At 46.2% G+C, this 144,179-nt stretch overlaps 3 long non-coding RNA genes across 3 annotated transcripts; 2 read left to right on the top strand and 1 right to left on the bottom strand.

Annotated features, from left to right (window-relative positions):
* Nucleotides 1–5,326: 5,326 nt before the first annotated feature.
* LOC129386824 (uncharacterized) lies at nucleotides 5,327–9,376 on the top strand. Its single transcript, XR_008614106.2, has 3 exons — nucleotides 5,327–5,369; nucleotides 8,261–8,296; nucleotides 9,289–9,376. It is a non-coding gene; the product is annotated as an uncharacterized lncRNA (long non-coding RNA).
* A 13,446-nt stretch (nucleotides 9,377–22,822) lies between these two features.
* On the top strand, nucleotides 22,823–30,604 carry LOC126538857 (uncharacterized). The gene is made up of 5 exons (XR_008614105.1): nucleotides 22,823–23,095; nucleotides 24,289–24,336; nucleotides 25,240–25,275; nucleotides 27,717–27,849; nucleotides 30,418–30,604. It is a non-coding gene; the product is annotated as an uncharacterized lncRNA (long non-coding RNA).
* Nucleotides 30,605–47,009: 16,405 nt separating this feature from the next.
* Nucleotides 47,010–66,961, bottom strand: LOC126538858 (uncharacterized). The gene is made up of 5 exons (XR_011889871.1): nucleotides 66,880–66,961; nucleotides 65,886–66,067; nucleotides 61,564–61,667; nucleotides 47,256–47,356; nucleotides 47,010–47,165 (listed from the first exon to the last, which is right to left on the bottom strand). It is a non-coding gene; the product is annotated as an uncharacterized lncRNA (long non-coding RNA).
* Between the last annotated feature and the right edge of the window lie 77,218 nt (nucleotides 66,962–144,179).

Raw genomic sequence — 144,179 nt, forward strand, 5'->3', positions numbered from 1 at the left:
GATGTCGCATACATGCCGAAAGGGCTCTTGATAGCGTGAGACTCCCACGGAATTTTTTTTTCTTAAACGCAAAGAAATCCATTTTCTTCGGCAGCTCAGAGTAGCCATTGTCAGAGCGATCGGCGGGTAGGCCTCTTTTATTTTTTCGAAACTCGGCAGTCCCCGGCTATTCGTGAAAAAATCTGTTTTGTTCGGCCCAATAATGCATCTGTGATGCGTACACGCCCCTTTTACGTTGTGAGGTATGACAGTTTTGTGAATTCACGTGAGAGAAGGGTGATGTGAGGACCGCCCGAAAGCTTTTTACCAGTGATGGAGAGCTAATGGCAAAAAGGGCGCAGAACACTCATAATTATTATGCATATATGCATCGTCACAATTTTATAGATAATCAGTGTTTACCTATCATAACATACGGGGAGTTTTCCTTGTTTGCGTGACGTCTGCTGACAGAACGGCGAAGTGGGGATTCCCCGAGAAAATTTTCACCTATCACTGAGGGCTCATTCCAGAAGTAGAAAAGAAACGGATTGGGACAACTTTACGTTTGGCGCTTTAGTTCTGAGTACAGATGTTCGGTGCACACTGAAAGCATGCTTCACAATCGTGCTTCGGTGCTCTTTTTGTCACTTTCATTCTATCGCAAAGCGACGCACTTTCCGAAGTAAGAGTGCAGTGTCAGAATACTAAGTTAAACAGCCATTCCCACAAGGCTATCATCAGAATGTAGCACTCTTGAAAATGCTAACTCCGCTATCATGGGGGCTTATTCTACGCTTCACATTAGGTGGCGAAAGATGGGCTCTATAGCGAAAAGCTATTCCAATCTGTGTTTTATTCCGACCTGTTGATGTCAAATATACGTAACCGCTGACGCAAGCATCAGACCTTCTCGCGCAGCGTTGTCTTAAAAGCGCGATCAAACGCTCTCCTTGATTACAAAGGTCCGGTTCATTTGATTCGAAATCCGATAACCTTGCCTACATTGAGCGGTTTTTCTTATCTAATTGGCTGACAAAAGGTGAGGAGGGCGCTCACGTAGACAGGGTTTCGATGGAGCCGAGCCAGAGCAGTCAAAATAGATAACCGGATGAAGAGAGTAGCGCTGGTATGTGCGATTGGTCCGCTTCCCGTGACTTGGATTGCGGTGGCTGGTCGAAAATCAGGGCTGCATGCAGCGCAAGGTAAATAATGTAACTAAAACAGATTCGCAGCAAGGAAGAGTTGGCAGACCGATATTGTATGCTATAGAAAGGTCTGGCTAATATGTTACTGCCTTGTAAAACGATTTATTACACAGAAATAAATCCATGTTCTCGGGAAGGTGCCGGTAGCGAATGCCTGAGTAATTGGTGGGCAGCCATCTTCTATTCCTTTCGGGACGTGGCAGACTCTGGGTATACAGAACAAAAGTTTTGATCGGCATATTAATACATCCTTAACGCGTACACATCACTTTGACGCGGTGAGTTCTTGCGGTATTGAGACGTCTCATGACAGCCAGGCGAATTGGGCGTAGCCCGAAAACATTTAGTAATAGCAGAGAGCTGATTGCCAGAAAGCGTCGAATCAGGAATAATTATTTTTTGTTCGATTTATTCATGCGGAATCAGGGCACGTCACATCAGGTGGGGAGCTGTTGCGGTTATTGTGATGTGTCACAGACGGACAATGTTGGGGGTGGCCCGAAAATTTCTTGACCAATCGTGGAGAGCTGACTCCAGAATCGTAATAGATACGTTTAGAATAGTTTTACTTTATATAGCTCCCAATCAGTTCCCTATGACGCAATTCTCCGCCTTTTATTTTCAATTTTCCAGGTAGCTGTATCAATATAACTCTACCAGGCATCTTGAACCTTGGAAGGGTATGTTGTGCGAAGCGTTGTATGTTTCTAACCTACGTAAAAATTATCACATCATTACGACACCCTCGATAGATGCTCAAGAAACGAGCCGCCGCGAGACAGACTATGAGGTGGCTTTTGTCGTGAGCGCGTGTCTGCCTGGTTGTCTGGCTCCTTGTTTAAACGCCCTGTAAGTAGGCTCTGTTGTCTGTGTCTTGTCGCGCGTAACATTTTGGTGGAGGTTTGCCATCCCCGTCGTCACTACGGAGCTCCGCAGCGGTCGGTACATCGAGCTTATCACCATGCCTCGCGCTGAAGCGACCGCATCGGCAACGGCTGCGGCTCGTGAGAGTGTTCCAATTGTCACGGTTGCCCGCCATAGCGACCCTGGTGTGTTCTCTGGCATAGAGAGATACGACGTTGATGAACAGATCAAAATCTATGGACGTGTCAGGGGTTAATAACAGGTCGGCCCGAGGGATTACGCCCACCAATGTCATCTTTTATCTCAGCGGGCACCCCACGCGTGTGGCTACAAAAACGCGAAGTCGAAATTATGAGCTGGGACATGGACATGTTCCAAGAGACGCGAACTGTTCGGCGACTCCTCAGGGCGCAAGGTTGCCGCGAGAAAGTCTCTTGCGACTCGTGTTCAGACGTTTACAGAGTCGCACGTTTCATGCACGCAAGATGCCTTGGCTCTTTGCCGCAAAACTGCCGACACTATGTCTTGTAGCGGGTGAAAGCCAGTCTGTAACTTCGATATATTAGAATTCGAAATCATGATGAGCAGATGCGCATTCTATTGTCTCAAGAAAAGTTGAAGCACAGGTCTCCGTACTGGCTCCTGAGATAACTTTTCACAGAAGTAAACCATATGGCTTCAGTTTGTAGCCATTTAAAACTAATCACTGTTCATTATTCTCCGCATTCAACGACCGTACTCTTTAGCGGCGAATTCACTTCTAATTAGTGGACATTCGAGTAATTACTTGTGTTGGAGGACCAATGGCTGTAACTGTGTAATTTGGCATGCAAAATATATGAAATCTAACACATGAAGGATTACAATTTGTAAAACGTGGAAGTGCGCTTCGTAGTTTGAGATAACGAATATGGCGAACCTCGGTCTAGAATGGGAACTGAGGTTTCAACATGCACGCTGGTGATATCATTCATGCCGCACTCCATTTCCCCAACCTCATAAGCCTTAAGAACGCATGTCTCAGCTTCAACAATGCTAGTAGCTGGAACGCGGATACCTTACTGAGGATACGCTAGATGTGTATAAACGGCTGCTTATGGAACTTTGCATACCAGCCATTGCTGCGCCAATATTAGCGGTACCTTCAAGCGTTCATGAGCAATAGTCACGTTCGCTTGTCATCAATTAGTCCTCGGATGGCCTTAACATACTTGGGCACATGTCAGACTGATCTTAACCATTGAATAACGTCGAACTGTTCATCAATGCAGACGTGCTACCTTTTATTGATGTGAAAGCATCAAATGGTCCATTGTGCGAAACAGTTAGTGTCTGTCGTCTGGGCAAGTAAAAAAACGCCACCTAAATTCCCATTGACTGCGACACCACGTCACAACTGCGGCTGCGCTAGCGCACCAGGCCTTGCGTGAAGGGAGAAGGCATCGCCGTGACGCCACGTCATCCTCGCTCTCGGCAGCCTGTGCTGTCCGCGCGTTCCTTGTTCGCACGACCTCTCGCCTGTTATTCTAACTGCGCCCCGGTAAATGCTATAAAGAAAACTATTGTAAAAAAAAACAATTTCGAAAAGACAACGTTATGCTACTTGGATGGAAATTTACATTGCCAAGCCTAGCGCCACGAAAGCGGTGACGTCAAAATCACCGCGACTTGCCCGGGAGTGTGTCCCCATTAGATACTATGACAGTCGCGCACGGTAGCATGATTCAGGGATCGAAGTACACCGACCTTGCGTTATCTAGCCGACGTGTGCAAGCGTCTCAGTGCGCTCGCTTCCTTGTGAGACGTTCTTAACTCGAAGGACCACTCAGCAGCGTTCAGTTGGACATCAGTGTTTTCGCATTCACAATTTTTAAGAAGTGCTGAGATGTCAGATTTTCAGTGCCTTCTCAACCGTAAAGGAGGCCGTCAAAAAGAACTGTTAAAAGTGCATCAAATAGCACTTAACCATATCACGCGGTGAACGTACGCGATTCATAGCTGCCGTTTTAACAAATATGTGAAAGCGGTAATATTTTACTGCGCTAAGCATTGATGAGCCCGATATCCCCGTATCCCTGTAATAACACACTTCATTGTAACTTCATGGCTGTAGCGTCGCGGCTCATTGTAATATCAAAACAAGCCTTGGAGACAAAACTAAATAAACAACTGATAACAGTTTTACGCGGGTTCGAAACAATAACCTTATGAATCGGGTGCGGCTCCTCTGCAACTGCTTCACAGCTGCACTTCGATACAGGCGCAGCCGAAGTACCAGATGAAAGATCCGTGGCCGTCACAATCCGTCTTTTGTGCACCGCTGTTGAATTGTAGATCGGGTAGAGGAATTGTTCTTTGCATCTGACGGAAAGCAGAAAATAATACAGACTTCGCATTTTCTCACCCATAACCTGAACTGCAGTGCACTGTGGTGCTTCAGTGAAGCTGATTCTCGAGCATTGTGTATCCAAACACTGGTTAGCTTTTATGTTACAGTTGCTTTGTCATGTAATGCTGTACATTGCAGTCGAGCAGCTTAGCACGTTCGCTGACTCGCGGCTGCTGAATCTGTTTTATTTATTCAATTTCCCTCCACTACACACCGACGTTTCGAATTGAAGGCTATCAACTTATATTAAGCGTCACTCTCATACGTAATTGCTCAGTAAACAAAAAAAGTCCTGAAACATGGTTATAGTTTGTCGATATCGTTTCTAATGAGGCCGCATTCGATTGGTTTATTTTGACCATTCGCCTAAGGAACAATGCTAATCCTCATCCTTTCCATGTTGTGGCCAATATTAACAAATAGCCGGAATCTACACCAAGGCGTCACTACTGCAACGTGATCACTGTTTACTTCGATAGGAATATTAGAAATATTTTCCTTTCTGTTTCGATTTCTACATTGTAATATACCTTACTTTTTTTCGATGAAGACATAAACAACGAATCTACGCTGTGCGAACATGGGACGCCTCAGGCTAGTGTAAACGTTTCGATAAGGGATCTTGCCATCATCGTTTGCGAAAGCCCCCTTCTCTAAACGTTGGCTATAGCTGGAAGCTTCTTTTGTTAGCCAGCTACTGGTCACCTCGAGTCTCCATTAACCACAAGCTCTTTTGCATATTTAGCTAATTACGAAGCCATTGTGAACTGACGCAAAACACAAACCTGGCCGCCTTTATTTCGTCTGCTCTATACTTGCTACTGCGAAACACATTTTTTCAGTGATTTGCACTGCAATCGCCTCCACTGATTGCTTCGATCTCATTGCAGTGCTTTGGAACATCGCTGAACCTATGTTCGACGAGTACGGTAAGTTCCTCTCTTTGTTGTTTTGTAAAAAAAACTGACATTACCGTTGCACATCTCCTTGAATGCTCTCCTTAAATGCTTTAGCGGCTAAACTGATCAGTGCCCTATAACCCTAACACTTTGAAGCAAATAGGTTGCTTCAGGTTAGGGTTCCGCTAAGGTAGGAAGTCCTTAATGAATAGCATCTCGCCACAGAGCATGCGGTATCTTAGGGCTTGGGTTATCGCACGCCCCTAATGCTAACTTTCGAAAAATAGCGTGGGTGGCCGAAGCGCCCCAAGCCTGCTTTGTTTCGTCTGAACGTCGCCGCGAACACCTCAAAAACGCGTCAACTGTTCCTCATGGCAAATATTGAACTCTCATGTACATTTCGCTTAAGCGTGTAAAATATTTGGTATTGCAGTATTTGATGTATTTTTCTCTTCTCTGCCATTATGTGTTCATTTTCCTTCCGCATGCAGGAAGGGCACTGCAATCACGTGTCTTTACCGCAAGCCCGGAACCCTAGCTTAAAGCGCCTTCCCGGCGGGCCAAAGCGTGAACGCAAAGCGGTCGCTTGTCAGGGCATCTTAAGCTCTAGACACATATTCTAAACCTCCATAATATCCAAGTAAAAGTACTAAACATTCATGTGGTAAACATTTCACCGCATGAATGTGTGGGCGCTAAGCCAATATCGACATCGTCCTAAAATGGCCTGAATTCATAAATTATATAGCAAGAAATAGCTGTCCGATTGAAAGAGTGGCAGAGGAGTGATGTAATAGCCCAAATACTGATCCTAACATCTGCGCTTCCCAAGTGGTCTTTTGTAAGTAGTTCGTATAATGTTGCCTCTTATAAAGCTGTGCTTTTGTACGGGCATAAATTGTTCTCGAAAACTGCAAGTTCAATCTGAAAAGCGCGAACTTACAAAAACAAAAAGGGTCATTTGTTTTCAAAAATAGACGCGCCGATACCGCGCCTAGCTGTCCTTCTTGACCTGTTCGTGTACAGATTGCGCAAAAAATAAAGCTTAGTAAATAAATCAGACAAGATTCACCCACTGAAGAACTTTATAGCGAGTAATTAAAATACTGCGAACCTGTTAAAAAATACGGGTAGTACTGGTAACAACATCAGTGCTAGCAAGTGTCCTAAATTGCGAAGAATTTTCTGCACTCCCGCAGAAACTGCTGCCTATGCCCGCATCTATGCACATTGTTTGGAGAAACATGACTGCCGCCGCTTATGCCGTGCCACGTTACGCAGCCCATTGCGAGCGTGGGGTACCTGAGCAGAGCCATAAACAGATAACCTGCCATGTGTGCGCTCTACACTTTTACTAAAATATGGGAAGTGACCGGTGACTCTAAGCTGCTGCACTTAACTATAGCGGGAAAATACAGGCAAGTGGTCTGCACAGCGTCGCAGCAGCCGAGTTGAGAGTTGATTTTAAAAAATAATGGGGTTTTACATCCGTAAAACCACGATGTGATGACGAGGCACGCCGTATAGTGGAAGACTCCGGAATATTTTAGACCACCTAGGGCTTTTTAACGTGCCCCTAAATGTAGCTACGCGGGTGCTTTCGCATTGCGCCCCGATGTAAATGCGGCCGCTGAGGCCAGGATTCGGTCCCACGACCTCGCGCTTAGCAGCCCAACACCATTTCCACTAAGCAAACGCGGCGGGTAGTTCAGAGGAGATATAGATGTACTCACATCGCACTGAGTGGTCCGCACTCATCGTATATACCTTACGGCTAAAAGGTATACACTCTTTGCATACCGGCTCTTATCAGTGGGTAGGCATGTTGAATGAGGGAACGCTATAGAAACAGCAAAATACGTGTAAGCACGCGGTGGAGCAGCCGACAGGCTACCGCAGCCTGCCCGTGTGTAGCTCACAATGGCGGCTGAAAAGCGGTGTCGTTTCGGTGCACAACACAGTTGTCAGCTTTATGCAAGTTATCTATAAATCGCAGTTTTTGCTATCTATCGCTTCCAGAAGGAGCCCACATTGGCGAAAAAGTGCAATCAATAAAGATCAAGCCCAGAAGACTGAAATAAGTTGTCCATAAACTTATAAGCTAACTAAGCTACTAGGCAGAGGTAACGCCACTACCTGCTATAAAGTGATGAAATGCTTCCTGGGAAAGGTGACATTTCGTGCCGCTGAAAAGGAAAACGTACCACCGGCGGAAAACCTGATGTCTAGTGTTCTACACCACTAATTCAGTGCACATACAAGCGGTACCTTCACCTATAGGAATGACGTGGACTTACACGGTGCTCGCGTTAACCAATTGTGGCGGGTTCCACTAAACATAAAATTATATCCGCAATAAATGCACTCGAAGTTAAGCAAGCCCAATAAGTAATACATAGAATCCTCCGATAAAACTTCTCTATCCTATCCGTGACGCTATGCTATTCGCTAGGTGTGGGAATTGTTGATTGGCTAAGCTTTGACTCAAGCAGCGGAATTTACTTTTCACCACGCCCGGTATATTTGTATAATGAATGCACTCTTCATTCTCGTGCTACAGAAACTTGCGGGCGATCTTAGTTTTTGGTGTCAGTATTAATGAATGTAATTTGGAGTGGAAATCTCATTCTAATGGACACCGTAAGACCGTATAGGAAAGGCGCAGCGTTCACATAACCGCACTTATGGGTCATTGTGTGAAACGGTTATAAGCCAAAGCGATTTCCCAGCTGTAATGGGCAATGTCAGACATGTAGAAGGGCGTCGCGAACACATCATTCGGCATACGTAATTTAACAAATGTTAAGAAAGTGGGACAATCATTCTCAGGTGTATATCATCGAGGCTTGCGTCCTTGAATTCCTTCCAATGTATCAGCATTAACCCACATGCTCACTCTTTCTCTTCATGGCATGCTGCAGACTGGAGTCGTGACGGCTCTGACGAGGCTGCTAACGGTAAGACTCGTTCTAAGTTCGACACTCTAGCACTTGTCGGTGCAAATGGTTGCACTTCATCAATTGTATTCCGTCCACTGCACACAAATCTACGCAATAAGAATTTCTCATGACATTGGCAACAAACATTGGCCCACGATGCGGCCGAAAGGCTCGGCCTTCCGGTTCCCACGTGGGAGCGGCCCGCTTCGTGAAGACTCACGATCTGCAGGACTTCTTTAAAGTTTCACCATACCATACCATACCATTGGCAACAAATGTTTTTGAGCACTTCGATAACGCAACAACCACCCGATTTAGCTTAGGATGAGACAATGGCAAGCTCTCTCATGTCACACTGTGAAATTGAATTGAGTGTAACAATGTAGGTAGAATAATGCACGCCATATTCAAAAGTTCCCATAATCCATATCTGCTACATAAGTTCTAGTTGTAACATTAGGGTGTGAGCGACTCTCCTGCGCTTTTTGTTTAATTCTCGGTGTGTATAGGCGTGTGTTTCCATATACATATGAAATGTACACGATGTAACTTGAAATGCAGCAACGACAAGAAAAATCGAACGATTTTGCTAGAGGCAAGGTACGTAACCACCTTATAGAATGCTTCGAAGTTGGTACTTCGGAGTAAATTTACACACAAATCTGCGAAGGCCCTCTTGATAAAGGCGCCATTGCCCGAGATCAAACACTGGGGCCCTACATCGCAAAGTGTTCTTTTCCTCTGATTCTATTTATTTCCGTACTAGTAGTCCTCACGTGGAACGACCACTACTGGTGATATTGGATGTGGAGCTTTGTGCGAGTCAAAAGCGTAAACCAGTGTGAACTGTAAATGACAGCCATTGTTACAAAATAATGCCCTTATACAGCGCCCACACTACAATTTAGCAATATAGTGGTAGTATTACTGCTTCCTCCAGCGGTTACTCCTGTTTTCTCGCAATGCCATAAAAGGTCATAGTCATTCGCGATTGTCATGTTTTGGTGCAGTGCCTGATCACCCCCTTGACTACGACAAGCATCTCAGGTGTCCTCACTGCAATTGCCGACATCGTTACCCTTGTCTTGAGAACTATCGGCTTGGGTAAGTCATTGGAGACAGTGATACTTTCGCAACTAAGTACAACGAGCCGCTTTCAGATGTACATTGTCAGCGCTTAATCATGAACTCGAAGGCAATGCGCCAAACAGTTATGATTTTATATGTCAGCCACAGAGTCTTGCGTTGGGTTTCTTTCTTATTTCGTGACTTGTTGCGCCGGGGCAGAAGTTATGACACTACGTACCATATTGGACTTTATATTATTGGTTATGTTACGTAGGAAGACGCAGACGAAAAGCTATATACAAGTATATTTACAAGAAAATACGCTGCGCTTGGCCAAGAGGCAAGAGCCCGCGCTAGCTTCTAATCGTCGTCGTCGTCTTCACACTGCTCGCCTTCTCGTGATCGCACATATTGTTCCGTAGCACTACCCCCGGCTGCAAAAGCGCCGTCCCGGAGTGACTAAAGATCGGACTCGGAAGCAGTGTAGTAGGCCTTGAGCCTACTGACATGCACGACATCACTAGATGCCAGAGAAGGGGACGAGGTTGAACCAACAGGAGCAATTTCGTAAGTCACAGGCGTCACCTGGCGCAGCACGCGGTAGGGCCATGTGTATCGCGAAAGGAGCTTCTCGGAAAGTCCGACGTGACGAGAGGGCGACCACAGGAGCACGAGCGCACCAGGCGAAAACTGTACGTCACGATGGCGGGCGTTGTACTGACACTGCTGAGTGGTTTGTGAGGCCGTCAGTCGAGCACGGGCAAGCTGGCGTGCATGGTCGGCGAGGGCGATGGCGTCGCGCGCATACTCGCTTGTTGAGATCGCAGCAGGATGAAGTGCCGTGTCTAGGGGCAAGGTAGGTTCGCGACCGTACAGTCGGTAAAATGGAGAAAATCCGGCGGTGTCCTGCCGGGAAGAATTGTGCGCAAATGTTACGTAAGGAAGGGCAATGTCCCAGTCGTGGTGGTCTTTGGAAACGTACTTTGACAGCATATCGGTAAGAGTACGGTTTAACCGCTCTGTCAGGCCATTGGTTTGAGGGTGGTATGAGGTAGTCAGCTCGTGTTGAGTGGAGCAGGAACGCACAATGTCAGCGATAACTTTCGAGAGGAAATTTCGACCACGGTCAGTAAGCAGCTGTCGCGGGGCGCCATGAAGCAAGATAATGTCACGCAAGAGAAAGTCCGCGACGTCAGTGGCGCAACTGGTAGGGAGAGCCCGAGTGATAGCGTATCGGGTGGCGTAATATGTCGCGACGGCTACCCATTTGTTCCCAGAGGATGACGTGGGAAAGGGACCGAGCAGGTCTAATCCAACACGAAAGAACGGTTCCACAGGGATGGTGATCGGCTGGAGATGACCGGCAGGTAGCACCTGAGGTGTTTTCCGGCGCTGGCAGGGATCACAGGCAGCAACATAGCGTCGAACGGAGCGAGCGAGACCAGGCCAATAGAAGCGGCGGCGGACGCGGTCGCACGTGCGGGTTACCCCAAGATGTCCTGCAGTGGGTGCGTCATGCATCTCAAAGAGCACAGTCTGTCGTAGCTGTTTTGGCACGACAAGAAGAAGATCAGAGCCGTCAGGGAGGAAGTTCCTTCGATACAGAATGCCGCCCTAGAGGACATATCGGCGAACGGATGCGTCGGTAGGTGTAGAGCGCAGACGCTCGATAAGTGCTCGCAGCGATAGGTCTCGGTACTGCTCATCGGCGACGTTAGCGAAGGCAGACACAGAGAAAATGGCGTTGGCGCTACTACTATCGGCGTCGTCAGGCTCGTCGACCAGGTAGCGAGACAGGCAGTCAACGTCCTTGTGTAGTCGGCCAGATTTATAGGTGGCAGTATACGAATATTCTTGGAGGCGTAAGGCCCAGCGACAAAGTCTTCCTGTAGGATCTTTCAGTAGAGCATAATCAGCAAAGCGCGTGATGGTCTGTGACAACGGAAAAGGGTCGGCCATATAAGCATGGGCGGAATTTTGCAACCACCCAAACTAGGGCCAGGCACTCACGCTCAGTGATGGAATAGTTGCGCTCCGCGGGTGAGAGGAGCTTGCTGGCGTAAGCGATAACACGGTCGTGGCCACGCTGGCGTTGTGCCAGTACTGCGCCAATTCCGGGACCGCTGGCACGGACTTCGGTAGGCGCAGAAGGATCGAAATGGGCCAGAACGGGAGGCGTTGTGAGAATGTCGATTAGATGTGAGAATGCAGAGACCTCGTTATTGCCCCACTGGAAAGGGGTGTCTTTTTTCAAAAGCTCGGTTAGTGGTCGTGCTATGGCGGCGAAGTTTCTCATGAAACGGCGGAAGTATGAACAAAGGCCGATGAAGCTGCGCGCATCCTTGGCACACTTCGGAACAGGGAAGTGCGTAACAGCATGGATCTTGCCTGGGTCCGGTTGCACTCCGTTCGCGTCAGCGAGATGTCCAAGGACGGTAATCTGGCGACGGCCGAATTGACACTTCGATGCGTTGAGTTGCAGACCGGCTCGATGAAAAACGTCCAGGACTGCTGAGAGGCGCTCGAGGTGCGTAGCGAACGTTGGGGAGAATACGATAACGTCGTCCAAGTAGCACAGGCACGTGGACCATTTGAAACCGTGAAGAAGGGAGTCCATCATGCGTTCAAAAGTGGCAGGGGCGTCACATAGACCGAACGGCATCACTTTGAATTGATAAAGACCGTCGGGTGTTACAAAAGCAGTCTTCTCGCAGTCGACATCGTCCACGGCAGTCTGCCAGTAGCCGGAGCGAAGGTCAATAGAGGAGAAATAGCGAGCACCGTGGAGGCAGTCAAGGGCGTCATCAATCCGAGGTAGGGGATACACGTCCTTTTTGGTAACCCTGTTAAGGTGCCGATAGACCACGCGAAAGCGCCATGAGCCATCCTTCTTTTTGACCAGTACAACAGGTGACGCCCATGGACTATATGATGGTTCAATAATGTTCTTGGCAAGCATTTTGCGAACTTCTGCGTGAATAACTTGACGCTCAGCTGGTGACACTCGATACGGGCGGCGATTAATGGGAGGGGCATCGCCGGTATTAATGCGATGTTTGACAGCTGTAGTTTGGGCCAAAGGTCGATCGCTAAAGTCAAAAATATGGTGGTACGAAAACAGAATGCGGTAGAGTTCACGAGCGTGCTCGGACGGCAAGTCGGGTGCAATCATTTTCTGTAAGTCAGCGATGGTACAATTTGCTGACTGCGATGGTAGAGGAGTATCGGATGAAGTGTCGTCTACTGCAATGGATGCTACTGAGTGATCCTCAAATGAGCAAAGCTGGGCCAGAGACATCCCGCGTGGCAGCACTTGTGTCGTCAAGCCAAAGTTGACCACTGGCAGGCAGACGCAATTCGCCGTAATAGATAAAACTGCATGAGGTACTGTGATCCCGTGTGTAAGGGGGACGTCTTGCATAGGAGCCGCGATGTAGTGACCGTCGGGGACTGGTGGGGATGACACTAGGTCAACGTAGGTCAGTGCCGAAGGTGGCAAGCGAACGAAGTCGACGGAACTGAGGCGACTGGGGTGTGGTTCAGCAGGATCCAGAACAGGCAGGTCAAGGCGGAGAGTATTGGCGGAACAATCGATGAGAGCAGAATGTGCGGAGAGGAAGTCTAAGCCGAGGATGATGTCGTGGGGACAGTGGGCGATGACTGTGAATAGCACGATTGTTGAGCGATCGGCGAAGAAGACGCGGGCGGTACACATACCAATTACGGGGGCTGTTCCGCCATCGGCGACACGGACAACAGGCGTCGTGGCGGGCGTGATAATTTTCTTGAGCCGGTTACGAAGGTCAGCGCTCATTACGGACAAATGCGCCCCAGTGTCTATGAGTGCAGACACAGAAACACCGTCGACTTGCACGTCAAGAAGGTTCAGATGAGTGGGCAACGTCAGTAGAGGATGTGGCGGCGTAAGGAGCAATGCACCGTCACCTCGAGGCGCTGCATCGTCTAGTTTTCCGGCTGGGAGCGGCGTCCGAAGGGAGTCGGCGAATAGGAGCGACGGGGCTGGGGAGAGCGAGATTGTCGTCGTTGGGGCGAAGGCGAACGAGAATAGGAGCGGTTCGGTGCAGGAGAATCAGCGGCGGCGTTATCGGAGCGTGCGGCATAGGGACGAGAAGGGCCACCGGGGGGGCGAGAGTAGGCAGTATAAGTAGACCGGGTCGGGGAACTCCAGCGGCTGCGACAGTGCCGAGAAATGTTCCCGATTCGATGGCAGTGGAAACAAATGGGCTTGTCGTCAGCAGTGCGCCATTCAGATGGGTTGCGGAAACGTGGTGGGTAAGAAGATGCGGGACGGAGCGGAATCGAAGAAGCCGGGCGGGTATCAGGACGATGGGCCGAGCAGATGGTGTGAAGAGCCATGTTTTCGAACCCTTGGCGGACAACTGCCTGGATCAGTGAGACCGTGACTGCAGATGTGTTGGTGGGACTGGAGTCGAAGGCAGCCGGGTAGGCGGCCTCTATCTCACGCCGGACGATCTTGGTAACATCGGTAGTGTTGTTGGGACGAGGAGTGTCGGCACAGGATGATGTCGCTGGGGTGTTGGGCAGGCGGGCAAACTGCTGGTCAATACGTCGGCTTTTAGCGAGTTCCAGGCGGCGGCACTCTTTTATAACAGCATCCACCATCGCTACGTTGTTGCAAACGAGCAAGTTGAAGGCGTCATCGGCAATGCCTTTGAGGATGTGGGCAACCTTTTCTGACTCAGTCATGTGGGTGTCATATTTGCGGCACAGAGCCAAGACGTCCTGAATGTACGTGACATAGGGCTCTGTTGACGTCTGCATACGGCCGGAAAGCGCATTCTGCGCGGCAAGTTGATGACCGTAGGGGTTGCCGAACAAGTCTCGAAGCTGTGTCTTAAGTGAATCCCAACTGGTGAGCTCATCTTCGTGCGTGCGATACCAAACTCGAGGTGTGCCACCGAGGTAAAAGACTACGTTGACGAGCATAATAGTAGGGTCCCACCGGTTATTGCGGCTGACATGTTCATACAGGCTGATCCAGTCATCGACGTCTTCCCCATCTTGGCCCGAGAATACGCCAGGATCACGGGGAGCGGGGAGAGTGATGTAGGTCGTCGAAGTGGCAGCAGGTGTCGGAGCCGGCGGAGTCGGGTTGTCGTCGCCGGGAGCCATGAAGGAAGGCTCGACGTACCGTCCACTGCGAAGCTCCGTGACGAGGTACAGGGAACGTGCACCTCCACCAGATATGTTACGTAGGAAGACGCAGACGAAAAGTTAGGAGGCCAAAAGAAGCATATACAGTGCTCAGAAGCGGGTACGTCCTGTGCTACCGGGGCTCATCGGAGAGACGAGAACTAGGAGTCGGATTCCTGATTAATAAGAATATAGCTGGTAACATACAGGAATTCTATAGCATTAACGAGAGGGTGGCATGTCTTGTTCTTAAACTTAATAAGAGGTACAAAATGAAGGTTGTACCGGTTTACGCCCCTACATTAAGTCATGATGACCAGGAAGTCGAAATCTTCTATGAAGACGTGGAATCGGCGATGGGTAGAGTGAAAACAAAATACACTTTACTGATGGGCGATTTCAATGCCAAGGTAGGCAAGAAGCAGGCTGGAGACAAGGCAGTGGGGGAATATGGCATAGGTACTAGGAATAGCAGGGGAGAGTTATTAGTAGAGTTTGCGGAACAGAATAATATGCGGATAATGAATACCTTCTTCCGCAAGCGGGATAGCCGAAAGTGGACGCGGAGGAGCCCGAACGGCGAGACTAGAAATGAAATAGACTTCATACTCTGCGCTAACCCTGGCATCATACAAGATGTGGACGTGCTCGGTAAGGTGCGCTGCAGTGACCACAGGATGATAAGAACTCGAATTAGCCTAGACTTGAGGAGGGAACGGAAGAAACTGGTACATAAGAAGCCGATCAATGAGTTAGCGGTAAGAGAGAAAATAGAGGAATTCCAGATGAAGCTACAGAACAGGTATTCGGCTTTAACTCAGGAACAGGACCTTAGTGTTGAAGCAATGAACGACAATCTTGTGGGCATCATTAAGGAGTGTGCAATAGAAGTCGGCGGTAACTCTGTTAGACAGGATACCAGTAAGCTATCGCAGGAGACGAAAGATCTGATCAAGAAACGCCAATGTATGAAAGCCTCTAACCCTACAGCTAGAATAGAACTGGCAGAACTTTCGAAGTTAATCAACAAGCGTAAGACAGCTGACATAAGGAAGTATAATATGGATAGAATTGAACAAGCTCTCAGGAACGGAGGAAGCCTAAAAGCAGAGAAGAAGAAACTAGGAATTGGCAAGAATCAGATGTATGCGTTAAGAGACAAAGCCGGCAATATCATTACTAATATGGATGAGATAGTTCAAGTGGCTGAGGAGTTCTATAGAGATTTATACAGTATGAGCGGAACCCACGATGGTAATGGAAGAGAGAATAGTCTAGAGGAATTTGAAATCCCACAAGTAACGCCGGAAGAAGTAAGGAAAGCCTTGGGAGCTATGCAAAGGGGGAAGGCAGCTGGGGAGGATCAGGTAACAGCAGATTTGTTGAAGGACGGTGGGCAGATTGTTGTAGAAAAACTATCCACCCTGTATACACAATGCCTCATGACCTCGAGCGTACCGGAATCTTGGAAGAACGCTAACATAATCCTAATCCATAAGAAAGGGGACGCCAAAGACGAAGAATTATAGACCGATTAGCTTACTGTCCGTTGCCCACAAAGTATATACTAAGGTAATTGCAAATAGAATCAGGAGCACCTTAGACTTCTGTCAACCCAAGGACCAGGCAGGATTCCGTAAAGGCTACTCAACAATAGATCATATTCACACTATCAATCAGGTGATAGAGAAATGTGCAGAGTATAACCAACCATTTATATAGCTTTCATTGATTATGAGAAAGCGTTTGATTCAGTCGAAACCTCAGCAGTCATGGAGGCATTGTGGAATCAGGGTGTAGACGAGCCGTACGTAAAAATACTCAAAGATATCTATAGCGGCTCCACAGCCACTGTAGTCCTCCATAAAAAAAGCAACAAAATCCCTATAAAGAAAGGCGTCAGGCAGGGAGATACGATCTCTCCGATGCTATTCACAGAGTGTTTACAGGAGGTATTCAGAGACTTGGCTTGGGAAGAATTGGGGATAAGAGTAAATGGAGAATACCTTAGTAATTTGCGCTTCGCTGATGATATTGCCTTGCTTAGTAATTCAGGGGACCAACTGCAATGCATGCTCACTGACCTGGAGAGGCAGAGCAGAAGGGTGGGACTAAAATCTAATCTGCAGAAAACTAAAGTAATGTTTAACAGTCTCGGAAGGGAACAGCAGTTTACGATAGGTAGCGAGGCACTGGAAGTGGTAAGGGAATACATCTACTTAGAACAGGTAGTGACTGCTGATCCGGATCATGAGAGTGAAATAATCAGAAGAATAAGAATGGGCGGGGTGCGTTTGGCAGGCATTCGCAGATCAATAACAGCAGGTTGCCATTGTCCCTCAAGAGAAAAGTATATAACAGCTGTGTGTTACCAGTACTCACGTACCGGGCAGAAACCTGGAGGCTTACGAAAAGGGTTCTACTTAAATTGAGGACGACGCAACGAGCTATGTACAAGTATAGTTACAAGAAAATACGCTGCGCTTGGCCAAGGGGCAACAGCCCGCGCTAGCTTCTAATCGTCGTCGTCGACTTCACACTGCTCGCCCTTTCGTGATCGCACATATTGTTCCGTAGCAATATTATTGGTTAGGTTACAAAAGACTATATTTCAACGTACCGATTTAGCAACAAAGAAAGACACACACGAAACTGGCACGACACCGTCACTGTATGCATCGGCGCACATAACAGAAAATCGCTTTTTTTTTCGTACCGTAAGTTTTGCCGTGACTTCGTCATTCAGTCTCCGCACCTTTTTCTTTCTTTTTTCACACAGCTCATTAATATCAAAGCTCTGTGAATATTCCAACTCTTCCTGCACAATATAAAGGACATTCTCAGCATAGATAAATGATGTTGGTTTGCGGGACTTCGAACATCAAAGACCCTTAGAGATATCACTAATACCTCATGTGTTTCTTATTATGTGGAACACTTAAAAAAAACTGTCATAATAGACTGCTGCGGTTCTGCAGATAGGCCACATGGCTAGGCGGACATTGCCTGCAACAAAAACTTCTACTTTAATTTCGTTAATTAGATAAAGTTCACGAATGAGATTCTAATGACCAATTTTACTATGCATGGTGTAATTGCGAAATTAAATGCAGAACACTGGTGAAGTCATTTCGTACTTAAATAAAATCCCAGCTTTAGAAAAATGCCACCTTAAAATATGTTACGGAATACATTGGCGTTACAATGCATAGTGTACCAAAAGCGTGTGTCCAACGGTTCGGATGACCTCAGAGGGACGCGGAGACGATTTTGACGATATTGTACAAACGTAATGAGTCGTTAGGGTAGGTCCTTCGAATCATTACGCGACAAATTTAAGCGCGCTACGTAAAGCATGTAGTTGTATGGCCTTAAAAATTGGCACCGCTACGATCGCAGCGGCGCCGTTCCCCTGAGTTTTGAGCAGTCCCGTTACAATCTACGCAGCTGGCGCGCATGACTTCAGTTGGGCGAGCTATCCGATTGGCTACTTAGGCTGCGTCATCGATAATTTTTCCCACTGTATAGTGAACAAATGTTGTTACCAGTGGATAGAATGTTGGTTCGTTTGATGCTGTAACAAAACTAACAGAAAGAGAAAACACAACGACAATTTATTACTACACGCATTCACTTCTGGCACACAGCAAGTGTCTGTATGTGTTGCACAGCACTCCGTGTCCATGAGGGCAGCGCGGTCGGTGTTGGTGTCGAGCTTTATTTTGCCGAAGACCATGGATGGCCCTTGTAACGTGGTGGGCTGCAAAGCCAGCGGCATATCAAGCTGCGACATCGTGTCCCTCTGCAAGACAACAGGCGAGTGGAGTGCCTGCAGCGCATCCGGCTGGCGGAACCCGATCGGCGCCAGGATCTACGCGTTTGGGGACGTCACTTCGCGCCGGAGAATTACTACCACAATACAGCGTTTCAGCATGCCTGGTATTAGGGTAAATGCAGGCGGATTGGTCGTTTTGCCAGATAGGTGGGAGCGCTAACGTGAGCTACCTGCAGGGTGTAGTCATATGTTGGCGCAGAGCACATTAAAAAAAGACACAGAGCTAATGTAGCAGTAACCAAGTGCCTTCTACGTTGCTACTGGTGTAAATTTTTTACAGCAGCGTAAGCGTGAGTACGTTGTCTTATGAAATATTTAAAATGCTTTACACTTTGTTATAGCAATATAATATATCGGTTTGGCTGGTTGAGCTCTGCGCCACCAGGTGGATGCACCGCGCAAGCCTCTCGCGTTTACGCCTGCGTCCATCCAAGAAAACGCCCAGCTCGCCTGCGTGCACCGGAGTACCGGACACGATCGGCGTTCCCACTGGACGTCCTTAGCGCACGCTGATTGAAAAGCTCCCAGTTTTCTTGATGCTGGGCGACCTACGCTCATGTGCCGAATAGCGCAGGGCTGTCTGTCGATTAGCTACAGACGCTTCACAGCCATCCCAACTCGTGGTGTGTGCCCTTTAGAGGTGGTCATGAGCATACAATCCTTATCTTTTCTCAGTGTTTTCTCTCAACATTTCTCCTTCAGCGGATAGCCAATCTCTTTGGCCTCCTAGGTGTTTCGTTTGAAACACTCCGCTTCTTTCACCCATTGCCTAGGCAGGCGGTCAGCTAGTTCGTGCTTTTCCTTGTCGAGCGCTCATACCAAGTTTCGTTAGCACGCTGTGAGGCGGTTTTAGGGGACGGGTGCTGGGTCTTCACGAAATGCTTGCAAGAATACGATAGAAGATCTAGTTCCACCTCAAGCTGGAAAGGTATCACTTAGGCGAGAATTCTCTTGAAGTGTGTGAGTCAGGAAGAAAGCTCTCCATCAAGGTCTGATGCATGCGTTCAAGGTCGTTTGACTTGGCCGCGTGTGCCAGAAGATCGACGTGTTTTCGTTCATTTTTGTGGAACCCACAACCAGAAGTGGTCGTGGCGCACCTGAATGCTTTGCCCTGGGGACTGCTTTTGTAGGCTCCATGGTTGTTTGCCTTAGCCTCGTTTGTGTTAAGGTAATACGAGGGTCAGTTGAGCTCGCGTCTCTGATGACCGACATGGCTGTTTGTGTATTGAGCGCCGTAGCTCAGTTCGTACTGCTCCACAGCGGCCCCTTGTCCGGGAAGGACCGTTGGGACAAAAACAAACGCCCTCCACCCAGTTAACCCGGGCAGGGGGTTGCGGGGGCCAGGGTGAATGTATCGAACGATGTTGGCTTGATGTGTACATGCAAGCTTCGGGACGCGGTGCCTATGGGTGCCAAATCCTCTTTCCATCTGACAAAGGCTACGCGGCTAGCGGAGAGGCTCGAGAGGTTTGGCGCGCTAGCTCCAAGACACCGGAAGTAGACGACACGACGCCACATGCGACGCAAAGCCAGTGAAGGTGCAACTTAGCGTCGATCACCCAGCGAAAGAGTTGGAGACGAAAAACATGGCTAGGCAGGAGAGGGTATCTGTAATCTTTTGCAGCTGTCTTATACGTTTTGTTTTTCACCGCCCGCCCTCTTCACTGCTCGTCGCCATGTTTGTTGATGTGGTGGCTTCCCATTTTATGCCCGAGCTTGCTGCGTCGCCTCAGTGGTTACAGAGGTTCTGCATGACGCCGGTGTAACCCACGAAACCTGTTTTGGTGCCTATCGTAGACGGTGACTCGGTGGACGATATGAAGCTTTGGGTATGGTTTTATAGGACACAAAGGCACTTCTTGAGATCATTACGCCCTGTAGAAACTTTGCGAGCAGTCTAGTACTAGAAGCGGGGATTGAAATATGTTCCAGCTGTCCAGACTTCACTTATCAATTAAATCACAACAGTAGTGTATCTTGCTCTTGACTTTTATAGGCCAATTAGTCTGAAGCAGCAGCCTATATTTCCGCTCAGTACGTTCCTCGATGCGGTCGCTATTTGGTTGCTATGTTGCGCCTAATCATTCGCGGGTGTGATAATTTGCGGTAGATTGTTCTTCCCGAAGCCCAATTAAAGCTTGGAACGTAAATGTTCTGTACTTTGTAACAGCTTGCAGCAAAACGTATTATCGCTAGTCACTCGCTTACTCGTGTGGACTGTCACGAAACGTTCAACTTCGAAAATTCATGCACTGTCTGTGCCTGTGCATTGGTTCCATTCACTTATAAGTTATTGTACGTGAGGGATAGAGCGGGCGTAAGTTTGAGTGTGTGCCTGTGCTAGCGTCGATGTGTGTAGCTAACCTGCGCGGAACTTGCTATGCCAGGAAATGGCATTGCTCCTTTGTCACTGCAGTACGTAAAAACTTCTGCTCACGCTTGCCGATGTTGTGGAGTACTTTTTCTGGAGGTTACCAATACAACGTTAGTCGATGAGCGATGTTTTGTATCCTCCAGAACAGCCGTACATTGCGAAGGGATGGAAACACAGGCAGTCTTGTTTAGCAGCGGTCCCCGGAGTTGGTCGCATAGAGTCACTCTATCCTTGCAGCCAACTACTGCCTAATTCCTCCCTTTTTCGTTTGAAATTTCGTAGCATGAATGAAGCAGAGTGCCCGAGCGATCGACCAGTTCCATGTCCCATAGCTGGCCGCAGAGTAGCAGAGTATACGCAGCAATAATTTCGCATTCGAGCGTTTTTGCACGCTTTCGCCTGGGGCAACGTGCGGCACGCCGCTTCGCGCCATCTCGTTTTTCTAGAGCAAACTTCTCCGCGAAAAAAGTCTATGAGAGACTTAAATTGCGAAGCGAGTATTTTTATTTATCGGGGTCCTGCGCTTCTATAAAATTTGTCGAAACCATTTCAGGGACCCTTTACGTGCAGCGCCGATGCATTTTTCAGCAGCAGACTGGACAACTGGGCTGCTTGGCTTTCTTACATATTGAAAACTGATTTTAGCGCACGAAAGACGAAAATAAAGAAAGGTGACAGGACAGAATGCTTACTCACAACTGAGATATTGTATTGAAAGGAAACATCGGCGGCATCAGCGAGCGTCGTCGTTTCAGAGCAGTCTTCAGCTTTGTCTCTGGCAGTGCTTGGTTACAATACATATGCATGCACAAGAAGGTGGGGAAACCCGTGCAAGCTTGTCAAGGAACAAAAGGTAAACCACTCAGAGGCAAAAATTTGTAAAATAATGTTGGTCTAGCTCAGTGGCGTAGCTAGGTCGTCTGGTACCCGGGGCCCATACGTCTTCTGTCAACCCTCCCCCCCCCCCCGGGTGTAGTCGAGGAAGTCGAGGATATCAACAATTTCCGGGTGTCTTCAGACGTATATGACACCCCCCTCCCCCCTCTGGCCCCTTGCACCCACTGGGCCCTTGCACCCCCCCCCCCCCCCCCGTTGCTACGCCAGTGGTCTAACTCTCAAGGAAATCAAATTCCCTAATATGCAGCAAGACCGAAGAGTGGCTGACGCAGCCACCTCTTCTTTTTCTTATCTGATAGGCCTTTGCCATTTCACGTTTTAACTGGTTGTTACTCTGGAAAATATTCGCAATTTCTTTCGAAACTGAGATTGTGTTCAAAACAAATCCAAAGTACAGTGTTGAAAATAAATTTAATATATATTTTGAGCAACGTCGAAAAATAACTAAATGTAAGTTAACTATTCAACAGAAAGAATTAATTATCGCCCTATGGAATTGTGATTGGTAAAAGCAACGCACAGCCACAAGGGGCAGAGCACTGCCCCTTTTCGGGGCTGGACACTAGGCAGCGCTTGAAATTGCCGAATTCTGAGCGACGTTGGACTTGGTGGTGTTACATGGCTTCTGGAGCGCGAGACAGTGCCACAAGCCCAACATAGCTATGGAGACAACTTCAGCCCTGATCAGGTTTGTCTGATCAATCCTGCCTGTCCACATCACCTCAGAACTCTAAAAGAAAGTACTGAACGAGTGCAAGGCATCATTTGCATATTCTGCTGAATTGTATCGTTGCCATTGAAATCCACGTTTGACGGATGTATTCTAGATGTTTCCCTTGCAGATGTTATTAGTTAGACAATATGAGTGTGGTATACAGTATTTTTGTGAAATATCAGCCTCCATCTTGCCAGGTTGTGCCAAAAAGCCCACTGGCAAATTAGACCTGACTTTTCACAGGCACTTTCACAATTCTTTTACTTTAGTTATTTTCCTTTTTGTACGTTATCAAACGTCAAAAACAATATGAAGAAGCGATGAGGCTTTATGAACTACCTCGTGACATTTATTCGAAGTTCTCTTCCAAGTGAGCGTGCGTAGAAAATATCTTACCTATTCGTGAATATTCGCAAAAACCGGTAGTTTCGCTGAGGCCGACAGGCGTGCAAGGACTCGTCTCCAGAAGGCGACTATTTCAGTATAACTTCTTCCAAGTATCACCACTGGTTAAAACCATTCGTGCAAGTAGGCCTGCGTTTTTATTCAAATTTTCTAAATTACCTGTTATGCTCTAAGCTTTGTAAAAAACCTGCAGGTTCCTTCCTAAGTTTCCTACAAGGCGCCCTGACGCCACTTTGCGCCTTGGGCGGCACAACCACCGTTCCTGGATGCACCACGCTCCTGACCGGAAACCAGACGTGCTCGGCGCCCATCTCAATTACGTTACCTGATACCTTGAATATCTCCAGGGTATGCAGTGCGTTTGTTTGTTCAAATATTCATGCTTTCCTTGAAGTCCTCACAAGCTAAGAGGTAGAGTATTGGGTTAGGGGATTATGAAATGTTAAATTTGATGAAAGGGAACTTAAGTTAACTGCCTACACAAAATATAGCAATATGAAAGGGAATGTTTTAAAATAGTGGTGGCAGTCACAAGCTGCTTACACGATGTTAGGCTGCAGTGAAGTCTTCTCATGAGATGCTGCTTGTGCTTCATTTTGTTTCCAACATTTATCACTTACTTGCACAAGAATACCTAGAAACTTCACAAGGAGGCCACAGCTCCTTAAAATTTATTGTAAACGTATTTTATCGAATCAGTACGAAAGAGGCAGAACCTCATAGAAAGCTATGTTTCACTTTGCTCTTTCCGGACGAGTGGCTGGCAAGCAGCATTTTATCAATCAATTTATAATAGATAATGCTTTGAAGTGCCGTGTGAACCGTTGCAGTAACGTTTTTTGAAGGATATTTTCTTGCTCCACTCAGACATCTGTAAATCCACTCCTTAAGTCTCGCTAATTATTGTCTTGCTTTAATTGTGCGTTGCTGGACTACAATTGTAAATGATGGCAGTTCAGTTGGCATGTGCGTAACGTCGGTCATAGTGATAAAATAGTACAACCTTCGCTTGACTTGCTTGTATGTCTATGTGAGCACGGATGAGCCATGTGTAGGCTAAAGTTACTGTTTTGTATCCCTAATTACAGTAACTCCAGTCATCCTTCCTTGGTGGTGAAGCAGCGCACTGAAAAGGACAGGGCGAAGACACACAAAAATACACGACACTCGCTGCACTCGCAACTATTTTATTTCAGAACACATACTTCGTATTTATATGCCTGCGCACTCTCAGATGGGCCTTGCTTATCTTTGACCTGTGAGGGTGCGCAGGTGTTCTGAAATAAAATTGTTGCGAGTTCAGCGAGTGTCGTGTATTCTTGTGTGCCTTCACCCTGCCCTTGTCTGTGCGCTGCTTCACCACCAAGATATGACAATTAATCACCAACTAGCCCAACTTTCCACATTACGTAACTCCAGTGTAGGCGAATCCACAACGTGAGCGACTTCTATTCTAAATGTACAGTGTGGGAGTTTGCGTGAGTGCGGTGGGTTTTTTTCTTATTTGTATTCATTTTACTTAACTGTGCAACCATTTGCAGTGCCTGAATCAGACGCTTCTGCTCTGCCAGAATGGAACCATCGCTACAGTAAGCATTCTTATTTCTTGGCTTGCTTGTCTTGTACTATTACGTGCACCTGTTGCCTCCATTTAAGAATGTCCCTGTATCTGCGATTTCGATAACATCTGCTGCAAATTACACACGTGGAATAAACAATGTGAGCGCACATAACTGTTTGAATTGTCAACGAAAGATACAAATAACAGGAGGGTTAAAAAATAAATGATCATGAAAATGCCGGGTATCAAATTGGCTCACGAAATTACAGCGACTTGTGGAGAGTGGGAGAGCGCTCCGAAACTTCTCTCGGGTGGTACAACAAACTTTCCCTTTGCGTATTAGAGGTCAAATACAATATGCACGAATTCACTTATATAATACCAGACATTTTCTGCCAGCGGTGGTCAGCTGTTTTGGCGACACATATTATTGTCGCCAGAGCTACGGTACGATTTTGAGCTGCTGAAAGACAAACCATAGCACTCGGATTCACAATTTCGTAACTATTGTCGGAATCGCCAATAGCACGCAAAGCGGAAGACAGAATTGTCACACTAGTGTCACAGTCGCACATGAATACAAACAATTTATAATAATCCCTCTTGCAGCAAATTTTACCAATCTATGATCCAACTGAGCCAATTGTTAACGTATATAGTGCAGAATCAGCGATCCTGATTTTTTTTAGTATTTCTACCTAACTGATATCAGAATAGCTATATAACACGCAAATTCAAAAACGCACATTTATCCACAATAGGGCATTGTAAACTTAGAACGACCGTTATAAAATGTTAGAACAATTATTCAGTAGATGAGACGCATGTAGATCCCTCGCAAATGTCACAGATATAATGTATGAACGAGAAACCCTTCGTGTGAGTTTCCCTCTAGCTACGAGCGCTTACAAGGTGTGTCCTTCTTTTGCAGGATGGACTGTTGATAAATGTCATCAACACCGTAACGGTAAGCGCACCGAACATATGATGCCTATACAAGAGCATGTTGTAAAATAGAAACAAAAATTATGAGTGTCGAAATTTTAGTGCTCACTTATTGCTGCACCTGCATCAGTCGTATTGCTTTTCTATGTTCTGTCGCTAAATTTTTATAGAGACATTTTCGGCGTCTTAACGGTAATTATTATGCAAGGTAGAAACAATGCCCAAACTAGTAAGCCGCAAGTTGAACGTTCAGCCTGAAGAACACATCTTCAAGGAAGAAAGAAACAAATGTATTGCAAGGACAAAACAAACAACGATACTGGCGTTCAAACCAATCAACTCGCGAATCGTAAAAGGAAAAAAAATATGAATGCGCAAATACGTCCATGCGGTGATTTACTTGACGGAACCTTCTCGCCTGATTATTTGTGTGAGAGATATATTATAGGTTAATCATGTACGAACATCTGTTGGTACCTCTTTCATCGCTGAAAATTGAAAAAAAAAAGTTGCTCGCAAGATTATTTGCTGTTGAACGCTTCGTCATATTGTTTCACCTCAAATTGTTGTTATATTAAATACATTGTTATATTTGTGACTCAGAAAGTGTGCAGCATGGTTATGCATGCACTCAAGGCTATAAATGAGGGCTTGACTGTGAAGATGCCAAACTGTGCACGAATAAGGAATTATACTAGTTGTGATATACGAAACATCGTTCACTTCAGAAGAGTAATAAAGGATGGCGTTCCGGTTATTTTTATAAGGTAAAAAGTTCCTAACTAAACAAGCAACGAAGCATCATCTCCAGTGCTTCTGCAATGCAAGGCAAATATTGAGAAAAATTTGCAGAAATCTAGTGGTACCCTTGAAAGTGTTGCCGCACTGGTATTATATTTTACCTCAAATTTGTTTTTAAAGAAGCACATTTAATGAAAAAGAAATGTAGTTTGATATAGACAGAGTGAGTCATAGATTTCGGTACCGTTGAGCTGCATGACTCGTGCATGACTCTGAAATATTGTGACGTGTAGTTGTTTGACGCAAGCAAAAATATAAGTGCCTCAACGCACTTGCGTTTTCCGGCGTCGGAATGCTGCCAATATAATGCTAAGAACCTCATAAATAATGTTACTCCATACTGATAAACAAAGCGACCAGGTCTATAAGTTAGCTTTAACGATAGTTATATCCTAATTACATCTGTAAAGGTACTACACTTGTTGATTTGCAACTCAATAACTCAATGAAACGATTTAGCGACAAATTTCACTACACCACCGCTGCCGTAAAGCATTCCGGTTGTGGCAGTCTTAAGCAGGCTAGAGAACAACTGCGCTAAAATCCATGTCATGTTTGTTCCATGACAGAGCTTCCTAGCTCGCGTGATATCACGGATAGAAATATCGAATAAAAATGGTTCAACGACAGCAGCATACCTCCGCATACGCCACCTAAACTGCCCCCTGTGGTTGATTTAAACAATGGCATCGGTTTCAGCGGTACCCTTAATATTGCCTTGAATCAAGGTATTGCGGCAGGTCTGAGTGAACTGTTGAAATCATGGCACCGGCAGGGCAACTCTGCATGCCTTCTAAACATGCTGAAATCGGTATATTACCGCCTGACTCAGTTAATTCCAGATGAAGCATATGCGACGGCACCAAACAGTACCTTTAAAGTAGGCTGGAAGGTTTTACTAGCTGCTTAAGATACAACCTTAAGCAATGACGTGTTATAACAATTATACCTCCTTCTTGAGTGCTTTCTTGTATACGGCACACTGAATCAATTGCAGCATAGTTTTACCAGGAGTAGTGCGTCATTCCTAATCCTAATGTACGCAACAAAAGCGAATAAATTATTGTCCGCAAAATAACCTCAATTAGGTAGTCATCTGAGCTTCCAGTCCTCTCCCATGGTCGGGGATTACCACAGGTGAGCATGATGTGGCACAATATTATCTACGAAAATATAGCTTTACTTCACCCCGCGACCGCTGCAGCTCAATTTTAAACCATAGTACTGTCCTTTGTTAGTTTGAATATAGAAGTATGTGTTTTTGAACTTTTGGGGCGACTAGCGACACAAATCGGAATGCCGCTGTACTTTGATTTTCTTTCAATCTGCTTGACAATTTTCAGCACGTCGAGAACGTAAACCTATTCAGAGACATAAAAGCTGCATATTGCCAAATTAATAACCCCGGCAGATACTTAAGCAGCATTTGCTCATTGGTCTGCATAGTATTCTAAACTTTCTGTACTTCTAATCTGGAGCGTTTATGTTTGCAGACTGCTAAAGACGCAACATACGAAAGCCGTGGCGCCGAAGTTATCATTTCGCTAGACCTACTCAATCATGTTCATGCTTTCATACGTCTCCATGAAAATTAACGTTTTACTGACTACTAATGTTGAACCGTACGTTCGTTCATTGTACCTAAATATTAACAAACCCCAGTGTCTACTGACTTCGCTGCTGACAACCAATCCTGGCACAAGCATTAATGGACTCGTCTGCCTCATCGCCGGACTTCTACAAGCTGTTCCTGGCCTCAACTTTCTTGGATTTTTCCTACGGCTGACATTCGGCTGTAAGTGCGCGTTTTATGGCAATGGTTATCATCATCTCTAAAACATGCGGGGTCACCAAGTTGGCATGCAATTCATCCACCGACCGCAGGCATGCGCGCGAAACCGCTGAAACTGCACGAATGAAGAAAAATTGCCAGGCTTAGCTTGGTTAAGCCAAGAATGCGTTGCATATTGCGCGCGTTGCATATTGCGCGGTCCGTCACGTCACGCGCCGGCACAGCGCCCCTAGCGGGAGGAGCGGGAGTCAGGTGGTGGCTGCGGCCGCGCGCGACCGCGCGAGTTGGGGCCCAGCTTTTCCTCCGGCTGTCGTGACGTCACGTCACGTGGTTGCGCTAAAGGTAATTGGTGGCTACCCGGCCGCGCCCAAGGGCTGAACTGAGTGATTGCAATATGCAACGCATAAAACTCTATTGTAGGGGTATGAGCCACTATGATGGCTCATACCCCCAATGGTGGCTGCGCGGCCGCGCCCAAGGGCTGAACTGAGTGATTCCAATATGCTACGCATAAAACTTTCAAGGCGATTCAACCTCCAGTAGAAGTCGATAGAACACAAATACTTCCCGAGCAAGTTGGGCGTCAGATTGGGCGCGGAGTGACGGGGCACTGAATTATATCGTGTCACTCCTCGTGTGAGGGGAGCACTGGGAGCGTCGGACTCCGAAATCCTTTTTTGTTTTTTTGTCATGCCCCTCGGACAACACACGGGAGCATGTTTGCGAGATTTCAGGGGCGCGGTACTACGCTACCCAAGGCACCCACCGGTATGTACTGCCATGGCTGCAACGTGGGGGAAAACGAAGGAGCACGCCGGCAGTGTCGGCAAAGGCTGTGTTAAAATTCATTCCAGCAAGCGAAATTATCCAACCTGAGGACTTAGAAGACAGCTCCTTTTGACACCCGTCTGTGCGGTTGGAGCACAAAAATATGGGTATATATATATCTCGCCCACTGAGGTTCACATCTTGAAGCAAAGGAAAATCGCATTCGCCATGAGAATAATGGTCTTCGGAAAATAAATTAAAATTAAAGGAAGTAGTATTTTAGGTGTAATTATCGACGACTGCCGAATATCATGTGAAGTGTTTGTGTAGTTGATATTGCAGAAAACGCACCAAGCGTCTCAAAGCGTTGGAATGCGTGCGGGAAATTCTTATAAAGATTTTCTGTTCCGCCTGCTGGGACATGCGCGCACCGCCTACTGGTTATATTATCAGACTTCTGAGCTACCAGTCCTCTGTTCAAATCCTACCGCCGAACAGCTTTATATATTGTTGCAGGAAGGGTTGCAGGGTTTCATTTGTAAATATATATTCGTATGCCTATACAGGGTGTCGCACGTAACGTTTGCCAAACATTAAAGATGTGCAAATGCCACGTAGCTGGACAGAGCTAAGGTAATATTTTCTGTCGCTTGTAGATACTTAGATTATTTTTGCATGCCGCCTAATTACCTATTTAGTCTGAATTATTATATCAACGTTTTAAGTATTATAATTATATGAAAAGTGTCAATGAGAAAATTGTAGAGCAAGATAAAAAACTCCCGATACAGCTTTTTTTGCTCAACACGTGCTACTACATAAAAGTGTTTTTCTGAGCATGAAACAAGCCCTCGAATACGCGCAAAGTGCCTCGAACGGCCAGTAGCGCGGAAATCTTGCGTGTTTTTGCGGGCTTCGTTGATGCTCAGGTAAACACATTTATGTAGCATTACTTTAGGACCGTCAGTAGCAGTTTAGGTGTCATACAAAAGTTTCTTTTTCTGTACAGATATGTCACTAGCACCTCATGACAGCCACATTCATTTAAAAGATCTTACAGACAGCTGATACTAACATTTCATTAGTTTACTATATTATTACCATTCTGTAACTCCTGTATTACCGGCCCACAGGGTGCTTTCCTTCGTTACATAACTTTTAGCTACCAATATATTGGAGGGGCTACCTGGCGGACATTTCAGATCGCCTTCACTTCTATTTTATTGTCTTACAACGGCAAAATTATTGCCAACGTCTTGCGTAGGAGCGACATTAAGTCAAGAGAAACAAGCCCACATTGTAATTATTTGTCCGTACTGTCAGTCATTTACGTCTCTTAGCTGACCTATCGAAAGAAAATACCGACGCAGATACTCAAAGAAAACGCGCCCAACCAAGATGTGCGTGTAAAGCTACGGTAATAATGACCACTTATATTCGCATAAACGAAGGATAAGAGCAGAGTACTGCAGAGCAAAAGGCGAACACAGGTATGTTAAGTGGATGACTACCACTGTGATACTGAGGCACCCTATTCAAAATACGAGAAACGTGTGCAACCATCCAATCACAGAAAAATCGAAAGCCGATGGGCCTACTGAACCTTGGGAAGAGAGATTAACCAAGAATTCATGGAGAAAGATATAAAGCAACAACAACAAAATAACTCAACTGAAGTCAGCTTTGGCTTCAGTAGCTTAAATAAACATGAAACACTTCGCTGGCTCCTACTCTGTTTCAAATAGAGAGCATGTTTTGATGTATAAATGCCCATACATTGAAAAACGCTCTTCTTCATTTCAGGTTCGTAAAAGAATGATCGAGAGCACCACAGCCGCGATGTCCTTGCAAAGAGGAAAACGGTGGAGATATAACAGTAACAGTTTGTTTCGCGGAGTTGCCAGTGGCATCGTGGAGAAAAAAATTTATAATAATGCGAAATCCCAGTGCGATCTATTTATGTCTGCAAAATATACCCATACCAAAAGCACGTGCTTTGAGTTGTTTCTTCTTGTTGACTCATTTTTTGTTCACAGAGTTAGAGTGCTCGCATCATTAACAACTTGATTGCTTGAGGATACATGCAAAATATATCTGTGTAAGTGATACTCATAGTGCGCAATCTACAAGTTTGCACGACTCATGTAAGGAACGCCACGAGAACGACATATCTAGAGCTGGAGAGAGAAAATAAATCGTAGTACGGTTGCTATGATAATCTTACAATCATAGCTAAACAAGAGCTGAAGATATGTCTGATTGTTCAATACAGCCGGCGTTGAATGTCTTCAGGTAGCTTGCAATCACGCGACAGTGACAAACTTAGTTGCCCAATCTTGGATGGCCTCAGCTTGCTTTCTTAGTCACGTGGCCACTCTAGTGCAATACCAGTCTATGAAGAATGCCATACTGACAATCAGTGTCTGTCCATTGAGAAAGTTGCGTGCGCCATTTAACCTGCGACAAAAAAGGACAACTGTCGTCTCGAATAAACTGGAGCGGCGTAGTAGCGGCCTTCTTTAAAACAGAGTGTGACATAGCGTTGCCTGTAACGTCGCAGTGTTCAGGCAATTCCTGCTTCAAGGCAACCATGAAGAGAACTCGAACGCAATGCAGCATCGTCAGGTGGCTATGACAGCTACCTCCAACCAATCTATGCGTGTATAATTTGGGGAATCTCATGAAATCACGTTTCACCAGTGAAAATTTTATGGTTCTCACTAATGCCGTTTGATAGCGCGGTTTCCGGTGATCGTTTGCATGTGAGAGAACTCATTCTGGTTTTACTTTAGGCGTCAGAGCGTGCCCCACTGTCCCTCTGTCACTGGTTGCATATTGCCAGATTTCGAACAACCATGCAAAAAGCTCCTCATCGTGTTGGGAATTTTAAATACTGTATCTTTGAATACCTTGCTGTTAAACTTGCTTGAATTATTTCTCAGCAGAAGAAAAAACCTGAACGATAACTTTTATTTTGTAACCGATCCACAGCGGAGTACCATTGTGTTTCCTTTATATATCTTGGTTTTTAATAACCGTTTGCCCAAGTGCAAGTCATCGATGGTTCACCTTCTCTGTGAACTGCGTGATTCCTCTGCGATTTATTGCGAAATAGTAGCAAATGAGCGCTGATGTCAAACTCAGTTTGCATACTAAGCTCGTCTCCGTGGTAGCATATGTCTCGGATGATCCTCGACGTGGGTAGCTGCAAGTTTATACCTATCCAATTGCTCACTTTGCCAAATTATAATTGCGATAGAGCGCGAATGGAGTCAGGAGCATCATACCACATGTCGGCGTTCACATCATACGTGATGTCAGATGGAACATTCAAATAAACTTCACAAAGAGGATCGCCGTATTTGGCTTCTACGCAACAACTTTTATTCCGCCACTGTATCCATAAAATGACTTCTCCGAAAATGTTTTTCGCACTTGCATCTACATAGAGTAATTGGTTCGTTGGGTCAAAAAGCCTATAGAAGCAATAATTATTACAATTAACCTGTAGCCCTCTGTCCTCAGTGGCTGCGGAGCACGGAACCAAGAGGGTTGTTAGACCTGCGAGGTGTCTGAGGGTGCTAAGAACCTCTTGACCTGGACATGCATTCATTACTAACGTTTAGCAGGCGAACCCTTTCAAGTGGGTTGATTAGCAGGGCTTTTCATGGAATAATCAGACTTTCTCTGGTGTATTACTGGCCTTAATTAAATTAGAAGTGGTGACGCTTACACAGTGCTGGCTAACGGTCACGTCTTCTGCTACAGCGCTCTATCATATGAGACAGACAAGGGGTAGGATGTCTAACTCATAAGCACATAGCGGGGCCACGTTGAATAATTTGAGAGGATATCAGTCGTGGTAATAAAACTAAATGGGAGCTACAGATTAAAAGTAGTACAGTTCTAAGCTTAAACCTCTAGTCGTGATGATGAAGAAGCAAAACAGTTTTCGGAACATGTGGAATAAGCAACGAGAAAGGTGCAAACTCTGTCTATTGTAGTCATGGGTCACTTCAATGCAAAAATGGGGGGGGGGGGGGGGAAGGACTGGGAAACCAGCAGTTCGCAACTACGGCATTGATTTCAGGAATAGTAAAGGAGAGATGTTGGTACAATTCGCGGAAAAGAATAGACTGTGATTAATAAATACCTTCTTCAGGATCCGCCGTAACAGGAAGTGGATCTAAAAAAACCTAATAGAGAAAGAAGCGAAAAATATATTTCACATTGTCTGCTGATTCCAACATAGTGCAGGATTTAGTAGTGTAAGATAGGGTAAGAGGCAGGGACCATAGGTCAGTAAGGTTTACAATTGCTTTGAATTTTACGAGCGAAAGAGCAAAATTAGCCGAGGAGAAACACGCCAACTTAGACGCAGTAATACTAAAAACAGACCAATTTACGCTGGTGTTCGCAAACAGAAATGCAGCTTTAGAACAGGAAGATGGAGACATCATAGCGGTAATTAATGAAACCGTAACTAGTATGATTTCAGAAGCAGCAATTCCAGTTGGAGAAAAGACACCAAGGCAACTAATACGTGTGCTCTCCAAAGTAACCAAGTACTTGCTAAGGAAGCTACAAAGGACGAAAGTGTTCAACTAAGCGGACTGGGTAGAACTAAATTAACTGTGAAAGCTAATAAAGAAGAAATGAAGCGATATTTGAAATAATAATGTCGCAACGGTTGATGAAGCCGTAATAAATGAGCGCCACATTAAATTAGCGAGGAGAAAACTTCGCATGTACAGGGCAAGATGTTTGCAGTGAAAGATAAGCAGGTTAATGTCATGACAAATTTCGCTCTTACATTAAAAGCAGCAGAGGGATTCTATACTGATCTGTAGAGCACCCGGATCAGCCATGCAGCCCTCATTGGACGTATCGATGAACAGGATACAAAGGCTCCTTCTATAACTATATATACTGATGAAATTAGAAAGGCCTTGGGAGACTTGTCTCGGGAAACAGTGGCAGAAGAAAAGTTAACACTCAGTTTAATTAAAGGTCAAGGAACTATTGAAGCTTGAAAAGCTCGCGGTTCATTATACGCAATGCTTCACGAATTCAAGTGAACCAGAAAGTTGGAAGAATGCCAACATAACACTAATCAATAATAAGGGAGAAGGTAAGAACTGAACATTTATAGGCTCACAAGCTGCCTTTCAGTATTGTAAAATATCCGCCAAAATATGTTTCAACAGAATCAGGGCTAACCTTCACTGCAATAAACCAACAGAACAGGCTGGCTTCTTGAAGGAATGCTCTAGAATGAATGACATCCATGTCATCAATTAGGTAATTGAAAACTCCGCGCAGTAAAATAAACCTCGCTGTATGACTTTCGTAGATCACGAGAAGGCATTTAATTCAGTGCAGGTACCAGTAATCATCGAGGCACGGCGCAATAAAGGAGTGCAGTACGCACACGTGGATAACTTCAGAAATATCTACAAAGATTCTACGGCAATCTTGTTTCTCCACAAGAAAAGTAGAAATATACATATCAAGAAAGCGGTCAAGCAAGGAGGCACAATCTCAGCAATGCTATTCAATGAACGCTTAGAAGTATTCAAGCTATTAGACTGGTAATGCCTAAGAATGAGGATAAAATGCGTATATTCCAGCAACTTTGGTTTAGAGATGACATTGTCGAGCTCAGCAACACTGGGGATGAATTACACCAAATGATGGAGGATCTTAAACGAGAAATTGTAAGAGTATGGTTAAAGATTTATATGCAAGAGACAAAGGTGACGTTCCATAGCCTGGCTAGAAAACAAGGATCCTTGATCGCGAGTCAGCTTCTACGATCAGTAAAGGAGCCAGTTTATCTAGGTCAATTACTCACAGGAGATGCTGATCAAGAAAGGGAAGTTGACAGACGAATAAAAACGGGTTGGAGTGCATTCGGCAGGAATCACCAAATCATGACTGAAAGCATGCATTTGTTGTTGAAAAAAAGTACAATCACTGCATTCTGCCAGGTCTAACATATGGCGCAGAAACTTGGAGGTTAACAACAAAGCTCGAGAACAATGTGAGGACCACCCAGAGTGATGAAACTAAATATGATAGGCGTAACGTTAACACAGAGAACGCGATCACTTTGGATAAGAGAGCAAACTAGGATCGCCGAAATTCTGGTTGTCATTTGGAGAAAAACATGAAGCTGGGCAGGTCATGTAATGCGTCGGGCCGGTAACCGGTGGACCATAAGTTATAGAATGGGTGCCAAGGGAAGGTAAGTGTAGTCGCGGACGGCAGAAAATTAGGTAGCTCATCAAATTAGGAAATTTGCATGCGCAAGGTAGAATCAGCTAGCACAAGACAAGGGTAATTGCAGATCGCAGGGATATCGGGGGCTCAAACAGGGCGCAGTATGGATTACCAACTAGCCCGAACCAACGCTTTACTCTGGGAGTGGCCTTTCTCCTGCAGTCCACATAAACATGGGCTAATGATGTTGATGAGATGTAATTACGCCATGAGTCATGCTAAGTAGAGGGCGTCAGTTAATTTTCACTACTTGGAGTTCTCGAACTCCAAGTAGTGAAACTAGAAAAAATTCGGGCCGAACAATTCATATGATGGTGGATTACCCAGCGAAGCTGTTCCGAGGAACTATTGTCGAGCCAGAAACTATGGCAAGTCCAGAAACAACCGCTTGAATTTGGAATTCGCCCCGGTGGAACTCAGACAAGGTTGCCACTCACGATTCTGCCGCTTGGACGCAGACTCGGATGACCTAGCTTGATGCTTACGAGTGGCCTGCTTTGCGCGATCTTCATCGGTAGTTTGCGCTGCACGACGACGCTTAGACTCTCGCATCTGCTCTCGCTGACATTCTTCGGGAGGCAACGTCACTGGCCGCATTCGCCGCTTTCGCACGGGCACGCCATCGTCAGCTATAGTCGTGTCTCTGCTATCCACGCTCCTCCTCGTAGTCTGCTTATTCTTAGGCCGTGAGGACAGTAGGCGATCTTCCCACTTTTCCCATTTTTGTTGCAGTTGCAACTGTTGCAGTGGTCTACCTCTTCAATGCAAAATCCGGTTCTTACACACCGCGGCGGTTACGGCGGCGCACATCTCCGTGTTTTCCCGCCCCAACTGCAGCGCCGTTGTATTGAGGGCAGACGACAGCAGACGCAACCGGCAGCTACGACGGCCAGCGCAGGTGCACTCCCCCTCTCCGCAGGTGCGGCGTGCAGTGAAATCATGTGTCATGTCTTTCTTCTCCGTCGTACTATGGCTCGTTTTCCCCAATTCGGACCTCACACCCCCACCTTTTTTGTTCACTTTAAGGACGTTAGCCAGCCCAGATACCCCCCTAAAAGACTACGCATACAACTCATTCATATAGGCATGTCAAGTAAACAACTTCGCTCTAATGCACGACCGCGTTGCCGTCCAGCCCGCATCGCAATGCGGTATTGTCGGAAATCAAACCTGCTACCGCTTTTTAACCAGCAGGTCGTCGTAGTACACTTGTCACTGCCTGTGCTCAAGTTTTTATGCTTCCTCAATTTTGGAGTTAATGTTGGCATGTAATGTAAGCAAATATAATCGGTGCAAAATAAATCGGCGAGTGCATATAAGTCCGTGCAATATTGCAAGAACTGTGGGGAGCTCAGATATTGCCAGGACGTCTGTCCCAACGCAGCCGGCAGTGTTGGTAATAGGTGCGGAGTGAAAAATCCCAGCGCAGATCACCAATGTGAACTAAAATGCAACATCTGCGGCCAGCAAAATTGTGGAAAACACTCAAACCGGCGTCATCTCCTTTACGGACAAGAGAGCGGGGTTGTTCGATGCACACAAACTACAACACCAACAATACACCAAGAACATCAATCAACGGTATGAAATGACAACAGCAACAATCCTAGGTCGGTTAAGCCCATTTAGAACTATAAATGCGGTCATTCCAAGGTGCTGAAGCGGGCTATAGCGAACACTATCCCAAATGCTGCATTAAAGAAGTGTTTTCATATGTCCAAGGCTGATTTTTTTGATCAGGTAAATCGTTTACTGCACGATGGTTACCCCGAAGTGATTGTCATCTATGTGTGAAAGTATGGCTCGAGGCGCCGAGAGTATAAATGACCAAGGTGGTAAAACTAAAATAGATGAAAAAAGAAGAAAAAAAAACAGTAGTACCGTGTGTACATAAGTTGGCGCATGGGCTTAAGAACGTCGGTTCAGGGTTCACCATCGATCTTTGTTTTTCTGTAAAAAATCAGACGTCGCATATGCCGTTAGTTGGTGCGTGTTTCTTGTGGACGATGCACGCGGGCGCCTCGTCGAAGACGATGAACGGTCTCTGGCTCTCGAGCTGTCGGCTCAACTGGCCAGTGCTGCAGTAATTTTTTGTAAATATAGTTTGTAAATAGTCTCCAGTTCTTAATCCTTCGTTCGCGGAACATTTTGGGGGAGAGTGCCGTTCCCCGTCCTCGCCACAGACCTCCGAAGCGGCGGCACCGTCCTGCTTTCCGCCATGGCTCCCGGTGAGGAGACCTCGTCTGCTTATACTCCTGAGACATCGACAACAACGTACGTTACGGTTACCAATCCCCACGATCCTGGCATATTTTCCGGCCAAGCTAATGTAAACGTTGAGGACTGGCTCACCCTTTATGAGCGTGTTAGCTGAAACAACCTCTGGGACCCTACCATTATGCTAGCGAATGTCCTGCTCTACTAGGGTGGAACTCCTCGTGTCTGGTTCCGAACACACACGGACCAGATCTCTAGCTGGGATGCTTTCAAGGAGAAGCTCAGCGACCTCTTTGGAAATCCCACCGGCCGGCAGCTGGCTGCTAGGAAAGAGCTTGCTACCCGAGTTCAGTCTTCTACTGAAGCGTATGTCCCGTACATACAAGACGTGCTCGCTCTTTGCCGGAAAGTCGACGAGAAAATGGCCGAGGTTGACATAGTCGGCCACGTACTCAAAGGCATCGCAGACGACGCGTTCAACTTGTTCGGTTTCAACAATCTGTCCACCATCGACGTAATTATCAAGGAATGCCGCCACTTTGAGCTCTCCAAAAGTCGCCGCTTCATTCCACAGTTCTCCCGGCTCCCTAACGCGGTTGCGACGTCGTCTTGCGTCGACCTTATCGCTTCACCACCCTTAAATGAGAAAGCCACAAGTATTGTTCGCCGCGAGCTCGAGGCTACACAGCCTGCGCCGTTCCATCCATGCCCACTTGACCCCACCATTGACCAACCAGCCCCAGCAATCTAGAGACTAATCTAATCGCAAAGCTGTAGTGACGACGATGGAACGATCACAATGGCACCGTGGTTGGAGAACGAATGCATGCGGACTGTGAGACGACGATGGCGACGCTATGCTATAAAGGTAGCATGGCGACAATGCGACTACCATGACGGCATCACGACTACAAGCACATTCCTACTAGTCCAAGCTGTTAGAAAACTCGATCGGATCGGTCAGCGTAGAAGGCGTGATGACGATGGCAAGAGGAGAGTCAAACAAGGGAGTTGGAAGAACGGCAATGGCTTCGCAACCATGAGGTCATACCTAGTGGCCGAAGCTGGTAGTCAAGTTGGGCCACTTATTCAGCGTCAGAGGATAGATAGATAGATAGATAGATAGATAGATAGATAGATAGATAGATAGATAGATAGATAGATAGATAGATAGATAGATAGATAGATAGATAGATAGATAGATAGATAGATAGATAGATAGATAGATAGCCTCAAAACGCCGGAAGTAGGCAAAGAATGTGAATCGCATTAAAATTAACCAGAGAGTGGGAGAGAATTGCTTTGAAAGAAGGCAGAAGGGTCGGCCTGAACAAAGGCACTCTAGCGTGCTGCTCTGCACAGGGGGAGGGGGGACGGAGACATGGTGTGATGAGGGATGATGACGACATAGAAAGAGGGATGCACAGTGGTGAAAGAAAATCCAACATTTTGATGATAAACATTCAGAAATCTCATCCACGAAGCCACTAGCAGCTTCTATATCTTGTCTGTACTTACTAGTTGAAGTGAACCTAGAGATAAAGGCGCTGAGACGAAGCTGGTGGGGGCCTCCCCTGCGTGAGTAGGACAGGCGCCCCGAAAAAGCTTTACAGGATGTAAAGAGCTGCCATAAGCGGCTCCACAACGGTGAGCACCTGCACGGAACATTTAGCTGCCATATTCTGAACACCTTCGAGAACCATTCGCATTGACTTTGCTAGGTGCTTCAGCATTTCCTGAGCGTTTTCCTTGTCATTGTGTCCATCAGCTTGCTCGCCCACAGTGTTACGGGTTTGAAAATAAAAAATTAAATTATGGGGTTTTACGTGCCAAAACGACTTTCTGATTATGAGGCACGCCGTAGTGGAGGACTCCGGCAATTTCGACCACCTGGGGTTCTTTAACGTGCACCTAAATCTAAGTACACGGGTGTTTTCGCATTTCGCCCCCATCGAAATGCGGCCGCCGTGGCCGCGATTCGATCCCGCGACCTCGTGCTCAGCAGCCCAACACCATAGCCACTGAGCAACCACGGCGGGTTGTTACGGGTTTGAATGGCCCTATCATTCTTGGCCTTATGCTCGCCGTCATGGCCGCTGTTCTAGAGGGCAACAAAGACCGGTTTCTATGTAAAGCGTGCCTCATATTCGTTGTGTTTGCTACGTCTGTCCTCTGTTCTTTTTCGTTTGACTGGTTTAAATCGCAAGAATATGTAGCAACTTACCCAGATTGCTTTCTGGCGCGTAAAAACTCTGTACATTTAGAGCGCAGCTCCTGATATCTTGTTCCTGCGGCGAGCATCGGCAGCGTCAGCATAACCGAGCAAACAAGCGCCGCCAAGAAAGAAAGCGATCGCGGAGCGCAGCGGTAGATGAAAGAAATGCTATACTGAAGAGAAGAGAAGGAAAGTGCAGAAGGAGAGTGCAGCGGTACCGTCAGCCGGAAAGCGAAGAAAGAGCGGAGAGAAGACAGCCTGCGCATGCGCTGAGTTGCCGGCGGCCACGGCATCCGCAGTCGCGTGGGCGATCTCATTTGCGCTTCCGAGAGGGGGGGGGGGGGTGCAGTAAGGTGGGGAGGGCCGCGCTCGTTCCACGCACCAGCAGCGGGTGGACAGTCGGGCGTGTTTGAGTATGCGTACTAAAGCGTTGCCATGACATTGGTAGCCATAGGAAAATTCAGTAACTTTGGCACATGTGGCTCTATATATTCAAGCTTCATAACGATAAAGTGAAGTCATGCAATTACATGTAGAAGTCAGATGTGCTTTTGGCGGTTTTCTTTTTTTGTGTCTTATATGTTTATGTGGCCGCTTCATTTGTTGCCCGCGCGGGCTGCGCTTTCGCTCTTATCCCTTCGGCTGCCGCTCACTTCGTCTGCTCCTGCCACTTTTTATAGCCGTGCAAGTTTTTTCGAATGCTCTGCAGTTAAAAAACTTTTTCTGCTAGCAAACGTTCCGGCAATGTAGGAAAAACTGAGGAAAGGGCACAAGGCATGCTGTGCAACTGTGTGGTGTGGCTACTCGGGGAGGAACAGCAGGGCGAATTTTTTTTGTTTCCCAGGAGTCTGGAGGTAAGCACACTTCATCTGCAATTGTTATAAAGAAACAAGCGCTGTGATTATCAAGACAGGTGTAGGACAAAATGAAATGTATTGTGCAGTTGTTTTCAAGTGAATATCTTTTTGTGGTTTGACGCGACACACTCTTCTGCGGTGTTGTACAAACTAAAGCTACTTGTTAACAGTTGCACATGGGCCAAATGATGCTAGCCGACACACAGACAGAAAATTTGCATCGGTGTATGTTTGCGGTTGATCTTCATTTTTTGCACGAGTACAAAACTTGCAATATATACCTGAGCAATGTATTTGAATGCTTGCTGCACAAATTAGTTACGCTGAAGAGCGTTCCAGTGAAAAATTTTTTCGACATTGCAACCTTTGAAAGTTCGGGAACACGGCAGAACTCGAAAAAAATTCATTTACGTAGAAGTCACCGTACGCGTTTTCAATTGCAAGAAGTTCGAGTTACCTATATGGCGACATAGATTCGTTTTACTTTTAAATCTGCGCCTAGGACATAATTTTTTCGCCGCGTCTTCGTGCTCTCAACTTTACTCTCACTTTTACGTACTCTTGAATTATGGAAACACAGTATTTTGCTCATTTTTGAGATGTTACATATCGCGAAATCACGCTAAATGGGGAGGCCTGATGTGAGGCGGGGGGAGGGGTTGCTCACTTGGCTGTAGATGTACCACGGCTAGAGCCTCTGTTCGGATTTTTCACAGACAGCGTCCTCGCCGACCCGGCCAAAAAAAGACTGTTGTGGTCGGCTGTGCCGAGTGTTGGAGTGAAATAGATGTCCCTCATCGATGCAGGCATAGAAAGCAAGTTATTAGTGGCTGCGAATCTGTCCTTCTGCAGTTCATTATTTTCGTACGGAAACCACTTGACAGGGCACGGCGCATGTGCCATGAGCACGGCATACACTACTTTTTCCAGGTCACTTGCTATGGCGCCGGGTGCGCTGTGACGTGAGGCAGCGAAATTAGCTCCACCTGCCTGCCGATTTCAGTTTATCACTTGCTCGCCAGAGGTGCGCGATGTTCCCAATTATAGGGTAAACCAAAAAAACCGAAAGTTTTCGCTGACAATGAGCGAATTCATGTTCGTAAAAAGTTGCCCCGCGCTTGGCGCTACAAGATGCGATAAGGCGAAGACAATTCTTCCCAGGGTCTGCCGTATTCTCTCTGAGCTTGGTTTGCCTATTTACAGCAGAAATTCTTCCGTAGCAATAATGTCAGTGCTCTGTTGTCCAGCTGCTGTGAAACTATGGGAAGTTAGATTTCTTCTGAGGGGTATTTTGCAGTAAAATGAAGCCAAATGAAATAAAATGCTCAATTAGTTAATTCATAAAGAGATGAATCAGAAAGTGTCATCGATAAAAAAAAAAACCTAGCTCTCAAAACTGATGCCTCGTATTCGCAGCCAGCTGTTGAGAAACCAGCAATGCTCAAGAAGTTACATGAATATATAGCAGCACTAAAACTTGAAAATTTGCTTATTGACTTATGGAGGCATATTTACACTTGAAATCCTGCAAACAATTATAATCAGAACTAATCTGCAAGTATTAAAATATTATTTTGCGAAACTAGTTCTGTTTTGTATCACAAGCACTACAACTTCGATAACGAGCAGGCTTTCATTATATAGTGCTTCCGTAAATGTGAAGCGATGTCATATGGTACGCATTTGTTGCCATTTGAATTCGCTTTGCAGTGGAACATGACGCTCAAGCTTGCACAGGACGCTGTGCTTGTCCTGTGCGCCTGTGTGTAGTGCTCCTCTACAGAGCGTGCAACTTGACGAAACTTTGCCAACTAGCCTAACAAGATATTCTGAGGATGTATCTGTCTTTACAGGTTCTACACCACCGCAGTGAGGCCAAAAGCGGAAAACATAGTCACCAGATATGCAGACGTCATCAACCGACTGAGGAATGATACACAAAGGTATTGCAAGCCAGCGAAGTTAAAGAACTGCCGAAAGATTACCACGAGAGAAGCACTAGACATGTTGATGTATCGTATGAGCCCAGAGTTCTACCAACTCATGCAGTGCCAGGTGACACTCCATTATCGCAAGAGGCAGTGAAGGACATGGGGAATCCTTTTATAGCACGTTGGCGTGGTCGTGCAGTTGTGCGGTGTGCCCACTGTACTGGAACATAAGCTATAGAGGAGTCTAGTTAAAAATACTTAGCAATATTAAGTGTCGCATAGAGCTGGCGCAGTAGTTCTGCTAGGCGGGGCTTACGCTGCACATAAATGACATCAATCTGGATTTCAAAGACAGTGTGAGAGAAAGACCGCTGCAAAAAGAAAGCTCCTTAAGCCTGAAAATTAGGAAGCAATTTCTGACTGATATTTTATTCTTTTTGTAATTCCGATAGTTCTTAGGGCGTCCTCCTGATTAGTCTATCTTTATAAAATATTCCGGCACATTTAAACATTTGCATAAACATCTTGAAGCGTGTTCTTTCCGCAGAGAATCATTCTCCAATGCTTGCCCCTCCTCTTCAAAGAATTTTGCATTGCTAACATACATGGATCTTGGGATGCTAGAATCTTCCTGAGGCTACTTCAGTAAAGTTGTGCAACTACTAATGTCGCTCGACACCCTCGAATTCAATGTTTTCTTTAATATGACAAACGTTGGAGGAGGGTGGGATAAGACTGCTTTCGCCAAAGCCACGAATAATCTGAATAAGCAAAGAAAGCATGATGTGCCAGAAACGAGTGTTCTAGAAAAGTGCAAATGCTTTCGGCCGCTCCTTGTGTTGACACCGAAATTCTCATGTCGAAGACCTACAGACGATGATAAAACACGTAACATAGGTCGGATACATTTGCTATGCTTCCAAGAAGTCGCACGAAACAAACATATGGGCTTCCTTAAAGAAAGTGCATAATGTACATTGAGCGTATTAGAAGAAAACTAAAAATTAAAAAACATAATTAAATAATATTGTTGCCATTAAAATTGCCTTAAAAATTACCCTTAAAAATAATTGTTCTGAGCAGGTTGCCCTGATCCATTGAATGCAGCCGACTTCCGTTGCTCTTAACAATATTTTTCCATGTCCAAAAGCTACCCATTCAATAATTTATTTGTGCATCACTACATTATTGTCCATTATTGCCCCTCGCCCAACCACCAATTGGCACATGCTTCTCCAACATTTACTGTTTCGCAAGAACAACAACAAAAAAACTTGGCGTTCTTTGCTGTTATTGCCTTGGAACTGTGCCATTTATGCCTAGATGACGATAGAACAAGCGAAGTGCACTGCAAATTTTAAGAAACATCTGCGAAATGCTCGCGAGGATTTTGCATTGATGCCTTGTTCGCAGTGTTCCAAATCTGAATGAAGCTCTAGTGCTCTCACATGTTGTATTGCGAAAGAAAATTACCTATGAAAAAAAAAACTATCGACATATTCAATATAATTTGCTGCATGTATATCGGCCATTAGCACAAGGAGGGCTATACAAAAAATTGACTAGGTTCAAGATGTTTTTTCGACTAGCAAGTATACCCGTTCTGTAAAATAAAAAAGGAAGTTGTTTTTACTGGTATGCGAAAAAACTGGATCTGCTGCTCTTGATAATCTTTTCATTATTCACAAATAACAGTTGCGACAAAAAACTTTGGTCGATTTGAGTTCTGCACAGCAAGGAGAAAGGGATTCTGTGGCAATTTTTTGTCTGAGGAATTGCAGAAGGCTATATTACTTATGCACGATCGAAGTGCATAATGCGCCCATTTTTACTGACTAATGAGATATTCAGCTGTGCATTATTGTGTTGTATATTGAATACTTTACTGTGCGATAGGTTCCTAATAAAAACACTGAATAGGCCACATCTTTAAGCCTGTTTATGTTATACCGATGCAAAATGGTCGCCCGGCATGACATGGCGGCTCATCCCCCCTACCCCCGTGCATCTTGAACAGAAGAATATGTTTTCACACAGATGCGTTGGACATATGTTGTTAGAAAATAAGATTAGAAGCCGAAAGCTGTTGAAAAGAAGATCTTAAAGCGGAAAACAATCTGAAAAAAAAAATTAATGCAAGCGGTTTTGCCGTTGCAACATCGCTCGCATGGAAGAATTCTTCATTTTTTCTTTGTTTTCTACTCGCGGAGTTAAGCCTACCAATCACTAGGGGAGAAATTCGCGCTCCTGACTGAATTCCCGTTTAAACTCCCTGCTCCCGCAAAGGGCGATGGCGAGCGCCCAGGAGTAAAGCTCGATGTGACGCTAACTTGGGTGTTGTCACCGCTGAAAGCGGCGGCACCACTTCCCTGTGAGGTAGGGCCACTCTCGTCGTTGGTGGAACGAAAACATGAGAAGAAAAACACAGTGCCGCGCAAGACGGGCTGTGTGACGACGATATGGCGACAGAGTAGAGCGTGTCGCCTGAAAAGTGCTCCATGCGCGAAGGCCTGTCTGCGATGGCTGCTGTGAATTGCACCCACTCGTCACCCATGCGCTGCCTCTCGCGGTCTCCCGATTAGCGAGGCAGACGCGTCACAGACGCCTCCGTTTGGCATGTATGCATGAGACAGATTGTCCGCGCCAGCCAATATATTGCGAAATGAAAACACGTATAGAGCTGCGCCTATATTTCGCATTATAGAGTATCGCAATCACCGGTGAATATTTTACAGCCAAGCTTTATATTGCTAGTGTTCCGTGCAATCTTGTTCTCCGTGAACAAAAACTATCATCATCAATGTCTCATACCCGCCCTAACCAAGCAAAAAACGGAATGGCTCATAGCCCCGTAAGGCAGAGGCTACAAGCAATGAGTCAAGTGAAGCGAACAGTCCTTAGATTCACGCATACAGCATACAGAACAGTAGCATGTCGCAAACTGTCATGATCAATGGCTCATACCTCCCTAAGCAAGCAAAAAATGCAATGGCTCATAGCCCCGCAGGGTTGATGGCTACTCACTTTGCATGGTTTAGTTGCGATGAGACAACCCCTGCGATCGTTGTTGGTGATTTGAATGTGGATGGGTCAGGACCGAAAAGCGAGTAGTTTACTGGTGTCGTGTTGCAGACATATCGCTTGCGGTGCTGCTCTGATCCGGCTCAACCAACCACCCAGCGGCGTAAGTGCATAGATTTGGCATTATCAGAGATTGTGTTTCCAGTTGCGAATCAAATTATGACAACCGATAAAGACAAAAAAATTTGCGTGCATACGTTACGTCGCGATGACAACCCATCAAGATAATAAATGAATTCGTACCTTTCGTCAAACTCCTGCGTCACCTCTGTCGTGTGCCCTTCCTCCGTTCACATCATTCGCCCTTCCTTCATCTTCCTTCACCACTTCCTTCATCCTTCCTTCACCTATCTCCTTCCATCCACCTTCACAAAATGGAGTAGCTCCTGATTTTTTTCACCGTTTCCAGCTTCTAACTCGATCGCCGTAAAAAAGAAAGAAAGCTCGCTGCCGCGGGACCTAACATGTGACCTCAAGTTCACAGTTATAAAAGCCCCATAAGCTGATTGATGTGTAAATAGAGATCTGCTGAATAATTTGGCCCCGCGCGAATTCTTAATTGGTAGGGGTGCTTAGGATGCGATGGAATTATGATCTATCTGATATTCGTGTAAGTGAATAAAGTGAATATTCAAATCATATCGGCGTAGGAGCTCAAAAGTGTAAAACAATTATCTGCGCCCAGCGAGCCGGCCGAACGTCAGTGAAGAACCGAATCATGCCTCCGTCTGGGACGGCTTCATGGGACGAGCCTGCCCCATGCTATACCACATTCACCAGCTGGCTTTTGATGAAAATTTAAAGCAAAGGCAAATTGGTTCCTTTGTGAGAGCTTGTTGAAAGGAGCCAATCACGCTCACTGATTTCAATCTACTTTTATTTCCATGGTCATTGAAAGCGAGCGAGAGACTGCGGTGTAAACGTGAGCGCGTTTTCGGAAGAAGGAGCAGGCTTTTTATGGTCAGGGACAGACCAGGCTTTGAGAGCACAGAGAGTGCTACACGGAGGTGGCCCCTCACTATAGACATAACACTATATTGACGGGTAACAGCAGCCGATCCATAACCTATGTTTCTCGCTCACGATTCTGGCTCGTGATTGTAAGGTCCTGGGCTCGAATGTAGCTGCGGAATTCTTCCTTTGTTTTTTGAGGTTGCCGCTTTATTTTCGTTCTCTGGTTTCACTGCTGCTCTTCTTGTTCTTCTATATTGTGCTTCACCACCACGCCTGAAATGGAGGGCTCCTGCCACGGGGAGCGAAATGACCCGTTGCGCAGTCCAAGAAAAGGTGGGGGGGGGGGGGGGAGGGGGGTCTTAGGTAGACGCCGCTTTAGCCGCCACTGACCAATGGATAATGGTCACGTTGTTATGTTGTTACTGTGCACACTACTGAGACACCACCCTCACCCCACCCCATCCAGTGGCTAGCAAAACTTGGCGCACGTACGACGCGATGGTATAAATATGGGCCCCTTCCATTTATGAGTGAGGGGCTAATAGCGCACGGACTATTATGATGTGCCCCTCACCGTAGTCAGTGCCTATATTCGAGAGCGTGTCGCGCATGCTGTGTGACACGTGTGCTCTTCTTCTGCATCTCTTCGTTCAGATTCATGCACCATCCCATGTAGAAGACGGCACTGCTTTACTGCTTAAAGCAAGCGTTTCGACATGCGAAGCTAGTGTGGTTCTTTTTGCCTTAAAACACGCACTTACTCCGTCGCATCTCGTCGCCTCCGTCATTTCCAGAAAGGTCTCGGAGCCATTCTTGCAAATGAATATGAACAACTCTATTTTTCAGAGGCGCGTCATTTTATTGACAAATGAAAATTTGTATCGTTCTTCCTCTTCCTGAGAGGCTTTTTTATGTAAATAAATTTGCCTACGCGTGGCTCTCTTCTGTAGCCACTAGCAGGTCTTCAACTTCTGCGTTACACTTGCGTTTGTCAAAATTTGATGTCTTCATATCCTGCAAGCGTAAAGACTACATGAAGGAAATTCATTACCTGATGTAAATATTCTTAATTTAAACAAGGACTACATGCTACTTAATGCTTACCTCAAGGGGCGATTCGTCTTTCCGGTGCGTCCGTTTCCGCCATATTCTCACGAGTAAGTCACTGCATAACTCCGGTTGCTCGTTTTTACTCCATATTTCTCCTAGAATAATGAAGCATTCCAACGTGAATTATTTCGCGCAATGCTTCTATTGTACACATAAACTACAGGCAAAATATACCGTAGGGTGACGAACACCGTCTTTCAAATCAGCCATTTATAGGACATACAAAAGTAAGGCACTCTTATCAACCACCACAGGTAAAATGAAGATGTTTGGTTTGGCGTCCACGTTTATTTCTAACTTCCAAACACGTATATTATTGTACTATATAAAACAAGGCAAGCACTTGTCCCGTGCGTTCTCTTGGATTTGAGTTGCATTTTGCCTCGCGATAGCTTGAACCTGAATAGTGCGCCCCTATTAGCCCATTTGATCTTTGAAGACTATCGTTTTTCTTAACAATACACGGAAAAGAGAGCTCAGAATGAAAACCCCGAAACGAGACTTGAATGCGTTCGATACCCGGCAACAAACGCGCAAATGGTGCTACAAGGTCAGTGCACCGGCATTCACATTACTGATAAAATAAAAAAAGAAGGCGTGATCTGAGTACACATCACACAAATGACGTACCATGTCGGCATGTTAGGATTCTACAGACATCAATATTTGAAACTAATTATGCAGATCGCAAAACCTGTAGGAATCGATGTGCGCGAAGCTTTCTGCGCTGTTTGCATTGATTGGGAATATTTCGCGTTGATGTTGACGACATGCGACAATCGAGAAGTCATGGTAAATGCTTCCTTGCATAGTGCACTTGCGTATGTCTACGGAGTGCACAGAATGCACAACGAGACTCGTTTGTTGAGGCGTTGTTGTTCACTATACTTCGTAGCTTGCGAGAAGGTTATAACTGGCATTGCTTTACATGGCACATCGCATTGTGGCTGAAGTGCTGGTTTGCTTGTCTATTATCGTCTTGACGCAGCGGAGCTTTAATGCTGCTTTGAATGGGTGTTTTTCAGAAGAGTGGAATTCGATTCCTTCTAGCAATGCGGCTATCGCTGTAACACCATCATTTCAAACAGCTCTTTCGTCGTACTTAGAAAATTCCAACGTAAAATGATGTGCGTCTTTGTTTTTTCCTTTCTTTTTTTTTGTGCGTGCCGGCCGTATCGTTCCTTGAAATGTTAGATGCCATGTTTTGCAACTTCTGAAGGTGCTGTTTTTTTTTTTTTTTTTGTCTTGTGGAATTCGCTACATGTGCAATTTTCCAGATCCTGTTCCTAGCCATTTTTTTTTCTTAATAACTTGTACCTGGCTTCTTAACTTGTTTATTTCTGTCTTCAGCCGCTTATAACCTGTGTTGTATATTTATAAGTTTTCTTTGATGAATCCCGCCCTATGTAATGCCCGCATGGGCCTTTAGGGTATTGAAATAAATAAATAAATAAGTCATGTACCAGTTGTCACACATGCAGAGTCTTTTTTTTTTTTTTAAGAAATAGCAGAAACGTGCCGTACCGTTTCATAAATTTTATTTTGTTTCAGTTTCTCCGCAACTTTAACAATGTCTAGTGGCGTCTTTTTGTTTTATTATAAGACCTCAAACTGATCATGCTTCCCGACGGCGCCTTACCCCTCTCACGATCCTTCTATGCATACAAACTGCCCCAAGTGAAGAGCGGCAGCCTTGTCGTTCACCAGTTTAGTGACGGCGTTGGCTTTATCCATTTTCGGTCTCTGGTCTCAATTTCCTCCTTACCATCCTACCTATCTTTTCTATGGGCTGTTGCACGTGAATGCAAGGGTAAGCGCTGCAGCTTGTGCAATACTTTTACGGAGGGCTCATGAGTAATTACAGCCTTTCAGGGGGCATTACGGAAAAGGCCAGGGAGTCGCACAGGCATTGTGACGACGCCTAGGGAGCTGTCGTTGGAGAGGTCTAGTAGACTCCTCTCCTGCGGTCCTGCCGTGTACATTATACATACGGTCAATCCCCCCTCCCCCCTCCCCGACGTACCGTGTCGCACAACAACAGCAGCAGCACTGGTAGAGTCGAAGGAAGTGGGCAAAGAAAGCTTCGCTCTAAATCTACGCAGGTACTCCGCACGTACTGAGAATTACGTAAAGAGAGTATTTAAATTGTGTGCCACTGTTCATTTTCCGCATAGCGTTTTTCAGGCCAACTACGTGCCTGCCATACAAGACCGACAACAAACGGAGACACCCACTACGCGACCCTCGTGGCACTCACTACACAGTCTCCGAGATGGGCCTACATTGCCAAGAGCCAACATTGCCTCCATGGCCAGCTCACTTCGGTGTTGCCATATACACAAGAGCGGCCACCTTTAGGAGGAAGTCATCGAGATAACACGCCAAACATTGCTAAAAAAGGCAGAGAAAGGTTTTCCTCATTCTAGAGCTTGTAAGTTTGCGTATATTTCTTGCAGTAAGAATACCCCTGTTCTGTTTGTTGTGACACAGCCTAATTACGTGTAGGGAGACCCGGCAAATCTGTACGAATAGAAAATGGTTGGGGCTACATATCAGACGGTTCGTTGTCTCGGTGATGTCTTGCATGTGAGGTATGGCAGGGAGGATTCGCACAGAAACCTTCGCTTTAATAGCCAAAGAAATTATACCGCCAAAGACGGCACGTATCTATTTAGACGTTAGTTGATACACCTTTAGTCAAAAATATCAAAAATGAACCTTAACTACAGTGTCACATTGCTACTGCGTCTGCACATCCTGCGTCAGTTGTCCATGTAGAGAAACTTCTGCAGTGTTTATTTTTCAGAAATGGCGTGAACTTATCGCACTGTATCTTCAATTTACATTTCTCCAGTTTGTCCGACACTGTTGGCATGATTTTAGTAATCTTTTTTTTTTTATTGAAGTGAGCAGCAATCAGGCATGCTTCCTGACGTCGCCTTTTACCTCTTCCGCCCTCTTGGCATGTATGCGAGCTACCACGGGCATAGATTGGTAAAGTTCTGATTCGCTCGTTTCCCAACGGCGCATATGGCTGAATGTGTACAGCATCTGGCCCTACCCATTCTCTCGCTCCTCTTTCTACCTCGTCTCTACCATTCTCTCTACTTCCTCTCCGGACTGTTTTATGTGAGTACGCATCCACGTTTACACGGACGGTTCTCTCTCCTCTAATAGTTCAGCTGGAGGAGTCGTGATTCCCGCAGAATCTGTCACCATCAAATTCAACACGTCTCGCATTACATCATCGACGGTGGCAGAACTCACAGCTATCCGTGCTGCTCTGCAGTTTATTGGCCCAAATCATCACATTCATGGTCCATCTTTCGTGACTCGAAGACAGCTCTCCAGTATCTGCTGTTCCTTTTCAACCACGGACCTTATGTGCAATTAGTCGCAGACATCCAACTACTCCACCATCACGCAATCGGCGAGGGGCACAACAACATATTGACAGATGTACTTCTTTGTGTTTATCAAGCGACATGTTTCACCGCCTCTCAAATGTCGTCGCACAGCGCAGGACGCGCCTGCATGTATCGGAAGTTTCTCGAATGTAATCGATGCTTCCACCCGCTGTCTGTGATCGAACCTCGTGTGATCTGATTGCATGTGTGCGCGACGCAAATAATGTAGAACTTTGCGGAAGGCCCGCGGTTCCCAGAGGTTACCCTGGAACATTCGACGACTGATGCATAAAAGCCGACGCACTTGACCCGCTGATCAGATTTTCGACGATCGCCGACTTTATTCGCCGTTTTCGTTGAGCATTGAGTGTAGCCTGTTTTTCTGGGCACAGGTTCGCCCAATAAAGTTAGTTTCACCATTCACAGTTTTCTTGCTGTGTCATCAGCCGTCACTACCACGTGAAATCTGGTGGATGTGCTTTACGTTCATGTACCGGACGCCCCCGACAAGCCGTAATCCAAGTCCGGACCGCAAAGACAACACCAACGTCGTCCCGGAACATCGAGCAAGCCGCCGGCTACAACAGCTGCCCCCCCCCCCCCCCCCACCGGAACACGGTCTTCTACCAGATACGATCAAGAAGACACTCCAAGAAGATCGTGCAGAGACGACCACGACCACATCCCCAATGGCAGCCGCAGCGGCCCCAATAATTGTGCAGCAGCCCAGGGAACCACTGACGTTCCGTGGTTCCACATTTGAGGACCCGGAAAGCTGGCTGGCGACGTATGAAAGGGTCGCTACGTTTTACAGCTGGGACAGTGACGACAAGCTGCGACATGTCTATTCCGTATTGGAGGACGACGCCAGGACGTGGTTCGAGAATTGAGAAGCCACCTTGATGACGTGGGACCTGTTCCGAAGCGGCTTCCTACAGACGATTACAAGCGTCGTACGAAAAGAGCGAGCCTAAGCTCCACTGGAGACCAGAGCGCAGCTGCCGAATGAGACGATCGCGATCTTCACGGAGGAGATGAGCCGTCTGTTCCTCCACGCCGGCCCGGAAATGTCCGAGGAGAAGAAATTCCGCCTACTGATGCGTGGTGTAAGGCAGGAGCTTTTCGCCGGAATGGTAAGAAGCCCACCAAAGACCGTCGACGAGTTTCTTCGTGAGGCGACGAGCATCGAGAAGACACTGGAAATGCAGAACCGGCAATTCGACCGCCGCACTAAGTCAACAAACTACACCGGAGTTCAATCACTGGCCACCGACGATCTGCGCGAGACTACCAGGGCAGTCGTACGAGAGGAGCTTCAGAAGATCTTCCCTTCATCGCAACTTCAAGTGGCCTTAATCGCCGAAATCGTCAAAGAAGAAGTCCAGTGATCGCTTGGAGTTCCCCAGGTGCAACCACAATCATCGCAGCCTCAGCCAGAAGCGATGACCTACGCCGCCGTCGCCCGCCGTCAAGGTCTCCCACCACGACCGCGCCAGGGCCCTGTAACGCCACAATTCCGTCGACCACCGCCGCCGCCGCCAGCACGCCCACTCGTTGACCAGCGCAGGTAGCCGAGGAAGACAGACGTTTGGCGCACTCCTGACCCCCGCCCGCTCTGCTACAACTGCGGAGAAGCGGGTCACGCCTACCAACGATGCCCATACCGGGAGATGGGACTGCGAGGGTTAGCCGTCAACGCTCCGCGCCCGCAGCATGGTGAGCGCCCTCGCGATATCGCCGACTACCTCGCCACCACTCTGTGGAGCCCTCGAAGACCGTCCTCTTCGCCGTCACCCGGCCGCTACTTGTCGCCGCAGCGCCGACAAGTAGCGGCCCAGCCCGGGGCCGGTCTGTGAGCTAATATCCAGAAACTAAAAGAAGCAACCGATGGAGGTGCGATTGCTGTTTGTCGAACAGTCGAAGATCCTCCGCCGCCGACGAACACGCCGAAAAGACAATCTCGACGACATAAAAACGACGGCACACCGCCGTCCCGACGAAGTCTGGCAGCAAAGAACACGCTGATGAAAGACGACCTGACGACGCGACGTTCCAGCCACAAGTCAACGCGACGCAGCCGTGATCCGACGCTAAGTCCTAAGTGTAACGCAAGAAAAATAACCACCGACTTCGACGTGCTTCTCGACGGCCACGCAGTCACCGCCTTAGTCGACACAGGGGCCGATTACTCCGTCATGAGTGGACACATCGCCGCCCAGTTGAAGAAGGTTAAGACTGCATGGGAAGGCCTTCAAATTCGGACCACTGGAGGACACCTCAGTACGCTGACTGGAATCTGCACGGCAAGAATAACCATTCATGACAGGACTTACCCTGCCACCTTCGTTATCCTGCAACAGTGTTCACGAGACGTCATTCTTGGCATGGACTTCCTGAACCAGCACGGCGCAATCATCGACCTGAAGTCGAAATTCATAACGCTGTCGCAAGATCAAGCGATATCACCGGAGAGCTCTCGTGGTCACCACACTTTTGGTGTGCTCGAAGATCAAGTGCGCATCCCGCCGCGCTCCAGCATTGTTATTTCCGTCGGCACCAAAGCACCCGATGACGTAGAAGGCGTAATACAGGGCGACCAACGTCTACTGCTCGACCGTGAAATTTGCGTTGCAAGAGGGATCGCTTGACTGCGCGGAGGAAACACGAAAGTGTTGCTGACAAATTTCGACCAGGAGTTCAAGCACATCAATAAGGGCACGACGATCGCATACATCAAGGCAATTATGGTGACCAGCAATGCGCTTGTCCTCTCGGATTCTGCCGCACCTACCCCGACGACCGTAGCTCCCGAGCCAGACTTCGACATAAATCCAAGTCTCCCCGTGATTAAGCAGAAACAGCTCAGAAGTCTGCTTCGACGATACAAAGACTGCTTTTCAACGTCATCAAGGATTCGACAAACACCAGTCGCAAAGCATCGCATAATAAGCGAAGAGTGCGCTCGACCACTTCGCCAGAGCCCTTACCGAGTTTCGACGCGAGAACGCGAAGCTGTAAGACAACAAGTCGACGAAATGCTGCGCGACGACATCATCCAGCAGTTGAAAAGCCCGTGGGCATCTCCTGTTGTCCTGGTGAAGAAAAAGGACGGAACCCTACGTTTCTCCGTCGACGTCGTCTGAACAAGATCACGAAGAAGGATGTATACCCCCTCCCACGGATAGACGACGCATTGGATCGGCTCTGCAACGCTACATACTTCTCGTCGATGGACCTCAAATCTGGCTATTGGCAAATAGAAGTCGACAAAAGAGATCGCGAAAAGACCGCCTTCACGACCACAGACGGCCTCTACGAGTTCAAGGTTATGCCATTCGGACTGTGCTCGTCGCCTGCAACGTTCCATCGCGTGATGGGCACGGTTTTAGCAGGACTGAGGTGGCAGACGTGTCTTCTATACTTGGATGACGTTGTCGTCTTCACCGGAAATTTCGACGATCACCTTAGGCGGCTCGCAACAGTACTAGAGGTCATCAGGTCATTAGGGCTTACTTTGAAGCCGGAAAAGTGCCGCTTCACTTACAACGAGCTTCTGTTTCTAGGCCACGTCATCAGCAAATCCGGAGTACTCCCCGACCCGCAAAAACAGCTGCCATCGCAAAGTTCCCGCAGCCCATCGACAAGAAGGCAGTGCGTAGAATCCTTGGCATGTGTGCCTGCTACAGACGCTTTGTCAAAGACTTTTCACGCATCGCTGAGCCGCTAACGCATCTAACCAACTCTGATGTCGAGTTCAAGTGGCAAACGCCGCAAGCCGACGCATTTCAAGAACTAAAACGACGCATGCGGTCGCCGTCGGTACTTGCACATTTCGACAAAAACGCCGATACTGAAATCCACACTGACGCCAGTAGCCTAGGCCTTGGTGCCGTCCTAGTCCAGAAGAAAGACGGACACGAACGGGTGATATCTTATGCTAACCGGTCGCTGTCAAAAGCGGAAGGCAATTATTCTACCACTGAAAAGGAATGCCTCGCCATCATTTGGGCTGCCGCAAAATTCCGGCCTTACCTATATGGGAGACCATTCAAAGTGGTCAGCTACCCTCACGCGTTGTGTTGGCTAGCTAACTTAAAGGACGCTTCATGATGGCTGGTGCGGTGGAGCCTCAGACTACAAGAATACGACATCACTGTAACCTACAAGTCCGGACGAAAACACTCAGATGCCGATTGCCTATCACGCGCCCCCATTGACCCACCGCCGCAAGATGAGGGGGTGACCACGCCTTCCTTGGAATAATAAGCGCAGAAGACTTCGCTAAACAGCAACGAGCAGACCCGGAGCTAAAAGGCCTCGTCGAGTATTTGGAAGGGCATGCCGACGTTTTCCCTGGGGCATGTAAGTGCAGATTGTCTTCGTTCACGCTTCAAAACAACCTACTCGTGAAGAAGAACTTCTTACGAGTCCACGCCAACTACCTTCTTGTTGTTCCGTCGGCGCTGCGTCCAGAAATACTGCACGCCCTACACGACGATCCAACCGCTGGACACCTTGGTTTTTCCCGGACGCTATCGAGGATACAAGAAAGGTATTACTGGCCGCGCCTAACCACCGATGTCGCCCGTTACGTCAAGACATGCCGAGACTGTCAGCGGCGCAAGACACCACCGACAAGGCCAGCGGGATTACTACAGCCGACCAAGCCTCCTTACCGACCTTTTCAGCAGATCGGGATAGTCTTGTTAGGACCGTTTCCGACATCAACTTCCGGAAATAAGTGGATCGTCGTGGTGACGGACTATCTCACCTGCTTCGCTGATATTAAAGCTCTACCGAAATGCAGCGCAGTCGAAGTGGCGAAATTTTTCTTCGAGAACATCCTGCTACGGCATGGCGCTACAGAAGTCCTTATCACCGATAGAGGAACGGCTTTTCCAGCAGAGGTCACTCAAGCCATTCTGCAATACAGCCAGACAAGCCACAGGAGGACAACTGCCTACCACCCGCAGACGAATGGTCTCACGCAGCGCCTAAACGACACCCTCGCCGACATGCTAGCAATGTACGTCGACGTCGAACATGAGACCTGGGATGCCGTTCTGCCGTACGTAACCTTCGCTTACAACATGGCGGTCAAAGAAACAACACAGATCACGCCGTTTAAGCTGGTTTACTGAAGAAACCCGACGACGACGCTCGACGCCGCGCTGCCACACGTCACTGACGAACAGAATCTTGACATCGCTGCCTATCTCCAGCGCGCCGAAGAAGCCCGACAGCTCGCCCGCCTACGGATCAAGAACCAGCAGCGTACCGACAGCCGACACTACAACCTCCGACGACGCTTCGCCGAGTACTAGCCCGGCGACCGTGTTTGGGTTTGGACCCCGATACACCGACAAGAACTCAGTGAGAAACTATTGCGACGCTATTTCGGACCCTACAAGGCCATTCGACGCATTGGCGCACTGGACTATGAGGTCGTGCCAGACGGGATTTCGCATTCACAGCGGCGCCGCGCACGATCTGAAGTGTTCCACGTGGCGCGCCTTAAACCCGTTTACGGACGCTGACGAACTTCCTTATTTTTTTTTCTTTGCTACGGGTGTTTTTCTTTATTACTTTCGTTTGTATGCAGCATCGGGTCGATGCTTTTTAAGAGGGGGGTATTGACACATGTACTTGTTTGTCTTTACCGGGCGACATGTTTCACCGCCTAACAAATGTTATCGCGCAGCGCAGGACGCGCCTGCATGTATCGGAAGTTTCTGGAATGTTATCGATGCTTCCATCCGCTGTCTGTGACCGAAGCTTGTGTGATCAACGTGCATGTGTAGGACTTTGTGGAAGGCACGCGGTCCCAGCATTTACTCTGGAACATTCGACCACTGATGCATAAAAGCCGACGCGCTTGACCCGCTGATCATATTTTCGACGATCGCCGACTGTGTTCGCCATTTTTGTTGAGCATTGAGTGTAGCCTGTCTTTCTGGGCACAGGTTCGCCCAATAAACTTAGTTTCGCCATTCACAGTTTTCTTGCTGTGTCCTCAACCGTCACTACCACGTGACAATATACCAGTGGATACTGGGTCAGTGCGGAATTTCCGGAAATCATAGTGTGGATGACGCTGCCCGATGGGCCCACGATAGTGCCCATATTATACCAATAACAATGTCAAGAACACATGCAGCCACAAGTCTTCGATACCTCGCACGCGAGCTTACGCAGAATCTGTGGAACAGAAGCGAATTCAGGAACGGACGTCTCCACAGATTGGATCCCGTCTGCAACTCCGTCTTCGACCAGGTTTACCACGTGCGGAAACAACCCGTCTGTGCCGCCTGTGGCTCGGCGTGGCATTCACGAAGTCCTGTTCCTTCCGCATTGGAATGGCCGACAGCCCTACTTGCGACACCTGTGGCTTCGAGGAGACGATCGAGCGCCTCCTTTGTCAGTGTCCCCACTACAATGTGCCAAAAAAAAATTTCGTTACTGCGCTCGAAAGACTGGACATTCGCCCCTTCACAGAAGAAAAAGTTCTAGGACACTGGTCCAGACGGGTTTCAGCACTCAAGGCTTCAATGGCCTTGCTGAAGTGTTTACGGACATGCGAATTGTGCGACCGCATTTAAATGTTGTAGCGCGTAGCATCGCGCTACTCTGTGAATTTTTCTCAGTTTTTTCTTCTTCCTCCTTTGATTCCCTTCACACCTTTCCACAGCACAGGGTAGCCAGCCGGCACTTACACTGGCTAACCTCCCTGTCTTTCCTCCCTTTTTGTCTCTCTCTCTCTCTCTCTTGCATGAGTACAAAGGCAAACGCTGCGGCTTCTGGAATGCCTTTGCGGAGCACCGACGCGTAATTACAGCAGTCCAGGTGGCGTCGGTGATACGCCCAGGGTGCTCTTGTTGGAAAGGTAAACGGTTCATGCTAATTGATGTCTCTTTTCCCCTCTCCTACACTCCTGCTCTAAACCACCTTCGGCCCCGTGTGCAAGACTGCAGCAAAAGTAAGAGCAGCAGCGACAAAGTCCAAGAAAGAGCCAAAAAGAAAGCTTGCTTTAAAACAGGGAAAGCTTGAAGCTCCTTGTGCGCTGGTGCAGTTCACAGACTGTACTAGTGCGCGAGATCCTTTCTGGCCGCGGAGTGAGTGCGAGAAATGGTTTGTTAAGAGATATGCATTAATCACTGTCGATAAGAACAAGATTACAAGTCATGCTTCGTACCGTTACCTCCGGTTACGAAATACATCACTCACGGTGAAGCAAACCAAATCGTCATGAACTACACATGATGTGCTCATGATGCCCATTCGAATACTCGACCGTCACTAGTGCGAAGTTTGCTATAAGCACTGCGCACCTCCAGGAACCACAATGCCAAAATTACGTGATTTGCAATGAACGCGTTGATCACTGCGAAACCTCCTCACTTAGTTACTTATGCTTCGTGTTTTGATCACTTGAACTTACCGGCTTCTCTTGAGTTTCCCTTTTTATGGAAAGGACTAGTTTCGCTTCAGGACATGTTTGTTTACGTGGTTTACACACTGGCAACAGCAGAGTCACCCTAGCTACTTCTAAAGCATGCGCATGGTAAGAAAGCGAATGTGTGCTATCGGCATTTGCAATAAAAGGCTCCCTACGTCGTGAAAGTCTCGCTCTCTGAAACAAAATTCTCTAGGCATAAGCCGCGTCTGCATCAAAGCGACAGCAGCGTGCTTATCGAATTTCATAGCGCATCACGGTAATAAGAAATTTACCACGATCTGATTATCAGGGACGCCGTAATGGGGGACTCCAGAAAATTTCGACCACCTGGGTTTCTTTCAACGTGCGCCTAAATCTAAGTACACGACTGCTTCCCCATTTCGCTTTTATTGAAATGCGGCCACCGTGGCCGGGATTCGATCGCGCGAGCTCGTGCTAAGGAGCCCAACACCATAGCCTCCAAGCGATCACGACCGGAACCATGGTAATACTGTGCGACAGCGTTTCCATGTAGCGAGTCCCCTTCTTCCCAAACAAACAGGCGAGTATTTCCGACCAGTGCGTTTCGCCGGCGAGTGGAGGGCAGCACACGCCGGCAGCCATTTCGTTTTCTTGCCTCTCTCGATGCGATAAGCCAACCTTTACAGGTACCGCGCGAGCCAACCACCCGCTTCAATCTACCCTCTCCCCAGGCATTATTGCAATTCGCCTTCCTAGCGCAGTACCGTCGTATAAATGGATGCGATGCTCCTGAAATGCGATGCGATGAGCGAATTGTCGCATTCACGCAAACGTGGTTACAGCCTTCCAAGGAAAATCCCCCGCTTGGAATTTCCACCTGCAGGTGCCAACTGTCATTTTAAATTATTGGCGTTATTGGCCGAACGTCTGCCGTTTTGTTGAAGAGGGTGTGCTGGGCATGTATGCAACCTTTTTTGCTTTAATGTGCAATGCCTGTGAGATGTGCGTTACCTAAGTCAAAACTTTTTCGGCAATGCCTGCGAGACAGCCTCAGGGAAGGCGATAATGAATACCGGCTAGCACATACGTATGAAAATTTTGTATTGTGCATCTAAAATCTCATACGCGCTTTTATTTTTCCTCTATAAAAACAATATTTACCGTATCAGCTACCCAGCAACACCATCCCCCACCGCTCAATTTTACTGCCGCTAAATAGCCGTAGTACTTATGTGAATACGATTTTGGTATCTGTGGTGCACTAAACATTTAAAGAAATCCAACTGGTTGGCCTAAGCACAAAGCCACGAAAACCATGTCATGAAATTTATACTCCCGCAAGTCCTACTCACGCACGGGGTTTTTCATCCATTGAATAAAGTGCTGCAGTGACTGCCAATTTATCAGAATAGTTGCGAAGCTTGTTTGATTGACGAAATCATTATCAGCCTTAGTTTATTATCCGCGTGCAGACGGAAACAGCCACACCGGTGACGTTGAATGCACTCAACAAGATTTAGCGCTGTGATTTTCGCACTAAGGCCCACAAATATATGTAAATATTTCTCCTCAGCTAACTAGCTAACTATGCACACCATAAGGACACCTCAAGGAAACTGACACAATTTTGCAAAACGGGTGATAATAATTCTATGATACTCTTATGCCTCAAGCGATGCGCCATGCAGAAAAATGTCTGTCTCTCCCGTAAACGAGAGTAGGTGTAAGCATGACAGATTGTTTGCAGATGATACTAGCCACAACCTTAAAATAGCTGTAGTGCAAGTTCAGAACGGCACGCCTCACCACATCGAACCGCACAACGCCATACTGTGCACAGGTCCATGTGGAAGCTGCCCACCTAGAAGAAGAAAACCGGCTGAAGGCTGCGCGACAGGCAGCGAAATACTCCAAGGAGACAGAGCGCACTACCCAGCTATAAAAAAAGGAATTGAATTCCGAGGTTCTACGTACTGCTTCTACGCGCTATTGAAGTCGCTATTGGAAATGACAAGTAAAACTTCAGCGTACTTGAAGTGACAGCTTGAGTTGTATTGTGAACAAACGCTAGGAAGAACTCGAAAGCAATATTTTTTGTAACTTGTTTAGGCAGTAACTAGCGTATGTAATGCGGCCCTGTACAAAGGGCTGGGGGCCAGAGACTGCATTTTCTCAAGTTTTGAATGATTGCCCCGGATGTTCTCGTTTTGTTCTCGCAACGTGCCCCAATGTTCACGTTTGAGGGCCCGGATAACGGCTCTGGCTTTTCGCTGAAAGTCGCTCGAAGGTCGCCTGCAACAGGAGCTAAAAGCATTTTATGCCTAAAATTAGTCTGTTTACACATTTATGAACGCAAGTTGTTACGCGACAAGCGCGGGCATTGGGCTTCGGAAAAATGGAACACTCTGCTTGCCTAATGTGATTCCATTCAACTTCATATTGTAGTGAATGATCCTTGTCTTAAGAATATTCTTTAGGAATAGGCATCCCATTTGTTTCTTGAGCACGATCCACTGATGTTCCCACGATGGTAGTGTTATATCTTTATTAAAACGGTCGACGTGTGCTTGCATCCGAAACGCTCCAGAATTGTATATAATTTAATTGACGGAATTACGGAATTGGAAGTATTCGTAAGTTGCTCATATCATGAAAATGGCATCAAACACATTGTACTTGTCTTGTTGGAAAACAATACTGCCTGGAATAAAATACTGCAAATCTAAATTTTCGAAGCGCTCTTCTTCTACCGCTTATTATTGCATATGCATTCAGGTAAACGGTACCCGCTGCAGATAAGTCTTCCTTCGTCCACAGGCAAATAACATTCACCGAATAGGAATAGGAACGCTTACATAAAAAGACTGAGGCGCTCACGAACAATGGTCGGAGCAACCTTTACCTCGAGCTCAATAATTTGAGCCATCAGAGGAACTCTGCTAAATCGGCTCTAATGGCTGAAAGTGGCCTGCTTTTTTTTCTTTCTTCTTTTTTTGAGGCACAAAAATATCTTTTTTTTTTTTTCAGCAAGAAGTGAACAGCTGGGTGGCAAGTTTTCTTTAGGTATTACGCGTGTTAGTTAAGATGTTGTTCTTACTTTACCTTCACTTTCATATATTTCAATTAAAAACCACAATTATGCGTACAATTAGCAAAAATATCGGAACCGCTAAGTCATTCATAAACATGGGTGGTCATTTCTTTCCCTTCGAGATGCTACCGATGAAAAGCTCCGTCAGCATAGCGCTTGCAGTTTTTTTATACAGCACACTGTAATAAGCAGAGCTTGAAGGGTCATTTGCCAGGTTAACTTTCTTGGGCGTAAAGTGATTGCTGAAGTTCAGTAAGGATCGCGTGAGCGACAACGTAACTGTTTTTTCACTAAAACGAATAATGAACCGATCCGCACAAAGCAGTTTTTTGTCGTAAGAAAATGAAACCTATTGACTCAATGAGAGGAAACGATTACGAGCTTTACCTGTCAAGGCGCTTACCAATACACCAATGGCAACAGTAGCAAAAATACCAAAGAAACTGGTCCAGAAGTATGACATCCGGAAGAAGTAAAACGACTCGTCGGATCTGTAAAAAAAAGCAGCAGCGCTGACAACAATTTCGCCTTCTACAGGAAGAGAATAACCACGCAATACGTATCTTTTACTTTGCGAAAAATGACTTATTCGTCGCGATGTGGCAGGACTTTATTCAACTCAGAAAGCCCAAACACCAATCCAATTCAGGCAAAGTTAGAAGGAGCGAGCGAGTGATTTGTTTGGATGAAATCAGAAATGTTGGTGACTATTCCGTCGCCAGCTTCTCCACAAACAATAAATTGACGAATGGCGAATAAATGACAAACTGACGAGATACGAAAAAATGACAACCATCCCACTCTGTGAAGATTGAATGGCAGCGACAGCTGACGACTGTCAAAGCTCTCAAACGAAAAGCAAAGTGCTTTCGCTGCCATTCCATCTTCACAGAGCGGAATGGTTGTCATTTTTCGCGTTGCCAGTCGGGCATCGTTGCTCGTTGAGAGGTGCCCGGGCTCACGAATGTCGTCTTCGTTCAGCATCGCTGGAACGTTCTTCGTCGGCAGTCGTTTCAAGCAGGTGCCATTTACTTTCATGTTGCTGTACCTTCCGGCGCTCCTCGTACGCAAGTTGTTCTTCGGGCATACGAACTATTCGTTTCCACCCTATCGATAACGCAGCTGTTTTTATCGCCGATGCCTCTCATGCTTATATCCTGCGATAACCTTGACAGCACACAATGGTTTGCGACGAGCGTTCTAATCTGTTCCGCATTTTCACATCTGCGCTGCCGCACTGCAATCACATGGGTTTGTTAGAAATCGCTATGTCCGTTTCTGTTGCAGACGCTGAAAAATTAGGGAAGGTTACAGTCGCGGACAACTTTCAGCGGCAATGAAGGGAAAGCTACGAAGGCAAACTCGCACAAGTGAGCGTGCTTCTGAAAAGAGTCCCACGTTTTCATCCATATTTCTTTAAGCTGGGGAAGAGAAAACATAAGCATCTCAATCGCCGCCCACCCAGCACATTTCGCAGAATAGAGGCGGTTCTTCTTCGCCGAGCCCAGACCGGCCAGCTTCTGTCGCTAGCAAGGCTACACATCATCAACCCGCGCTCATACCCGAGCCCTAAGTGCCCAGCATGCCCGGCCAGAGGTACGGCCGAACATCTTCTGTGGAGCTGCTCTGCGTTTGACACGGTCCGAGAAAGGACACTACACTCCCTGGGCGGGAACCGACCTGGCAGGAGTGGCTCGACCCGCCATCGCACATGGGGCTCAAGGACTCAGTCCAACTTTGGAGTGCTTTTTTGGACTTTTTCAGGGACAAGGGAGGGCTTGGCCGCCTCCTTGCTGCGCCGACCTCGGGACCACTCCACCTCGAGGAAGAAGAGAGCACCGGTCCCCCTCCCCGTCCCCCAATAGAGCACTCCTTTTCTGCCGCAAGGCTTCGCCTATTAAACGCAGAAATAAAGACGTATTAAAAGAAAACATCTCATTAGCCACAGTTAAACAAGATAGAGCATATCAGTGAATGTAAAAGTTTACTTATTTTGCGGCTTTTTCCTTCCGGGTCCGGGCAAACGCGAAGCCGTCGCAGATGAAGCTGCGTCGATTAGGCGTCTGTTCCGAGCAACCAAAATCCCTGTCAAACGCTGGCCTACTATTTGGCGCCGTAACACATATGTAGCTGCCACGAGCCCGCAGCTTTCCCTTCATTGCCAGAGAAAGTTATCCACGAGTATAGTCATATACTCGTGGATACTCGTGGTACTTTTGCCGTAAAAAAAAGCTTACCGACTTGTTGACCTTTAATACTGGCTATGGCGAGAAAATCAGTAAATGAGATCGTGAGATGTTGGTAATGTAATGATAATTAGTATAGCAAATTATTATTATTTACATAAGTTTACTCAGCTACCCAAAACAGAATTCTCGCTCGAAATATCGAAAACGCTAGCTGGGCTTGATGTTATGTCTCCCACGTATAAATCGCTATTTGGAGGTATCAGAGTAGCCTGTCAGAAATGATACGTCGGCCTTTCTGGTGTTAATTCCACAGAACCCAACGTTTGAACTGGGCACACCAGAAGAATGCTTGCAGTTGCTTGAGAACCTTGCACTGCAGTGTTAGCCAGAATTAGTTTTAGTACGGGCTCACCTGGCTAGCGTCCATATGGAAAATACAATCGTCTGCACCTGCTGGCTGCACTCCGAGTACTGGCCTTGAAGAATGAGCTGCTACACAAGCTACTAGTTTACCAAGTATAATCATGTTTTCGTGATCCATGGAATACGACAGAATCCGGCGACACATCTCGATGGCAACCGAAACGAGGTTCTACACAGCGTTCTCGAACTCAACTTAAGACATTAGGTGAGCAAATATGCTGTATCCCTTCTTACATTATATTGACACGTGTATATTGTTTACGTTTTTACAGTGACTGTTTATCACCGACTAACAATGGCTCGGCGCAAGATGCGCATGCTTGCATTGAAACTTTCTCGAATATTGTTGCTGGTTCTCTCTGTTTACGTTGTTGACTGAACCTTCTCTAATCAGATTGCATGCCTGACGCTAATAGTGTTGTACATTCTAGAATGCACGCGAGCGCGGGCGATTGTGCTGGAACTTAGGCGGAGTCGTGTATAAATAGCCGACGTGTCTAATGCGAAAGTCAGATTTTCGACTATCGCCAACTGCGCTCGCCGCCATCGTTGTTCTTTCAGTGTTACTGGTTTTTCTGAGCACAAGTTCATCCGAAAAATAGTATCGTCGTTTCCCACAGTGCTTTTGGCGCTGTCAGGTTCTTCGCGCTTACTACATCATGACAATATACAAGCTCATTGTACATATAACAATCATCGCCCAGCGCCTGGAGTAGCATGTCAGGCGATGAGCCAGGCTAACGCCTCCAGCATATCATTAAAGGTAGGTTCTCTTTTCTCTATATAAGCGTTTTGTGATCGACTTCTTCGATATAGCCTTCCTGCCCTTCATAGCTTCTCCCGAACAAACATGAAGATCTCTGAAGGGGTGGAAGTATATACATGAAGGTTATTGCTTCTTCTCCGTAGAACCCATCACCAATGGGTACCAGTTTTACAAACGCAGCGTTAAACAGCTCTCTCGTTTGATATGTTCCCAGAATCACCGGAGACTTTCTTCCTGGTGGATATTCTTGCACACACCTTTGTTTTAGAATTTGTAGTGGCCATTCCAGATATTTTCATTGCTTTGGCTATATGCGACATACACTGTCTCCGGCACCAGCCCCACCCTGCTATGAAATACGCTCCCCTGGGTCACCCATGACCTTGGTTGCATGACGACGATGTCATAAAGACGAAGTTATCGTGAAGAAGAAAGGACGTCGACCTCGGAACAACGAAGGCGGCAGGATAAAACTGGGCAGGTAATTATGACATGATGGCAATGGTATAAAGACGGCAGATTGATGACGACGGAAGGACGAAAACGGATGACGACGAATATATGACGACTGTGGCGTAATGGGGACAGTATTACGACGATAGCGGGACAGCAACCGCATGACAAAAATGGGGTGACGAATCCGAAAAGCCGAAGGTGGCATCACGCCGACGTTATGACAACAAATGCATGGCGATAACGACTGTACGATGACGACTCAATGACGACAAGGGCATGAAAACGGTGGTATAATCACGATTCAATGACAGCGTGATTATGTTGGAGTCACGTAGAAGGAAGGGCGTCGATGTAGCGACAGAAGGTGTGTACGAAGACGACGGCATGACGAGAAAGTGAAGACGATGACTGTCTGACAACGAAGGAGCAACGACCACAGCTTGTCGGCAATAAGATAGCGACGATGGTGGGACGACAACGGCATGGCGAAAGTCAGATGACGAAGCTGGAATGACGACGGTGGAACGACCAGGTTGGTATCACGACCACGAGGACATGCCTAATGCGAAAAGCTAGCAGAGAACCTAGGTATCTTAATTGGCGTAAAAAAATGAATCGATCAATCGATAGATAGATAGATAGATAGATAGATAGATAGATAGATAGATAGATAGATAGATAGATAGATAGATAGATAGATAGATAGATAGATAGATAGATAGATAGATATAGATAGATAGATAGATAGATAGATAGATAGATAGATAGATAGATAGATAGATAGATAGATAGATAGATAGATAGATAGATAGATACAAAATCCAGAAATTGCGAAAGAATGCTAATTGCATTAAAACTAATATATACATCAATACCTCGGATCATCGAACGAGCTGCTTATGTTGAATATCGTGGACGTTGAAGTACGGAACGTGACGTTTCCAGGACAGCATGCCAAGGAAATTGGCATCCTGGGTGGTTGTGTGCTTCTCTGTATTGATTTTGCCCCATGCCATATTTGGATGAAAACCACGAGTATTGTCGCCACGCCTGCACCCTACAAAGAAAGAGGCAGTGTAATTGTCCGGATCGCACATGTGCGATATATTGAGTAAACTGAAGATCATTCTATTAAAAAAGTTTGCCACGGACAACCGCCGCAATATCAAGGAGGTACATGAAATATCTAAATGCATTCATATGAACTCTATTTTAATATACCAGACAAATCATATGATTTTGGACAAGAACTCAAAAGAATAAATTTGTTGTTTGACAGTCACTGAATTAGTGCACGTTTAAGAACTGTTCTGGCCCTTCTGTCCATTATATAATGATGTAACATAATCTACAGAGCTTCATTATTAGAGGACTTCCAACAAACTTACTCAGCACAAGCAGAAACGTGCTTCGTTAAATTATGTGGTTAGAGATTGGTTATGTGTGATATTATCTGCCCTGATCAAAAGCAGTGAACACCCCTTCCCCCTCCTTTTGTTCACCTTTCGCAAACAAAATACTGCCTGCCTGATTTCCACATTCGTACGGTAGTGGGAGTCATTGGCTACATTGTTGAAGTAAATGATTGAATGCATTTGTAAAGAAATAGCTACATTATTTCATAACTTCGGTGTTACGAAGAACCACATTGAAGGCATATTGTAAATATGTTTTCAATTTTATGTGAAATTGCCTCTTATTCCTCACTAGGAGGCCTACGTTTATTCAGTGTAGCAAATGTTTCCGAGCGACAGTGCGTAACTTCTCAGTGGCAGCGTTTGTTTAATATTTCAGTGCCTACATAAAGCGTAATTTCTTGTACGTGCTGATGCGGTCCTTGCCTGTTACGTGCCGACAGCAGCTACTTACCTTGGAGTGTACAAACGGAAATAGTATAGCCAGTAGACATAATCCTACATAAGGCGAAGTCAGGGCTCCGTTTACCGTCAGAAACACCTGTTAAGACAAAAAGGTAAGCACTCTTAAAAGTTCCTCAAAATGCAGAATAGGTCATAAAAACTTATAAAAAGATGCAAAGTCATGCTCAGTAGACACATCATAGTTCTCGATGATGAAAATTGTTGGAACAAGTACTGCTACAACCACTGCAAAGAAAAGCAGTGGTCATCAGTACAGTTTCATTAAACAGTGCTTATGTACGCGTAGTTGTTCCCGTGTCACTGAAAGTGCAAGAGAGTTAGCAATGGGTTAGGGAAAGTGAGTTTACGAAAGTGCGCCGCGTGGATAAACGGTTGCTCACGGAAGCAGCTGCTACCGAAATGAAGGCAAGCCTCCTAGTCGAAATGTGGCTCCAGCGACATTCCCTGTGCTACTGCTGCTGCTCACTTCAAGCTCCCATCTCCCTGTTCCTATCAAGAGTTATTGAGCAAAACTCGATTTAGAAGCAATCATCGAATCCGCGCTAAGAACCTATGATTTCACATGCTAGCTTAATTTCTGAGTTCAGTTCTTTCTTCCCACCAGCCGTCGTTGCTTAGTGGCTATGGCGTTACGCTGCTAAGCACGAGGTCGCATGTTGAGAGCCTGGTCGCGGCGGCCGCATTTCAATGAGGGTGAATTGGAAAAGAAATCCAGTGTATCATGCATTTGAGTGCATATCGAAGACCACCAGGCGGTCAAAATTAATCCGGAGTCCTCCCCTACGGCCTGGGTCATGATAAGATCGTGGTTTTGGACGATAAGACTTCATAATTTAATTTGTTGCTTGCTTGGATTTTACAATTACTCGGTGAGAGTAAATGTTCCGGCTAATCCTGGCATTGAACATTAAGGAAATGCTGTCCAGCCACAATCTCGCAAATCAAGTTTAGAACCGCAACAACATTGTCTTCGGGTGCCTTGCATGATAAAATTTTCAGATAATCGGCCGATTATGTTCATGCCTTAAAGAGCTTCGTAATGTAATGCTTGGTGGGAAAGTAAAATTTTATTGTAATACTAACGTCACTTTAGTAGTCCTGCTGTGTTAGTCCAGAAAAAGTTAATCCAATAAACCTCGGGGTGCTCGTATACGTACCAAACCCTGACTACCACTGGTAAGCTGAACTGCTTAATTTGCAAGCTCGAAATGCGAAACCTTCTACACTGACTTAAACAGCTTGCTGAAAAGCTCTGGTGCAAAATACTGTCATGTAGACATTAAGTGCCCATAGACTTAGGCAATGCATAGAAAGACAGGGAGGATAGCCATAGGTAGGTCTGCTTGGCTACCCTGCAAGAGGGGAAGGAATTGGGGTGGGGGGGGTAAGAAAGATAGCGCGGAAGGGGAGCGAGAGAGCGAAAAAGAGACGAGTATGAACAAACAGCGCACACCATAGAGAGGTATCGGGCAAGGTACTTAAGAGGAACCTTTAGCTTGAGCCCAACTTCGATACCGCCTATTCAAATACGTAAAACGCAAAAATGCTTTTGCAATGCCAAATTTAATTAAATCTGTTGCATTTGACAGAAACCGATAAATTGTATTGCCCGTTGGAAGCGAATTTATTTCTGATTTCTTCAAGACTGTAGCAGCAGAGCTCTTGGGCTTTACTGAACCATATATGTAGCTTGTTGTCAGATTCAGTGCACAGCTTGCAACGGCGCTCCAGCTTTCCTTTTCTGACGCTCGCAATTGTCAATTGTACTTGCTGTACGGTTCAGACACAACAATGATGCTGAAATGCGTTTAGCAGCCGTGAATTGTACTCTCGAGTATGACTGATGTCTCAGAACAGTTTTCGCAAATGTTGAATCTGACTGCTTTGCTCGTAGACACGCAAGATTGTCGCAGAAAAAGCCAAATAAGATGTCGAATATGTCCTCTCAGGCTATCTGCAGCAATGTCGAGAGTAATAGTATAATCTTGGCAATGGCCACCGTGGCGATTGATGATGCATCGGGTGACCAAGTGAAAGTTCTGAGGGCTTCGGCTTGCATATTCAGAGTCTGCAAATATTTGTCGTAAGCTTAACGGTAAGGAGCCCAAAAACGTAACCATTAATGACCGGTATGATTGCGAATGCACACTGTCTCACTGCAGTAATTTTTGTGTTGACAGCGTGTGAGTTTTCGGTTCGGCTTTGATATCAAACCGACCACGCCCTTCGGCGGGAAAAATTTAGGCCTTGCGTACCACACATCACACAGAAATTACATGATCTACCTGTACTCCATGCCACTTCTATTATTAACATTCTGGGCAAAAACTTCGACATTAACAAACAAGCCAGGTGATAACTGCGATGCTAGTCCACCGGAAAGTGGGACGGAAGCGTCACAGGCCGGATACCGGCTTCCAGCCGAGAGGCAGGAAGGCGGGCTGGAATCAGAGGACCTGTTATACGCGGAAGAACGTGCGAACGTAGCGGGCTACACGGTAACAGCTGCAGACGTGGCAGCCTGCCTTGTCACGAACGACGGAGGGCGAAGACAGTCGTCCGCCTACCTTCTCGCATATGTCGTAAGCAGTAGGTGGGGACGAGTCTTGTGATGGTCGGGGAATGGCAGCCCCGGAGCAGAAACCGGGGCCTCGTCTCCGACCTCCGTCAGGGCGAAGTACCGTGGTCCATAGTATGAAAGCACCGTGTAGCGCAGATCACCATACGGCCGCGGGTTGGTGAATGGGACGATAAAAAATAGACCGGATTTCGGCCGAGAGAGCGTGAAGAAGAAAGACATGCTTTAGTGGTTCAGCAATGTCGTCGTTAAACTCCAGTACAACTTCGAGCTGCGCGAACCATTCTCCTTTCCGCCTCGTACTTGCACTAGTAGTTCGAAAAGGCCGGAAAGATGCACGTCAGCGGGCCACTCCTCGGACGGCGCGTTCTACCGTGTTATTCACTATGCTACTGCCACCGACGTGGCGTGCCGTCGTCTACCGAGTCCAAACTGTGAGCTGCGAACGGCTGCGGCATCTGACCTGGTCAGGAACGAAAGCATGTGTTCGCCTCCTCCTGATTTCCTTGTTGTCCTTCAGAGGCACTACAGCTGAAGGAGGCGAAGCTACAAGGGCTGAGCAAAATGGGCGCGAGATTATATGCGGTTGAGCGAGTAATTCAAGGTTCGAGCCAATGAGGTTAACCTTCTTGGTTTGAGCGTATAGATCGGGTTAATATTTCCGTCGTTCCGATTTAAATTTCTTGCAGTTTTATGGATAAGCAGCGACTCGAGATAATGGCGCTGATTGAAACTTATTTCTCTTGCAAAGGCACGCGCACTTTCTCAACTTAATGACCCGTGATGTGAGAGAGAGAGAGAGAGTAAACTTTAATGAACACGAGCAGTTCTGTCGGCTGGGCCTAGGCCTCCCACGATGGGACGTCGAGGTCTTGCCTCTTCGCCGCTTCGTAGGCCTGCTGGGTCGCCCAGAGTTGGTCATCGAGATGGGAGCTGCGCAGGGCGGCGTGCCATCTCGACGAGAGGGTCACGGGATTAAGCTCTTGGTATTGATCTTTGCACTCCCATAGCATGTGGGGGAGTGTTGCCGATTCAGTTTTACAGACCTTGCACGTCTGGCTCGGGTAGATGTCGGGGTATATAGTGTGATAGCGTGTGAGGGAGGGGTATGTATTCGCCTGTAGCAGGCGAAGGGTGGTTGCCTGTGCCCTGTTTAACTTGCGGTGAGGGCTGGGGAAGGTTCTTCTTGCGAGGTAAAATGACTTTACAAGGTCGTTGTATATTGTAAGGCGGTCGCGCCCTGCGGGTGCACCTGCACCGTCTCCGGCACGGTTGACTAGTCCTCGTGCTACGGAGTGTGTAACCTCGTTGAGGTTGGTGAGGTGCTGGGTGGACAACGCCGGCGTGTGCTGGGATCCAGACGAGGGTGATTTGATTTTCAGACGAATGCGGGGCTTGTCGTAAGATACGGAGTGATTGATGAGAAATACGACCTTTGATGTAGTTGTTGACTGCTGCGCGAGAATCGCTCAGTATGGTGTGACAGGATGGGTCAAGAGTGGCCAGGGCAATGGCCACTTCCTCGGCCGTCTCGGCATTTTTTGTAATGATGCTGGCAGCATGTCGGAGCAAGCCGCCTGCTGTGGTAACCGCCGCAAAGCGCCGTCCATCTTGGTACTCAGCTGCATCGACGAAGGTGACACCCGCTGTGTTGGCGTAAGCTTTGATGAGGGAAGTAGCTCGTGCCTTCCTGCGTTCTTTGTTGTAGTCTGGGTGCATGTTTTTCGGAATAGGGTCGGCGTGTATCCATTGCTGAATTTCGCGTGGTATTGGGTGTTTGTCTCCATGTTGACGGTGGTAGGTGATATCAAGCTTGTTTAGAATGCTGCGGCCCGTTTCCGTGAGAGTAAGCCGCTCTAGTTGAGATCGACGTTGGGCCTCGATTAACTCGTCTAGCGTGTTGTGGATACCTAATTGTAGTAGAAGATCCGTGCTGGTGTGGTTGGGTAGTCCTAAGGCCTGCTTATAGGCTCCTCTAATGATGATGTCCAGTTTAGTCTTTTCAGCTTTGTACCAGTTGAGAAAGGGCGCAACATAAGTAATGTGACAGACGATAAAAGATTGGACAAGGCGGATGAGGCTGTCTTCCTTCATACCCCCTCGCTGGTTGGTCACTCGTTTCAGCAGTCTGGATGTATTGGCGGTCTGTCGAAGGATCTTGGAGATAGCCGTAGGTTGAGCAAGGAGATGCGCTCGAGGATGGTGGAGTGCCTTATATTATCGAAGGCGCGCTCGAGGTCGAGGCCCAAGATTGCCTTCGTGTGACGGGATTTGCCATCTAGGATTTGATGCTGAAGTTGGAGCATAGCGTCTTGGGTGGAAAGATGCTGTCTAAAGCCAATTATCGAGTGGGGGTAAGCCCATGTGTCTTCGAGGTGAGTGTTTACACGGGTTAGGAGTGCGTGCTCCATGACCTTGCCTACACATGAAGTTAGCGATATGGGCCGGAGATTGGCGAGGCTAGATGGCTTACCGGGTTTCGGGATGAGAATTACTTTGGCCGTTTTCCATGTCGGGGGAATTGATCCCTGGCGCCTGCAGTTGTTGATGTATTCGGTGAGTTGCTGCACCGAGAGGTCATCAAGATTTCTTAGTGTTTTATTCGTAACCCCATCTGGGCCTGGCGCCGAACGGCTGTTCAGCTTATGTAGGGCAGCATGAATCTCTGCCACGCTGAAATCTTCATCAAGGGCAGGGTGGGAGGTACCTGTGTATGGGCCGTGAGGTTGAGTGGGCCCAGATGGGATGTACTTTTCACATAAGCTATTCTTAACGTGGTCCTGGCCATGCGTTTTGCTTTCTGTGAATAAAAGCTTGGTGAGGCGATCTTGTTGATATGAGCGGGTGGTGGTGCTATCAATCAAATGTTTGAGGATTTTCCACGAGTGGGGATGGTGGAGTTGCCCGTCTAGAGAGTGACAGAGCTCTGTCCATTGTTGTTGACTTAGAACGCGGCAGTGTGCTTCAATTTCCTTGTTGAGAAGTGCAACCTTCCGTCTGAGTCTTCTATTGAGCCGTTGTCCCTTCCATCCAGAGAGGATGGATGATTTGGCCTCGATAAAGTGGGCGAGTCTACTGTCCATGCGCTGACCTAAAAATTTTAATTCCGGGGCTTTACGAGGTAAAACTACAACCTGATTATGAGGCATGTGAGAGTGCAAAACTCCGGAATAAATGTGACCATCTTGCATTTTTATCGCGCACCTACATCTAAGTACAGCAGCGTTTTCTTATGGCGTGCCCATCTAAATAAGGTTGTCGTGGTGGGGACCGAACAGGTGACCTCGAGCTCAATGACGCATGCCGTAGCCAGTGATAACGCGGCTGATTTATCTGAATGTTTTACTCTGGTGCTGGGGCGCTATACCATAAAGCTATTCCAAACTTTCCTATTCCAATTCTGAAATCAAACCTTCCGCCATTTGTCAAAAACTTTTTTGGACCACCCCCACCTTCGACTGTCTGTCACGCGACGTCACGAAAATCGCGCTTGCTCCTCATCTGATATGACGTGCACACACTGATTATGCATGATTGGACAGAACGAAAGAAAAATAGTTATTTTGATTCGGCGCCTTTTCGCATTACGCCTCGGCTATATTGGTCAAAAGATTTCGGGCTACACCCACTTCACCTGCCTCTGACGCGACGTCACGAAACCACGAAAACTCCCCAAGTCGAAGTGACGCGTACGCGTGAAAGATGAAATAATATGCCGAACAAAAGTGAAGTTTCTTGTGAATAGCTGCAGGCTGCCCCGTTCTGAAAGGAATACGCATACAACACGCCCTAAGAAACCTCCTTCGTAGTGCCTAGACAGAGTCATATATTCATGGAGCAAAGTCTCCCAGATTTTTCCTATCCCGCCCGCTCGTACTCGCGCTTGCGCACAAACGTTGGGCGATCCCTCAAATGAACGTCTCGTTCTTGTTTCAAATTTCACAGGGTCAGGGCAAGATATTTCAGGCCGTATGATAACAGTAGACAGTGATATTGCCATCAGAAATTCTGAGCATACTCACCCTATTCAAGGGTCCCATATATATGCACAGCGTACTGTACGCTGTCATGGTTACACCTAAGGCCAGCGCTGTAAAAATAAATGACAAACTATTTGAATTCATTATACGTACGCTCATATACTTCCGTAACTAATTATTGTTTCCCACGTTCCTATAATACATGAGATCAAAGACATATGACAGTTTGTTATTCTTAAAATGGTACCACTCGTTCTCAAAGTGAAGAAAAAAAACAACTATGGGAGTTCAGTATCGTTTATTTTGCAGCGAAGCTGTTATTACGAATAGAAGCGCCCGAAACGTTCTGTGCAAGTTTTTACAGCTTTCAGAAAAAATGATGTTACTAACGAAGCCTATATTTCAAGTAAATGTGAATAATGGTAAGATTCATACTGAGACAAATTTTAAATGTTTTTCTCAATTAAGGGTTATATGAAAATTGGTAAATGCTAGTTCCCGCTCCGTTTAGAAGCGTTATATGAAACGCCTAAGAACTTTACCAGCAGAACCAAACATGAAAGACATTTCATATTTACATCAAATGGAAGCCACGTTGTGAGTGATGCGTATCAAAAGTGTGAAGTGTGTACGTTGAACATTTGCTTTCAAAATAATTCCTTAATACCTGCATGCTTCGAATTTTCGCCTTACACGAGGCATGAAGTCTCCTGGGTGAACTATCCAAGGCACCATGCTTATATTTCGTTGAAGTAAGAATCATGTCAGGCGCGACGAACGATACATGTTTGATCTGTGTTGGTTAACTACAGCCTTTGCAGAAATTTATCTATTGAAGCCGTCCAAAGTTCCACAGCCTTAACTCGCTATGTGCCAATATGTCCTGAAATAACTGTCATCATCATCATCATCATCATCAGCCTCGTTACGCCGGCTGCAGGGCAAGGCATCTCCCATACTTCTCCAACTACCCCGGTCAGGTGCTGATTGTGGCCATGTTGTCCCTTCAAACTTCTTATTCTCATACGCACACCTAACTTTCTGCCACCCCCTGCTACGCTTCCCTTCTCATGGAATCCAGTCTGTAACCCTTAATGACCATCGGTTATCTTCCCTCCTCATTACATTTCCTGCCCATGCCCTTTATTTTTCTTGATTTGAACATAGATGTCATTACCTCGCGTTTGTTCCCTCACCCAATCTGCTCTTTTCTTATCCTTTAACGTTAAACCTATCATTCTTCTTTCCGTAGCTCATTGCGTCGTCCTAAATTTAAGTAGAACGCTTTCCGTAAGCCTCTAGGTTTCGGCCCCATAGGTGAGTACTGGTAGGACAAAGCTGTTATAAAGTTTTCTTTTCAGGGATAATGGCAACCTGCTGTTCATGATCTGAGAGCCTGCCAAACGCACCCCTGCCCCACGATCCGGATCCGCGCTCACTACCTGATCTAAGTAGATGTATTCCCTCATTACTTCCAGTTCCTCGCTACATATTGTAAACTGCTGTTCTGTGCCGAGACTGTTAAACATTACTTCAGTTTTCTGCACATTAGTTTTTAGAGCCCACCCTTCTGCTTTGCCTCTCCAGGTCAGTGAGCATGCATTGCACTTGGTCCCCTGAGTTACTAAGCAAGGCAATATCATCAGCGAATCGCAAGTGACTAAGGTATTCTCCATTAACCCTTATACCCAATTCTTCCCTATCCAGGTCTCTGAATACCTCCTGTAAACACGCTGTGAATAGCATTGGAGAGATCGTATCTCCCTGCCTGACGCCTTTTTTCACTGGAGTTTTGTTGCTTTCTTTATGGAGGACTACGGTGGCTGTGGAGCCGCTATAGATTTCTTTCAGTATTTTTACATACGGCTAGTCCACACCCTGATTCCGCAATGCTTTCATGACTACTGACGCTTCGACTGAATCAAACGCTTTCTCGTAATCGATGAAAGCTATATATAGAGGTTGGTTATATTCCACACATTTCTCTTTCACCTGATTGATAGTGCGAATATGGTCTATTGTTTGGTAGCCTTTGCGAAACCCTGCCTGGTTCTCTGGTTGACAGAAGTCTAAGGTGTTCCTGGTTCTATTTGCGATTACCTTAGTAAATACTTCGTAGGCAACGGACAGTAAGCTGATCGGTCTATAATTTTTTTGTCTTTGGCGTCCGCTTTCTTACAGATTAGGATTATGTAAGTGCTCTTCCAAGATTCCGGTGCGCTCGAAGTCATGAGTTTTTGCGTATACAGGGTGGCCAGTTTTTCTAGAACAATCTGCCCACCATCCTACAACAAATCTGCTGTTATCTGACCCTCCCCAGCTACCTTTCCTTTTTGCATAGCTCCCAAGGCTTTCTTTACTTCTTCCGCCGTTACTTGTGGGATGTAAAATTCGTATAGACTATTCTCTCTTCCATTATCGTTGTGGACGCCACTGGTACTGTATAAATCTCTGTAGAACTCCCTAGCCACTTGAACTACCTCATCCATATTAGTAATGATATTACGGGCTTTGTCGCTTAACGCGTACATCTCATTCTTGCCTATTCCCAGTTTCTTCACTGCTTTTAAGCTTCCTGCGTTCCGAACAGCATGTTCAATTCTGTGCATATTGACACGTGTACTTAGATTTATCGGGCGACCACGTTTCGCCGCCTAACAAATCTTATCGCACAGCGCGGGACGCGCCTGCATGTATCCGAAGTTTCAGGAATGTTATCGATGCTTCTCTCCGCTGTCTTTTGTCGCCAAACTTTGCGTTATCTGATTTCATTGCGTGACACGAATGGTGTAGAACTTTGTGGAAGGCACGCGGGTCCCAACGATTAGTCTGGAACATTCGATGACTGCTGTATAAAAGCCATCGCGCTGGACCCGCTGATCAGATTTTCGACGATCGCCGACCGTGTTCGCCGCTATCGTTGTGCTATAAGTGTAGCCTGTTTTGTGGGCGCAGGTTCGCCCAATAAAAGTTAGTTTTGTCGTTCACAGTATTGGTACTGTGTTATTCAACGTCAGAACCACGTGACATCTGGTGGAGGTGCTGGGTACGTTCATGAACCGGACGCCCCCGACAAGCCGTAATCCAAGCCCGGACCGCAGGGACAACACCAGCGCCGTCCCGGAACATCGAGCAAGCCGCCGGCTACAGCAGCTGCCCCCGGAACACGGAATTCTACTGGAGACGACCAAGAAGATCGCCAGAGAAGTTCGTCCAGAGACGACCAAGAAGACAGCCCCAATGGCAGCCGGAGCAGCCCCAATAGTTCTCCAGCAGCCTAGGGAGCCACCGACGTTCCGCGGTTCCACATTTGAGGACCCGGAAAACTGGCTGGAGACGTATGAGAGGGACGCTACGTTTAACAGTTGGGACAGCGACGACAAGCTGAGGCATGTCTATTTCGCATTGGAAGACGCCGCCAGGACCTGGTTCGAGAATCGAGAAGCCACCTTAACGACGTGGGACTTGTTCCGAAGCGGGTTCTTGCAAACGTTTACAAGCGTCGTGCGAAAAGAGCGAGCCCAAGCTCTGCTAGAAACCAGAGTGCAGCTGCCAAACGAGACGAACGCGATCTTCACGGAGGAGTTGGCCCGTCTTTTCCGGCACGCAGACCCGGAAATGTCGGAGGAGAAAAAAGTCCGCTTCCTGATTCGGGGCGTCAAGAAAGAACTTTTCGCCGGACTTATTTGTAACCCGCCGAAGATAGTAGCTGAGTTTTCTACAGAGGCATCGACGATCGAGAAAACTCTGGAGATGTGCACCCGGCAATATAACCGCCAGGGGCTCACGCGGCAGTACGCCATCCAAGGACTGGGTTCCGACGACCTTCAAGAGACCATAAGGGCCATTGTGCGCGAAGAACTGCGCAAGGTCCTGCCTTCATCACAGCCTCAATTGGCCTCGATTGCCGATGTCGTGAAAGATGAGGTTCAGCGATCACTTAGAGTTCCTCAGGTGCAACCTCAGTTACCGCAGCCCCAGGCAGGAGCGATGACCTATGCTGCTGTCGCACGCCGTCAAGGCCCCAGTCTGCGACCACGCCAGGGCCCTGTAACGCCGCAATTCCGTCGTCCGCCGCCGCCGCCGCCAGCACGCCCACCCGTCGCCCAGCGCACCTACGAGAGGAAGACGGACATTTGGCGAGCCCCCGACCACCGCCCGCTCTGCTATCACTGCGGAGAAGCCGGCCATGTGTATCGCCGATGCCCATACCGCGACTTGGGACTGAGAGGGTTCGCCGTCAGGGCGCCGCGTCCACAGCTTGGAGAGCGCCCACGTGACATCGCCGACTACCTCGCCGCTACTCAATGGAGCCCTCAACGACCGTCCCGTTCGCCGCCACCAGGCCGCTACCTGTCACCGCAGCGCCGACCATACACTGGCCCAGCCCGGGGCCGCTCTGCGAGCCCATATCCGGAAAACTAAAAGCAGCAACCGATGGAGGTGCGGTTGCTGTTCGTTGAACTGACGAAGATCCTCCGCCGCCGACGAAGACGACGAAGAAACCATCCCGACGACTTGACGACGCGACGTTCCAGCTTCAGTTCAAAACGACGCAGCCGTGATCCGACGCCAAGACCTAATCGCAATGCCAGACAAAGAACAACCGACCTCGACGTGCTTCTCGACGGCCACGCAGTCACCGCTTTAGTGGACACGGGAGCCGATTACTCCGTCATGAGTGGACCCCTCGCCGCGCAGTTGAAGAAAGTTAAAACTGCATGGGAAGGCCCTCAAATTAGGACCGCTGGAGGACACCTCATCACGCCGACTGGAAGCTGCGCGGCAAGAATAACCATTCATGACCGGACTTACCCTGCCACCTTCGTTATCCTCCAACAGTGTTCACGAGACGTCATTATCGGTATGGACTTCCTGGACCAACACGGCGCAATCATCGACCTGAAGTCGAAGTCAATAACGCTGTCGGAAGATAAAGCGATGCAGCCGGAGAGCCCTCCTAGTCACCGTGCCTTGAGTGTGCTCGAAGATCAAGTGAGCATCCCGCCTCGCTCCAGCATTGTTATTTCGGTCGGCACCGAAACACCCGTTGACGTAGAAGGCGTCATCGAAGGCGACCAACGTCTACTGCTCGACCGTGAAAGTTGCGTCGCCAGAGGGATTGCTCGACTGCATGGAGGGAAAACTGAAGTGTTGCTGACAAACTTCAGCCAGGAGTTCAAGCACATCAACAAGGGCACGACGATCGCGTACATCGAGGAAACTCTGGAAACCAGTAATGCGTTTGTCCGCTCGGATTCCGCCGCATCAACCCCGACGACGATGGTTCCCGAACCAGACTACGACATTAATCCAAGTCTCCCCGTGATTAAGCAACAGCAGCTCAGAAGTCTGCTCCGACGGTACAAAGGCTGCTTTTCGACGTCATCGAGGATTCGACTAACACCAGTCGCCAAGCATCACATAATCACCGAGGAGTGCGCTCGACCACTCCGCCAGCGCCCTTACCGAGTTTCGCCGAGAGAATGTGCAGCTATAAGAGAACACGTCGACGAAATGCTGCGCAATGACATCATCCAGCCGTCGAAAAGCCCGTGGGCATCCCCTGTTGTCCTGGTAAAGAAAAAGGACGGAACCCTACGTTTCTACGTCGATTATCATCGTCTCAACAAGATCACGAAGAAGGACGTATACCCCCTCCCACGAATAGACGATGCATTGGATCGGCTCTGCAACGCTAAATACTTCTCGTCGATGGACCTCAAGTCTGGCTATTGGCAAATAGAAGTCGACGAAAAAGATCGCGAAAGGACCGCCTTCATCACCCCAGATGGTCTCTACGAGTTCAAGGTTATGCCATTCGGACTGTGCTCGGCGCCTGCAACGTTCCAGCGCGTCATGGACACGGTGTTAGCAGGATTGAAGTGGCAGACCTGTCTCGTTTACTTGGATGACGTCGTCGTCTTAGCCGGAAATTTCGCCGATCACCTCAAGTGGCTTGCGACAGTACTAGAGGCCATCAAGTCGTCAGGGCTTACTCTGAAGCGGAAAAATGCCGCTTCGCTTACGATGAGCTTCTGTTCCTAGGCCACGTAATCAGCAAATCTGGTGTCCGTCCAGACCCGCAAAAGACAGCTGCAATCGCACAGTTCCCGCAACCCATCAACAAGAAGGCAGTGCGTAGATTCCTTGGCATGTGTGCCTATTACAGGCGCTTTGTCAAGGACTTTTCACGCATCGCCGAGCCGTTGACACGTCTAACTAAATGTGATGTTGAGTTGAAGTGGGAAACGCCGCAGGCCGACGCACTTGAAGAACTCAAACGACGCATGCAGTCGCCGCCGGTACTTGCGCACTTCGACGAGTACGCCCATACAGAAACCCATACTGACGCCAGTAGCCTAGGCCTCGGTGCCGCTCTAGTCCAGAGGAGAAACGGAGTCGAACAGGTGATAGCTTACGCTAGCCGGTCGCTGTCAAAAGCGGAAGGCAACTATTCTACGACCGAAAAGGAATGCCTCGCCATCGTTTGGGCTACAGCTAAATTTCGCCCTTATCTTTATGGCAGGCCATTCAAAGTCGTCAGTGACCACCACGCGTTGTGTTGGCTAGCGAATATAAAGGATCCTTTAGGACGACTGGCGCGGCGGAGCCTCAGACTACAAGAATACGACATCACTGTAACCTACAAGTCCGGACGAAAACACTCCGATGCCGATTGCCTATCACGCGCCCCGATTGACCCGCCGCCGCAGGACGACGAGAATGACGACGCCTTCCTTGGAATTATAAGCGCGGAAGACTTCGCTGAACAGCAACGGGCAGACCCGGAGCTAAAAGGCCTCGTCAAATATTTGGAAGAGCACACCGACGTTGTCCCCAGGGCATTTAAGCGCGGATAATCTTCCTTCACGCTTCAATATAATCTACTCGTGAAGAAGAACTTCTCACCAGTCCGCGCCAACTACCTTCTTGTTGTCCCGTCAGGACTTCGTGGAGAAGTATTGCACGCCCTACGTGACCATCGGACCGCTGGACACCTCGGATTTTCCCGGACACTATCGAGTATTATTGGCCGTGCCTGACCGCCGACGCCTCCCGTTATATCAGAACATGCCGAGACTGTCAGCGACGCAAGACACCGCCGACAAGGCCTGCCGGATTACTTCAGCCAATCGAGCCTCCTTGCCGACCATTCCAGCAGATCGGGATGGACTTGCTGGGACCCTTTCCAACGTCAACAACCGGAAATAAGTGGATCGTCGTGGCGACGGGCTACCTCACCCGCTTCGCTGAAACTAAAGCACTGCCGAAAGGTAGCGCAGCCGAAGTGGCGAAATTCTTTGTCGAAAACATCCTGCTGCGACATGGCGCCCCAGAAGTCCTCATCACCGACAGAGGAACGGCCTTTACAGCGGAGCTCACCCAAGCCATTCTCAAGTACAGTCAGACAAGGCACAGGAGGACAACGGCCTACCACCCGCAGACGAATGGTCTTACGGAGCGGCTGAATAAGACCCTCGCCGACATGCTAGCGATGTACGTCGACATCGAACACAAGACCTGGGATGCCGTCCTGCCGTACGTAATATTCGCTTACAACACGGCGGTGCAAGAAACAACACAGATCACGCCGTTGAAGCTGGTCTACGGCAGGAGCCCGACGACGACGCTCGACGCCATGCTGCCGCACGTCACTGACGAGGAGTACCTTGACGTCGCTATCTATCTCCAGCGCGCCGACGAAGCCCGACAGCTCGCCCGCCTGCGGATCAAGAACCAGCAGAGGACCGACAGCCGACACTACAACCTCCGACGACGCTTCGTCGAGTACCAGCCCGGCGATCGTGTTTGGGTATGGACCCCGATACGCCGACGAGGGCTGAGTGAGAAACTACTGCGACGCTATTTCGGACCCTACAAGGTCATCCGACGTATTGGCGCACTGGACTATGAGGTCTTGCCAGACGGCATTTCGCATTCACAGCGGCGCCGCGCACGATCTGAAGTGGTCCACGTGGTGCGCCTTAAACCCTTTTAGGGACGCTGACGAACTTCCTTATTTGTTGTTTTCTTTGCTACGAGTGCTTCTTTTTTTTTATTACTTTCGTTTGTTTGCCGCATCGGGTCGATGCTTTTTAAGAGGGGGGTATTGACACGTGTATTTAGATTTATCGGGCGACCACGTTTCGCCGCCTAACAAATCTTATCGCACAGCGCGGGATGCGCCTGCATGTATCCGAAGTTTCTGGAAAGTTTTCTATGCTTCTCTCCGCTGTCTTTTGTCGCCGAACCTTGCGTTATCTGATTTCATCGCGTGACGCGAATGGTGTAGAACTTTGTGGAAGGCACGCGGGTCCCAACGATTAGTCTGGAACATTCGATGACTGCTGTATAAAAGCCACCGCGCTGGACCCGCTGATCAGATTTTCGACGATCGCCGACCGTGTTCGCCGCTATCGTTGTGCTATAAGTGTAGCCTGTTTTGTGGGCACAGGTTCGCCCAATAAAAGTTGGTTTTGTCGTTCACAGTATTGCTACTGTGTTATTCAACGTCACCACCACGTGACAATATCATACTTCCTTGTGTCCGCTTTCTTACGCTTGTTGACTAACTTGGGAAGTTCTACGAGTTCTGTTCTAGCTGTAGGGTTAGAGACTTTCATACATTGGCGTTTCTTAATCATATCTTTCGTCTCCTGGGATAGCTTACTGGTATCCTGTCTAACGAAGTTACCACCAAGTTCTATTGCACATTCTGTGGTCGTTCATTGCTTCAGCACTAAGGTACGCTTCCTGAGCTAAAGCAGAATATCTGTTCCGTAGCTCGATCCGGAATTCTTCTATTTTCCCTCTTACCGCGAAATAATTGATTGCCTTCTTATGTACCAGTTTCTTCCGTTCCCTCCTCAAGTCTAGGGTAATTCGAGTTCTTACCAACCTATGGTCACTGCAGCGCACCTTGCCGAGCACGTCCACATCTTGTATGATGTCAGCGTTAGAGCAGAGTATGAAGCCTATTTCATTTCTAGTCTGGCCATTCGGGAAATTTAACGTTTCTCGGTTAAGTATACGCCTTGCAAATTAATGCTGAACCCTTGTTTTTTTTTCTATTTTCATGCTTCATCCGACTTTCATAGTTGGTTTATTCGGTGCCTTTGGTGAAGTAAACCAGGAACTTCGTTTTATTTAGCAGAAATTAGGAGAGCGTTATGAGCAATTTGTAAGCAAAGTGCGAATTGTGAGGGTTATTTACGGCACTTGTGATAAGTTATTCGTGTAACTCCTGTGGAGCGTTAGGTATATATATTACAAGTGGTGCGAAATGTAGCCTACTAACGCCATAAAATCAGTAACCAAACGCTGGGGAAACTCAATAGCGAATTTATGTGAAAAAGTACACGCATGTGTGTTGAATAGGACCCCTGTAAAAACTTCCACTTGCAAGAGCTCAAAAGCGTTATATGGCCATTTAGCGCTATGTTTTTCATTGTCGCAAGGATGCTCCACGATATGCAAAGCTGTTACTAGGCAAAAAGAAGGGTCACGTATGGGTTGTGCGTCGGGGCAATCTAAAGTTTTGAGGGTAATTAAGACACGTGCAATGAATTACGCATTGGGGCGCTCCTTAGCGGATATGGTTGGGTTTTTCGTGCGGCGCGACGTTTAGCACGCCGCACTGGGATAGTCAGAAATGGAACCAAGATCAAACTTTGCGAGAATGAGCTTAGACATATGGCATATTTCCGTATGCAGTTATATGCGTGTGGATTGATTAAAAGCTGTTTCCGACAAAAATAAAACATTGTTACTGAAGTGTTTGAAAGTGTCTTACTGCAGGCAACAGCAATGTTTCTCATGGTCCTGAAAGAACTGTACAAGAGAGCAACTTCAATTTGCATGAACAAAGGCAAAATGTTAAGCTGAATGAGTTGCGAAACTGACATGGTCCTGCAATCACTATAAATGTTGCAACCATTTACGCAACGCTTTTTCTTTTCCTATTGTAATGTGTCATAGGAGGCTCGTAGTTGATTTCTCCGGTGCTCTCGGTCAACTAGCTAGGGGACCTTGTTCATATTTGCCTAAATGATGAGGAATGTTATGCGTAATGGCGGAGGAAATTTCAAAGATTTCGGGTTAGTTGCGGCGTCTGCAATTGAAACATGTGCAAATGCTCCGGGGCGATATGAATGTACTTTTACTAGTGGCGCCAAATGGAGCCCGCTGCTCTGTCGTAACCAGAAATATCACCGAGATCAAGTACAGTGAAGTGGAGATGACAACCATGACCCGTCTGCGTGCGAGGCAAAATGCCGCTGTTTCATATACAACGTTTGCGACACATTTATTAAGCAAGTGTTAGAAAGTTTTGGGCAGACTTTATTAGCTACGTTTCCCGGTGTCACCTGAGAACAGTGCGCGGCAAAAGTTTTACATTCAGTAAAAATGGGGAGCATGTTAATTGCAATCTTCAGTGTAATACTAACTTGTCTGGCTTAGTTAAGGCCTTCGGAAATAATTATTAAGCTCCTATTCTGTCAAGTTTTTCCCGCGTTATATGCGCTTTTCGAGGTGTCCTGGGGGAACTCAACGCGCTACCTTGCTTACATTTGGTGACAGTAAGGACCAGCTAATGTGTGACGTGTAGGCAACTTTTGAAGTCTATGGGCTAATTTTTCGCTTTGTTATTACACCAAGTTTATATTTCTTGAAAATGCGGTTAACATTAGGTGCATTCAGCGACAAAACTTCCGTGTTCCCTGCCTAGTTATAAGCGTCGAAAATAATTACTGAATACTCGCTTTCTTCTAATATTAGGCGTTCAATGAGGCTCGCAATATTCCTCCATGGACTAACAGGACATCTTGTTAATATTTGTTTAAAATGAAGCGAACTTTATGGGCAATGGGCAGATGAAATGAAAAGTGTGTAGACTAATTACAGAATGCCGTAAATTACATATGCAAGCAATGTCAAGTATTGCAGGTGTCTTTTGCAAACAACGCAAAATTTATCCCGCTTTTTTGGCAGAACTGTGAATGCAATCGATTTTATATTTAGGAGGGAAAACGGAAGATTGGGACCATGTGGGCATCTTCCAGAGAAGACAACGGTAATTAATGCCCTCATAAAATTATTTAAGAAACGCTGGCAAACGTTTTACCCGCCCAAGGTTTAAAAGGGAGGTGTGATTTACGAGCAACGTTTTATTATATGTGATTTAACTGCAGACACCCTAAATTCTTGTAGCAACTCATTTAGGTGCCCTTCTTTTCAGAATTCTCAATTTCTGTGCTATTTATTTCCCTACATCGTGGTCTAAACTCATTTTATTTATTTTACACAACTGCTTACTCCAGTGGCAGTCGTTACAGAGTTGGTAGCAAACGATGATTACACCATCACAAGTCTCTCAAACTGAGCAGTAGCGAAAATAAAAATAAAAACATCATGATTACATGTATGGAAATACGGATACATAAAAAAGAAAAAGAAAGAGCACGTCCAATGACCGATCAGCTGATAATGATTTTTTTTTTAATTAGAGACTTCTAGCGTGTCCGCTATTCCGGCAAACCGGGGCGGTTTGGGCGGATTACCGGATGGTCGGGGGCGTAAACGTGAGCGGCCGGAGCGGCGCAGCCGCCTGGTGTTGCAGAGCTCAATCCGACAAACACAGAGCTAAAATTGCAGCAACCTACTTTATTCTGCTTCGCTGCTGGTGCAAATTTTCGGCAGTGGCGTAATTGTGTTCACAATTACGTCGCTGTCGAAAGCTTACACCCCAGCTGAGAAGAATATAGCAATTGGCTCTGTGTTTAGGTGGTTGACCTTTGCACCACCAGCTCGCGCCACCAATCTTGCCGCTCACGTTTACGCCCCCGACCGTCCGGTGATCCGCCCAAACCGCCCAGATTTGCCGGAATAGCGGACACGCTAAAAGTCTCTATTGTCAATGACTTCCGTTTCAATTGCGCGCGAAATTAAGTCATTCCACACTAATATCGTTCGCGAGAAGAAAAAATGCTGAGACAAATTATTTTTCCGCTCTAATGTAACTACTGAAAGACCATGGCACCTTCTTGTAGCATAATATGTAGGAAAATGCACATGGTTGTGTCATTTTTAAGTCCCCTTTCATGATTTTAAACATAAAGCCTAATAGCGCAATTTAATCCACTCCGAGGAGTGTTTCAGACCAGCTTTTGCCACCAATACCAAAACCGATATTCTACCATAGCGATTAAAAATAAATATCGCCCTTTTATTTTTAATTCTTTGTAGTCTGTTGATATTAACTTGAGTAAAAGGGTCCGAAATAATATTATCGTACTCAAGAATGGGTAAAATAAGAGTGTCGTATGCAGTAAACTTTGGTGCCCATGAAGAATTGCGAAGGGAACGCTTCATGCAATGTAGCTTCGACATTACCTGGTTAGTGATTCGGGTTATGTGAATATATTAACGCGGATCGCTGCAAATATGAACACTTAGGTATTTGTAATGCTCCACGCGTGAAAGTATGTTTCCATACAGTATGTGGACAAATAAGCGGACATGCGCCTTATTTGTTACAGACATGATAACACTTCTCTTATAGTTTACTGACATTTGCATATGTGGCACCACTGAAACACTTGATGAAGTTCTTTGGTTTGTTGAAGCTCGTCCTAAGTTGAGTTAAGAACATAATATAACCCACAGCTATCCGCGCAAGGTCTAATTTTAACATAATGTCTCTGTCATCCATTTTCAAGTATAACTACCACTTCACTAACACACACACTGGCTGAAACGTTATGTAGCTTCTCGTTTAGCTACTTTCGTCGCAGTAAAGTGTGAATCAAGCTAACGCGCGGATTTAGCCTCTGTAGCGTAAAAAAATCTCTGCAACCGAGGTACGTTACCGTGGCAAAAGCTTCCAGTGGCTTGTGGACAAAACGTCGATACCTTTTGCAGTATATTAAAGGGAACAAAAGACAAACCGCCATCGGAGAATACCGCTCATGTGCCTCGCACCTGCACGCCCTTTCGCCGGGCACGCCCATTGTGCGCCGGCGAGGAGGAGGGCGAAGTCGGAGGAAACTACTCGGACGGCAGTACCCCAGCAACAGTGCTCACCCGATGGTACAATCGAGCAGATTTGCAATTCACCGAGCGGAGTCACTTAAGCAAGCATAAAGCCCAGGTAATTATCAGTTCAATCCAAGCTGCTGCGTTTCATCTTACCTGTGCAATGTGTAATCCACAGAACGTGACGCGTGGCATATTCCCACCGAGGGGAAATGATATCAACGTATACAATAGCTGCTTGCGAATTAATTGTGGACGATGTCGTACTGAAAAAAAAGAAAGAAACTTTAGCACTCTTTGTGCGAAGTAGTCAAGGTCTAGACAGTCGCAAATTTAGTGGTGTGCACGGAAAATCTTCGTGAACACATACGCGCAACTGCAGATATTTTGCAATTTCATAAAAAGGAATAGAACGAGGTGTAAAAAAAGTAAAACAACGCGAGAACTTCTTTTCGTACAAAGTGCGGTTTGCTCTGGAAACGTAGAGGCTTAAGGCTGTGTCTGTGTCGTACCCCTTTATCTTCGAAGTCCATAACGCCTGCGACATAAAATCAGGTGGTTCATACCGCTGCAAATATAACGCCAGGCGTGGCTTTCAAGTTTCTGCTCACGTGGTGTGCTCCAAATCCCGTATCGAAAATGTTCGCAGGTTCACCTAGTTCCTCTCCTCTGGGTGCACCCCTACGCGAATAGTAGGAATGACTTTCTACAATCGTTTAGTCCGTTAGTACCATAAATGCCCATAATCGTTTCATGAAGATGAGGCACAAATAAGAACCTTTAACAGGAGCAAATGTTCTATAGTTACCTGACCTGTCTCTTCAGCATCGACGATAATGATTCGTAACTTGCTAAAGTGGAATCAATTAAGAAGTGTGCTCTAGTGCACAGTCAAACTGAGCAACATAGCATATAATTGGGAATCTGATGTAGATCATATGGTGATATCCTAAAAGCTCTTTATAAATATATAAAACGCCGTACGAGGCCTGCAGGCATTGCAACATACTTGTTAGATGACAGACTGTAGTTCCACGTTAGCCAGTTGCTCTTTGCCACTTAAATAGACTGTGCTGATACGACCATTTTTTCAAGTATAAAACTCTAATGAATTGATTAGATAGTCCTTGTTTTTTTCCCATCTATGTGGCTGTTTATTCGCGCGAGTTTTCGTTAAAGTACGCATTTTTATTTATGTATGCAGAAATACGTCATGCGTGTACGTTATAATACGGGCGACCTTCCAAGCCGAAAAAAAATACACAACGAAAACTGCGTATGGTGAACGGGTTGATTCCAGGCAGGCAATGCTAAATTAATGGTCACGACTGATTTTAGTCGAGAGCACAAACATGTCTTTAACATCGTAGGAGGGCGATAAGTTGAGTTAAACTATCAGCAATAGTATTCGATCAAACGCCTGTATTACTAATCGCTCTGCTAGGCGACGTTTCATCGTCCTATGAAACTGTGAGATGCCACAAAAAGAAAAAGAAACAGGAACAAGAATTTTGTATTACTATGAAACGGCATTGCAACGCTCCAGCCTTTCCGGGCCTTAGAAACGCCAGCTGCCGCTCGACTGCCAGAAAGACATAGCGAAGCTCGGACCAGAATAAATGCCGATAACAGGGGGACTGATTTTTACAGAAGAATAGCCTTACTTATGACTACATGGAAAACAGGACGGATGACAAGGGCGGATGACGGAAAGGGCGGATGACGGAACAAGGGCGGATGACGGAAAAAAAAGCATTTTTGCAAATGCGCGGCCATGTGCCCACAGCACTTAATAATATTTGGGGTTTTACGTGCCAAAACCACTTTCTGATTATGAGGCACGCCGTAGTGGAGGACTCCGGAAATTTTGACCACCTGGGGTTCTTTAACGTGCACCTAAATCTAAGCACACGGGTGTTTTCGCATTTCGCCCTCATCGAAATGCGGCCGCCGTGGCCGGGATTCGATCCCGCGACCTCGTGCTCAGCAGCCCAACACCATAGCCACTGAGCAACCACGGCGGGTGACCCACAGCACTTGTCATGCGTTTTAAGAAGTTCGTAAATCAGTTGTGCTAAAGCCCGCAAGGTTGACGAAGTTTCATGAAAGAAAAAAAAAATGACATTTTCCTTATGGTAGCACGAAGCTACAAAGAAATCTCATTATGGGTTTCTCAGATAAAACCCTTTGCAGCTGAAAAAAAAAAACATTCCTTCATCTTTCTGAAAAAGCCGTATTTGTAGCGGCGTGCTGCCGTCAAGTGAATGACATTCTTTTTTCTGTAGTTGGCCTTCTTCCACCTTACTGGCTTCCGCAGAACTGATCTGTGATATTCACTGTCTCTCTGCCTCGAGTGGTCGAATAATTCGACCTCGCTCTGCGATCTTCTAGGCTCTTGCTTAACGTAGAACGTACAACGACCACCGGGGAAGAACGTTGGCAGCACTTTTAAGAAGTTTTTCAACATTAAGTTATCATGCTGACAGGCATTTTCATTCCGACTTCAGGTTCCGGCATTGCGTTAGAGCGTATTACAGCAAACCTTAAACTTCTGTTTTAAATCGCAGCTTCTGTGGTGTGTGTGTGTATATATATATATATATATATATACATATATATATATATATATGAAGGACGACTTTCGGGATATATGACTCATACGAGCACACTTAGGCTTCGCTGTGAGAAACTTTTACTGAAAAAAACTAATTTTCAGGTAGCTGGCCAGCCGGAAAATTTCTGTTACACTATGTTTTCTGTTGCTACTTCTTTCTGTCAAATCACCGGTTTTATTCTGTTTGACGCACAGAATTTTCGCGAAAGTGACAGAAAGTTTCTCTTACGTTATGTTTTCTGTTTTCACATTTTTCGGTCATTTGCCAGGATTTTCTGTTTGCAACGAATAGAAAATGTGCGTGAAGTTCAGTTTTCTGCCTTTGGTTTTCTGTTACTTCGCAGTTTTCTTTTTTTTTGTCAGCAACTAATAGATAAATTGTGTAAGGCTCCATTTTCCGTCACCATATTTTCAGTCATTTCACAGCTTTTTTTGCCTTTTCATGAATCACAGACATTTTCAGCGAAGCACATTTTCTTTCATCTCATGTACTTTATTTCTTCCACACCTCCTTTTAATGACAAACATAATATACAGAACATTACAACTGCTGCCATGCTTCAATGCAGTGAAATATTTTATTGCTTTTATGCGAGTGCTAGAAATGGCAAGTTAGCATTATAAAATAGTGGTAAATGCCTGTGCAATACTTAATGTCATCAGGAATAGTATATTACTTTCTGTCAGCATCATGTAATTAGGGTAAATGGTAGATAGGAGACCGAAAGAAAGAGAATAAAATTGCCCTCCGTGCACGGCCTATATGGGATAGCTGCTAAATAATGTATACAGTAAAAGCACGCGCAATATGCAGAAATGGCATGTATGCAGCTGCACATATCATTCACTTTAAAACCGCAATACAATGCAATGTATGCAATGAAGACAACCATTGACTAGAGTGTGATGCCAAGTATACACAAAAGGAGAATGTCTAGGGCAAATTGTGCCTCGCCGGCGACTAGTACAGAATGAAACAGCTAGTGAGTTATGAGTTACAAGCAACAGAACACAAGGCATGTCACAGGCTTTTTGCATTATTACAGTATAACCAAAACATCGGACGTACGAATAGGGCGAACCAATCTTACGAAATAAAATGACTATAAAAATGAAAATAGCAGTACGATAAAGTAAATATACAACTGGTCAACAAACTTTACCGACAAGTATATGCATTAGAAAAATTGTGCAAATCGACAAATTCTGCCTTGCTTCACACTAGATGTCCATGAAGCATGGAGATACGAGCAACATGTCATAGGGCAAAGAACAGGCTGTTTGAACTATCACAGCTTAACCACAAAGCAACCAATTGTGTCATTCGGATTAGTATGTGTAATCTTGCGACTACAATAAATTTAAAAAACACAGTAGTAATACAACGAACACCAATCACGAAACTGTAATGACAAGTATATGCATAAAGAAAATTGTGTATGCTTTCAATATGTGCCTTGCTTCACACTAATTGCTAAAACAGCGTGAGGCAATACGGGGCAAGAAAGAACACACAATGATATTAGTGCTAACTTTCAACTGTTTATTTCTTGTTGTTGCCACGTGTAAATACACACGTGAACCGCCAGAATGAAACTAAAAAAAAAGCTTCAAAGTGACTGACACACACCGGTAGAATTCAGTTCTTATAGTGAGAGCGATTACACGATCACACGTGCAATATTTATCGCCGCGATAGTCTGCTTAACCTGCTTGTCTTTGTGACAGTTGATAATATGACTGTTCACAGGCACACATGTGCTAGAATAACTTCGTCACTTAGATTGCGTCCCGCCTTGACGGCAGTGCAGAGTGAAGGGGCCTTGGTTGCTCTCACTAACATTGTAGTCACTGTGGCCTTCACTGCCGTCAATGCAGGACTCAATCTAGGCGATGGGACCGTTCTAGGCCATACGTGCCTTTGTTTGAACACTCGGATTACCAGCCGTCAGACAAGCGGGTTAGGGAGCTTATCGAGGCAACAAATATTGCATGTGCACGTAAGATGTGCGAGAACGTGGCATCACTTGAACTATCATCAAAGCGGTCATGTTTTTTAGATCGTTCGCAATCAGCAAATGGCTGAGTTGTATCGATTGTGCTTTTCAGTTTCATGCCTTTGGTTCATTCGTGTATTTATAAATGACAGCAGCAAGAAACAAACAGTTGAAAGTGAGTGCTCGTGTCTTGTGCCCTTTCTTCTCCTGTCTTGTTTAGCTGTTTTAGCACTTACGAACCCCCAACTCTCCCAACAAGCATCAACTCTGCCTGACACTAGTACTGCAAAAAGCAGTGAGATACAAGCCACAAGACATATGGCATGAAACAGGCTATTTGAATTATCACAGTGTAACCATAAAACATTGATTTAGAAAGTTTCGAAGTTTCAGAACACATAGAAGTCGAAGTCTTGCAACGTTGTGGTGAGGGAAGCTCCTTTGGAGAGAGGCAATGCTGCTTTTTTTTCGTGCGCTCTACTTTTGTTGCCCTGCCAGAATTCACACCTGCATTGGTTCTGAATCAAGGATAGAATATCGTTACACATGGCAGACTGAAAATATCTGTATTGTCTTCAAAAAAATTACAAGATTGCTTCCCCCCAACGACTCAAAAATTTGATTCCTTGAAAGCCCGAATTTCAATAATCTTTAGTATTCAATGCAAAGCCAGGTACTTCGAGGAAGCTGTCAAGCTTCATGCATTTGAAAGAACCATCACCATTGATAATCTGGTAGAAGTGCATAGCGGGCTCACATGTTGTGTGGACAGTTCTTAATAGGAAAAAAGTGGTCATCATTACTGGCAAGAATTAGCTTAATCTCACCAAAAACAGGAGCACCGTCCGTCCGCCTCACAACGACAAGCATGTCTTCTTTGTAAAACAGGCCGCGGATACTAGGTTGACTGGCCGAGAATATGTCTTCTTCAATGGTCACATCGCGTACATTCTTTTGCATTACTGGTGTGCAAAGCTCACTTGAGAACGAAGAAATATTGACTAAGCCATGGATACCTCCTCCTGCGTTCTTATATGCCTGATAACGCTAGTCGCACACAGAACGTGTGCTCGTCAGGGTCCCGAAATTCTGGCGATTTCTTGTGCTTTGCTATATCTGTGCTTGCTTGCACACCTCATTGTCCACATTTTTACCACTGGGCCAAACTACGTAATTAGAAAAGTGTAATAAAGCACCTAATGATGCTTAAGCTTCATGACAACATCGTGGAAGAGATTTGCTTTGCCTGTCATGTAGTCATCTATAGTGTCTTGCAGCCTCATAACATTGAGAAATGTCATGGTATGTGCAATAACAAGCTTGACAATTTTGGAAAGCAAAATAACTTGTTGCGAGATTTCATTTTCAGAGCACCGAATTGAACCAAGTAGCAACAACAGAAGAAAGCTCAACATGTGCCAGTTTTGAACTACATGGCCTCCTAGTACTTTCCTGAAGTGAACTCCATACGGTCCGTCCGCCAAATCACGATATTTAAAATGAAAACAAGTTATGCGTTGACTTGGTTCTTGTGGAAAGATTCACTTGAGAACCATTAAAAAATCTTTAAAGTACGAAGAAAATGTCAAATGAAACTAATCCCTGAAATGAATCGTGTGCCTAACAAGGAGGGAGACCTAGAGCACAGACATGGAAGCACTTCAGTTGACTGAATAAGGAACTGAGCTTCACTCCTTGTTTCTGTTCTTGAACCATTAGCTTGCAAGGCTAACAAAGCGCTACTGTAATTGACCAGTGCTAGTATTTCTGAAGCACCTCACCGTGCATTTGGACGAAAAACGTAAACTATTTCGTCCATGCAGACCCTACAGATGTGACTTGCAGAGCTAATATTTTCTACATTGCCTCCAATTGCGTGGCTTCCAAGGTTGCCTCCAAGGATTTCAGTCACAACCAAACAAAGGCATTCCTCTTGAAGTTACACATTAGCCAACTTCCAACTTCGAATCATTGAGCAAAGGCATAGGCACGTTGGCTTGCCCAAAATATGAAAAATCCTTTTCATTGCAGAGCAATCACAGCTTGAGAGAATGAGCTGCATATGTTTTCCATGAGTAGAGAATACCCAGGATTATATAAACAGCAAGAAGTTTGTGTTTCTTTTATGCAGAACCAATTGGATTCACGACCTGAAATGCATCTTGAAAGAGTATAAGTATTTCAGGACGCTCCTTGTAAAGCGGAGTAGACGCACATGTTTTCATCAGTAAAATCTTTCAAGACACCAGGGGTCTCAGGCAACATCCTATCGCGCTGTGATATCACATCTTCATTCTCCAGCATAGGTTCGAGTGTACATAGAATTCGTATGTTATGAAGGTTAGTGTTCATGTTCTTCTTGTTTTTCCACAAAAATATCTGGACACTTTATACATAAAGAAACTCTTTCTTGAATAGGAACGGCTCTGTTCTGTCCTGAACACACCAAGTGATGCGCGATGCCGTGCCATAATATAATCACTTTAAAATGATTCTTCTGTTAGTTTATCTACGTCATCACTATCAACGCCTTCTCCCTGAGATCTTCTTTCAGTTTATAAGCCATTGCTGAAACATTTGCACTCTGTATGTCACATATAGCCTCAGAAATAACTTTAACTGAAGGTGATGGCGCATGACCCTCAGATAAGAGCTGTCGGCCTGGCCTAGCTGTGGAAGTTCAACATGCTAGGCCTGTTGAACTTCCACATCTGGCGCTGTGCAATGCTACTGCACGTGGTAACGTGAAAGATGGGAAGCAAGACATGCGTTCTTATCGTATGCTTTCCTAAATAATCGGCACGTCATTTATGTACCTTGAACAATGTGAGGTTTCAGGTGAACAATTAGAGCTTTGTAATAGTTACAAACTTGTATGCAGCTGTCCACAGTGCAGACAAGCGTGCACACTGATGTAAATGCAGCTTTCTTGTTCAGCACCTCTAACCCGTCTGTGTTCACGAGAGAAGTGACTGTAGAGTGAGCCAGCTTTCCAAATTTCTTGTAGAATTCTTGAAAGCGGCATTTGGCATAAAAATTCTTAACATATTTGTGCATAGCCACATGCCTGAGAAATGCGGAAAGTGTTCACCTCACACAGCCACATGTGCTGCAAGGGTATATCTGAAAAGACCAACACAGCAATGAACAACGTTACTGAAACGGTACATTATTGGGAAACGACCACACTGTACGATGTGTAATTTGGAGTAATCATCCTTACGGTACAAATAGCATTGATCCCACATTCCTCTCACATTTTAGCACATGTTTGTAAACATTGGGCAGAAAAAATGATACAGCAATATCATACAAGTACGTTTAATACATGTACCTCTCAAAATCCCGCATTCTATTGATAAAACCATGTCAAATACATTTCCAAAGAATAACCAGCAGCTGAAATTTTCAAGACAGAAGTGAAGCAGGTAGTTGATAGTCCATGTATTTTTAGAATCTCTAAACAGTCTTTTTATATTTACTTTTCATTTATTTAGATGTGGCTCCCAAATGACATATTATGAAATACCACCTTTTTATGTATGTGGAAAACGTTCCTCACGAACTCTAAGTACTGGATTGAAAGCATGTGTGCTCCAAATTCTTCAGTACGGTCACAGTGTATTTCTCAGCTCACATAGGCTACGCCGTATCCTACTGACTGCCTTGTTCAAAGGGTGCCCAAGAATTATTTTCCATGCTTAGTTGCTGTGTTGTACGTTCAAGTTGAAAATAATTTTCCAGTGACGTATTTCAAGGCAATATTTTTAATGCCTCAGTAACGCTCTAGACTGATTTGCTAAGAACTAGTTGGGAAGTTCGCATCACCTATATTGATGCTGAATGGACCGAGACAAATTTTGGAAGGGATAGATCTGCTGCTGGAACTTGCCAAAACTTCCTTAGCATATGCCCTACCCAACTCTCTGTATATTCGAAGTAAATACCAATATGACAGTTTTATATCCATGCTACAGCGATATGTTCGAACGGCATACGAGTAGAATGGCAGTCGGTCTCAACAAGACTCCCGTGATACTTCACACGAACTTCGAAACACATTCAGAAGCCTCAGCATTCACTTGCTGTATGGCAAAGGTACTGCTTCTGCCATCAAATTTAACTTTTGTTTGCTCGTTTTCAGCGTCCACGAACGCGCACATTGGTGGTCAGTGCGCTGTCAGCAGCCGTCACTAACACACCGATCAGTACTACCTAGACCGACAACGACACCACCACGACCAAATGCGCATGTCATCGTAGTGTCACAGGTTTGTCAGGCCAACGAAGCCTGACCTATCCTCAGCAGATGGGCGGCGCAGCGAAACCCACGCCAATGAGGCAGTGGCTCGAACAGCTGTGCTTGTCTGACACCTTATCCGTATTAGAAACTAGCAAAACGAGCGGGTGCATTTTATACGTGCACACTTCAAAAGTCACCAGCGATAAAGGCTTGCCAAAATATTTAATTTTAATCGACGACGGCCCCCTTCCGTGAGCTGTGAGTCCGCAGTGTGCGCCAGTGCGGCTCCAAAGCAATGTCCACAACTTGGCTATCAAGTGTTTCTCAGGCGGCCGAACGCACCGGCGCATCCTGCAGAGTTATCGCGCTGCATAAACAAAGACAGGTACAAACAGTGCAAAACGTAACATATCATTAATGTAAGTAGAGCGCCGCTTGCGCTTTATGTCAGGCAAATGAGCAGTAGCGGTCTGTGCACGGCCATGTAAAGAACGTAGCACTAGTGTGCCGTCGTCATTGCCGCATTTCTGCGGAAAGTCCGCGCTCACTCAGTAAATGGAGAACAGTTTACGCTTATATCGAACCATTTAGCGAACTACGTGAGCTGTTTGCCAAAGAAACAGTAGAAGAACCCAAGCAGTAGATATCGAAGTCAGCGGCCACAGAGCCGAAGCAGTCAGGCGGCATGGCTGAGCGGGGCTGGCCGAAGCGATCGCTTTGGTCGGTCGGGACTGCGCTAGCATTTCAAAACAGCTTCAAACTCAAATGCTGACTGAATGTCGTTGAAAAATGTATATTGGGAGCGCAACTTCGGCAGTAGAGTTAAATGGCATTCGGTTCGTTGGCATTTCAAACTACCGCGTAGCTAGGGTATAATTAGTTCGTTTTATCAAGCGAACGCAATAAAAAGGCGATGCCTTCGACTCCTCAGAACGCGGGGACCCGTGCAACGCAATTAGGGCATAATAAGCATTGCTTGGCCAGTACCCCAATCCCGTCGCGCGATAAGGCTAATACCTTGTATCTGCAAGGAAAATGCGTAATTTGTGAAGACATTTATTCGTTATTATAGTGTAAATGTAGATGATTGGTAATTGCATAAGTAATTAGGAACCATTTGAACAAAAGAAATATGAAGAGATTAGACTAGAGATAATAAAAAAGGCTCCTAGAAGATACATGGGGAAGCTTATAGTAGGGGTGGACAAACTGAAATGTGGGGGTGAGTAAGCTAAAAATTTGTAGGTGGGCCAACTTATATTTCGGGGTGGGCCAATTAAATCTGGGAGTGGGGCAACTTGAATTTTTCGGGTGGGCCAACTTATATTGTGGTGTGGGTGAACTTCAATTCAGGAGTGAGCCAACCTAAATTTAGGGGAGGGCCAACTTGAAATTTGCGGGTGGGCCAACTGAAATTTCGGGACGGGCCAAGATGAAATTTGAACTTGGGCCAACTGAAATTTGGTGGGGGAGGGTCAACTTGAAATTCGGGGTTGGGCCAAGGTAAACTTGTGGGTGGGCCAAATAAATTTGGAGCTATACTTACGCATACTTATACCACTTCAGTGGAATTACTGCATTCTTTCCCGACCGAAAATTAAAGCTCACAGTGTTATATCTCCCTAAGTCCCCATAATGTACAAGTTTACTCCTGTCTGTATGAATAAAAGAATCAATAACAAAAAGAACATAACCTTGTGAGTTCTACTTGAACGAGAACTGAGTTTGAAAAACCCGCGCTTTTTGACGTACTCCACAGCCAACCAATCGCGTACTCCCCAAGCCTAAAGACTTCCCGTGTTTATTCACTCGCATTTTGTGGTGCGGATGCCTGCTAACAAAGCAAACTTTGTGCACCTTTCATTTTTCCGTAAACTATGGTGCTCTTCTGTGTTTCTCACTTGCATTCTCTCCCCCCTGCGCGATGTGTATTCTTTATCAGACACAGTGAAGCAGAAGTGACGAATTGGTGGGGAAGCCGCTGTCCTGCGCACGCTAGTTCGAAAGAATGGCATTCGCTCCTTACGCAAACCCAGGCGTGCTTTTGGCTGTTTGCAAGCGCATTACGATGCTCCAAAGTAGTTGGGGAGACTCCTTGTCTTAAGGTCTCTAGCGGAAGGCAATCCGTCCATTTAAGGTTTAGCAAGGTCCTTCAGCGATTCATATTCGCTGCCTTTTCGATAGCCGTAGAAGCCGGCAATAAGAATTGGAAAAAGCAACATAAAATGTATTATTCTATGGCAGTAAGAATGTACCGCACTCACCTTCTCTGTGAATGGCGTGACCGGTGAAAATGACAGTCGCACCACGCCGGTATTGCCGCTGGTTCGGCTCATCCCACCAATGCATGAATGCAGGACCGCAGAAAAAGTAGGGATTGCGGAATGTATGCTGTTTCTCCTTCTGCGCAATAACCTTTTTTCGGGATTAAAATGTGTGAACAGGCTGATAAAGAGTGGCAAATGTTTTTCAAATCACATATTTTGTAACAGAGATGCCCACGTGACCAACCATTCGGTGGTCTGGAGAGTAGCGGCTTCCAAAACAGAAAATTACCGGTTTTTTTCGTGAACCCGTTTCTGTTAATGACGTAAAACAGATATTTTCTATATCAGAACAGAAAATTTCGGTAAATGTACCTGGTATATGACACGCATTTCCCACAGTGTAATTAACAGAATTGTTCTAGCAAGCCTCAAAACGACATATTTTAGGACAACCAATTTAGGTGCCATTGAACTTAATGCGTCTAAATAGTATGTCTCAAGCCAGCTTCGGGGACCTTTTACCAGCTCGGATGTGACAAAAATGTTAGTTTTGTGAACAGCATACCACACGTTGTGTTACGGGAGATAATTTATCTATTTATTTTGTTTATTTATCATACCCTCAAGGTAGGGTTGTACATTGCAGAGGGGAGGGCCAAAGTAAATACAGAGGTAAATCACAAAATAAGGAAGGAAGGCAAACAACATGGCAAAAAACATGGTATACAAAATAATAAGAATGCTAAATAGAAACTTGTAAGCGTGGCAAAAATACATGGCGTAACAAAAAAAGAAAGGAAAGAACATACCATATAAAAATACAAGCCATACCTTAAAATTATGGCATAAAAGAAGTTATTATACAGAACAAGCAAACGCAACATTAATTTTTAACATGAAGCTTTGAAGTGTGCTTTTAAAGTTATTGGTGTCAGCTATGCTTGTAAGTTTTGCGGGTAAAATATTCCAATCTTTGCTCGTTTGGGGAAGAAATGAATACGAAAAGCCGGCGGTGTTGCAATGCGGAATGTTTACCTTTCGGCAGTGGTCAATGCGAGATGAAATGTATGGTGGCGGTTGAACAAAGATAGAACGTAAATATGTGTTGTGGTAGTAGATTTTATGGAAAAGACATATGCGAGATAGTTTTCTACGGGTTGATAACAGCGGAAAGTGTAGGAGAGCTTTCATGTTAGTGACACTCGCAGTTCTTTGGTAGTCGGTGAGAATGAAACGGGCTGAGCGATTCTGTATTGCCTCTAGAGTCTGTATGAGGGTGTCATGACCAGGGTCCCATACTGATGATGCGTACGTACTCTAGTTGTGGACGAATGTAAGTTGTGTACAATAAGAGTTTTAGCGATGATGGTGCTAGAGAAAATTTCCGACGAAGGTATACCAGTGTACGAGTGGCCTTAGATGTTATGTGATGAATATGAGTTTTCCAGGATAGATTGCTGGCAATGTGAACCCCCAAGTATCGATATGACGTTACACATTCTAGTGGGATGTTATTTAGCGTATAGGTGGGGCAGATCACGTTAGTACGAGAAATCTTTTTATTCTTACACTTTCTAATGTTTAATTCCATGTGCCACGTACGACACCACTCATTTATGTTATTGAGATTCTCCTCAATTAGTAGAATATCTGAAGAATAAATTATTTTACGATACAAGACGCAGTCATCCGCAAATAGACAAATGTTCGAGGAAACATGAGTGGGCAAGTCATTAATATAAATTAGGAATAATAAAGGACCGAGCACACACTCTTGCGGGACACCGGACTCAACTGGGGCTAAAGGTGAGTTAGCGTCATTAGTGGTTACAAATCGAACACGTGATGTCAAAAACGCGCGAATCCAATTAATTACGGAGGGGTCTATGTTTAGAACGTCTAATTTATGAAGAAGCAATGCATGGTTAACTTTGTCAAACGCTTTAGAGAAGTCGAGAAATATACCGTCTGTTAAAAAACCAGAATCTAAATTGGCATGTAGGCCATTAGTGAAGAGGATAAGCTGAGTGTCACAGGAGAAGTTTTTACTGAATCCATGCTGTATAACTGTGAAGAATTTGCTATTTTCAAGAAAACTAACTAGATGCGTCTATATTATATGCTCCATAACTTTGCATGGTACAGATGTAAGTGAAATAGGTCTCTAGTTCTGTGGATCATGGGTTGGTCCAGTTTTGTGAATAGGGATTACTTTGCCAATTTTCCAATCATACGGTAAAGTGCCAGAGTTCTAAGGTTGTGAGTAAATGCATTCTAGTAGGATTGAACAGTATTCCGCTGTGTTTTGTAAGAGTATAGTATTAATTTCATCTACCCCACATGATGCTTTAGGTTTTAATTTTTGTACTATGGCTTTGATACCGGTTGAGTAGAAAACGATGTGATCCATGAAGTGGTAGTTAGTTGAATTTATCTCAGGCATCGGATCAGGGATCTGAGGTGATGAGAATGATGAGGTGATGAGAATAGCATTATTAATCAAAAAGAAGTGCTAGCAATCATATCATCATTATCCAATTATCCTCTAAGCAAGCATATTAATGTGGAAATGCAATATAACTGCATCATGTATAACTAGGGCGCTTGAATAAAGCAGCATGAGTAGAGGAATAGTTGTTGGTAGATACCTTGTTGCAGCACAGACAACACCCGCAAGAAAAAGACCTACGCATCCGGGAACTTGCACTAGACGTGTTTTGATGTAGTACGGCACAATCTGCAAACAGGTTTCAAAAAAGGAAAGGCAATGAGCTCTGTGTTTAACCAATTTCTTGAAATAACGTCGATGTTTCGGCACGCTTAATATTGTCTTTTGCTGATCCTGTCAATATCAAGATGCTGCCTTCGGAGAATAAGAATGGCAAGAGCTCTGCTTAATATGTTTCACTATATTTGTTTATTAGGTATAACGCATGCAAACACATAGCGGGAATTTAAATTCAAAACAAGTTTTCCTGTTCACCTTCACGTCTAAACGAACTACTGAGTGTCAGCCATCACAGGAACCATTTCTAGTATAACAGGCCAAATTGGGGTGGGCACAGACATGAAGAACGTGCTTGCGTTGAGGCTTAAGTGCGTGATGACTACTCACAGGTAGATAAACTTTATCTAGCGTCCACTACTGGAACTATATCTGCCCAAGTGTTCCTTTAGGGTCATAAACATAACGGATCCATAGCACCCGAAAGTTACCTGGAGATGTCGGGGAGAGCCAGACATTCACCCAGCAGTAATCCCATATCAACTGCAGCTATGACGGTTGGTCATGTCTATGCTCCTCTAGAGCTGTTCTTTTCATCTACGAAGAATCAGAATCACAGGACGACCTACATGTATATACCCTCATTTTCTTTTTATCTTTTTTTACACCATTTTGATAGGTTGCGAAATCAAAGTAGCTTATGTAGGAGAAAATGGTTTCCCATAATGAAAGCAGCTGCCCCGACGTCGCTCACCCTCGATCAAAATCTCTGCCCGTGATGCTCTGTTCTTAGTAGCAAAACGTGAGCTATGACCCGGGCAGCACTTTTTAATCATGTTCCTCCTGAAACTCTGTTACGAAGCCAGGCATACTCCAGGTAGCAATATGCGTGGGCTAATTGACTGATGCGCCTCTTAATTGTGACAAAATAGAACTTCGCTTCAATGCTTCCTCGCTATTGGTTGCGAAAAACTACCCGAAATCTCAACTGTGGCTTAAAAAGTGGTGGTATGGAGTTTTATTACTGATTATTTGGTTTTCTATAGCCATGCCCAAGGGTCTGGACGTTTTATTGTCTGCTCGGAAAAAAATGTGCCTAATCTCAAGACGCCTTGCTTATAGATTGTTTGTTTATAGCAGCGACTACCAGACTACGATGCGTTTCCAGAAATCTAGTACATGGGGCTTAATAGTATTTCAGGAGCATTGTGACACGACCGCGATCATTAAAGCGTGTTCTTACGCTTCAGCACCGTGCACTATTGTTCTTCCTACGGTTCAGTCGTCTACCAAGCTGACCGCACCAATGCGAATGCGCCGATCAAATCGCGATTTTTCTTCGAATATCTAAAGAATACCTAATTCACGAAGCGACAGCATTTCGATATCAGCACACTGGAAGCCATGCATTTCGGGAAATCTGCGCTCGCATGTGGCAACTGGCTACGATGAAGTTAACGTTCACTGACATTTACAATATATAAGCACAATAATTTTATAGGATTTTTTAGGATACAAAGAGCATCACTGTCATTTTCATAAGGGTATGCAGAAGGAAACAATTTTGTGCTTACATGTCAAACCTAGAGGCGTTTAGAACCCTCAAGACATGGATAAACATTGACAGAAGCTTAGTACGGACAATACTGGGGATTGAAATCTAGCCTAGCCGTGTATGCTGCAATAGGTTGTAATTGCTTTAAAAGACGATACTGAAAATACTTACTTGATCAACACTACCGACAGCACCCGATAACAACGGATCGCAACCTCGAAACCATAGGGTCAGTGCCACGCCCATTGAGAAGATTGTGATATAAGTGAAAACGAAAAGCACTGAACTGACAATCGCGGTCCTGCAAAGCATGAATAAAAGGTCCATTGGAGTTTTGTGAACTATAGGAGTAACTTGAAAGACGGAATGTAAAATGCGATGTTTTTTACAGCTCGGAGCTACAGGTTTCGTGCTCAAGAGAACAGAACTCCATTCCCATCTTCTTATGGCTACTACAATTGAACAATAAGCATTGCGCGCGATTCTAATGAAGAATGTTACAAAATTTTCATATTAGTTTTTTGATCACATGGTGTTCATTCTGCTGTTTCCTTTCCTCGCTTTGATATTGGGCGAATATGAACGGCCACTTCCTGCCTAAAAGACCTTTTCTTTTGTTTGACCAATAATCAAAATAACTCTGTTTGGCCGTAAGCAACTTGAGACTTCTTTTAGATTTTTGTTTAATTGACAACCTCGTTACGGCTAGCGAATACGCAAAATATTTTGGAACAACCCGGAATACTGTGACAAAACTTACCTATGCTTGCTCGTGAGTCTTGAAATAATGTCTTATATCAATTTTAGTTGTCCGATTTCTGATCACTTCCAAGTTCACTTAATTGAGCGCACTTTCAAAATGACAATTCCTCGAAATGATACCATCCTTCTGAGCCCTCCGCTCACGTCATTTGTTTTATGCGACAGCGTCACGTGGTCGATTGATCGCAAATGTCGGTGGCGTCTGAGCAGCGAAACTTCCCATTGGCTGCGTCGCCGCCTCACGAGAGCTCGAGGAAAGCTCGTAACGCTAACTCGCGCATCCTGGCGTATTGCTGGCTCGGGTCTCGACGGAGCAGAGTGGGTGAAAGGGAACAGCCGCTGCCGCGGTATTGCGTGAGGGAGAGCACATTGTCACGACGCCACGTCAACTTCGCTGTCGGAAGCATGTGCTATCCGCGCATTCCTTGGCCGCGCAAGCTGTCACGTGCGTTCTAACTGTGCCTCGGTCAGGCCTAATCAAAACGCACTCCCGGGCAAGGGCCAATTAGACAAGTTCAACTGGACAATAATCCTTCCTCATTAACAACTCCTAATGTGCATTTAGGTATCCTGAAATTTTTTCTTCGTGTGTAATCGTTCAAGATTATACTTTCGAAGCACATGATCCGTATTAGAGGTACGCGTTCAAAGTGTCAGTTTGTCCAATGCTGACAATGAGTTATTTGAATGTCGCATTATTTTGTTATAGAGAACTCATAGCCAAGAGGTCTTTTTGGCTGTTCTCACACAAATAGTAGCACCAATAAATTTTCTTGTGTCACAACTATGCTTCAAGCTTGCTATGCAAATACCGCATTTACCGGAGCACATGACGTAGTTTTTTTTTTTCGAAAACTCCTTCTTTGGGTCTTATGCAACGGTGAGACTTCCATATTCCTCAGAACAATGTACGCTGGCGCGACCTATGCGGGCGTCATCTTTAACGATTCCAAGCACCCCGGGGCCAAGCAGCAAGCTTTGCCTCCCCGATATGGGGGCATCCGTGATCGGAGGTCAAGTGTACTAGTTCGCTTTTATAGTTCAGTATTCTTTAAAAAATCTAAGCCCATAACCTGACGCAATAAATAAAAAAATGGTTCGACAATTTATATGGGCGCGTTGTGGCACCCGATCAGCACCCATTACACAAGCGCAAATTGGTTATCAGCGTTTCCAGTCGCCCACACATGACACGCAGTTTCGCCAGCTTCCGATAGCCACTTCGGGTTAGTATGCGTGTTTTTAGGTTCAGGCAGGCGCGCTCTGATCGTTCGCGTGTTCAAGCCGAGCCCGCTGCGCGGGAGCAGCAGTGCGAGCAACATGCCTACAAGGCTCGTAAAAGTTATTCAGAGGTACACAGTGGTATGCTATTGAAATGTAAGATCAATACTGCACAAACGCCTATTGTATTCAATTACAGACACATCGGGCACCTAAGTTTACCTTTGGGCGTCTTTGAGTGTTCTGGATGCTAGCAACCTCTGTGCGACCACTTGGTCGAAGCACAAGCGGCACATTGCTGGAGCGACTCCACCGAAAAAACAGCTCCATATATTTTCATCGGTGGTAAAGTCCAATCTGTAGCTGTAAAGACAAGCACACTTTTGAGTTCAACGTTTTCTTTCCTACCAGCATATTGCATCATAAAATATATGACTTATAAAACTTCAGTGTTTGCTAAAAAGGACGCTATCACACCCAACATTTTCTATTTTCTGCGACGAACCTTCCAAATAGCGGTGGTATTAGTGCATCTTCGCCTACATTTAGAACTGTGTTCAACCGCGAGAAAACTGTCTCTAGAGGAACTGAATGTGCTTATAAAATTACCTTGTTTCACAAGTTTCAGATGACACATGTTTTACACTGTGATAGCTGAAAGCACTGCAAATTTGTTTCCTGCAACATTTTTAATTACATCCGCCCACAGTGCCAAAACCGTCATTCCCAATCAAGTATAAGTCAAAGTGTGATTTTTCAACACCACATAAAGAAGGCGTGATTTACAATTATTTACAATTTTTAAGCGAGATATTATAGAGGATGCGTAGATTTCTTGTGCACTTACTTTGCGATGTATTTACTGATGTCCAGGTCTTTCAGCGGAAGAACTGCGGAGCCTGGTGACATAAAATCGATCACCACCTTAGCAATAATCGCTGCTGGTGCGCAAAAGACTAACAGTATCTGCACACAGTCCGTCCAAACGACACCTCGAAGTCCGCCCTTAAAAGAAAGAAATCACGCAGTGCAGATATAGCATTGATTATTTCATTCCCTGGTGGCAAAAGTGTCGGCCACTTTGAAATCGGCACGGTATTTAATTATTCATAGCAAACTGTGTATGGTTTATTCAGCACAGCAAATGCGAGCTAGGAAATGGTCCGCAGAAAGGTAAATTCATGGGCAGAAAAATAACATGCCTGGCCGCCGGGATTGGGCCTGACCCCGGCATAGAACCATACGACATGGCGTCCGAGATGAAGACGGCCACGTCTCCGATGACATCGAGCCCCGGCCCCGGGCCAGATGTTCGCCGAGGTGCAAGGGGAAGAGATTTCTCCTGAGGAGTTCCACACTGGGATCGGCTGGTGGCAAGTGGGCCAGCACATAACAGCCCCGGCGAGCGAGGGCTCCGCCACTCGCCAGTCGAGGCCTAAAACAAGAGACCACTTTAACATAAAAGTGATCGCATCGACAACAAGGGCAGCGAGGATGCCAGACGTGCTGCCGAGAGAGGACACCAAAGTCATCGTGAGGCCGCGGCGAGGCCTAAACATCGCAAGAACGCAGACGGGGATCGTAGCCTCGGCCATCATGGCGGCGGCGAGCGTTTCGAGAGAAGTCGGTGCGCGGATACCTTCTGCCCCAACCTACACCTGAATATCACGGTGGTGAGTACCTCCGATAAGGGGCGTGCTTTGTCCAGTGCCAAGATTCAGGCCATCCGCATCGGGGTCATGATACACGAAGTAGGCGCGTATCAACACACACCATATGGTACAGTCAAGGGGCTCATGCGAGGCATTCCGATCGAAGATACTCAGACGGAGATTGACTGGAGCGTTGTTAACTCAAGATACCTATCAGCAAGAGGGGCACAAAGAATAGGCAATACGACTACCGTAATTGTAGCTTTTGAAGGCCGAAAGGCTCCAAATTATGTATGTTACGGCCCTTTGTTAACAAGGTGCAGTCTGCACCGCAAGCATTTCTATGTCTGCAAAAAGTGCGGCAAAGTAGGCCACAGAAGAGACGTTTGTCTTAGCCCCAATGTGAAAGTGTGCTTCGACTGTGGGGCCAATAGCCATGTCGATGGCCACGAGTGTAACCCTAAATGCAAGCTCTGTGGGGGACAACATTCAAGGGGCGATAGAGAATGCAAGATGAAATACAAAACTCCCGACGTAGTAACGAAAAGGCAGTGGGAGCGCAAGATAGCGGAACAGCTCGCACAGCAATCACTATCACCCGGAGAGTTTCCACCGTTGCTGACGTCGGCAGGAGTGAGCGGCACAGCTGGTCGCCATGACTCACGCCCACGCGGGGACAACAGCGAAAGTCGAAACAGAATGAAGAGCTGCCACGCCGCCGATCCCAATCCGAAGACAGGGTCGGCTGGGTAGACGCTGTAAAGTCGAGGGTAGCCAAGAGAGAGCGACAGCAGCAACAGCAGCAGCAGCAGCGACAGCAGCAGCAGTCACCGCCATTGCAAAATGGCGGAGGGCAATTTAAAGACGAAAGTGAGGCGATGAAGGCGCTTAGAGAAGCAAACAAGGCGTCACGGAAGAAGAACACTGAACTAGAGACAACAGTCAATAAGTAAATGACAGCGATCAAGAGCATGATGGCGGTCCAGCTACGGCAGAAGCAATCACAGCAGTTATCACCACCGCCACAGCAGATGGCAATGACCGAGTATGAACCAGAAGTAGCGGTGAACCCGAGGACAGAAAACGCGGCCGCGGCGGACCCAAGAAATGGGCAATTGAAAATCTTAGAGCGTAGACTGAGCGATAGGGTAGGCAACCTTGAAGATAGGCTCAACGGCTTTGGGGAGTATATTCGCACGACGTTCACCAAGACAATCACAGACCGTTTCATAGCAATTGAACAGACGTGCCAGCAATTAGCTAGGACAGTACAGGATTTGGCGACGCAAATGGCTAACTTTCAGCAAACATGGATAGGACATCAACCACCGCAAGCACAACCGCAGGAAAATGCCTCCTGGTCTGGCATTGGAATTGCAATTGTGTTGCTGGGAAAAAGGTTGTACTTTAGCAGCACTTAGAACAAGCATATAGAAAGCCAGATATCATCATGTTGCAAGAGTCCCTCATTGAGGAGGTCAAGCTCGCAGGTTACCGGTCCCACACCAGCACGCCAAGCCTCCGGGCGGCGGCTGGCAGTAATGGCAGGGGAGTTTGCACCTTGGTGAGAAAAGGCATGACGTACGTCGAGCACACCATGGTAGAGGTGGTTGCCCGTAAAAAGCAGAAGGAAAGCACTTTTCTGATGAACGCGTACAGTAGCCCGTCACACGAAAGCAGAAATTCAAAGCACTGTTACTCAAAGCGTGCAACGTCTCTGGGCCCGACAACAGGCTGGTAATCTGCGGGGACTTTAACGCGCCGAATCAAGCCTGGGGTTACCCCAAAACATTGGCAAAGGGCAGGGACTTACTGCAAGATGCTACCGACTTGAGACTAAATCTAATCACCGATCCAACATACCCTACATTAATAGACAACTCGATCACCCGAGAGACAACGCCCGGTCTATCTTTAGTCAGGAGTAACGGCGGTGGTAGGGCGGACTTTAAATGGCAAAACAAGGGGCACGGGTTGGGCAGCGACCGTTACATTGTGGAGGTCGCTGTCCCGCTCGGTGGCAACGACGAAGTTGGTAAAAGCTTTCGTTAACATAGACTTACGGATTGGGACGTGTTTCGAGGGTTGTCACCCGAGGAGCAGACCAACATTACAGACATTGAGGAGTGGTCGACCGAGATCGTAAACAAGGTAGGAAAGGCCACCAAGGAAGTCGAGACGGGCGAACGTGTCCACAGGGTCGACAGCCGCCTGGCCCACCTCATCGCGGCCAAGCAGTTCATCCTGTCGAGGTGGAATACGCAGCTGACAAACAAAAAGCCACGCAAGAAGGTCGCCGAACTCAACCGCGAGACCGAGTACCACAGCCGAGTGCTATGCAATCAGCAATCGAATGAGGTTTGTAAGGCAGCGCACGGCCACATGTGCTGCGGCAAGACGTGGAATATGCTGAGACATATTTTGGATGCGCCAACGACCAAGTCTCACCAGCACCACAACCTGGCCAAGATCGTCCACAGGGCGCTGACCGAGCACGCTGAAGACGAACTGAAGGAACGCCTCGACGAGAAGTACCTGCCGATCACTCCAACAGAAACGCACCCGGACTACCTAGGTGAAGCAAACGAGTGGCTAGATCGAGACATTGAAGTATAGGAAGTAACGGTTGCCCTGCACGTTTTTAACAGCAAGTCCGTCGCTGGTCCTGACCGCGTTACCAACACAAAAGACAAGCGAGCCATCTTAGGTTTGGACCAGCAGAGCGCTTTTGATAAAGTGAGACACTCTGCGACCCTGGCCCAGGGGTCACGGTTAAACATGGGCAAGAGAACATAAAGGTACATTAAGAATTTTTTGATGGAGCGGACCAGCGAGATCATCGCCGGTGACCTGCGGCTCAAAAAAAAGCTCGGCAGTGTCGGGACCCCCAGGGCTCGGTCATCTCGTCATTACTATTCAACCTTGTAATGATAGGGGTGGCCGAGCGGCTCTCGCCAGTCGCAGGGGACTGACACACCATCTATGCCGACGACATAATGCTGTGCGTCCCAGGAGGAAGCGTCGGGCACATCGAGAGTGCATTGCAAATGGCGGTTGATGCTATCGAGGAGCAGCTGGACGGGTCTGGGCTCGGCTGCTCCCCAAGCAAGTCTGAGCTGTTGGTGATTCCACCGAAAGGGACTCCACCACAGCCACCCAAAGAGCACATACGTGCCGTCGGCGCGCACTCCGATCCGATCCGACGTGAGCTTTGCCCGTCGCCCCCTGCCCGGGCCTCCCGAGGCGCGAGCTTTGCCCCCCGCCCCCGCCCGGTCCTCCCGAGGTACCATGCGCTGTGTGTGCCAGTCACCACGGAATACGCACAAATCCGCTCCGTTTGTAACGCTGCCGACCGCTAAACCTACATCCGAACCTTTTTTGGACCAGATCGATGCCGGAAAGTCTGCTCCTGGCCAGCCGTTCCACTGTGTCGTGCCTCGCTGGAGGCTAGGCTTGTCACTGGTTGCGCACCCACCCCCAACAGCCATGGAGGTGCATCGCAGGGCGAAGACCTCGACCTGACAACGTTCAGACCCAGTGAGTGGACCACAATACTCCGCGCGTACAAGGGAGGCAAACCATGCCTGGAAACGCTAGTTGTGCCTCTTCATGCAGCTCCTGTTCGAGATAAGCCTGCCGCGCCCGCCGTCGGTGCTCCGGCCGACACTGCCCCTGCGACCTTCAAGCCGACATACCGTGCTCAACAACAGCTACACGTGACGCACGCAATCCCATTTCGAAGTAAGCAACTTGCGTCACTCCCTCCCGGCACTATGGACGTCAGACTCTAGAGTTTTGCAAGACGCGTAGCGCCACCTGCCGGTGCGAAGAGAGAGTAATTGAGTAGTGCGAAGCCCGACTCCCTTGCTAAGTTGCCTATGCAGCTAGCGACTGCGAAACAACGATTTAACTAGATTTTGGTCCATATAGCCAGTGTTTTGCGCATTTAACACCCAGACAGAGAGCTATGAATTTCTACTCTAGTCGGACGCGCCACCGAACTGCCTTAAATCGCTCGCTGGCTCACTCATCAGACTGATGACGGAAACAACGGCAACCACGATAGCTCCGCGCGCTACGAAGAAACGCCACAATCGACGCTACTGTTGTGTTGTAAATTGTCATGAACGTGAAGGACGGAATAACAACGTTCTGTTTTACCGATTTCCATCGCGATCGTATGAAGGGGAAAGGGGAGAGCGCTGGATACGAGCCGTTAAACCTGTTGGGTAATCGGATTACTTGCATTCCCTACAACACAGCGGCTCGCATGAGAAAGTGCGACAATTTTGGTCTTCTGTAATTGTGTTGCGTAGCCCTGACGGAGGCCCGTGGTAACCAAGCGAAAACTCAAGAATCTGCAGCAGCCACTTCGTTGGTAACATAAAAAACAACGTTGCGAACCATCCTGCTTATGTGCCATCGATATCTCCGCCTTTTGACAGACGTCCGCCTCCGCTTGACTTAACAAGTAGAACGGAGAGCTTTGGCAGGTCAGCTTAACCAAACATTTTGGTTCGTTTATGATTTCAACATCTTGTTCTGGAGCATCGTTGTATCGCGAGCTCATTTCTACTTTCGGTATTTTGTATGTCCTGCGCCGATACAACAAGCACGCTTCGCAATGTGTTGAGCCTGCTCGACTGCGTTTTTCAAACGTGAGCAATAAAGTTGCTGTAGGAGCACTGGATGAGTAATTGCGAAATAACGCACATGTGTAAAGAAAAAAATGTAGCGTTGCTTTACATTTATGTGTCCGCGCTCGCTGCTCGAAGCGTCTGCAAAAAGTTCAAATTAAGGTACTGAACGATGCTGTAGCTCCTGCGAGAAAGAAAGCTGCAGCGCCTAGGCACTGAAGGAAGCTTACTTTCGTTATGATCGCACGCTATTTGCTGCCTTGGAAAACGTTTTCTGTTTGCTGCCCTGGAAAAGGCTATGAAAAGATTTACTCTCTGTAAATAATTGCGAGACAGAACATTACGATAAAATACATAAAAACATAGGAGATACTTAATAAGTCTTGTATTCAGGACATATTCAATATGAACCAATTTGAAATGCTTATATTTTTATGCTGATATGCCTATAAACAAACCTGATGCTCTCTGTACTTGCGAGTTGCAGCACGCCGAAATAACACTTAAGACTTTATTTTATATTGTATGCGTACTTCGCCCTGCTGAGCTTCCTTTCCGAAGTGTGGATGGGCGGAAGAAGCTTTCCAGGTCCTTGATATTTAGGAAACCGCGCCTCAACACAAACGAAAGAGAAGGATCCATTGTGGCCTATACACCTTCGCTTGCGGACACCTCTCCTTGCACTACTCAGTTCGCGCCAAGGCTCCGATGGGGGCGCTGGTGACCGGTTTTTTCGCACCGCCGCCTGGGCAGAGCCTGAGGTCTATTAGGGTAGTCTTCCGACCAAGAGGAGGCCTCGCTTTGAGCGGAGCCACTCATGAAAGCTCTGCGAGTCACCGCCACTGACCGGGACCTAGGAGAGTTTCACCTCCGGATTCACCCGACGAATAACACCTTCACGGTCGTTACACCTCACGAGTCAACGGCCCTTCACATCTTCCAACTTAAGGAAGTGGTCCTTCAAGAAACCAGTTACTCCGTCGCCGCCTACATTGCATCGCCGCCCGTTGCTACGCGCGGAGTCATCTAGCAAGCCTACTGGGCGGAAACACCGGAAGAGATGCTACAGGACCTCCAGACTCGCAACCCGGAAGCTGATATCATCGCAGCCCGCATAATGGGTAGGACCCTTTCCATATTGATCACATTTGCGCATGGCCCAGTCCCTCACACCATGCGCTACACGAGTGTATTGTACAGATGCACGACGTACAAGGGAAGTCCAAACGCGTGCACAAACTGTCGTCGACCGGGCCACAGATACGACGTGTGCCCCATCCGAAAAGGGTTCTTCTGCAGCGGTGCGGGGACAAGCAAGAGCCGGAAGGTGTTCCCTCCTGCATCCCGATCTGCATTCTTTGTGGGGGGCAGCACCTCACGGGCACCGGCTCGTGCAAGGCAAGAAATGCCACCACCAAACGACTTAGCCCACCGCCCCAGAAGACAAAGTGCCCTACCAAGAAGGACTTTCCCCCGCTTACCACCACCCTCCCGTCTACCACTACATGGGCTTCCAAGGCTGCCAAGCCGAACATCATGACTCCCCAGGAATCGGACGTGAAGGCTCTGCGGGATGAGGTAAGGCAGCTCAAGGCAGCCCTGTCTACCTCCACCCCTGCTCTACCCCCACTCCACCATCCCCATCTTCTTCATCCACCCCATCCGACCAACCTCCTCAGAAAAAGAGCAGGCCTGATGAGAGCCCAGTCCAGCCTATGGACCTGGAAGCCAAATTTCAGGACCTCGCCCCACAACCTAGAAGCCAAGTTCACAGAGCGCATTACTGCGCAGGTCACTGCACAGGGCCTTACTGTGATTGAAGCTACCATTACCGGTATAATGGATAGGGTCATATCTAGCATCATGACCAAGGTTGAGGAGCGTTTAGCTAACCTTATGCCTGGACTCTCAGCGTCCTCTCCTCCCGCCGTCCCACCTTCTGCACTCCTCCTTCGCCCCACCACCCTTCAACATGGCTCCTCCGAGGCACCATAATTCTTAACAAATTATTCAATGGAACTGCAGGGGCTTTCGGCGAAAGCGCGACCCTCTGCAGCAGATTATCGCCAATTCTTTCTCCCCACCAGACATTATCGCTATCCAGGATGCCAATGTTTGCAGGCAACTGCCAGGATACGCTGCTATCCCCACTGATTCCACTGATCTTCCTCGGGTGGTTACATACGTCTGTAACACCTTGCATTACGCGGAGCACGACATTACCTCCCCTATTGCTCACACCTTCATCGAAATTTTACCCCACACCCCTGCACAATCTCCCCTGTTCATTCTTAACTACTAGCTTCTCCCACGTCAGCCGATTCACCTACTCGCTCCACTTCTCAAATCCGTAAACCAAATGGCCGGATCAAACCCCCTACTGGTTACCGGCGACTTTAACCGCACTCACATGGACTGGGGTTATCGACGCACCGACCACAGAGGCACAGTTTTCTACAATAATACGCTATTACTTCACCTGACCATCTTTAATGATTTTAGCCTACCTACGCGAGTTGGTAACAGTGTTACTCACGCTAGGTAGACCTCACGCTAGGTAGAAACTTGGCTCACGTACAGTGGGAAAGAACGCAAGCCACATTAGGCGGCGACCACCACCTAATTCGCATAGCGGTGAACCATCGCTGACCTCAGCATAAATTTACCGCTAGGCACACTAATTGGGATCAGCACCGTAAATTTATGCAAGCGCAGCCAGCACAGGCCCCCTTCGAGCTAGACACCTGGACTACTTCGTTACAGAAAGATATTAGCCAACATACCCTAACGCTTGATACTACCCCAGACACCCCGTTATCCACAGTAAGTTCGCACACCTTCTTGAAGCTCAAGAGAACATAACGCGAAGGTGGAGAACTCAAAAGCATAACAGGAAACTAAAACTCAATCTCACCCAGCTTCAATCCCAAATAGAACACCATAGCGCCACTCCTTGCAAAGCTAACTGAGCTGAGGTTTGTGACGGCCTCCGAGGCAATCTCTCCCCATCCGGCGCTTGGCACTTGCTACGCCACATGCTCGATCCCACCCTGCCTCCTCCCTCGACCCTCCCTGCCTCCTGGAAGCACGGAAAAATTATATTTATCCCAAAACACCACAAGCGCATCACCCTCGAGAACATCCGCCCCATTTCTCTTACATCTTGTCTCGGCAAGACCTTTGAGCACATAATCCTTGCCCGACTGACAACGTACAGGGAACAAAATCACCTCTTCCCCCGCAGTATGGTGGCCTTTCGTACGCATCTATCTGCGCAGGATGCCCTACATCAAATTACGCACGATGTGCTTGATGATAGCATCCCCCATCTTACTAAAGCCACCATGGCGGTTGACCTCATTAAGGCATTTGACAGAATTCGACGCGCTGCCATCTTACGGGAACCGCAGGAACTACAGGTAGGTCCTGAGACCTATAACTACGTTCGCGCCTTCCTCTCTGGCCGCACTGCCTCCTTGCACATTGATCAGCTCAGCACACCCTCTTATACACTCGGCGAATTTCGAACCCCGCAAGGCGCGGTCCTCTCCCCCCTTCTATTTAACATTCCTCTCATCCCCTTAGCCCAGAAGCTCAATCTCATCCCACACCTAAATCATGCTCTGTACGCTGATGATATTACCACATGGGCCACTCATGGCTCAGACAGGGAAATTAAGGAAACTCTACAATTAGCAGTCGACACGATCTCCACTCACGTGTCATCTAGCGCCCTCGAGTGTTCCCCCTCTATGTCCGAGCTCCTCCTAATTAGACCAAAATCTGCCGCTAACTCACCCATCCAAATCACTTTACAAGGATCCCCTATCCCCACCATCACTCCCACCCTGCGCATCCTTGGCCTCTACCTGCAGGATTCCGGACGCAATGACCGTACCCTTAAAACACTCAAGGCCTCCATGCAATCAGTGTTGCAGCTTCTACGCCGCGTATCTTCCTTGCACAAGGGTTTAGACGAAGCAGACAACATGAAAGTTGTACATGCTTTTACGCTTAGCCGCATTCTGTACGCCACTCCATATCTCAAGCTGAACTGCACGGAAACCGAGCGCGTGAACGCGATGATCCGCCTTGCAACTAAGGCAGATCTCAACCTACGTCGCAGTACTAGCACAGCCAAACTCCTTGTACTAGACATGCATAACACGCTTCCTGAACTAGTTGAGGCGCACCTTCAGACGCAGTACTTAAGACTTGCCACGAGCGCCACTGGCCGCCATATCCTCGCCTCCCTTCGCTTCAACATACCCGCTAATCAGTCAGCCCGTATAGCCATTCCTCGACACATTCATACACCCCTTTTAGTGAAACCCTTTCCTCGAAACGTCCATCCCCGGTACCACATCTCTCGCCGCGTAGCTCGCGCAAATGCCCTCCCCAAGTATTACGGACAAGTCGAGAAAGACATCTGGGTAGACGCCGCATGTACAACGCATGAAGCTGTAGCAGTTGCCTACAACCCAACCTTCCCCCGACCCCTAACTCACCATCTTCCCTCGGGCTCTACACATGAGGAAGCAGAGGAGACCGCCATCGCCTTAACCCTTGCCCTTTCGGATGCTGAATACATCTTTAGCGATTCAAAGACTGCCTTGTCTAACATTGCCAGAGGCAGGATTCACAACCCTGCCTGGAAATTGTTGAACATTCCCACCCAGAATTTACCACGCAGGCTAGAGCTCCGGTGGGTGCTGGCTCCCTCTGGGAACCCTGGAAACGAGGCTGCTGATAAATTGGCCCGAGGTTTAATTTGCCGGGCTCAGGACAGCCTCGATCCGGGCTTCTCGAGGGAGCGGGCGCACAGCTTTGCGGAGCTCACGCAAATACCCCGTTTGGGCCGTCGGACTTACCTTCCTCCCCACCCCTCCCGGACCCACTCCCAACACATTATCTGGAGACGCCTCCAGACCCGCTCTCGCCCATCCCCTCAGATGCTATCCCACTACTGTGGCATCTTGCCTACATGCTCCTTATGCGGAGACCCTCACGCCACACTCTCCCACACCCTTTTGGCTGCCCTGCCGATCCTTCCCCGTAGGGACAGCCCGCCATCTCAAGCTGGGAGGACTGGGAGGTCCTGCTCTCGTCTACGGACCCGACATCGCAGCTTACTGCGGTGGCTCGGCATGCCGACGTCATGAACTAAATGAGCATGAACGTCTCGACGTAGTGCGGGACCGTGCGGTCGTCCAGGGACCCAGAGGAGTCCAAAGTCACTTGCTATGAATAAAGTTATTCTGTCTGTCTGTCCACCGAAAGGAGCAGCTAGGAAGAGGAAAAGCAACGAACATGCGAGAGAGCAAGAGGCAGTAAAGATCAAGACGAGTGGCGGTCACACGATCCCGGATGTCGAGAAGATCCGAGTGCTGGGAATGCTGATTGAGCGCAAACAAGTGAATGGCGAGACGGCCAACCGTCTCGCGGCCAAAGCCACGCCGGCCATTCGCCTCATCAAGAGGGTGTCACACAGAACAGCAGGCTTGAAGGGAGAAACCTCACGCGGCTAGTGGAATCCTTCGCTATAAGCCACATTGCATACGTGGCTGCTTTCCACAACTGGAGGCAGTGCGAGCAAAATAAGATCAGTTCACTCATATGCAAAGCGTACAAAACAGCACTAGGACTTCTCGACTGCACAAGCACCGACAAGTTCCTGGCCCTGGGAGTGCATAACACCATGAAAGAAATCGCCGAGGCGCAGAGGACCGCCTAGCTAACGCAGCTATCGGAAACAAGAATGGGCAGACAAGCGCTACGTGACCTAGGCCTGGGGCCAAAGGGAGGGAGGCCCGAAAATACAGAAGTGCCTGTACCGGACGTAATTAGTAAACGGCTACGGGTATGTCCTGGTGCCAAAAAGTGAACCCTGAGTTCCACAAAGAGCGGCGGGCGGTGAGGGCCAAGGCGCTCATCGATCTCCATGCCAAAGACAGGGGTGCGGTGTTTGTGGACGCGGCAGAGTATCCGGATGACAGAAAGGCATTAGCCGCAGCAGTCATCGGGGCATCGACCGGTGCGATGAGAACTGCGGCGAGAGGCGCATGAGCCGAGGAGGTGGCCATTGCCCTCGCCATCGCCGACCCCGAGTGCGCGACTGTGCTCTGTGATTCTAGGACGCAAGTGAGAAGTTACGCAAGAACAAAGGTGTGTGGTGAAGCCGCGCGTGTTCTGCGTTCAGTCGATCTCACGAGTCAAAATCGGTGTGTCGTGATAAAGTGGTTTCCTGTGCAGATGGGAAGTAATGTGTCGGATCGCGGCAACGCTAACCATAACGAGACGGCGAACGCGTCAGCACGAGGACTAACCAACCGTGCCGCTGCTACTGCAGTCGACCCGTCGTGGTGGTTGGAAACCAAGGAGAGAATGACCTTCTACAACGAAATTGTGAAGTGGTACAGACTACATAGAAGGACTATGCCGCCACCTCGTTAGGCTTGACCCGTAAGGAAGCGGTGTTATACCGACAACTTCAGACGGGGTCGTTATTCACCCCGGTGCTGATGAGGCACCTGTGTCCGAGTGTTTATATTAGTAACCTGTGTTGTGTGTGCCGAAAGGAAAGAGCCACTGCAGCTCACATCCTTTGGGACTGTGCCATGAATCCGCACGAAGCTGCAACGATGACAGCAATCCCGCCGAAGCTCGAGGCCGCAACGAGGTGCTACGATAACGAGGTCAAAGCCCAGGTCGTGCAGCAGATCTGGGCGGCCCCCGAAAGGCAACGACCGAGCGAAACCAGAGGGAGGCTGCCACCCCAAAATAGCGGCAGGCGCGGTCGACCAAAGGGATAGTGTGGCCACGGCCGGAGTAGAGGCGCCACACGCCGGAAAGACGTCATGGCTGCGTCACGGTGACGGCTCCCTTACAGGGGAAGGCTAATCGTTCTGCAAACATTCCTGATAAAGTTGCTTCACTCGCTCGCTCTCTCGCTCACTCACTTCACCCAGTAACACTGCGATGTTGGCGTACCATGGCAATATTTCACGAAGATACCAAAAAAATCGACGCCCATAAGTCAGCAAAAGGTAATAAGTACGCCTACTTCTGCTTCAACGAAAGTCAATAATAAAAGCGGAGGAGTCAGGGCTAGAGCAATATTTGACATACTCTAATTAAAGCAGGGTCACAGCTTGATCGAATACTGCTACGGTTCGTTAAGGAACCATTCGGTTCGCGATTGTATCGCTGATAAAATGTTTAGGCGAGTAAGTTCTGCGGACTCCTTCAAGGCGGAGAAAGACCGATGAAAGGGAAAAACCTCCATCAACACCTCTTCTAGCGCGAAGTGAATTTTTCTTCCAGCGCAAAGCTTTCTTTATGGAAAAGCCGTGCAGGTTTCCTCTGAAGCCTCTTGCTACAAGACGGGGAATTGTCAATTTTTTCTCCTCCATAATAAGCGTATAAAAAAGCCCTGTATTAGACCGCAAATTCTCGTGTGATGATAAAGATATGTTGACTAAGGGTAAAAAAGGAATCTAATATTCGTTTCCACTGAAGCAAATCTAGATGCTTGATTGCAAGCTTCAGTATATTGACACGTAAACTCGTTTATCTTTTACGGGTGAGCGCTTTCACTGCCTAAGAAATGTTATCACTCAGCGCATGACGCGTCTACATGTATCGGAAGTTTCTAGAATGTTATCGATGCTTCTATCCGCTGGCTGTTGTCGCCGAACCTTGTGTAATCTGATTGCATGCATGGGAGACGCAAATGGCGTAGAACTTCGTGGAAGGCACGCGGGTCTCAGCAATGATTCTGGAACATTCGACCACTGATCTATAAAAGCCGACGCACTTGACTCGCTGATGAGATTTTCGACGATGGCCGACTGTGTTCGCCGTTTTTATATGAGCATTGGGTGTAGCCTGCTTTTTTTCTGGGCACAGGTTCGCCCAATAAAGTTAGTTTCGCCATTCACAGTTTTCTTGCTGTGACCTCAACGGTCACTAACACGTCACAATATCATTGCTTAGTGCTCTCGCCAACATACACGCAACTCAGCACGGATCCTGAAACCTCTGTAAGTCTTCTCTGGTGCTTGAACTCATCATTTGAAAACCAGCTACATTGTGTTTAGCTATTTATTTCAGAACTATTATGCTAGCCTAGACACGGTGATAGCGAAGGGGCTATAAAACTGCCCGCAACCTATGCTCGACGTACGTACCATAGGCGCGTCGCCGCTAACATGCGCGAAACTTTTTAAATGAAGGCCTACGAGTTACGACAGTGGGACCAATGGTGTTTTGTTAGCAGACACTTTTCGCACGCTGCTAAATATTTCTGCTATCATTGACTGGCTAAGCAGTCCAAAGTAATTTCTTAAACTTGAAATGATTTGAATAATTGCGTAACCTCGAATGTCAAACGGTGCATCACATTCCAAAACATCATGTTAAATCGCTTCCAATTCGTTACATCTTCCCCTATTCTTTTACCGCGTTTGGAAGTTGCGTCAAAAAACGCGATGAAAAACGTGAAGTGCGGCGAGCCAGCGCATTTCGTGCGCGCGACAATAGCGCTGCTGCTCAGCGAGTGATTTGGTGATCGTGAAAAAGTGACAAGGCGAGTACGTAGCTATTGGCTGCCATACGAGCAAGCAGCCGCGTCACGCTGGTTTCGGCTTCCGGAGGCGAGCAAAAATGCCACTAAATCGAAAGAAAAAAGAAAGGTCTTGTCTGTAATTGTACGTACCTACGTAACTCTCTGAAATTCCATACCTCAGTATATCGCGAAATGAAAAAATTCCCCAACGATTACGATAATCCCTAATACGAAATTAGCCCGCAGCTCTATACGTGTTTTCATTTCGCTACATATTGAGGCAACTAATTCGAGAGATGTATGCAGCGAAGTCCGCGATCCTCGAAAAACTCACATGCGGGTCAAGCGCGTCGGTTTTTATACATGACTCGTCGAAGGTTCCAGTGTAATCGCTGGTGCCACCGGGCCTCTAGAAAGTACTACACAATTCGCGTTGCTCATACAATCAGCTTACAAAGCAATCGTAAACCGTGGCAATCGAAACAAGTACGAACTAGGCCAAACCGAGAAAAACAAACAGGCGGTAGCGAGAGTTGACGCCAGTAGAGGTCAGCACGAAATGAGCGGTACTGCCAAGACCTGATACGAATAGGCATCGCGCGGTCGGGAGGGTCCGCATGACACCAGGTTCCCGCGCACACGTCACTGAAGGGGCAGCTCTCATTGGTCTCTGCCGTTCGCGGCGCGCGTCTTCCATCTTCCGGTACCCGTTCGCTCTTTCATCTTTCGTTGTGCGCGTTCCCTCAATTATGACGCCGCCGCCTACGAAGCTCGCTGGAGGAACGGGGTCGCAAGAGCTAGGCTATAAAAAAATCAATCCGTGGTTGCTTGGCAGCCGCAGTAGTCAAGCGGTAAGCTATCGCCTTGTCACTTTTTCGCCGTCACCAAGCCAGCTATTGAGTTATGTTGGTTCTTTGAAACACCCATTTGAGAGCGGTGGTGGTGTCGCACGTGCACAACGCAAGAGCCCACATTACCTTCGTTTTCTATTTTTGAGCTTTACGCCACAACCTTGAATCGTAGAAAAACTACAGGGTGAATTGTAGCGAGATGGAAACTGCTGAAAATTATGTTTTCGAATGCGATGCCCAATTTGACATTCACGCTTACGCAATTATGCAAGTAATTATATATATAGGCGAGAAATTTTGACTACTTAGCAATATAATGCAGCGGAAGAATTCGCCAGTGTGTGCAAGGTAACTGCTAGGAAAACTTTTGTTGATCCCATGTTTCATATCTCTCAGCCCATTTTTTTTGGGGGGAAAGCTTGTCCCGTATAAGCTAGGACACAGAGGGGCTCTTCGTACCTGTAAATGTAATGCGCTCGTGCTACAAGCGCCATGGCTGCATATATGGCACACGTGGCAAAAACATGATGAGCGTGGCTTCCGGGATTTTGTGGCACACGCGGTGTGCGAATGAGGCGATGTGCACCGGCAGCCATAGAAAGACCCCTGCAGCGAATGACTAAACTAAAGAATGATCCCCATCGTAAACGTGGCGATGAACATTTCCTCGTCAAAGTTGATACATCTCCGCGTTGGTTCCCAACAGCGTGAACGCGTTGCAAACGGAGCACAGTCTGGCACAACTGCCTCGCTAATCTGGAGATTGCGACACGCAGCGCGTGGGCAAGATTCAGAGCAGCCACCGTAGGCGCCCCCAAGCCGACGCGCACAACTCTGGTGCCATCTCGTAGCCATCATCCGCAAAGTGCGTTTTTCTGCTCGCGCTTTCGCCATACCCTCCTCTTCCAGTTTCCTCCTCCCTTCTTTAGGCCCCCGCTGCACGCCGCGTTCGCTCTTTCATCCTTTGCTATGCTCGTTCGCTTAGTCACGTCGACACCGACGTTCACCGCAGGAACGGGCGCCTAAGCGCTGCGCTCTAAAACATATTCCGGTGGCAAAAGCCCAAAGAGCTCTTACCATTGCTGTATAAATAGTTCCTGACAGTCCAATTGCAATGTTGCACCAGAGGAGAGGTGCATGGAACACTGAAAAACAAGCAGTTCGAATGCAAGTCAGCAGCGGAAACTTATGTTACATAGTGAGATGTATATACAAAACAGCACTTACGCACTTACGGCTTCCCCATCGTAACATAAAAGAGTTTTCTTGACTTACAGTTGGGATGATCGGTCCCACATCAAGCTTGCAGCATATATCCCCTTGAATGCTGACATCTAAGCATAACCTTAACGCGATACTGCAATATTCTAACGTGGTATTCTAACAGTTCAGCAGAACGGACAAAAATCACGCGAATAAATACATCAAGCAGATTTTAACATGTTCATGTGCGGGAAACACTGCACAGGACCGTATATTCAGCTACTTTCTGTCAGTTTTATCCTTATCAGGATGGCTCATTGGGCTACTCTGTGATCTATTATCGCGAGTGTACAGCGCGAAGGTTGAAGGTAGACATAGACAGAACAAGCACTCGTACTTGTCGTGCGTACGTTCACGTTCAGACTTCGCGCTGTACACTCAAAATTATATTAGACATACATGTATTCTTGCTTTTTTGCATTGGAAATGGCTTAGGCTGAGTGAACGTGCAAGGTGCTTTCATTCATCCGCGATATCATAAAGAATGAACACGCAAGTTATCTTAGCAATAGCCGCGTGCCCAAACTATTGTTCACGTTCTCGCAAGACTCAAATGCAAAATGTTCGATTAGCAATCAGGAATTCATACGCGCTATGGTTACCCCTCTTTACCATATATAAAGATTTATGGTATTTGTGTGTCTGGTCATTGCTTCCCTTCAACAGAATAACATGTTCGTCAGAGACTCTCATGTGTCTATACTCTTCTTTAGTGCACTTGAAGAGAATAGACATTTGTTGTATTGAATTCGTTGGAATGGGGGGGGGGGGGGGGTTCCCGATTCGAGCACTAAAGGAGCACTGATACAAAATTTCGAAGTCGAGATAACTTCTGAGGTCAATTTCGCTCGACGCGCACATAGCATCTGCGAAATATATTAGTATAGCGCCAACTCCGCTCTGCAGAAAACTGTCGGCGCAGGACAAAGATATAAGAACGACAACGAGGACGGCAAAGAACATCGCGGGATGTGTCTGTACGCAGATGGAGAAAAACAACTAGCAACAACGAACACATCTCGTCGGCATTCGCGTCACACTTCTGTGCGATCAGGTGACCATCTGTAATTACAAACGTATCATCTCCTCTCGTTCTGTCACTGCTGTCTGAAATCGACACTTGAACTGGTCTCTATTACGAAGGCTCTAAATAATTGCCCGTGGCTCGCTAAAGCAAAGAGGTTTCGTACCGCGATAACAAGGTCATAGCTATTGATTACAAGAAAAAAGAGAAGATCCCAAATTTTTGTGTCAGTGCTCCTTTAACAATAACAGAAGCCTCATTGTACCTAATTGGTGGAAGCTGGGCGCTGCGTTGTCAGCTACCTTTCTTTTTTTAGATTTTCCATCGACCAGTAGAACGCCAGAATATTCTTCAAAGCATTGGTGAACTGTTTAAAACAGCGGATATGATACTAATATTAAAGTTAGCCACACATTCAAATTGAGGTAATTGTAAACCATGCCCATTGAGCCTTTACAGAAACCCCAGGTACGTTTTAGGGTTGATCAGCTTCTCCGGAAAACGTTCTGTGGTAACCTCATTTAGGTAGGCGTCGGAGCTACTATGTGCGCTAGGTCAAACAAAAATGAACATAAATACTATGCCGCATTCGCCAAGCACAAGTTCGCAACGGTTGCTCTAGCATGCTTGTCGTCATAGTATATGTGGAGTACATGAAAATGACATGTTCGAACGCTACCCATGACGGCACGAGATTTGTTGTCGTCTTGCTTTCAACAGCGTAGCTACTGACAAAATACCATACGGTGACACGTGACCTCAAATTGAATCATTGTTCGACCTGGTATTCGACCAAATGTACGAATGCACGCTTTAATTCCTGGATCGTAATTTACATCTTCGTCTTCCGTCTTGGCAGATGGTGAAGCATGCATCCTTCTAGCCCACGTGTCGCTTCAGTAGCATATTCAAATGCGTCATTATTTCGCACCGGAACCAGCCCATTGTGTGATTTTCGCGGCTACATCGACACCATCTCACAACTTCATTTTGAGTGCCATTGTTCTAAGAAACAAAGAGCGCTCCTCTGCTCCACCCAGACAAGCTGCACAACTTTCCACTCGCTGAAGCCAAGATTTCTGGACCGTGGACAACGCTGTCATTTTAAAAATGCTGCTGCGTTAAACAATGGAGACTGGAACATGCGACAGATGGTCACTGCGTGACACTGTGCCCTGCATGACGCTTTATGCCTCTGTGCGGCTGCTGCATGAAAGCGCTCGCACCGAAAATATTAGCTAGTTCATCTTTTCTTTGGCTTTATTCTTTTCTCTAACACTTTGTACCCTTCTGACTTTGTCTCCTGTACAAGCTAGCCAACCCAAGGTATGCTCTGTTACTCTTTCTGTCTTTAGTTTTATCTCTCTCTTGTCTACCGGCTACAAGCGTACCACGTCTTGTGGACGTCTTGCCTTTCGTTCTCATCCTTTGTCTTCTCGACAGATGAGAACCTATTGAAACAAGTACCCACGGTTCCATCGGCAACCGTTTCCTGCGTGGATCAAGTTTAAGCACCGCTCCAGATACGCACGTACACGGAAAAGAGCTTCCTGTACAAAACAATCTTCAACGCATACACATCAAACTGAACGTGATTGAAAGACTACATAATTTTATATTCTAGACTTTGGGGCGTATGAGAAAACAACGTGTCCATTCTGGCACACAGGCAAACGGTACTAAATTTCGCTTTGCCTAAATTCGTCATGAATGAGTAGAAAATGTTAAGGAAGCAATTTTGGGAAAACTTCAGGCCTTTCTATAGTCCCATTTTTCTATTAGGGGCCTCTAGGTAGCTCCTAAGACCACGCCTGCACCTGGTGGTCAGCGGATATGACTGAAGTCTCCCAGCACGTAAGCTCCGAAATTTTTCAGCCCAACGCGGGAAGCCGCAGACGCCCGTTAATGTCGACGATCACGTCGAGGAGCCGCACGTTCCGAGTCAAGCGTCACTTCCGGCAAGTGGTAATGACAGTCAACGGTTTTTTCTTTCGCTTCGGCAGTAAAAACGTCTTCTTTCGCATACCTTTCGTGACGCATCCACGAGTATTCCACTATCATAAATTGACACACACCCGTATGTAGCACGAACCTACAGAGGAAACCCACACGAGCTACTGAGAAACAAAGCCTCCGAGTTGAGGAAAAAAATCACCCTTGTCCGCGACAAGGACAAATTTTCATTCGGGACCAGGATGACTCCTTTCTTCAACTAAGAAGCATTGTTTCTTATTAGCTCTTTTGCGTCTTTGTAGCTTTGTGCTACATATGGCAGGATGTCAATTCTTCCTTTCTTGAATATTCCTCAACCTTGCGGAATTCCGCAGAACTAATTTTTCAGAAAAGAAAGTAGCAAGGAAATGTTTCCCCCCACAATAATTTTTAAAACGTCTAATTGGGTAACTATCACCAACATAAAAAGCTTCAAGTTCTTCAGAGTAATTGGTTCGACACTTGACGGATCCAACTATCGAAGTAAATTACAGAATCATACTCTACCTCTTTCAATGGCCAATGATGCTGCGAAAATAGAAATAGCTCCGATACTTTGCTGGAAGAAAAAGCACAATACAGAAAGTTGATTTATTTAATGTTCCGCACTCACTGGCGGAATTTACATACAAGTCGCGTTCTCAAATCTTTGACACCCATGGTGCGTGGCACTACGCCTTGCTATTTTTAATATTTTCTTTTGACATAAGTACGGTTGTAGGGATTTCATTACAGACATCAAAAACTGTTATCATTTTAACTGCGTGACACGTCACACGATTCACCATCAAAGAAATTATAGAACACAGGTTTGAGTAAGTCGGCAACAGCTACCATGAGTGAGATTGCCAATCTAATAACTATATTAGGCAACGCCATCACCTCGACATGCCTCAACTATAATCACTTTTCCTTCTGTCCTTATTTAATCGCTGCGAACCCCTCCCGGCCAGAAATGTTGCCTATTTTGCAGCACTTGCCCTTTGAAGGAAGACGGTGTTTTGGGTAACCCTCCTATGGTTGTTGCAAGTTTGGGGGAGGGGGGTCGGGCACCTTGTTGCGAACCTGCCAAAACATAACACGCGTGCGTCCCCTCCTTCTACTGCCTCCCACCTCCACTATACCCCCCCCCCCCCCCCCCAAATCAAGAAAAACTGGAAAAGCTGAAAACAAGTGCCCCTCATTTTATGCATGAACCAGATTCAGCTTAATCTGAAGTGCAGAACAGAACCACAAGCGTTCAGGCTGTGAATCCGTAGCTTGATATTACACAGCTACGTGCAAAATTACAATGTAATTGAAGCGAGAAAGTAATTCTTGGACTCCACTTTCAAAGCCTTCCAAATGTTTACACGAAATAGGAGGGCACCTTTGCCTCAGCATCATTGCATTTGTACAAAGTACGCATACTCATTGCCAAATAGGGATCCAGAGCTAAAGAAACATGAAAACCCATTTCCCCCCTTGCCATAAATTGGCACAAAACAAAGCGGGCAAATGCATGGAAGCTTCACTGCAATGATAAGGAATAGTTCTCAACGACAGTAGGTAAGCAGTAATTGGCATTAAACATGCATACCACGTGAATAACAAAACTCCACAACAACAAGCAAGGCTACGGCTGTGAGCATACGTCCTGCACAATATTTGGACCGGCACATAGCGAGATGCCTAATGTAAAGGTGTTCAAATAGAATTCTTCGTTCATAGTGTTTTACGCTATTTTCCATGAGTACTTTCTTAGCTAAAGTCCACTACGACTTTCATTTAGGAAATCGAATTGTTAATCCCAAACTTGTAAAAATATTTAAGATTTTATGGTCAGAATGAGGATAGCAATACGTTCAGAATACCAAGCAAAGAGAAGGTACTAAAAGAGCACAAAATAAAGCAGGCCACGAGACTGCTATTACTGGTTATTTTTCACTACCCAGACACCTTATTATATGTAAGTCTACAACCTATGAAAAGCACTCACCACGACGCCTCGACGTTATGATGACACAACGTTCTGACATTTCCTGCGGCTTCATTAGGTGCACAAAGCTACAGCTAGTTTTCAGCTTAGTATTTGCAAGGTGCGCGTTTACAACAGTCTCTCGAGCGGACACTGTAATCATGCCCACTACGCTTTCTTATTCTGACCTCTTTGAAACGTCTTCTTACATTCACCAGGCAAACTCAATTCTTTCATTGGGTCTTTTGCCTCTCCCATAAGACCGATATTCAACAAGAAGCAGCATATCTTGCCCCCACAGCAGCGGTCACAATGTGATGACAGGCCACAAAGCAGGGTGTCCGTTTCAAATTCGAATGATCTGCGTTTGTTTCTTCTCTACGAGGCCTCTGTGATTATCATCGCTTGAATTATTTTTGATGTTTCTTTGAGGCTGCACCAGATGGATTGCACCGACATTAACCAATGAGACCAGGCCTTCGTTATTCCCCTGCACCACGCGAAATAAGGTTTCGCCTTATTGCGCATCTCGAGCTAAGTTTTGAGCAGCGAAAAAGGGCACTACAATAAAGGTACAGCTTGCCCGGTAGCTGAATCTGCACTTGAAGACAGCGCGCAAATGAAAAAAAAAAACTGGGGAATAATTGTCGCAACCGGGAACCACAAATCGCACGGCACCCTCTCAAAAGAACGGCTTTCTTATTTGGTTCTTGTTTAATTCACATTTATCTCCACGCTGGTAGATTTTCTTTGCCGGGCTTAGAAAGAGACATTAGAGGTCACATTATGTGCAGAAGTATCTTCGTCGTACTTACCGTTAAAAAAATGTAAATCACACACGCTGTGATAGATATGGAGCTGTTGAAGCGCAGACGTATGTACTGAGGGGAAAGAATCAAATACTATTGTAAACAATGACATTCTTACGAACACTGCAACGGTCACACTGTGTGCTAGTTATGTTGAGAGAATGCATTCACTCGTGTTACGATGGAGGATGCATAGAGAAAGCGACAAAAAGAGCACTACAAATTCTAGACAATATATCAACTACTGGTGTTCCTTCATAAATGACACAGCCGCATATGCAGATGAAAACCACAAATAAAAGTACTCTACACACACTACACACTTGCGCGACGCATAAGACGCTGCTGATTTTCTTCTTTTTGACGCTACGTTCACGAACATTTATATGGACACTAAGCAAAACAAATTACATGAAGTGCATTACCAAATTGTATTGAAGCGACTAGTATTGAAATGTATTAGCAAACAAACCTAGTAAGCCAGGAAAGACGTCAGGATTAAATACGGGCTGCGGCTCCGCCATGAAGTTCGCGCACCAGATCGTCCTGACGTTACATATTTTGACGGCATTCGAAACCAAACTGAATTTTGATTTTATTTTCCCTCTGATAATCAACCTGTTACCCTGATATCAATAAAGCAGAATTTTGAGAGAGCAGTTACAACGAACATAGCATCACCATTTAGCATTCTATGCGGTGTGTTACCGCCATACCGAGGTGTTCACAGATGCGTACTTTGAGTAGACAACCGCACAGTGAAATGAAAGGACGGAGCAGAAGGTGGCTTCAGTACATCTTCTGCTAATGCGCTGGTCTACTGAAAGTACGGGTGCCAAGGGTTCCCAATCGTGTGTTATTTCAAATGTAGGCGATTCAAAGCAATGACACCAGATTTGCTGTATCTCAAACGATCTTTGTTGCAATATAACTACTAAAGGTGATATTTTCCGCAAGGAATTTCATTCGCTACGAGAGCTACATTATGTGCACCTTGATCGCACTAGTTAAAGGCAGCTCACTACACAAGAAGCCATAAGTTCAGTCACAAATCCAGGCTCGTCAAAGTTACAGTAACGCTAATTTTAATAAAAACGCAACGATTGCTATTAGCAAGATTGCGCATGCACAGATGGTTTATGTGTTTTTTGTGGCCACAACTTTCTCGGACAATTGCACGCTTGAGACGCGTGTTTAACGAAATCTTCTTTATTAACTTCTACGATATAGCGATTAGGGTGTATGTTTATATTTGAAACATACGCCGTATCGTGATAGATGGATGGATGCAAAACTTTAATGAAGGTCCTGTTGAATGAGTTTACGCAGAACTCTTCTTTCGAATTCTTGCCTTTGCATCGAGCTGTTGACAAATTCGACTTCGCCCTGCTATATGCTAGCTGCCTGCTTAGCTCAGATGGTAGAGCGGCTGCCACGGAAAGGTGGTGGTCCCGGGTTCGAGTCACGGACCAGGACGAATTTTTCTTCAACTGCGAGGCTTTTGTTTCGAGGAACCCGCATGGGTTTCCTTTGTAGCAGTTGCTACGATTGGGTGGATGTCTCATTTTCCCTTAATTAATTACCTCTCCACCTTGCGGGTTTCCGCGAACTATTACGTCGCACTCTTGCCATATATTGCCTTGCATTTGTTCACTTTCTTCATTTTCTGGATGTACCGCCCACTTGGCCGATACTTCATTGTGGGTGTGTGCCGTGGCATGAAATACATAACCATCATCAGAACCGGCGATCATAAAAAAGGACTAGTCCACGTTGGCGGGCTATGTGCCTCCTGATTCTTGTCCAAGCTCCCATTATGCGTATGCGCCGCTGTATGAAAATTATCACTAGGATATTCGAGACGCGGACGCGTTTCTTGGACAATAACCCATTTTAGGAACGCGTCTTGGTAAAGAAGTCATTGTATAGCGTCTGTAAACCTCGTTGTCCCCACCGAGCGAGCTGACTGCCCCCTGTTCAAGCCGAAGTGGCTGTCCGACAGGGGCACTATCATTGACACTCGGCAAACCTGCTTTTACTTTTGAATGAAGCCAGTCGACTCTCCATTCTCATCACGTCCAAACGTGTATTACTTGCCTCCGCTAACCGGAGCTCCCAACATCATCATTATAATCACGAGGCGACCCTCTGAAAGAGCCAATCGGCCTTGGCGCATTACAGCATATTTCACACATTCTAGTGGAATTTCTTCAGAAAGTCAACATCCATTCTTCATTTCATCCCTGCTTTCGAAAGGGACTTTCTGCAACTACTAAACTTATCTCCACCTTTTACGCGTTCGCCTCAATTTTGGATAACGCCGGCCTGATTGATGTTACATTCCTCAATTTTAATAACACCTTCGACCCGACCTTTCGCTTTACTTTGACAGGGAAACTTAGCAAGTATCACTTTCCACCGAGTCTGGTAACTTGAATATCAGCATATTGAGCATATTGCACAAGTACCGCAAAGGAGAATGTTGGTAACTTTCCTTTTCTTGTGCATATTGATGACTTAACATCGTTCATCCATCCCATGTTAGTACTACGTTGTTTGGGAATGAATACTTACTCTACAAAGTGATTAACACTGCTTACGACCAAGTATCTCTCAATAAAAACCTGAGCGCAATTTCTGACTGCTACGATGGTTGCGAAATGAAACTTGGTGAAGCAGAAACTATGTTTATGCGCACCAAGAACTGGAAACACCCTCTAGCCTATCAATACACTATTAAGGATGTGAAACTGCCGAGATAGGCACTTTTAAATATCTAGATGTCACAATGAATGACCAGTTGAACTCCTCACAACACGTCCACAATTTTTGTGCATCTTCTCAGCATAAACCAGGCCTGCTAAGGTACAGGCCTAAACACTCTCTTTCATCCGTGAAACTATTAGTGTATAACGCATTGGCAAGGTCGAGATTGGAATATATCGGTGTCGTCTGGGATCCGTTCACGTAAAAGGGCATTACCAACTGGACACATCAACAGACTACCCACCTGTTTCGCATTTCATTGTTATGGATGTCATGATTCCCCACCTCACTTAATGAATAAACATAATACTGCTACCCATGAAACTCGAAGAAAGGACAACTGAAAAATTCATTTTCTTCCTCTCAAAAAACGACTCACAGTTTGGTCCTGCACCCTAGCTCCCACCGCTATCAGACAAACTCGGCATCATCCTCCGACAAGAGAACTCTGAATTTCGCGCGCACGAATTACTAAGTTCGATTTTTTTTGCCAGAACAATTACTGAACGGAACACCCTGCATGTTGATGTGTTCGCGTCTGATAATGTACCACTTGCATTGGAATAATGGTGCCTGCAGCAAGTACTCTTTTTGCGTGTGGGCCTATGTATAGATCAATGAATTGTGCCCATGCTCTCACTGTAATAAACTTGGTAAGGCTCATAGGTTTCTTATATTGTTCATATTTTCTTCGTTCCGCGAAAAAAGTTCTCCTTGATTATAATGCAATGTTCAAAGTTTCATGCATTTGTACACTGTGATTCTTAACTGCACTGTAGACTGCATTTCTTTCTTTCTGTTACTTCTTTGCTTTGGAAATCACATATTAGATACCACACCACCTTAAAAGCCATAATCCACTCCGGCCTGGGCCCAACTTTTGCCTGCAGTATACTGAAAACGTGTAAAACAATGTGTGGGTCACTGTTTATGGCAGGCTCAAATAGCGGGATTTTACTGCGACCTCGACAGGCGTCCGAAGCGTCTGCTGTTTCTCGAGAGAATTTCCCGCTACTTTAAAGTGCTGTAAGCGCGAGAGCTTTTCCTGACTGGGAGTCCCAGGGTGGAGCCCCTGGTAGACCCGAAGAAATATTAAAGGGACAAGGCCAGGCCATGGGGCAGCTGACTCAATTTCCCCGGTTTTCTGTTTGTATTGTACGGTGGCAGGTGTATGTCAGTGATATTTTTACGTTATCAGGAAACTTGTAATCAGGAAAAAAGAAAGAACTTGATTGTAGCCCACTGGAGAGAGCATCGGGCTGCTGCTCTGGGGGGGGGGCATCAAGGTTGTTATCCTGTCACCAAACGCGCTTCATGTGTTTCCTCTTTATTCCTTGAGTGAGGGGGGATCCTCTAGGCGAGAACCTGACAAGCGGCCCATAGATGAACAAACCCAGGTGAAACCATGTTAGGAAAAGAAACCTTCGCTTTAAAATTTTGGGCACAACCCATCTTACTATGACGGCCGATGTTAATGCAATTAGCATTGAAGAAATGTAGCGATGCGCAGCAATGGTGAACAAACCTTTATTTATAGTCAGTAGGGACCCTTCTGAGGTCTTCATTGTTTCGGCTATATGCGACATTACTGTCTCTAAGATAAGCCGAATTTGCTATGACATTCGCTCACAGGATCGGCCGAGCCCATGACGCCATGACGATGACTGTATGACGAAGATGCAACGATGACGAGGAAATATCTAAGAAGGAATGACTTTGATAGAACGGCGAGGCCGCTATGGCGATGAGGGCATGACGACAATGGAATGTCGATCTCAAGATAATGGTATACCGATGACAGCGTGCCGACAATCACATGAGGAGAAGAAAGTGGTGAGGATTGCGTGACTGCCTCGGTATTGTCCCGTTGCAGGGACGGTGAAAACTCACAGCACAACGCAAGCCTTGAAAATAACTGTTCATTGAGTGAACTTGTGCCCAGCAAAACAAATAACGCTCAGGAGAATAAAAATGGCGAGCACTCGTCGATCGTCGAAATTTGTTTTGCGGATGAAACGCGTCGCATATTTGTCCGTGTCTCATTGGAACTTCCCATGTAATTGCTGGTGCTGTCTTAAGTGATAGAATCTGCACTGCTATTCTCATGCCGCACGCAATCTGATTAGTCAAGGCACTGTGACAACATCAACAACAGATGGAACCAGCGATAACATTCGAGTTAGTCCTATTAAACGAAACCCGCGTTTAATGTTTCCACAATAATAGGACTCTCTTTCACTACACTGATGCAGCATTCAATCATTTATTTCCCTATACGCGTGTTCACTGCATCTTCTGCTCAACATTCAAGTATAAACGCGTGTTTTATAGATGTATGTGCAACTGCACTGACACATTTAACGGGCTATATACTCTGAGTAACTGCGTGAGTAGTCACTAAATTTTTAACAAGCATTTTTGTTTGAAAACGCATTCAGCCATTGGTTAACCAACTGTTCCTTCGACGGATTTTTATGTCCAGGATTTAGTTTCACTTTAATCCTGCATGCAAAAGTGATCACGCTGAAAGAGGCTGCTACATTCAGGAGGATTTCTAGCACTCAATAAAAGTATGGTTATTAGGCTTAACATGTCCAAACAGCACAGTAGTCACTGAGGTACGGCGTTATGGAGGGCCTTGGAATAATTTCGCCAGCGTAACGTTTCATAATGTCCACGCAATGCACGGAACACAAGTGGCTGTGCACTACACCTCCGTCAGCATGCGGCTGCTACGGCCAGTACTCCAACCTCAAGGTTGCGCTGAATGGCGGCACGTCAAATTCGCTAAGCAACAACTGCGGGTCTAGTACTTTTCGCACCCTTGATATGCCGTGACCATCTAATCAGTAAGACGCGCTCACTCAGTATTCAGTAAGACGTGATCACTATATCAGCAAAAAACGAAGTAAAGGTTTTCAAATGCGGCCCATGTCTGTGTTATGTGAAAATAAGGACGGAACTGACATTGAAAAGGACCCGTATGACAATGTGTTTATTGGTGTAAGAAAATAGAGGGTAGCTAACCAGGCTCAGGCCATAGGGCAACCCTTGACTTTGCAGTGGAGAAAATAGACTAAAAGGTTACTATAAAGAGCGGGAAAAAATATTTGGGACTACGCACACATACACACGCAGAAACGTTCCTCGTTAAGTCAGTCCCAGGTGGTCATATAAGCTGATGGGTCTCAAGAAACACAGTAGCGCTTCGGTGGCTTTTTTCATCGCAGCCCCAGGATCCCTTATTCTGTAAACTACCTGTTATCTCATTTCTCTCAAGTGATACTAAATTCAAACCTTCAATCGTGATTTGCTGTGATGCTACACAACAGATGCAACCCGTTATCCTGTGAGGTGGTATGGTATAGTAAAACTTTATTCTGGTCCTTCGGAACGCGCATCAGCACGTAGCGGGCCGCGCCCACGTCGGTACAGCAAGGCCGAGCTTCACTGCTGCGTCGCGGGCCCGATGGACAGCCCGTATCTGTGCTTCAAGATCGGGGCTGCTTAGGCCAACCTCCCATTTGGACGACATGCCGCCGTCGCTGTCGCGTAACGCGGGGCACCGATAGAGCAGGTGTTCTATGTTAGCTACGTCTGGGCATGGCTCGACCATTTCGGTAGATTGTATCTCCGGAAAGATTCTGTGTAACAATGCGGGGTTCGTGTATGCCCCGACGAAGAGTAACCTGAGCGTTAAAGCCGGTGGTCTGCCTAGTTTCCTATGTGGCAGTTGATATCGTCTCCGTCCCAAGTAAAAAAATGTTTGATTAGCTTGTTATATGAGGAGGGAGGCTCCTGATTGTCCATAACCTCAGCGCCGCGCCAGCCGGTACCTACGCGATCGACGACTCCTCGCGCAGGTTTAAGGGCCGACTCGTTGAGGTTTGATAGAATTATTTTTTTAGCTGTACAGAAAACGGGCCATATGAACGAGCACGCGCATAAAACGCGACAAGCGTTCGTATACGATTCTATTGCGAGGCCCTATAATGGCAGAAAATTGTAGGCCTCAAAGTGCGCAGTGTGATATATGGGACAGCATCTCGGACGTTTCACCGCATTGCAGCTGTTCCATTTTTTGAAATGTGTACCAAGCCAAAGCAAGCGGTGTGTGAGACCTGCTTTGTAAAACACAGCGTTTCACTCACCTCAAACATCGAGGTCACACCGAGGCCGTAGAGCACAGGTACAAACACGTGCGTAGCCAACGGGAAAAGAAGTAGCGGCAATGTCGACCACCAAATGAGGTGCCAGCCATACACGTAATAGTGGGCAGGCAAGGCGATAAGCCCCGTTGACGAGACGATTGATGCCACAGTTGAAGCTGCCAGAGGAAGCATCCTAAGTGTCCGGCTTCCGAGAAACACTTCCACCACTGTGGAAGTCGAACCAGCGTATCGCCCATGTTTCCGTAAGGAGAACCAAATACCCAGACAAAAGTTTGCCAGGACCAGAACTCCGAACAGGACATATTCCAGGACGCCCATCATGGATGATGTCTCCCGCTTCCCGTCTCCGAATTCCAGTCAGGCGTTTGTCTGCGCGGGAGTAATTAAGTCGCTTGAAATGCTACCGCTTGAATCGCGCTTGGCAACGAATAAAAACTTCACGTGGTTTTCAGTTCACATTGCACATATTTGCAATTTACATGACGCCTTCACGTTTGCACCTGCGTCCTGAAACCATATCGCTTATATTGGCTTAAACACCTAATATGAAATTGCGCTTTGTAGGCTAAAATGAACACGAAGTATTTAGCTAAACTTAAAGCAGTGCGAAGAAGACGAGGACAACAATCGAAAAACAAACAGGACGAGCGCTGTAGTGCCAAATGGAAATTTTGTTGAAAGATCTACCAGCTTCTATAACATGTCAAAAAAAAACAATAACGAGAAGGTTGAAAGGCATGCGTACGGCCTACAAGTAGCGGTGCTTATTCTGAAATTTTATTTAAAAATAAATTTAGAAATTTATTTCGAAAATTTATTTCAAGTTTTGTTAGGCTGAGTGACGCTGTGCTAACGCATTTGTCTCCAGCTTTGGCAATGTAGTAAGCTTCAATAATTTATCTTTCATTTTCGCTCTTTCCGTGCTTCATAAACCTGGTGTCATTGAACACTGGGGTACATCAGAATTTGTTGCAATGCGCAGCTAAATTGCTACCGTCCCTGTTTTTTACATTGTTTAATTGCTTCCTAGCTCTATCATTAAACATTGCCTGGTTTTTCCGATGTACACTTGCTCGTAATCTATAGGTATCTCGTAAACGACGTCAGAGGTAGACTTGAATTTTTTCTTGTGATTCGTGGTGCATTCCTGGCGTTTAAAATTTTTCATAGCATTGCATAATTTCCAAAGTTTAGAGAGAGCGGAAAACATTAAGTTGAGTTGGTGCCTTTTGACCACTTCATTTAGATTGTGGGATAACTTGCGAGCATGTAGTATTACGGGAAAAGGTCTCTTTTCTTTTTCCTGCGTTTCGATTTTTCTTCCTGGGCACTTTTTTTTGAGGACTGTTTAACACACGGCTGTGATAACAGATGATGGCTACCCGGCTGTTTTAAAACGTTCTGTCTGCTGTAGGAGACTATTTTTCATCTGGTGCTCACAGGATGTGTTCATTGTAGCTTGAATACAGGAGATGGCTCTTCCCTTTTTCACGAGTTATGAATGAGCACTGTCACAGGAAAGCATGCCTTTCTTGGACCTAGGTTGATGAACTCAGCAAACATGGTGATTTGAAGCAAATAAAACATTAATAACCAAGAACAGAATGCTAGTCAAAATTCGGCAGTTCAAAGGTGAACTTCAATCTCCCACCGTGCATATTAAAATTCTAAAAATATTTTTCTCTTCTTCGTCAAACCAATAACCAGGTCGCAGCTTTACAAGAACCAGTGGTCGTCTACGTAGCGATAAATGCGCACAACTAGACAGTCAACTAAATCAGCACAAATGCGTTTGTGAATGCTAGATAAAAATTCTATCGCAAAGCAAGCGAGCGAAGAATGAACCAATACAACTACAGGTGCGTTGGATATAGAAATTTAAGTCAGGATTGATGGCTGTTGACTGAAGATAAAATTTCAAGAGCATACTCAAATCGTCAACGTTTATGCCTACGGAGTTTTCACATTCTTCTTCACCTGTTTCATTGATAATTTCTCTTAAAGGAACCAACACACCGTCACATAGAGGTGACGTAAACTAATCTTCCAGATCAACAGAAAATCCATTGACGCAATTAAAATTTGTAACACAAGTTCGTCTTAGTTCACTCACAAATTCCTTCGAACTTCTCCCTCACTAGGAGTCATTGACCGGCAGATTCTTAGATGGCCTTCCAAAAACTCCGACATGCAACTACCACACAGTCTCTACGGATACAATAACCCTTAACGGGTGCTTCGGATTATGTGTTTTCTACGTAAAGAACGCTTGCAGAAAGCAAGATTCTCCTTCGCTAGTGATCTTCTTTAACGGTTCGAGATTAAGTTTCGTAAGTAGCTTGAGAGCAGCTCTTGTTTGTTTTTCAGATCTAAATGGACTGCTTTGAATTTCTTCGTGGCTTTTCCTTTCAGGAGGAATTCAGGTAGCATGGCGAATCCTCCTTCCTTGTCGGACTGCAGGGCATTCATGCTGTTCTCCTTCAACCAGGACACAACGTATTTAAACGGTAGTTTAGGTGCCTTACTGTGTTGCACGTTTCTTACAACGCAGTCAACGCTTTCTCTACTTGCGTAGTCCCCTTCATGTTCATCGGCCTAGTCTACCACATCTCTGGACATGGCCCGAAACTAAAGAGCCAGGTTTTTGAAGCAGGTAAAGATCAAAAACAAATAGAGAAATTGTAGAAGCTCACTACACTACCAAAGCAGGAGATGAATCCGTTAGCACAGCGTCACTCAGCCTAATAAAACTTGAGACAACTTTTCCAGATAAGCACTTCTATTGGTAGGCAGTACGCATGCCTTTGAACCTTTTTGTTATTGTTGGTCTTTTTTGGCATATTATAAAAGGTCATTGATATTTCATTAAAAGTTCCAGTTGGCAGTACAGCGCTGGTCCTGTTCTGCGTGTTTTTGATTGTCCTCGTCTTCTTCGCGCTCCTCCATATTTCACTTAAGACAAACCAATTCGCCCAAATCAAGTTGATGCTACTACATATTTCTTAAGCTTTCGAATTTCTTAATAGAGTGCAGTTCAAATCAAGAACCATAATACGAAAGGTCTTTGTACTCAGATATAACACCCTGCTTGACCGAATCAAAACTCAAGGTACAGCGTCAGCCGTCAGTCACTCATCATCAGACACCGGAGCGCACATGCGGTTTACTCGCAGGGTGCAAGGATGCTTGCCCTACTGAGATAATTTAGCTCATTTCGTTTGAATTACTTTGCTTGCTTTCTAATCAAAGGAAGCAAATGGAACAGTATCGCAGTAGGGCGAGAATCCTCGCACCCACTTTGGTAAAACGTTTGCGTGTTTCCATTAATTAACATATCTGAGCGGTTTATCCCACGTAGGTCTAGCCTAATATACAATGACAACGACATATATTTTCCCATCAGTACAGTGTAATGATAGGAAGTGGCGTGCGGAAAAAGCTGTCATTTCGACAGCTTGACGAAGCCGAAGAGCGCCGCATTAGCGATTACGGCAACAACACAATCGCCTTATAACTTTTGAGAAATTATACAGAAATATTACGCAAATAACAAAAGAAAGTTCTGTACAAAAATGCTGACACAATCTTACAGCAATGCATAAAATATAAGCATATGTTCCTACACACAAATATTCAATCATCTAGAGAGATTGCATTCTAAAAGAAAAGCCCAAGGTGTACATTATTATGCAAATATTTTTCTGCTAGATGCAGAGCAAGAACCAACAAAGCAAACATACTGGTCATGTCTGAAAAATGCAGCACACAAGAAGCTTTTTTTTCTCTAAGAACATCAAGAAGAAGAAAATTTTAAAAAATCGTCTAGCTTTAAGCTGAAATAACTACGAATAGCTTTAAAGGTAGTGTTCTCCAGTTTAATCGCTTCGCTGTGTAATCTATTTACTAATCTTCGTAGGTAATTACGAAGCGTCTGTTGTACATATGTGGTTCTTACTGTTGGTGTTTTCCAACATTCACATTTGCGTGTTGCATATATAGTGCTATTGTTTTCTGACGTGGCAAGTTGCTTAAGAAACCTCGATCCAGTGTTTAACTCTTGTTATGAGCACTACACAGTCAATAATCGTACATTGTGGCGATTGGCCTCACTATATATTTTACAAAAAACGCAAGTGCATGAAAGTAACCAGTGACTTTTTCAATTACGCACAGGAACTTTTTTTGCAAGACATGAATGTTATGCAGATTTCCTTGAGTGGTAGTAGCCCAAACTAAATGACAATAATTAACCCGAGATTGAAACAAACTGTTAAAAATCCTCATCAAAACGTTTTCTTGCAGTACATGGCAGTTACGTAAAACCGTCCCGTGTAATGGTATTGTTTATCGTACGATAAACGATACCATTACCCGGGACGGTTTTACTGCTAAACAATCAACATTTGTATCCCAGGATAAGGTTTCTTTAAAGACGACACCCAACGTTTTAAAGCAGGGTACTATAACGGTAGGCCAAGAATTTTGTAGTTTGTGTTTATTGTTCACAACGCTTTTATTTTACTACAGATTATCACAGCCTGAGGTTTCTTTGTATTTAGACCAACTATTTTGGCATGTCCATTCGTCTAAGTTTTGCAGGGTTGAATTGGCTTCATCAATTAATTCATAAACTGAATTTCCTATTGAGAAGATGCGAGTGTCATCAGCGTAAATTATATATTTTGCCGCAGAGTTTATGTTATTATATCATTATTGTAAAGACTGGAAAGATAGTGGCCCAATTTGATGCCTTGTGGCACACCCCAACATAGAGCAAGCAAACTAGAGATAGCTTGATTTGTGTCCACTGTCTGGAAACGGTTCTGTAGGTAGGATTCAACCAGATGTGTACCTTTCCCGCGGTAGCCATAGCGTAAAAGATTCTGAATTAGAAGAGAATGGTTTATATGGTCAAAGGTTTTGTTAAAATCTACAAAACTTTCCAAAACCAATTTTCCCTTGTCAACAGCGGTTAAGAATAATTCCTTCTGAGCAAGTAACGCAAGCTCAGGTTTGAGACCCTAACGGAAACCAAACTGGAATGGAGTTATAAGATGATGTTTTTCTTCAATTTCAATAAAGCCATTTAAAATTGCTTTCTCTATAATTTTCCAAAAAGCAGAAAGGATTCATATCGGGCAATAATTACCCATGTCATTTTGAGTACCTTGTTTGTGCAACCCTATTGCACAAGCTGCTTACATATGACGAGGGAAAAGATCCTGGTTAGGACACAGGTTAAATATATAAGAAACACAAGGGGCTAAAAGATCAGCAACATACCTAATAGGTTTTATTTGAAATCCATCGATGTCTTTCGCGTTACTTCTATTAAGGCTATTAATTATGTCATTTATTTCATTTTCATTTACGGGTTTTACAGAATTGTGCTTGTAGCATAGCCAAGGTTATTTTGGTTATTTTTCACGACAGGTATGTTAACGAGACTAGTAAAGTGCTTATTAAAAGCGTCTGCAGCGTCTGCAAGCAATCTACCTTAATGTTCCTGACCATTTATTTCCAGCTTCGTAATTGCTACAGGAGTCCCGTTATGCTTTAAGACAGACTTAAGTCTTCTCCACTTAAACTGAGAACATCGAACTGCAGCACCGAAGAAATGTGCAGAGTAGTCGCGCCTTGCTTTTTTTATATCCTTATCCAAATGATTGCGACATTTCTTAAACTGAACAAATATCTCATCATCTTTAGTTTGAAGAAACTTGTAATATAGGTTATTCTCCTCTATTCTAAAAGGATGTCTGGGCTTATTCAGGGTTTTCATTTTTTTTCTTTGCTTAGCGTGAATAACACGAAAGAAAGCTGCATATATTGGTTAGAATACGAAGAAATATTTAACAGGCCTTGTTGTGGTCGCTGCATTGAAACACTTCTCAAGAAATATATTTCGTTTGTTCCCGAAATTTGAACAAGTTTTCTTGTGTAACATTCTGTATGGCGTGAGTTAATTTCGGCCTCTTACTACGTACACACACCTTACAACAGAGGAATAAAGGTAGGTGATCATTGAGATCATAAGCGAATACACCAGCTTTGACGTTTGCATCATTTTGTATTTCTAAATAAATTTCAATTAAGGATGAAGAACCCTGAGTGATTCTAGTGCGTAGATTAATTACATTCACTAGGCCATTTGCTGTAAGCGAAATATCAAGCCCAAACTTTGAGAAATCATTCTCCATCATATTAAAATTATTGTCTCCACCACAAACAAAATCAAAAGAATTTGTGTTTACGAACTCTGTAATTGCTTGTGGACAGTTAAAGAGGAGGCAGTGCCATAGGAACAGCAATAGCAGACTGTTATTACCATATTTCGAAGTTTGATTGACAAGATTTCACAGCCATGCGTACTTACAGACAGTTGGGGCAATAGTTCACAAGTCCTCCCTTAATCAAGTACCATGCCGCCGCGTGCATAGGTACGATTTAGACAAAAGGAATTATGGGATGGAAGACCGAAAACACCTGCATCGTCAGTAGACCATGTTTCCGTTAATAATGTTGCATTGAATGAAAGCCGTAGTTGTTCAAAGAAGAAGCAAAGTTCAGGTTTGTTATTTAGAACGCACTGGCTGTTCAGGTGAAAAAAAAATGATTTTAGGAACGCTTTACCTATGTACTGCTCACAGACTTGGGGTAATACGTAGGTTTCCATGTTCGCGTCTACCATACAGTCATCGACAAATGCCACGTGTCTTAGCCGAGCTCGTCTAGATCACCCACGGTGAGAAGAACACGGCCGGTATTAATTGGGCCACACATACTTGTATTTTGCCCTTTTAGCCCAGGTTTTTCGTTTCGTGCAATAAAGCACCTATGCTTTTCGTCACATTTTCCTTTATGAAGGCATCGTGATTCATATCACGTAGCTTTTTCCTTCAATCAATCTGTTTCGCAAAACGAGCGATAATACCTGGGATGTTTTCTTTCTTTGACGGCAGATGGTGAACCGCGACCCCGTAATTAGCTGTTAGCTCTGGAAGCTTAAGCTGCGCGGCTAGCATGTTTAGTTTATCTTTAGGTTTTAGGTTTAGGTATAGGTTTTCATTTTTCGTGTACCTAATGCCATGGAATTCAAGGTTAGGGCGGCGGCTACTCCATTCCAGAGCGTCAATTTCGGCTTGAAGCTGACTGAGGTCGCTCTCTTTTTCCTAGAGTTCTCCTATTCGACGTTTTATATCCTTAATTTCCTTTTCAGTTCTGTCCGTGCGTTGTCGCAGTTCATCATACTGCTTCGACCAGGATTGCAAAGAGTCCTCAATGCCTTCAACTACTTCATTCAGCGGCAACGACTGGTCAAGCTTAGAATGTATATTCTTTAACATTATCCGAATATTTTGTAGGTCAGAATCATCACTTGTACTCTGTGGCTGCACTCGTTTTCTGTCGCCAGCAAGTCGTGCAACGCCAAGCTAGTCAGTACACGTACCCCTTAGTATTTAACGTTTTCTCTGAAATTCCTGAACATTTTCCGGCGTGAAGAGAAATAGTACAGTCACTGCACACAATAAAAGAATCCGACTCAGTGAGCCGTACCTCGCAAGTCGAACATAACACAATGGAAGTCGTGTTCGCTATTCCGCAGCAGCAGCAGCAGCAGCAGCATCAACAACATCAATTACAAAGCAAGATAACAAGGGGAATGAAGGGTTCAGAAATACTAGCCTGCGAAAAAGCAGGTAGGGATTCAGGCAGCGTTCCCTCAATACTGCCGCTGCCGCCAATGTGGCGCAGTGCTTGATTTCGGTCGCTATATAAGTTGTTCCTCGACAGTGTCATTTGGTGACAAATGCGGCTGGATCCGGTAAGGTGTGACTGATTTTGCCACGAACTTCCGCACCGCTCGTCAGCAGCAGTCAAGGTGCGATGAATGCCGTCTCAACAGAGCCGATACGCCCCTGCGAAAAGAACAGGTATACATATGCCTAAGGCGACATTCCCCCGATGCTACCACGGCCGCCAATGTGAACAATAGCAAAATTAGGCGAAAGCGTAAAGACATAAGTGCAGAGGAACTCATGGCGATCCAGCTTAGCAGTCACAGCAAGATGAGCACAAATATACAGCCAGTATTATTTTAATCTGTATATTGGTTGCCTCTGAGTATATGCTGTTACACAGTAAGTACCATATAACGGATGACACCCCCTGACCTTATAATCACCATCATAGCCAAGTCATCGAATTCCCCGCCGCTGCTTCAAACACAAAAAAATACAATATTTAACTTTTTCAGCCGACTTCTGCAAGGTTTTCAGATGCAGAATTTACAGCTGAGTTGTAATGGGTATCCAAATACGTATCCTGAAAATGTTGTTCAGTCTTCGTCATCATGCTCACCATAGGACGAGCTAAAGCATGTAGAATTCACGTGAGAGTCTGATGAGAAATATAACTTCATACAGGACCGACCGCGCTAGTGCAGTGGTTATGGCGTTGTAGTGCTAAGCGTAAGCTCGTGGGTACGATGCCGACTACTGCGGCCGCATTCCCCTGTGGGCGTAATACAGAAACGCTCGTGTACCATGCATTGGGTGCACTTTAAAGAATCGCAGGTATTAAATTATTCCGCTATCCACCACTACAGTTCGTTCACAATCAGATAGTGGTTTTACAGCGAAACTGTATAGCTCTACCCCCAATGCATTTGTCATCTCCGCGGGCAAAAAACTCCACCAATCACAGCAGGAGGCGTGCGCCGCGGGGTTCTTTGCAGCACCACAAGATGGCGCTCGCTTTCGCGCGTCCGCGGCAGCGGCAGTGTAGGTTGTGCAGGGACAAGAAAAAGAAAGAACCAGAAAGCTGGCTTTCGTGCTTAGCCTTCGGCGCAAGTGTTTGCTGATGAACAAGCTGCATTTGCGGGAAGCGGCAACAGTAGCATGCGAAGCATGGAGTGATGTCACTACACTTTTGTATGTCAAAGATCAACCCACCTAGCAAGTGATTCTATTTGTGTTGTGGTAGCGCTATGGAAAGCCCACGTGTGGTAAAGACTCCCGAATAGCACTGGGGGCACGATGAGCGGCGACGGGAAAAGCAATATCAATATGAACAACGGCGTCGTGCTCAGGTGAGGTAGGTACCAAATCAAGGCTACGTTACATTGGGCTACCGCATCAGGTCATACCACAACCACAGCTTCGCTCGTAAACCACCTTCACAGAGTATATCTTAAAAGCACTTCTTGTTGGGCTAGTTGGTAGCTGTTCATTTGGCGTCTTCATATTTTATAATTCACAGAGTAGATTGGAACCCTTTTTTTCTGCCTAACCCTCGCAAGTGAATTATATTTCATACAATATGAAGAGCAAGAACTCAGTTTGACGTCAAATTACCCAGTTTGTTAAAATGATGGATGGGTAGAGTCAATTTCTGAACATAATGAAAAGTCTACAGCACAAACTGCATTCTATATACAACTCCGACTGCCTTCGCTAAGCCCTCTTTGTAAGCATGAATTTGTCTTCCTTTATTACGCGCACACAGAATATACAGGAGTTTCACAGATTTGAAACAGAAAAATGCATACATACCTGTGCCAACTAAAACCGGTTCGTTGCGTATGTGCTCGATATTGTTGCTCTGTGTATCATGGAGGCAACCTGGCCTCACATCCTCACAAAATGTAAAGTTTGATACCTACATAGCTAACCTTCCTGTCTTCGCTTTTCTGTTTCCTCCTCCTCCTTCTTCATACCGCACTGTAGTAGTGATACTCAAGTACAGGAACTTATTTCCAGGGGAAGGGAGGTATTCAGGCACGAGTTGAAGCGTCAAATTTCGAAAGAGTTGTTCATCGTTTAGAGGTTGTTGAAGTGAGCCCGCACATTGAGCCCCGGGTAAAGAGAAAAGCTGACCCAATAGTTGCACCTGCGACAGATATATGCACCGGGGCCGTGCAGAAGGCTTACCATTTTGAGGCCATAATAAATGTTGTTCTTATTTCCGAAGTGGTACGACATGCATGACCTATATTTTTTTAACTTAATAATTTTATTTCATGGCGTGTTATTTCCAGTAAGACAAAATTAATACAATAATGTTTACGGCAAACTTAAAATATATTAAACTGCAGTCCAACAAGGGAAGCCTCCGGCGGGAGCCAATGTTACGACAATGCACTTTGTTTTTCTCATGGCTTTGACGGAAATAATTCTCCATCTTGGGAGCCCATTGCATTATAACTTGCATACTTTATAACAAATATGTTGCGGCCGCTGATGTATGGCTATAAAGTTTTGGCAGATCAACTAAATGTTATGAAATATTGGTGCTGAAACGTCCCAATAAGCCAAAACACACCTCTCTTTTAAGTTTTACATCCTCATCGCTAACACACGCTCGTTCGTTCCCTCGGCCACCAGCGTCACCCCCTCACCCGTTTACAAGAACAACGCCTATGTATACTGTGCCGAGGAAAGCATATGTCTCCTTGAAAAAGAAAAGTGCACTTGTCGAAACGAAGGCTCTGGCTTTCACCTTGTTCTCGTTTTGCTCATCGTCTTGAATTTCCATCTCCCGCATTGCCCATGTTTTCCCTGGTCTCATAACGCAGAGCAACACGCGATCAGCGTGGTGATGTACGTAAAAAGAAACACT

This window comes from Dermacentor andersoni, chromosome 8 (assembly GCF_023375885.2).
Source record: "Dermacentor andersoni chromosome 8, qqDerAnde1_hic_scaffold, whole genome shotgun sequence".
Taxonomy (NCBI): domain Eukaryota; kingdom Metazoa; phylum Arthropoda; class Arachnida; order Ixodida; family Ixodidae; genus Dermacentor; species Dermacentor andersoni.